At 46.3% G+C, this 144,179-nt stretch overlaps 1 protein-coding gene across 3 annotated transcripts; it reads right to left on the bottom strand.

Annotated features, from left to right (window-relative positions):
* Nucleotides 1-44,040: 44,040 nt before the first annotated feature.
* St3gal1 (ST3 beta-galactoside alpha-2,3-sialyltransferase 1) lies at nt 44,041-116,950 on the bottom strand. 3 transcript variants are annotated; one of them, XM_085831852.1, is made up of 10 exons: nt 116,721-116,950; nt 96,615-96,742; nt 69,612-69,666; nt 65,351-65,466; nt 54,662-55,511; nt 53,681-53,877; nt 52,505-52,684; nt 50,889-50,934; nt 49,479-49,598; nt 44,041-48,102 (listed from the first exon to the last, which is right to left on the bottom strand). In XM_085831852.1, the coding sequence occupies exons 5-10, from the start codon at nt 54,956-54,958 to the stop codon at nt 47,929-47,931; spliced, it is 1,014 nt and encodes a 337-aa protein (XP_085687978.1). In that variant the 5' UTR covers nt 54,959-55,511; nt 65,351-65,466; nt 69,612-69,666; nt 96,615-96,742; nt 116,721-116,950; the 3' UTR covers nt 44,041-47,928. The 3 variants fall into 3 exon arrangements, with proteins under 3 accessions (XP_085687978.1, XP_021039703.1, XP_085687979.1); XM_021184044.2 differs by lacking the exon at nt 65,351-65,466; XM_085831853.1 differs by lacking the exons at nt 65,351-65,466; nt 69,612-69,666; nt 96,615-96,742; nt 116,721-116,950 and adding an exon at nt 56,307-56,326.
* Nucleotides 116,951-144,179: the final 27,229 nt, after the last annotated feature.

Here is a 144,179-nt window from a genome sequence, read left to right as displayed (position 1 = left end):
ACCTATGTTTTCTTTCTTTGTTAGTATGGATCCCAATGATCAAACCCTTCATGCCACCAAAGGAACACTTGTTTTGTTTTGTTTCTTTTTTTGTTTCAAGACAAGGTTTCTCTGTGTAGCCCTGGCTGTCTTGGAACTCACTCTGTAGACCAGGCTGGCCTTGAACTCAGAAATCTGCCTGCCTCTGCCTCCCAAGTGCTGGGATTAAAGTCATGTGCTACCACTGCCCGGCAAAGGAATGGCTTTACTAACAGAATCATCTCCGTAGCCTCTCTCCAACCCTCTATGACTTTGAATGACACATAGTTGGGAAACAACAACAAAACAGACAAGTTGTTTCGATTCCAAACCATAATCTGTTTCCAGATACCAACTGCTCTGTCCTGTGTCTGATGTCTAAGCTATCACTCCTCCATTCAGCTTCTTGTCTTGGCAATGTCCAGCCTGAATTAATCATTTCCCATGCAGGGAACTTCTCACCCTACCCATTCCCTCTTCTCCTCTTCCAGGTCCCCTGGCACACTTTGAACCTTTCATATCCTTCATATCTTATCACCATGCTCCTGTAACAGTCACTTATGTGTCTATGGGTTTCCTTCTGCTGTAGATCTAGGACTTTGCCTTATTGGCAGAAGTATTGCATATATGCATTAAGTATAAGTATTGACATTATGTATGAGAGGCACAGGGGAAGAATTCAGGATATTCAGTCCTCTGGAGGAAGACCTAGCCACAAAAGAAGCTTGGCATTGGGTTAGTAGTTCTTCCATAACACACAGTGGATATTTAATAGGTACATAGTAGTAGTGCCACTGTAGACCTTGACACACACACACACACACACACACACACACACACACACACACTCTATCTATCTATCTATCTATCTATCTGAATATCAATCTTCCCCCTTTAAAGTGTAGCTCATGTGTCACCCCATGAGGGCTACTGAGTTCATAAGGATTCTCACTAGGAATAAGTTGTCCCACTGTAGGGACAATTTGCACTAGAAGGGATTCAATCTGCATGAAGAGGCATGCATAGTCTTAGAGGCTGAGTTCAGTAAGTGATAAGAAGAGACAGGAAGAGGCAGTAGAGGAAGCAGCCACTGTACCTTATAGGATCTTACAGGCACAGCAGAAACTTGGCTTAGGCTACAGTGTCCAAAAGCCAACACATGTTTAATATTTTTTTTTAGTTTATTATATTTTTTATATTTTAAATGGCGTAGGGTGCATATTCATGAGTGTAATATGTCTGTGTAATCCAGATGTGTCAGATCCCCCTGGAATTGGAGTTACAGATGGCTGTGAGCCACCTGACTTAGGTGCTTGGGAACTGAATTCCAGTCCTCTATAAAAGCATTCTTAGTGACTAGGCAGTCTCTTCAACCCCCAGATGGTTTTAAGTATGCATAGTCCCTGTTTGATCTTCCCAATTATTTGTCTTCCATAGATGCAAGACATGACGGTCATTTGTCCAATCACAAATCTTAACCACAAATAAAGATAGAGGTTTTGGAATATCCCATAAAGGCTGCTGCCTTGAGCTGTGAAGTGGCTACTCAAGTTGTGCATGGAGTCTACCTCTGTCTTGGTAGCCTACATAGCCTGTCCCAACAGTGATCTTTATCTTGTAATGACATCAAGCCCAAGACTTACCTAGGTACAATCACAGCATTTTGTGAGTTCAGGAACTGCAAAACTGCCATTGTCAGAACTGTAGCTCCCTTCTGTGTCCCAGAATGGTGAGCACAAATCCCTTCCTTTCCTATAGGAGTCCCCGCCACACACACACCCAGACTTCAAAGTCTTTTATACTGAATTTAAAAACAGTACTGGGGAGTGTGGGTACTGTAATATCTAAGGAGCTGGAAGAACACCCCAAGACTTTCCCTGACCCTGTTTTGTTTACGGTGTCGGTGTCCATTCTATGGCCACTGGCCATACCTTTCTCTGCTCTAACCCCAAACTTCCTCTGGCTACACTGTGTCCCAGTTCTCTGGTGAGCCATCATTTCTCGGTCCTTCAGTGACCTCTTTGAAAAAGACATGCTGAGGGTATAGGGTACCCAAAGGGTAAGTATATATTATCTTACTAATTCTCAGATATCTTAGTAACTTCAGCTTTTGGATAGGTAAACTGAGGCTAAGTGGGGTAGAATGACATGTCCAGGACCAGGTACATTGAGCGAGCATACATTCACATCTGGTCCTGACTCTGAATGGTGGCTAGGACTATCTCTTTTGCCACAAGAGTATGAGCTGCTCAGACTCACTGTCTGCATCCCCAGTGACATGAAATGTAGTCTATTACTCCCGCTGAGCACCTAGGCCAAGGGACTCAGAGGTAGATGAAGTATGGTAATGACTGCCAGGAAGAAGCTGCTGAACAACAACAACAACAAAAAAAAAAAACCAAAAAACAAAAAACGGTTCAGAGTCCACACCCTGAGTCACACTGACACACATCTAGCTCTGTCATGTGACATCAGTGCTTCACGCTTGAGCAGGTAGCACAACTCTCCTGACCCTAGTCCCTAGTTTCCAGTTCCAAACTGAAAAAACCATTGTGTTCTCTCCCAGGGAGTGTGATGAGGTGGAAAAAGTTATAAACAAGAGGGAGACCCATGGTATCTCTGTGCTGGAGGCCACGGGTCCAATCTGAATTCCAACCCCTATCAAGCATTAATGAGATATTTCCATCCCTCGCTGAATGAAAAGCAGGAAATGTCAATCAATCCAGAAGTTTTAAATGTCATCAAGAGTCTAACAGTATGAAAATGCTCAGGGTTTTTTTTTTTTTTTTTTTTTCCTTAACTACTCATCAACATCCAGGAAGCTTTCACACTAATCAATAACAGATAATCAACACATGCTGTTGCCAGCAGCAGAGGCACCAGAATGTTCTGGCACAGGTTGCACAAAACAGCAATGCCAGGAAAAAAAAAATGCTTTAACAGGGCTTTGGAGATGGCTCGGTAGATAAAGTGCTCACTAAGTTAGAGTGGGGATCTGTGTTCAGATCCCTGGGATTCGTGTAAAGTTGGGCTTTGGTACCATGTGTCTTATTCCATCATCCCATTATCAAGATGAGAGATAGAGATAGGAGAATTCCAGCAAGCTTGTGAGCCAGCTAAATCAGTGTAAACAACGTTGCGCAACAGCAGCAGCAGCAGCAACAACAACAACAATAAAATCCTGTCTCAAACAAGGTAGAAGGCAAGGACTAACACCAAAGATTTTCTCCGATCTTTCTGTCGTGACATTCATGCTATGTGGCACATATGCCTCTTTACTCCCACACATGAACACGCACACAGATCCACACATGTACACACAAAGACAGAGCTTTAAAAAAAGTTTTGACGGCTGGGCGGTGGTGGCCCATGCCTTTAATCCTAGTACTTGGGAGGCAGAGGCAGGCGGATTTCTGAGTTCAAGGCCAGCCTCGTCTACAAAATGAGTTCCAGGACAGCCAGGACTATACAGAGAAACCCTGTCTCAAAAAACCAAAAAAAAAAATAAAAGTTTTGACAAGCAATTGCAAACAAAACAATAGAGACCCTTTCAAGGAAGTCATTTTATAACAAGATAGAATATACAGGGAAGAAACAAATGGAAATTTGGAACTGAATAATGCCACAACTGAACTGAGAAGGGTGGACACAAGCTCAGAGCAAGAGTGTGTGGTGTTTGTGTGTCTGTATGTGCACATGTATCATATGCATATATGTGTAGTGTTCATGTGCATGTGTGTGCATATACAGTGTATGTATAGGAGTTTGTGTGTGTGTCTGTGTGTGTGTGTGTGTATGTGTGTAGTATACATCTGTGGAGCCCAGAGGCTGTCATCATCTGCCTTCTTCAGTTGCTTTCTACCTTACTTTTTGGGAGAGAATCTCCCATCTTACCTTTGGGAGAGAATCCAGAGATCTGAATTCAGCTAAACTGCTTGGTCAGAACGTCCCAGGATCCTGTTGTCTCCACTTCACTAGTGCTAGGGTAACAGGTGTACACTGCCATGCCTTGAGTTGACAAATATTGGGGATCAATCGCAGCTCTTTATGACTGCACAGCAAGCAATGACTTAGTCATCTTCCCAGCCCAGGGATGTAATCTTAACTTCAAGGTTAGTCTCCCCTATTTTCTGAACTATTCTAAAGGACCTGGAAACCTTAGAACCCTGTGACCACCTCTACATCCTGAGGACACAGACCCAGGCCTGACTCCATGGCTTGCTTGAGTCTTGATGAAATCTGGTTGGCTGTGAGGCCATAATTGACAGATAAAGCACGTGAAGCAGAAAACTCCTCCTCTGTGTTAATTTGCAGGGAGCACGGTGCCAATTCCTGGGGTCGGGACATGATTTCTAGTGCAAGCTGGTTGTTCTTGGGGTCATTAGAAGACCTTAACAATGGTCTCTCCTCTAGGGGGATGCCAGCCCACAGGGAACAATTTGGAAGATACCACCTGTGAGGGTGACCAAACCATCATGGAACCTTGAATATGATCCCCACTTTTCATCATGGAAAACTGAGACACTAAGTGGGAGAGAGTGAACTCAGAGCCTGTTTGAGTGTGTGGTGTCAGAATGAAATCTAGGTCTTTGGGTTAGACTTTCTCACCTTCAGTTCAGGAATGTGTTAAAGCTTGGACTGAATTCCCAGTTTCAGGTACTCATCCTGACTTAGATAGACGAAGGAAAACAAGAAGCTATTGCTACCTTGTATTCATTCAGAAAATAGTTTCTTAGCTCCATATTTTCACCAAGGTTCATAGTATGTGCTGTTTGTGTGGTATGAACCACTCCAAATCCCAGTGGCCTAAGGCTGTAGACTTTGGACATCATCCATTAAGTCCACAGGTCAGTAGGTAGTTGTAGACAATAACATCATGTCAGGCTTGGCTGATCTTGGTTAAGTTTTCTGCTACATCAGTAGGAGGTATTGAAGAGTCTTATTTGCTGGGTGCAGGCTATACCCTACTCTAAGTTACTCCATATTGTATAAACAGTGGATTTTCAGGCTTTGGGAGGCCTTAGGAGACTCCTTTTTTTTTTTTTTCCCAAAGGCCTCTCCTCCCTTTGATGGCCTACTTGGCCATGCTCTGCTACATATGCAACAAAAGACACAAGCTCTGGGGGGTACTGATTAGTTCATATTGTTGTTGAGACTCCATTTTAGAAGCAGCTTTTGACTCCATTTTGAAGAAGGCTGAAGACTGAATCCCCTGGGGGCATGACACAAACAGGCCCAGAAGTATCTGAGCTTCACAGACTGATGAATAATAACTTACTCCTGAGAGTAGAAGGGGGGCCCTCTATACATTTATCAGTTTAAAATGAGAGAGTAAGGACACGTGGGCATAATAAAACCCCCAGAGGGAAACCAGGGCTGAGAACTTATCAGACACGCTAGACCAAAGAAAATGGAATTGCCTTGCTTTGACCTCATAAAATGGTAGATAGCTAACAGCACATGTGCCCTACCTGATACCTGGTGTGCATCAAGGACTGACAAAGGACACCTGTCTGCTCTTGGAGCTTCGGCTTGGGTCCTGCTACTGACTCAGGCTACCTGAGTGCCTGCTTTCCATGGCTAAGTCATCTGGGCCTCCAAGAGGTCTCTTTCAGTGCTAGACTTAGGCACCTCATCTGAGAGTATAGATTCTGTTAACATTTTTATCAGCACTTCTGAGGTGCTATAAATCTTAAAACTTGGCAAATCATGTGTATGCATATTTATATCCATACATTATGTATATATAAGAGATTTATTGTGCAATATTTGACAGGTGATATGTTAGCTAATATTAGTAATTAAGATTGGAAATAAAGAGTTTGCATTCACGTTGGCCAGATCACCAAGGTAAGTGGGGTTATCTATCAAACTGCTGCAATTGAAACTTCAGTACCTTGTAAATTTACTTTATTTATTTATTTATTTATTTATTCAATAGATTTGGGCACTGTGGAAAAATACAGCTGTGGTGTTTTGAATGACAAATGTCCCCTATAGGCTCACAGACCACGGTTGGTGGTGCTATGTGGGGAAGCACGTCACTGTGGGCAAACATGGGGCGTTTGTAGCCCTGTTTAAGTTCTAGTTTACTTTCTCTGCTTCCTGTATGTGACTGAAGACTCAGTCTCTTAGCTTCCTTATTAAGTTGCCTGTTGCCATTCATCTCTCCCTCAATTATGGACCCTCTCTCTGGTACCATAAACCAAAATATATTCTTTATTTCATAAGTTTCTTTTAATCACGGTGTTTTATCATAGCAATGAAGCATAACTAATATTGAAAATTGCTGAACTTTCTACTAGTGTATCTTATTGTTATTCAACAAATTCTGACCTCATGGAAAGACACAACCATGGTTGTCTATGTTTCTGACTGAATGTGCTCACAGCACTCAGCAGGTAGAGGTGTCAAGGTGACTGGCTCACCTCTCCCTTTTCTCCAGTAGACTAGCCCAGGCTTCATGTTTGTCTTAGTCAGGGTTTCTATTCCTGCACAAAACATCATGTCCGAGAAGCAAGTTGAGGAGGATTTATATACTTTACACTTCCACATTGTTGTTCATCACCAAAGGAAGTCAGGTCAGGAACTCATACAGGGTAGGAACCTGGAGGCAGGAGTGGATGCAGAAGCAATGGAGGAATGCTGCTTACTGGCTTGCTTCCCCTGGCTTGCTCAGTTTGCTTTCTTATAGAACCCAAGACTACTAGCCCAGGGACAGCACCACCCACAATGGGCTAGGTCCTCCATCCTTGATCACTAATTGAGAAAATGCCTTACAGCTGGATCTCATGGAAGCATTTCCTCAACGAAGTCTCCTTTCTCTGTGATAACTCCAGCTTGTGTCAAGTTGACACACAAAACCAGCCATGACAATATTGGGCAGGCTCTGGAGAAACAAGTGGACACTGAGAAGTTCAAGGTCTCAGAGCTCTCTGTTTCCAGCTTCACAGCCTCACCCTGCAGATTCTTTTGGCCTCACAAGCATCAGGCGCTACCAAGGCTCCAGGCATGGGGACGACATTACATCTCTTGATCATCAGCTATAAAACTGCACTGCTAAGAGTCCAGATGCAGGGTGATTGACAACTGGGTCACTATTGCAATCCATCCTTGGGCTGCTTTAATGACATCGCTTCTGTTTCTCTCTGGCTTTCCAGGGCTGTGAAAGATGCTTTGGTCAATAAGAGGAAGTCTGCCACTTTTGGGTGAGGCCTTGGGTATGATTCTCCATGTCTCCTCCTTTTGTTTATGGAGACCAAGGCCAAAAGGGGGGTGGGGGCGTTCTCTGAGCTGAGGCCCCAAGTGACTGTGACATTCAGAATCTCCACCTCCCACCCTATCCCTGACATGTTGTTCACGTAGCATTGGAAGACTGTTAGTAGAAAGCTATATCCTTTTGGAAAAAAAAAAAAAAGAAGAAGAAAGAAGGAAAGAAAAAAATGGAATCTGTCTTTGGTCTTTGGTGAATTCGGAACATTCCAAACTATGCAAACATAAGAATTTATGCAGCTTGGGCTGTCAGTCTTTTGACTAAGAGTCCATGCCTGGGGAAGGCAGATTTAGCTAATACTATGCTAATGAGATGCAAGGAATAATTATACTTTTAATGAGATGACATGCTTTTCCTTCCCATAAGCCGCACTGCAATGGTTCCACTGCAAGGAGCTGCCACAAGGATGGCCTAAGCCAGCTTGCTCCCTGTACACTCTGTAAGATGTAACTTTTCTTCTTCCGTCTTCCCCTTGCATTTCCCGGCCAGACCTTAAGAGTGCTTTTTCTGGTACTTAAGGGATTTGTTTCTTTTGTTTTGTTTTGTTTTGTTTTGTTGTTTTATTTTTCTTCACTGTTTCTCTGAGGCTGCTTCCCTTTTGCCATGCGGCTGCTTACCAAACCTCAGTGCCTAACTTAAAAAGACAGCTCTCTAGCTTCCTCTTACCCATCTTTCTCCTCTCAGCGGCTGCTGGGCTGTACAGTTTGCATGCTCTGTTGTTTAATTTAAACAATAGTAAAATTGTACTCAAACCTTTTCAGAGGTCATTCTGAAAGACCAAGAACCCCTAGAGGCCCCGATTTCTTAGTAAAATGTAACACCCCCAAATTTCTGGTAGCAACATGACAAAGAATCCTTTATTGTTTGAAGTCTCTGAAATGTGGGGATACTTTTCATAGCCACATTTGTATCTAGACTGATTGTCTTAGTCAGAATTTTACTGCTGTGAAGAGACCCTAGGATAACTGTGATAAGAGATAACCAAGGCAACTTCGATAAGGACAACATTTAATTGGGGCTTGTTTACAGGTTCAGAGGTTCAGTCCATTATCATCAAGGAGAGAACATGGCAGCATCCAGGCAGGCGTGGTGCAAGAGGAGCTGAGAGTTCTACATCTTTACCAGAAGGCTGCTAGAATACTGCCATCCAGGCGGCTAGGATGAGGGTCTTTTAAAGCCCATACCTACAGTGACACACGTAATCCGACAAGGCCACACCTACTCCAACAGGGCCACACCTTTTAATAGTGCCACTCCCTGCGCCAAGCATACACAAACCATAACATTGATACAAGCCCTTACCTTTTTAACCACACACCACTCGCTCAGTGGCTGTGATGGTTAAAAAGGAAAAGAAGAATCCTTGTCTTTTTCAGCTCACATCCTCTTGAAGGCAAATGAAATAGAAAGTTGATGAGCAAACTACCGCACATCCAAAATATGATGGGTATGGTAAAGGAAAACAGTGGGACCCGTGGGCTGTGCAACTTTGTCACTGGTTCAAGGCCAAGTTTCTGGAGGAATCATTTCAACCAAGACAGGAAGGTAGAAGGAAGGTCTCAGCTTTGTGGGAACAAGAACAGCATTCTGGGGAGGGACTGGCACAAGAGGAGGCCTGAGGTGAGGGAGGCCTGGTTCACTGGAGGAAGTCCGAGGAGGCCAGTGTGGCAGGAGTACATGGGAGATGATCCTTCCAGGATGAGGATGTAAGTAGAGTCAGATCATGGACCTTCGAGCTATAAGAGGGGCTTGAGCTGAGCCTCCTATAAATTTCCAGTCTGTACACACACAATCCATGTCTCCAATGACTTATACTATCTGCAGGCATAGCAAACATACATTTCTCACAGGATGCAACATATAGCACTGTATACACTCTGTTCACACTCTTTCCACATGTACCACACCATATCCCAACACCACCCAGAGCACGCTATCATACACCATACACACTATGACACATACACTGTGCTGCCCCCACAACATACCTCACACACCCCACATCACATTTGCTTGTCATATCACCCATACATTACATGAAACATGCATCCTCATCACACACATATAGCACACACTTCATACACCCCAGATTTCCACAAGCACAAGTTTCACACATGCTACTTCATGATATATAACATATCATGCCATGCCACATCATACATGAATGCATAGATATGTGTACCATACATATCTCCCATATGTATCACATGTAGCATACATCATACCCACATCACTATTAACTGCTAGTACTACACACAAATACATGCCTCTGTTTTTCTCAGTTGTAGCAGGAACAATGGAAAAATCAAGGTACCTACAGGGCCTGGGAAGAGTGCTGAAGAAAAGGATGTCAGGAGGACCTGCAGTGGGTATAGGAGATTTCTGAGAGTTTCCTTCCCCATGGAAAACAGTATATGTTTAAAAACACCGTTTTGACCAGTGCTGGTGTTAGCATCAGAGAATATAATGAGAGATACCCCAGTGACAGAAGCATATTTTCTTCCAGTCATACAGTCCAAGATCAAGGTGTCACAGCCATCTGAGGAGCGTCTGCTCTCTTGACCACAGCTTCTGATGGCTCTCCTTGGCTGGTAGACATACCCCTCGGATGGCTGCCTCCATTTTCACAGGTGCTTCATCCTCTGTCTTCTCCTGATTCTAAGAAGAGTTCGGGAAGCCCAGAGTGATGCATCTCGTAACCATTAATTAAATCGGCAAAGATGTCATTTCCGAATGACAGCTCTGGGAGGATCTGCTCAAACCATATTGAGATCCAAAGGCCTTTCTCAGCTTCCAGAGGTTGTCTTTGAAGAGGAAGAAGCCCTGTGACTCTGGGTCTGCGGATTAACCCTGTACACTCACCATGTCCCACCCAAATGGTTAGAGCAGCAGGGTCCCTGCAGAGTGACATGTTCAGGTCCTATCACCTTGGAGAGCTTCATGGTTGTCGGGGTTACTTTTCTATTGCGTGATAGAGCACTATGACAAAAAGTAACTTGGGGGAAACATGTAACTCGCAGGTCCCAATCCATCACTGGCAAAAATCAGGGCAGGAACTCAAGGTAGGAACCTGGAGGCGGGAACTGAAGCAGAAACTAGGAGGATGGCTATATACTGCCATCCTGCCTATTGGTTTGCTCCTCATGGCTTGGGACTTCTTTCTTATACAATGCAGGACCACCTGCCCAGGAATGGTACTGCCCAAGGTGGGAAGGTTCATGAGCCTTCCCACATTAATTGTTAATGAAGACAGCACCATCCAGTCTTGCCTATAGGCTAATCTTAGAGAGGCATTTTTCTCATATCTCGTCCTAGATATATCTAGGTTTGTGTTTTGACACAAGATTAACTAGCATAGGACTTGAGAGGTGGCTGAGTGTTTTTTGGCCACCTTGTCACACTGACTTCCATACCAGGAATCAAGCTGGGTGCCGGCAAGATTGACATGTCCATCCTCAAGCGAGACAGGAAGGAGATCCCATACTATTGCCATTTTATCCTTGGAGAAATTGGGGCTTGCAGTCAGTTCTTACCTAAGCACTTGTTAGGTTGATGAGGACCAAAGAAACCCAGATTCAAGGCACTCACATCTTTTCACAGACTCCAGCAAGGCTCCTTTGTTTTGAAAACTTTCTCTTTTGTTTTCCATGAAATTCAAAGCTGGGTGGGTAAAGAAAGGAATTTGATAAACTTCTGCTGCCTGGAGTTCTTCCCAGAGGCCTGGGGGCAGAGAACCAAGTTCTGCTGACACACCCTCTCTGCCTGAACGGCTTTTAAACTGCTATTCCTGCCCCACCCCCACCCCCAGGGTTCCTGTTTAAGGCACCGCACAGGGGCAGCCTGGAGTGTCTTGTGATTCTGAGAACTGTCTCTCCAAGATCCATATACTCCTGACTGCACAGCGCACATCTTCCTAGATTCTGAGAGCAAAGCCTTGAGAGGAGAGAGGTTAAGAGCCTGCCTGGCTAAAGTGGATCCCGGGATGCAAAGTGACTTCTGCCAAAACCACAGAGCCCCTACAGCCAGCCCACAAACAGCTTTCAAAACAGCGGAGGCCATGGGATCCAGGTGATGAGCAGAGACTGGAGAATGGTGCCTTCCTTCTCCAGACCTGAAGAACATCTCTCTTTTGCCCAAGTGTGTGCTCAGCAGCTTGAACTTCCAAACAAGAACTTCTCCCCAGGATCAAGAATTCAGCCCTGCCCAGCAAGAACTCTGCCCCAGGACACCTCAGCTGGTGAGCCAAACAAGAGTCCACATCAACACCTTTGTTTTTATTGTTTTCTTTCCAAATTGCCAAGGCCCATTCAGCAACAGCCCAGACTTGCTCCTTGATAATGAAGGGCTTTTGACCTGGGAGACCTCCAGAAAGCAGCACTTCTCTGGAAGTAGTAAGAACACCTGTAGGAGAAGCCAGGCTCCAAGTCTTGCCATTGCCTTTCCCTATGATGAGCCTGGTCCAAAGGTGCTTATGAGTGAGGGGGTCCATCCTCAATGCCCTTCAAGCCTGCTTATTAAATAGATGTCTAAGAACTCTAACTCTGGTCCTTTTGTTATCCAGGAATTTCTCATCTCTAAGTAATTGCTCAAATACATACTTGGCTGACGATCTTGGGCAAAGTGCTACACTCTTAAAAGATTTTCCTATATTTCTATTTTATGCATATAGATATTTTGCCTTCACGTACATCTATGCACCATACAGGAACTCGGTGCTCTCAAAGGCCAAAAGCTGTTGAATCCCTTGGGACTGGAGTTACAGACAGTGGTGAGCTGCCATGTGGGCATGGAGAATTGAACCCAGATCTCCTGGAAAAGTAGCTGAATTTTTTTAAAAAAAAGAAAGAAAGAAAAGGAGATCATGATTACTCCTAAAGTACGGTGAAGATTTTTTTTTTCTGAGACAGGGTTTCTCTGTATAGCCCTGGCTGTCCTGGAACTCACTTTGTAGACCAGGCTGGCCTCAAACTCAGAAATCCAGCTGCCTCTGCCTCCCGAGTGCTGGGATTAAAGGTGTGTGCCACCACGCCCGGCTGAAGATTTTTATTGTAGATCTAAGGGAAAAAAAACAAAAAACAAAAAACAAGCAGAGAGATGAGTCCAGGCTGAACACTACCTAAACCATGAGAGGAGAAGTACGGTAAGATGAAGTACGGTAAGCCAGAGAGGAGAGCCCCTGACTAAAAGAGGTGAGAGGCTACTGCGACCAAGACACCAGTGTAGCCAAAATGGCTGAGTTATACAGGGAGCAGGGGTGAGGGTGGGTAGGGGGGGAGGGAAGTAGAAGCCCAGCCCTTGAGAGGGAAAGGCTTAGGGTAAGGGTGAGGTGAGAAGTGCTGGGAGGAGCCACAGGTACTGAGAAGACTTACCCTGGGTTACCCTAGGTCTCAACCTAACAGTAGCCAATGCTGAGCCATTTGTCCAGATCCCAATTACTACAGTCTTTAGAACAAGAAGGGGCTTATCCAACAATTACCCAAGTGTTAAGGTCCCTTTTCTTATTTTTAGATACCTACGATATAGCCTTCCCTTCTGGTGTCTTCCTCTTCTGTAGTTCAAATACCCAAATGTGCCATCAGTTGTCTCTCTGAGTTAATATTGGTTGGCAACTTGACAAGATCTAGTCTCACCTAGCATGTGGCCGGATGTTTCTTCCTTCAGCCGTTTGCTCTATATACTTAGGAAGCTTGAAGGTTGATGCATACATATTTTTAATTTTTTAAGGTTTACTCTTGTGGTGAATTGATTGATCTCTTATCACTGTACAGAGCCGTCTGTAGCTTATAGCAGTTTTATTTTCTTTTGATGTAATCGTTTTGGTATATAATCCAGGCTGGCCTCAAACTTGTGACCATCTAATGTCAGAGGTACGAGGGCTGTTGCATTGGCTTATAGTTCAATGTTCCATATAAAACTCAGTGGCTCTTTTATAATGGAGACTTTGTGATTCCTCTGACACTCTGCAAGTACTGTGCCAAGCATGAGCAGGAATTCTGTGCATCCTCCTAAATGAATGCTGTTGCTGAGCATGTTAACATTTATCAAACACTTGCACTGGGTCAGCTGCTATGTGAATGCATTTCGCTTCTCTCTTGGTTACTGTTCTATTGCTGTGGAGAAACACCATCACCAAAGAAACTTAGAAAGGAAAGCATTTATTTGGGGGAATTGCTTACAGTTTTAGAGGGTTATTTCATCATGCTGGGGAATATGGTAGCAGGGAGGCAGAGTAAGCCCCGAGCAGTGGCTGAGAACTTACATCTGTTCTGTATGTTACAAGGCAGAGAGAGGGAGACACACACACACACACACACACACACACACACACACACACACAGAGAGAGAGAGAGAGAGAGAGAGAGAGAGAGAGAGAGAGCTCACAATACTGGACCTGGCATGGACTTCAAATCACACCCTCAGGGACACACCTCCTCCAACAAGGCCACATCCCTCTAATAAGACCTCATCTCCTAGTTCCTCCTAAATAATGCACCGTCTAGGAACCAGACATTCAAATACGTGACCCTATGGGGACCGCTCTCATTCAAACCATCACAGCTTCCAACATTTCATTCTTCCCACAAGTAGATGAAGTAAGGATAATGACTACTGATTGCTTGGCTCCAGGGGAATAGTGGGGATTTTCAGACTTTCTCAAAACTGGGAATAGCAGATCAGCAGTCAAACCCAAGATGTCCAACTCCAGTCTGAGCTTTTACCACTTCATTATTGCCTCGGTTAATATCTCATTTTGTTCCATGCAGCAGAGCCCTCCAAAGGACTAACAACTCTTTATCTCTCCTTTGGAAGAAGCCTGAGACAAGTAGCCGAGATCAGCACAGCAGTGGAGCCGGCTTCCTATGACCCCAGAGTTCTCTTCTCTGTGCTCCACCCTTGGGAGTAGCTGCCTCTCCAAAGCCTCACAGCCAAGATACCTACTACAGTTCTAGAAAAACAAACAAACAAACAAAAACCAGCGAAACAAAACACTCACATTCCAGGTCCCTAGTGGAGGGAGACCAGTAAGGGCTGGGTACTTTTTGACTTTGAGGCAACTTTTTTGTCCCGAGCTATCGTTCTTGCCTGCAAGAACACACTCGGACAACCGGATTCTTCTGCAGCAAAAAGCTTTATTGCTTCTTCAGGAGGCAAGACCCAGACCCCGGAAAATGGCGTTGCTTATATAGCCCTCAGCCATGGCGTTTCAGCACCTGATGTGGCATGTCAGCTCCTGATTCGTTGTTCGCCCATCACCCCATTACTACGCCTCGAGATGGGCAGTGACTAGGCGTGAGTTCACTCTCGCACCTGTGTACAAGGCTTGTTTACTAGTTAGGCACAGCGGAGGCCAGCGCCATCTTATATGGTGATTGCTCGCGGCACGGCTCTCTACACTTTTTGATGCCTACATATGTTCACATATTTTCTTTGTGTATATCTGTGCTGATTAGTTTTATATGTCAACTTGACACAGCTAGAGTTATTAGGAGGGAGTTCCCTTAGAAAAACACCTGCATAAGATCCAGCTGTAGGGTATTTCTTAATTAGTGATTGATGAGATAGGGCCCAGCCCTTTATTGGTAGCATCACTCCTGAAAAAAAAAATGGCTCTGGGTTCTATTAAATCAATCAATCAATCCATCGATCAATCAAGCTGAGCAAGCCATGAAAAGCAAGCCAGTAAGCTGCACCCCTCTGTGGCTTCTGCATCAACTCTTGCCTTCAGGATTCTACCCTGTTTCTGGGTTCTATTAAATAAATAAATACGTAAATAAGTAAATAAATAAATAAATAAAACAAGCCGAGCAAGCCATGAAAAGCAAGCCAGTAAGCTGCACCCCTCTGTGGCTTCTGCATCAACTCTTGCCTCCGGGATTCTACCCTGTTTGAGATCCTGTTCTGACTTCCTTCTTTGATAAACCATGATGTGAAAGTGTAAGCTTAATAAACATACTTTTGGTCATGGTGTTTCATCGCAGCAATAGTAACCCTAACCGAGACAATGTACATATATCCATGCTTATGTGCAGGTGCATGGTGCATGTGTGTGTGTACATGTGTGTGAAAGCCAGAAAATACCCTTTGCCGGCATTCCTTAGTCACGGACCATCTGTTTTGGTTGTTGGTATTGTTATTTTGGTTTTTGTGGTTGTTGAGACAGTCTCTCACTGGCCTGGGACTTATTAAGAGCAAGCTTGACTGGCTGGTCAGAGAGCTGCAGAAAGCTCTCTGCTTCTGCCTCCCAGGGCTAGAATGACAACCATGCACTGCCTCAGCCACATTACTGTACATGGGTTCTGGGAGTTGAACTCAGCTCCTCACACTTGCAAGGCAAGCCTTTTCCTGACTGAGCTCTCTGCAGCCCTTACATACGGCAGTGTCTATAGCTGCACAGTGAACTTAGCAGCACAGAAAACATACAGCAATTTCTCGGAAGCAGGAGCCCAAGCGTGATTCGGCTGCCTTTAGCGTCTGATGAGGCTGTAACCCCAGTGACATGGGGCACAGGCCTCTTCGGAAAACAAGGAAAGACTTGATTCCGAGCTTCCTTTTGGGATAGGGCTGTTAAGAGGATCTCTTTCCTGTATCTGAAGGGACAAGGCCATCAACCATCTCAAGCTATCTGTAAGTTAAGGCTGCCCCGGCTCCTAGTCTGCCCGTGAGTCCTCCCATGCAGCTTCCTCAGCAAGATCATCAGTGGCATCCAGTGAGCAGGAAGGAAGAGTCCCTGACAAGATGACTCCTGAACTCACAAGATGCGCTCACCAGATGGTTTAGTTGGATGATTCTTTTTTTTTTTTAATTATTTTTTTATTACGTATTTTCCTCAATTACATTTCCAATGCTATCCCAAAAGTCCCCCATAGCCTCCCCCCTCCCCCCCGACTTCCCTACCCACCCATTCCCACTTTTTGGCCCTGGCGTTCCCCTGTACTGGGGCATATAAAGTTTGCGTGTCCAATGGGCCTCTTTTTCCAGTGATGGCCGACTAGGCCATCTTTTGATACATATGCAGCTAGAGTCAAGAGCTCCGGGGTACTGGTTAGTTCATAATGTTGTTCCACCTACAGGGTTGCAGATCTCTTTAGCTCCTTGGATACTTTCTCTAGCTCCTCCATTGGGGGCCCTGTGATCCATCCAATAGCTGACTGTGAGCATCCATTTATGTGTTTGCTAGGCCCCGGCCTAGTCTCACAAGAGACAGCTATATCAGGGTCCTTTCAGCAAACACTTGCTAGTGTATGCAATGGTGTCATTGTTTGGAGGCTAATTATAGCTTGGATGATTCTATAACAGACTCCCGTGACATGGGAGATGAGACGTCTTTACTACCACTGACTGAGACCTACTTTTGTGGTCCCATTAGACGCATGGAACATCGGGAGTACGGTTCTTCAGCTGTTCAGCTATGTCCATTTAGAAGGAAGGCTCAGCTGCTCACGCAAGGGAATAGTCACAGCTGGGAGTCACCTCCAAGTCAGATTGTCCTGCTGTTTCCTGTGACCGAAACAAAAACCAAAACCTCAAGAAAGGATGGAAAGGAACGGCGGCTTCTTTCTCTCTCAGGTTCTCTGTTGTAATAATCTCAGTTTAAAGACAGAGATTAAAACCTGCTTTCTGTCCTTGAGAAGTTTCCTGTCTATGTCTATGTGGATGGATACATTCATTCCTCAGAGCATGTACGACTGTCAGAGGATATCTTGTAGAAATTGGTTCTCTTCCTCCAGCATGTGGTTTTCAGGAGTCGAACTCAGATCTCCAAGCTTGGTGTCAAGCACCTTTCTCTGTGGAGCCATCCTGCTGGCCCTTTTCTTTTACATGGCTTTGTTTCAGGTTCACCCTGTGCTTTACTGTAAATTTTCATTACTTGGGAGTCAATATGAGGACTTGGGATACTAAGGAAACACTTTGAGGTAATTAATAAAATAATAGAACCTGCCATGGGTGCAGTGTGGTCACTAGAGAGTTTGGTCTAATGATTGGCATTTGCTGCAGCTTAGAAGTGCAGCTGTTATGTATCTAGCAGAGGAGCAAAAAATAAACAACATGTGGGAATAGTGGCTGCCATAAAGGTTTTTATGATGTGTATTTAGAAAAAGAAGTTCTCTCAAGGCATTAAACTTTTATAGGAATAGGAAGGTCAGGGATGTGCATAAAACTGACTCTGATAATATAAAAACGTGTGATGGAAATAATCTGACAGGTAGATGATAAAAAACGTGAGCAGAGCATATCTTCAGCCAGTGAGACTTGGGAGATAAGATCTCAGATGATGAATGGGATCTTCAGCATTTTTGCCTTTGCTCATTTTTGCATTCTCTAATTAGCAGATACCACTTGCAGCATCATAAAAAAAATAGAGGAGAAGTATGTTTCTCCCCAAATATTAACAGGGACCACAGTCTCATCTGGTTAGAAGGGCATGGTGGACCACAGCCGAAATGGCAGCCAACTCCACAGCTCCTTCCGTCTCCCAGAACATGAACATTCATTTTGGGAAATGATGGACTGGTGAGGGTCCCCGAATCCTTTACTCTGGCCACAGTCTCTCTTGTTAGGTTCCAACAAAGCCCTGGATAAGGCTCACCCAGTACCTGTGGCTCGTCCTAGCACTTCTCACTCTGCCCCCTACTTGAAACCTCTCCAGCCTGACATCCAGGATAGTCAGGAGTAGAGGAGTTAGATGGGGTCTGGGGAAGGGAAAGGTGCACCCTTGGGCCCACAGAGTTTCCACTCAAGGAGAACAGCAGCCCTGAGGAAAACCTTTGCATCCTGCCTGCAGCCCATGCTGTTCTTGTTGCTATTGACATATTCTTGTCCCCTGTGCCACAAATGTTTTCTCCTTAGAACCCAATTTCAGCCTGAGCAGGAGCTGGTGATGTCCGTATTAATAAATAACCTTTCTCGCCGGGCGTTGGTGGCGCACACCTTTAATCCTGGCACTCGGGAGGCAGAGGCAGGCGGATTTCTGAGTTCGAGGCTAGCCTGGTCTACAGAGTAAGTTCCAGGACAGCCAGAGCTATACAGAGAAACCCTGTCTCGAAAAAGCAAAACAAAACAACAACAAAAACTAAATAACCTTTCTCTCTGCTCTGACAAAATGAATGACTAAGAAATGGAAGGAAGAAGGGAGACAGGGAGGGGGAGGGAGGATGGAGGTAGGAAGTAAGGAGTGAGAAGGCTAGGCTGATTCCATGACATACTTCAAATTGGCAGTTAAGGAGACTAGACCTAAGAACTGGGCAATTTCAGGCCAAGTCCAGGCCTCAGAGGCTGTGCTGCCACCTGGCCTGAGGCAAGGACAATGTGTCAGCAGCAGTTTCTAGACTTCCTCAGCTACTTCCTCAGTAACAGTTTCCAGACCTTCCCAGCACATTTCCAACCCCCACAGCCCAAAATGGAATGTCTGTAAGAGATGGACTCAACAGATTAACATAGAGATCGCCTACCCTGGAATTCCCTAATGTGCTTTAAATCAGGCCTGCAAGCTCACTTGGTTGTCTCTCTATTCTGGTAATCAGAGACCCCAGCATTCTCGGGTTCTGAAGAATAAATACTCTTTGTGGTTACATGCTATTTGAATCTGGGATATCATTCTTTGAGGGATCATTGAGCCTTATAGGAGGAGGGAAGGAGGGGGAAGAGAGGTAGGAAAGGAAGGAAGAGGGAAGGAGGGAGGGAGGAAGGAAATGGGTTTACTTTGGTTCAAAATCTGACATTACAGTTTGTCATGGCAGGGGAGGCTCTGCAGCAGGAGCACGAGGCAGCTGGTCACACTTTATAGTCAGGAACAGAATGAGAAAAAGGTCTGTGTGCAGTTCACTTTTACCTTGTCATTCAGTTCCAGACTCTAGTCCATACTGCTCCCTACATTTAAGGTTGATCTTTCTACCTCATCTCATCTAACCTAGAAACTCCATCATGGACATGCATTAATGTTTGCTTCCATGGCGATTCTAAACCCTATCAAGTTGACAGTCAAGTTGACATCACTAAGCCCACACATGGACCAGTTGGGAGAAGCAGGAGGTGGCAGATATAGGCCCAACTTTCTTGTCCACCCTGTGTACACTGTATTGCATTCCACCATGGTGATGGAGCCTCAGTGGAAATCTGTCCATTTCCAACTGTTTTCCTTCCTCTTGTCTACAGTTCTCTGAGTCATCTAGAATAATAAATCTGTCCTCTGCCTACCTTTGCTCCAGCCTCTGGAAGATTCTTTGCTCCCCCTGATTCTTACTCCAAGGATACAGCAAAGCAGTCATCAACAGTGTGAGCACAGAGGTGGAAGAGCTATAGGAGAGAGGCTGAAGATGGCCAGAGAGACCACTGAAATGCTGAAGCAGTTCAAAAGAAGAGAGAGGATCAGCGTTGACACAGAAAGCAGGCTCTTCCCAAGTTAGTGTTGAGAACATTGATGGCAAAATATGCAGGATCCAGGAGGTAGGACAGGACATCAGAGGCATACAAAGGGTACAGACTTCCTCACCATACACAATGGGAAATAAACAGACACATCTTGATCTTAGACCAGATAGGAGCCCTGGAAATTTCTAACCTTTTTGTTTTATGATACACAGTCAATCATGCAAGCTGAACAGTAGTTGTTCACTTATATTTCATCTCTTGAGAACTGTCTATTCATTCTATTAGTCTGTGTCAACTGTGTCAACTAGAGATTTATCCATGTCATGCCATCTTTTCTTCATGGATACTAAATAAAGTTCACACTCTTTACTGTGGCATATAATTTGCTTCATTACCAGCTTTCTTCCCTTCCGCCTAGATTATTTTACCACGGAAAGTCTCCTCTGACTCTACACCTTGGGTATACGCATCTATATACTCTATGTTGCATTTACACTGAATCCCCTGTCACAGCACAGCCTCATCTGGCATCTGACTCCTTTGTGATTTTACCTCCTAGGACTTTGTCTTTCTCTATTTTGATCCTCTTTTTCTCTGCACCGAGTTCCACCTTAAGCATCTCCTCCGTTTGCTTCTCTGTTTACATCAGCCTTAAGGTCGCTGAGAAACTCAGAGTAGGGTACCATCTCTGGAAGAGTAGGTGCTCAATAAACATATGCTCAAATGTGAGTGTGCTGCATGCCTTCATCCCCAGAGCCTGTAGATGTGGTACTTTACCTGGAAAGGGGACTTTGCAAGCTTGACAACAGGGAGGATTTTTTTAAAAATATTTTTTATTAGGTATTTTCCTCAATTACATTTCCAATGCTATCCCAAAAGTCCCCCATACCCTCCCCCCCACTCCCCTAACCACCCACTCCCATTTTTTTGGCCCTGGCATTCCCCTGTACTGGGGCATATAAAGTTTGTGTGTCCAATGGGCCTCTCTTTCCAGTGATGGCCGACTAGGCCATCTTTTGATACATATGCAGCTAGAGTCAAGAGCTCCGGGGTACTGGTTAGTTCATAATGTTGTTCCAACTATAGGGTTGCAGATAACAGGGAGGATTTTAAGAGAGGGATATGGTCCTTGCATATAGGACTGAGGCAGTCACAAAGGTCCTTATATTACAGAAGCAGGAGACAGGAAAGTCAGAGATAGAAAGGTAACATTTGGTGCTGGGGTCCCAGAGATATGGCTGCTGATTCTGTAGATGGATAAAAGGCCACAGTCTAAGATAGGCCCTTGAAGTTTGAAGAAGCAAGGACATAGACATCTCCTTAAGGTCCAAAAAGAACACATTCAACTGGAACGTGACTTCAGCCCACCAAGTCCACTTTAAAGCTGTACGAATGTACACTGGGTTTGGTTCTGTTTGATGTGGTGTCTGTGTGTTTCTATGTGTGCTGTGTCTGTGCATGATAAATGTGCATGTATATGGTTGTGTGTATATATTTGTATGTATGCATGTGTGTGCATTCATATATACATGTGTAGGCATGTGTGTATGTGTATCCCCAGATATCAATGTTTGGTGTCATTCCTCAGAAACTTTCCATGCTTCTTTTTTTTTTTTTTTGATACAGGGTCTCCCACTGGCCCAGTGCTCACAAGTAACTAGGCTATGCTTGCTAGCAAATCCTAGGGATTCACCTCTTTCTGACTCCTTATAACATTGAGTTATAATATAAGTGTATGCCACCATGCCTGGCTCTTTTGTCCTGGTTCTGGGAATTGAACACAGGTCCTCATGCTTTCAAGGGAAACACTTTAGAACCTGAGCCATATCCCAGCTCTTGTTTTAAGACACAAAATCTGTGGTTTGTTCTGGGAGCCCCAGGATAGCTCATGGCGGCAGCTAGCCCTCCTTCCTCCATCCGATTGGCTTCACTCCAATTCCTAGGACAGACAGAAGCAAAACAACCTCACACCTGGAAGCAGTTGGAGACTGCAGTGCCTTGCTTTCAGCCCTTCTGAGTGAAAGACTGTTGGAGGCCTGCCTCTCTGTGGACCAGTGCTTGGTGACAAAGAATGCAGAGTCGTCTTAGTTCTTTCTCCAGTCCAGATCCCAGAGACTGGAAATCTGTTTCCCCTTCTATTCCCGTGGTTAGCTAGGAATACAGGCTGGTGGAGGGATGGTGACCTAGCCTGTAATCCCAGAGAGAGGGTTGTATGTGGAATCAGGAAGATCAGGAAATCATGGCCAGTGTTGACTACCTAGTGAGGTGGAAGCCAACCTGGGATACATGAGTCCTAGGCTTAAATAAAGAGAGTAGTGTGGAGTGGCAGATGTTCAGGCTTACCAGAAGCTCCAAGACCCAGCCTACTGCACCCCATCTCCATCTTTTGAGCTGCCCCCCACCTCCATCTTTTGCTCCAACAGCTCTGACCTCCCTCTCACTAAGAAGAAAAGACTGATCATTGGGCCATCACGAGGGTGCCAAGTCAGCCTCCGGCACCAGTCCGGTGGGCTGTGGCTTTCCCAGAAGTCTTTGTGCTGTGCCAGATTCTCCTGGAATCCACCTGTTCAGGCTGCCAAGCAGATTCCTGTTGCGTGCTCTGATCTCCTCCAGGAGAGCAAATGGTGTGGGGTAGAGTGTGGGGATAGGCTGTACTGGAGCTAGGGGCAGGCGTCCAGGCATGACTGCCAAGGCAATGCCAGAGTCAGCACTCACTGGAGGTCTGTACCCTCGGCTCTAGATGGTACAAAGTTCTCCAGGAGGAGACAACAGGCTTGTGAGAGAAGAAAGAAAGCAACATCCCTGAGCTGCTTACCAAATCCTCGCACCCGTAAAACTTAACTGATAGGTACTGTTCTTGAAGGTCCTGAGACAGAGTTTCTAAATGTCAGTTTAGCCTTATGTATTTCTCTAAAACTCAGCTCCATTCCCTAGACTCCAGGAAAGAAAACAAACAAACCAACCAACCAGCCAACCAACCAACCAACCAACCAAAGGGAAGATAACAAAACTGAAAATCAACCCGTTTGGATCATGATTTATGTTGAAAAAAATATCATTATAGGATTGTTTCTAGGAATAAAAATTAAGAAACAATACTAATCAAATGGCAGGAGATCAGATAAATGACTTTGATTAACTCTAGATGCTAGTAGGCTAAACTGGTTGTAAGCTGAAGGTTTCATGATGTTTAAAACAGGGTAACAGGAAACAGGAGGCAAATGTGTGAGACTACATGATTCAGCAAGGAAATGTACACACACACACACACACACACACACACTTCCTAAAGAATTCTCCAAAACACTTGGCGCAGTTCTCTTTAAGGCTGAGGTATAGTCTGTATTTTTCTAACAGTTAATTATCCATGTTGTCTAAAATAACCTATTAGTTTATGTGTTTTTTTCTTTTTGTTTTTCTTTTTGTCCAGATAGGGTTTTTCTGCCCAGCCTTGCCTGTCCTGGAACTCACATTGTATGTAGCCTAGTCTGGCCTTGAACTCTGCCTGTCTCTGCTTCCCAAGTCTTATGAATTAAAGAGACACATACCATCACACCTGGACATATGTTATGTACGTTAGATTTAAAAAAAAATTTTTTTTTCTTGAGACAAGGTTTAGCTTTGTAGCTTGAGCCAGTTATGAACTCATACCAGTTTCCTTGGTATCACAAGTGCTGGGATTATAGAAGTGTGCCACTGTGCTTGGATGAAGTGCTTTTTTAAAAATATTTATTTATTATTTGGTGTGTGTGTGTGTGTGTGTGTGTGTGTGTGTGTGTGTGTATGCCCAACACATGGTGCATGTGTGGCAACTTGTGGCAATTAGTTCTCACCTTCTACCATGTGGATTCAGTCTTGCCATCTAGTACCTTTACCAGCTGGGCCATCTTGCTGACCCAAAGTAATTTCCTTTTGATAAAATGAAGTCAAAGGATGTGCAGTCCGTTGTGCCCTAGGCTGGATAAGAAGACAGAAGGAAATCAACTGAGCCCTGGTTGAAGCAGCCACCAGGGACATTCTTCTAGAAACCTTTAGGGCTATCACCATCAGGTAGGACACATCAGGTAGGGCACACGTCCTCCATGGATCAATGCCAAATTGGCCTGACCTTTCATTCTGATGATATCCCTCACCTTTTCTTCATTAGAGTCCCTGGCTTTCTGAGTCTCCTGCATAGTGGTCCCTGAGCTCATTGGAGTGGATGTCCACTTTTGGGTCCTTAGATGGTATCCAGATAGTCTCATGTATTTTCCTTCCATTCTGACACATGCTCCACATGCTCACTGTTCCCTGAGAAGACATGAGAATTTCCATCCAGATGGATTCTGGGATTCTTAGAGGTAATCCAATGGTGCTTCCAAAGCTAGAAGAGAGAATAGGGTTTGGGCCCATGGTTAGCTGGCTCAGGACTGGGGTTTCTCTGTCCAGGCGAGAGCATGTATTCTCAGCCCAAAGTCTCCAGGGAGTTAGGGCCCATCAATCTATGTTTATAAAAGGCAGGTGGAAGCCTCAGGACCCTGGTTACTCATTACACTTTATGAAATGCTGATATCTCAAACCCTCATAAATAGGCTAAGGGGTGGTGAGTCACTCAAAGGCCAAACCAGAAAAATGAGCACCTTACTGATTAACTAGCCTTGCAGCAACCTGCCAGCTGCCCAGAAGCACAGAGGAGGCTAGGGCTCATGCCTTGCCAAGGTGGCCAAGGGTCATAGCCTACCCTTGTTCTATGGCTCTTGATCATCAGGAAACTAGACATTGCCCTTGGATTTGGCAACTCCTGGACTCTCTTATAATCTTAAAAGCCCAGAGGAGCTGTCCTTGAGCCCTGCCTTCCTGGACTCCTTTGAGGCCCACTCTGGAATCTTGGAAATTATTCATGTCCTACTGAAGACATATAGGGACTTTTTCATCTTCCCTTTCACAGGGTCTAGGATATCCCCTTGAACTTCTACTATGTGCCCTTAGCTGAATCAAAGTTGAGAGTACATTTAAACAATCTTGGGCACTCCTAGAACAGATCTTAAAAATCTCTCTGCTCAAAGTGTTCAAGAACAGTCTTTGTGCTAGAAACAGAAAAAGATGACCTCTGAGGGATATGAACCACCAGAGACACAAAATTCCAGAGACACTGTCTTGGTTGATAGTTGAATGTGGTTAGTGTTTAAAATGTGAAATATCTCTCTGAATACTTGGTTCCCAGCTGGTGATGTTATTATGGAAGGATGCTGAACCTTTCAGATATAGAACCTGACTGATGGATGTAGATTGCTGGAAGGCTGGTCTTAAGGGTTGGAGCCTCGGCTTCTTGATATACTGAAAAGCCTTCATTATAGGCTCCCACTGTCACACATTTCTCTCAGCCTTTCCACTAGGGTGGTCTGTACCCATGCACTAAAAATGCATCTTTTCTTCCTTAAGTTGCCACTGTCATGTCAGTTAGTAGACACTGGACCTGCCTCAGAAATCCAGAATAACCTCCCATATCAAGATGCTTAATTCAGTCATGTATGCCAAGTCTCTTTGGCTATGCCGGGTTAAGTCCTTCTTGATTCTGTTTCTTCATGGACACAAAGGGCCCAATGCCATCTCATCTCTATGACTTTTATGGGAACAGCCTCAAATGTTGGTTGGGTAATTTAAACACCAGAAATAGTGTCCTAGCCCCTTGGAATCAAGCTAAACTTTTGGAAACAGACTCTGGTCCACACTCATCCCCTCACTGTAGGTCTGTCAGCAGGTTCTAGGAGCAAATCCACTTAAGAACCAGAGTCTTTCCTGGAAGGATGTATGCTGTATGATACCAGGCTGTAGAGAAAATATCTGGTGTACTGTGTGGTTGTATCACTTGTCAATAAGAAAACCTATGGCCTATAGGAAAGGGTACAACAGAAATTGGGACATGTGGTAGGCAGAGAGGCTTCTGGGAGAGAGCTAAACACAGGGGGATTAGCCAGGGAGCATGGAGGAGGTCAGATACATGGGAGCTGAGCAGAGGTAATCAGAATTTAGATTAGAATAAATAGGATATTAAGTTATCATCTATCTAATAGGAGAACAGCCAAAGCTTATGGGCTAAGTATTTGTTAATATTTTTGAGTCTCAGATTTGTTGTTCTGGGAACCAAGGGCTGGGAGGGGGAAAACTCAGTCTTTACATCAGGTCCCTTCATAGCTCTCCCCAACTCATCCTTCTTGCTTGTAAGGCAGCAGCTTCACTTGCCTAGTTTCTGTCCCTCAAACACAGTAAATGTAGGTTCCATTCTGGGATATGTATTTGCTTTCTTTCCTGCTCAGAGCACTCTGTCTCAGCCCCTGGACCAGCTGACTCCTAATCATCCTAAGCTTTTCACCCAAGCTCCTCTCCTCCTCCTTGGCCTCAGTAAGAGTTACTTTTCTTACTGGTTCTCTATCTCCATTCCTTCCCAATTTCTTTCCTGGACTTGTTACATCCCTTCTTTTTCTGAACCTGCCTGGCTCCACATCCAAGATACGTGTTCAGTGGGCTGTGGCCTGGGACTTCTTTAGCTCCTGATAGATGATGTGGTCTATCTCTGTTTATCTCCTTGTTTATAACTCTGTGATCTTTCCAGATCACCCTAATCAAACAAGGTGCCAAGCATCAGGAAAGACTATGGCTTCCTAACAAAGGAGAAGTCATAAGATTTAGAGCTTGATCCCTCAACCCAAAGCAAGACCTCTGATAGACACCCCTGACAGATTCCCCATGATCCAATTGTGCAGTTGTTTGTTTGGTGTTTTTACTCTTTTTGGCTTATTCATTGCCTGTCTTTTCCTCTGAAATACAATACGAATTCAGGAGGAGAGAACTTGTTCATCGTGGTCTTATTAGCACTAAGCATGGTCTCTGGCCTGTTGTAGGTAGATACCCAAAGCTTGCTGAGTAAAAAGCAAATCCAATGGCCTAACTCCCCTTTCCAAGCTCTGTGGATGGCCACCCCCACTCCAGTGTCCCATCTCTACAAATTCTCAGGTATTTTTGGCTGAAGTGTTTGGGGATCTACTGTTCTTATTTCCTTTCTATTGAAAATTCAAGAGCTTTCATTCCATCTTCACGTTACAGTAAGTGACACATCTTCATCCTTTTCTGTCCACACATATATCACAACACACAGACACACACACAGACATACATAGACAGACAGACAGACAGACAGACAGAAACACACACACACACACACACACAGCTTCCCAAGGCTTTTTTTGTACAGGAAATTCAATTCAAGTTCAGGGAAGGGTGTTCACCCCCACAGCAATGCCTAACACTGCCAAATGAAATCAACAACCAGTTTCCAGCTTCCAGGGTGTTTGACTCCACTCCCACACTGGCCTAGGTATTTTAACTGCCATTTCCTTCCAGTATTGTTATCCCTGCGGGCTACTTTTCTGTTCTTCCCTTTCCTCTTTGGCCTCCCTTCCACCCCCTTGATACCAAGTATAGTTTTTTTTTCTTTCTTTTTAAAATTTATTTGTAATTCATTTTTTACACTTCATATTCCATTCCCCATACCTCCCATCCACAATCTGACTGCTCCACATCCCACACTTCCTCCCCACCCCACCCCATCTCCACGTGGATGTCCCCAGCCCCCACTCCACCTGACCTCTAAACTCCCTGGGGCCTCCAGTCTCTTGAGGGTTAGGTGCTTCATCTCTGAGTGAACACAGACCTGGAAGTCCTCTACTGTATGTGTGTTGGGGGCCTTATATCAGCTGGCATATGCTGCCTGTTTGGTAGTCCAGTGTTTAAGAGATCTCCGGGGTCCAGATTAATTGAGACTGCTTGTCCTCCTACAGGGTTGCCCTCCTCCTCAGCTTCTTTAAGCCTTTCCTAATTCAACAACAGGCGTCAGTTGCTTCTGTCCATTGGTTGGGTGCAAATAACTGCATCTGACTCAAATGCTTGTTGGGTCTTTCGGAGGGCAGCCATGATAGATTCCTTTTTGTGAGCATTCCATAGCCTCAGATGAATGGAGCCCCAACTCCCGTCTTGCACACTCTTCTAGAGCACTGCTCTGCCGCCCTCTTCTTTGAAGAAGGGACTACCCATGATCTCTAAGACATGGTAGCTTCTCCCTTATGTACTGAAGTACTGCTGCTATGGCTTCAGTGTGTTCTCAAGATGTGTGTATTGGAAACTTAGGCAGTGGTGTGACAGTATTGAGCAAACCAGACTGCCCTTGCCAGTGGCCAATGCCATGACCAAAGATTGAGTTACTTATTTCCTCCTGATACAAGGATGAGTTTGGCTCATTCCTTTTCCTCCTCTATCACCTTCCTCTTCACCTTTCTTTCCATTCTCCCTTTCCCCATCTCTTTCAGGTTCTCTTCCTTGTCTGCCTTCAGCCATGGGATAAAATATTTAGGAAGAGCCTCACCACATCTAACCATATTTGACCTCTTAACTTTTGAATTCCCAATCTCGTTCCAGGATGGTAAGAGACAAATCTTTATTTTATTACTTGCATATATTTTGTATAGGTTTGCACGTATGCATCTATTTATTTATTTAGTGTGTGTGTGAGAGAGAAAGACAGAGAAACAAAGATAGAGACAGAAACATGGAGAGAGACAGATACACAGAGAAAATTTGCTTGTCAGTTCTCTCCTCCTTCCACCATGTGGGTTCTGGGGATTGAACTCAGGCTTAGCAGGAAGAGTCCTTGACTTGCTGAGCCATCTTGCTGGCTCAAACCCGTTTTTAATAAAAGTTCTACTCTCTGATATTCTGTTATGGTGACATAAAACAGATCAAAACACTTTGTTTTGAAAACCAGAGCTGACATGTCAGAGCCCAGTTCTGGCTGTAATACTGGATGGAAGTTCTGGCCACATGATGTTCTCTTTAGATTTCCTGGTCACAAGTCCCAGCCAAAGATCTATCTGCAAAAATGGTGAGTGAAGACACAGTTGGATAAATGATTTGGCTCATGCAACAAGCTGAGGCCCCAGACATCATGGGGCATCCCTGCCGGGCCCTGTCCTACTTCCTGACCCACAGAATTTGTGAGCATAATGAAACTGTCATTTGACGTCACTAGTCACTAGCTCTTTGGAACATTTTGCTTTACAGTAAAAGAGAAACCAAGTGGTCCCTTCCCTGTTCTCCACAGGCAGGATGACCATTACTTTTCTGAAGCAGAGATGTGTAGTCACTTCTCTTTTGTTCTCTGGATCCTGGCCTACCAGCCTCACATACTGCCCCAGCGTGACTTATCAAGATTGTTTTCCCAAACAAAACCCTCCCAGGGGTGCCTCTGATGCCAGCAATTAAAATAGCAAAGACTTTTTTTTCTATGCCAAGGTTTTGAGTCCTTGGCACAGACACAGGGACACTCAATTACTTTTGGTTTTTATAATTCCTGCTTTTCTTTGAAGTTGAGGAGCAGAAGGGTGAATAGGAGAGAGCAGGCTGCAGGGAGGGCCATGGCTGTCTGTGAGCCATAGAAGAGCTCCTATAGAAATGCAACACAGATGAGCAGGTACAAGATGCTGGAGGCTCTGAGATGCCTTAGGTGCGAGCTTGCCAGATAAAACCAGGTAGCTAGTGAAGATGGCAGTTCAAACAAAGATCCCTCCACCCCAAGAAACATATGTCCCATGGAAATTGGAGAATGATTTAAAAAAAATTGTTCTTGATTTCCTCTTTCTCCCAATGCAAATGTAACCATAACAGAGCTTCCTGTATTTCCATTTGCTAATTTTAGTAATACTACTCTGGGGACCTACTGGGAAAACAGAGGTTAGAGCAACAGGGAGCTTCCTTCCTTGGGTTACAGGATGGGTGGTGCCTGAGTTCAGGGGACAAGGCTGTCCTGTTAGACACTGCCTGGCAAAAGCTAGGATGCAGGAAGCCCCATCAATCTCTACTGTGATGGTGCTGCCTGGGCTAGCTATTGGAGCATAACTCCATTCCAGCTTCTTGCCAGTCTTGTTACTCCCTTGTGTCTGAGCCCAGCAGGAGCCGCTGGCAAGGAATCTTTGGAAATGGAATTTGTTGAAGTGACTCCTGTGGGACCAGCAGGGCACAACAAAGGCAGTAATCTCTACACTCTATATTTTATTATATTAATAAAAGCTATTATATTAGATGTCTAAACCACTTCTTCAATCCTCATGGTATTTGCAACACTGTATTAAGCAATCTTAACACATCCTTTCAAATTCTTCTTCATACTCATCAGGACTTTGAGGCTCAGAGAGACTAAGAAATTTGCTATGATGTGTTTGCAGAATTGGAGGTAGTACCAGCCTTTCTTATACCAACACCATGGTGACTGGTCAGAGGAAAAGCAGATGACAGAGACCCACTGACAGCACCACTTGCCACACATGGAGAGTCTAGAAAGGATACTATCATGACCCCGGACCACATCCTTTGTCCACTAGTGCACCAGAAATGGCCATTCATTCCTATTTTCATAAAAACATCACACTCATGAGTTCTTCCTTCCTGATTCTCAACAGATATGTGCTGGCAGTTATGTCTATTTTAGGAAATGGCAGAGAGTCCAGTAAATCTAGAATGAGAGTCAGATGTCCAGTTAGAATCCTGGGTGTCTGTCAGTTACTAGTTCTGGACACTGGGTGAGCTTCTAAGGTTGTCTGTGTCCCCAGTTCCTCATGGACACAATGGAGCTGGCATTACAAGGATCACACTCATGGTGATGATGGTGTCCACATGACAGTCGGGCCCACACAATGCATCTGTACTTTCATACAAGGTTCAGGTCTGTGTAATGAGCTGGCAGCTGCCCTGATTGCTGATATGAATGGTGGATCAATCCGTAGCAATCCAGGGCCAGTGTCAGTGCCAATGCCAGAACAGAGTCTATATCCTTAAATAGTGATTGATATTATATACATTATAGAACCATCTACACTCAGGGTTATGCACTGGGACTCCAGGACACAAAACCTAAAGGTCCCATGCCATGTCATGAAGTAAGCATGTCATACTGAAATTTTATTCAGCTACCATCATGAGCCTCTGGCCAGACAAAGACAGAAGGGGCCAATTCTTACTGGCAAGAAGATTGGCATTCCCGTCAGACAAAGGAGGAGAACAGCAGAAGATATGGGAACGGCATTAGAGACAGAAAGGTCAAGGATGGGCCAGAGAGCAGGCATACCGTTGTGCAAGTGTGGAGCTGTGGAGGACAGCGAGGGGAAGATGAGAAGCAGGATGATACGAGGCACAGACACCAGAGAGCTCAGCAAGGGGCATTTGGTGAGAGCCTACTAGGAGTGATGGCTTGTCTGCAGTAGCAGAGGTTGCTTTGCCCAGAGATGATTTGGGGTTGGGTGGCTGGGAGAACAGGAGTAAGTGTCGCTTCTGTCTCCGACCAGGAGAAAAGAGCGATGACACAGCATTCTTCTCAAAGCAGTTTATTCAGGAACCTTTCAACATGCAAACAGGAATCCCCCTCTAGCCCCCAATTGCAATCCCTTATATAACCCCTCAACCACACCCCATCAGCCCAGTCTTCCTAATCTCAGTTCATTGGCCTTCGTCAAATGGCCTGATCTTGCATCATGGTGCGCCTGCGCAGCTCTCACGATGGACGTGGCTTATTTTCAGGTATATGAGAAAGTCAGGTGCAAGTCATAAGACTTGGCTGCAGTCCCGGGCGCCATCTTGGGACTACTGCCACACCTGCTCCCCACAAGTAAGCAAGCTAGAAGGAAAGACTCCCTCCTGCCCTTGGTACCCTTTCTGTACTCCAAACTCATTGAGCCCCTCCTCAGCCTGCACTTGGCTGTTCCTCTGACCCCATACCCCCAAGTAGCTTCCAGTCTTGCAGGGTGCTGCATTCCAGAGCTTCCAGCCTCCTTCCAAAGAAATCTGACCTCTGTCTCCCATTCTCAGAACCCACCCTGCCCTGCTCTGTGGTTAGCTAAGCAGTCCACCCAGAGGTCTCTGGCAACCCAGCATGCAGAATGCCTTTTAGGTCTGTTTTGCATGGGACAGAGAACATTACGGTCTCATGAATGCTATCAGGGTTGCTTTCTTGAGCCCGTGGACATTACACCTTCTTAACAAGGGACTTTTGGTCTCTCCTCCTTGATTCTCAGCAGGGTTTTAGGAAATAACATGGACTATGGGTGCCGAAGTATACAGGAAAAGTCAGAACTTGGAAAACTCTACAAAATTCCTGAGCACACTTTGGCCTAACACAAAGGACTCTTTTGTTCTAGGCAGCAACATCAAGAGGACATTCTGTAGGAGGTCACTGTCTAAAACTCCCCTCTGACCTGATCCTCTGGCTGTGGCCTTTCCCCTCCATTCCACTTAAGGCATAGGATCCAATCTTGTAGGGTGCTACATTCCAGAACACTAGAATCAGAACAGGAATGATCTTCAGGACCCCCAGCTATGTGTTAGAACCCGGCATGCCTACTGCCACACAGTCTTAGGTCCATTGGTTGTAGCTTTGTTGGGGGTTGAGAGGAAGGATAAGGCTCAGGAAATGGCTCAGCAGCTAAGACCCCCAGCTTCCTTCTAGAGACTCAGGTTCAGTACCCAAAACCTACACAGTACCCAGAATCTACACAACAGCTCACAAGCATTTGTAATTCCAATTCCAGGGTATCCAAATGCCCCTTTCTAGTCTCTATTGGAACAAGGCACATATGTGGTGCACAGATGTACGTGCAGGGAAAACACCTGTATATATAATAAAATAAAATAATAATAGAGAGTTTTTTAAAAGGAGGATTCCAGCGAAAGGAAGTGAAGTCATTGGAGACATGTTATTGACGTCGTGAGCCCACTTCACCGCCCCCTCCCTGTTTGTTCTAGGCAATATAAAGTGAATGGTTTGATTTACCCCAGAAGTTTTCAGAATGGTGTTCTAGCTTGTCACAATTACAGATCCATGAACTGAAACCTCTGAAAAACTGGGGGCCAGAATAAACTTTATTTCCTGATCGAAATTATGTATCCCAGGCGTTTTGTAACCTAGACATGAAGGATGCTGGTAGACCTCTTAAGCTCCAGATGAAATCCTGGAGCAACCTTATAGCTTTCTAGTGAGTTGGGGATGATGTCCTTTTTTTTGTTTTGGGTACCAATATTTCCTCTCATGTGCATATATACCTACCTAACTTCAGCTCTTCCCGAACACCTACTAGATGCCAGCCACTGAACTAGGCCCTGAAGATACATGGAAGGCTCCCAGAGCAGACAAAAATAGAAATAGAATTATGAGAATTTGGGGGAGGGGACTTTATTTTAAAGGCCAGTGTTAATGCTCTGGAAACCTGGAGGGGATGGGACAGAGTGACTGATCCTGCTGATAAGAGTGGAGAGGACAAGCCGGGTGTGGTGGGTCACGCCTTTAATTCCAGCACTCAGGAGGCAAAGACAGGCGGATTTCTGAGGTCGAGGCCAGCCTGGTCTAACAAAGTGAGTTCCAGGACAGCCAGGGCTATTCAGAGAAACCCTGTCTCAAAAAAAAAAAAAAAAAAAAAAAAAAAAGAGTGGAGAGGACAGAATGATATTCCAGAGATTCAAAAGGCTGTTTGTGTCCCTAACAGTTGCAGCAACTAGTCCTGCTGGCTGAAGGATAGGTGCTGCAGGCTGGGTGGCTTTTCCCACCACAGCTTGGGTTTACTTTTGGGCACGTGGGCAGAAGGAAGAGGATTTTGTTGAGTGCTAGTTTTCTAGGACACCTGCCATTGATAATGCCTACGTGCATTAGTAGGGCATCTGAGTGTCTGCTGTCTACACCAAGTGGTTTTATACCATAATTTCCATTTTTATTCAGTGTGTTCAGCTAACAAAGGGAGGCTGACTTGTATACCAGGAAGTCCATTTCCAAGACGTGCAATGCAATCTCAGCTCTATTTTTGGAAGACTTCTACAAGTTCCTCTGAGTTTGTCAGAAGCTCACACACACAGAGCCTTTGCAGGCCAATAGGCAGTGGGAGGAGTCAGCTTCTCCTTGCAGAGTTCCCGAATCTGACTCCTCTTCCACCCCTGAGGCCTGCTGCCAGGAAAGAATGCTTAGCCTGGATGCCACAGCTAGGGCTTAGGAGGATCCTCACCCATAGAACACAGGCCTTGATGTTTTAGGTACTCTCTGAGTTCCCATCACTGGCCAAGAAATGTTGATAGCAGGTCTCAGGTTCTTCCCTAGTGAGCAGAAGCTAGGGAGTCTGAGTCTAATCCTTTTATTCCTGCAAAGCTCCTGTGAGGCTTAACAAACCTGTTAGCCTCTCAGGGCCTTACGTGCTTTCAGCACTCTTGGAGAAGGAGCAGTGTGCTGCCTCTGAAGGAGAGCCCTTTATCAAACCAGAAGAAAACTTTGAGATGTCACTCTTTGCTATCTTCATGCTCTGAAAGTTCAACACACAATCAGCCACTTGGAAATATAATCCTGACCAGCACTTGTACGTTTGTGATGTGTCATTGCCACCTCTACCTAGTTGTAAAAAGATTCCCACCATTCATTCAAAATAAAACCCTGCACCCATTAAGCAGCTTTTTGCCATACCCCTACCAACCTAATACTTCCTCCTTACCTTCAGCCCCTAAAACCCACTATTTCCATTTTGGGGCACAGGGCCTTGTGTAGTCCGGGCTGGCTTTGACCTTGCTGTATAGCCCTGAATCTCCTGCCTCTGTTTGCCAAGCACCTGGTTACAGGTATTTTCACCATGCCTGGCTTATTCCATGTTGGAGCTCCAACCTACATCTTTGTGCCTGCTAGGCAGGCATTCTACCACTTGAACTCTGTCCTCCAGTCTTGCTCTGCCTCTGGTTTGTGTGAATTTACAAATTGTGGATACTAAGGAGTCATAGAACAGACAATTGGATCAGGCTTCTGTCTCTCAGTACCATGCTTTTGGTGGGTGTCCACACTGACGTGTATATACAAGTAACTTCTGTGACAGACTAACATGGCACTGTGTGGAAGGAGCAGACATTTCGCCCTCCATTCTGCTGCTGGTGAATGTGGGGGTTGCTCTCTCATTTCCTCTGCTGTGGATGGGGGTATTTGCCAACCTGCTTGTTACTATCTGCAATGCATATCTAGGAATAGGATTGCTGGATCATGGGCTAACTTGGCTTAACTTTTTGAGGATCTGCCAAACTATTTTCCTCGGCAGCCATGCCATTTCATCCTGGCAGCGAGGCCTAGGTGTGCCAGCGTACCCACTTCTCATCCACACTGGTTGTTTTCCACTGTGCTGATTCCAACCATGTTGGCTGGTGTGTGTGGAGTATTTTTCCTCAGGGTCATTGTGAGTTTGCTTTTTCCTAGTGGTGAATGTTCTTGAGGTTTTCATGTGTATGCCTCCTTTGGAGAATCATCTACACAAATAACCCCATCACTCTTTATTTACATAGTTAATTTGTGAGTGCGTGTGGAGTGGCAGTGACTGTGGCGGTGACCAGTGGTGGTGGTGGCACATTCTTGCTGTGAGTACAGGCACCTATTTCACAGTGGATGTACATTAACAGAGGAAAACCCCCCAGTGTAGGTTCTCACCTTCCACCTTGTTTGAGACAAGAACTCCTGCTATTCACTATCACACTGTTTATGACAGGCTAGTTGGCTTGCAAACATGTCAGGATTCTCCTATCCTTCAATTTGGGGGACAGGAGTAGAGAGACACAAGCTACTTTATCAGAAGTGTTCTGTGATTCTGAGCTTGGGTCTCTCTTGTGCAAGGATCAGTTGACCCTCTGAGCCATCTCCCCAGCCTACTTTCTCTACTTTTAAACTGAATTGCTTGATTTTTGTTAAGTTGCAAGGGCACTCTATGTATTCTGGGAAATGAACCTTTTGAGAGGGATATTATTTTCTCCCATTCTGTAGATCTTTAAAAGATTTGTTTCGGGGACGGGAAGGATGGATCACTGGGAAGAAGTGTTCGATACAAGCCTGGTGACCTGAACTAAATTGATGTGTCTCATGGTGGAAGGAGAGAACTGACTCCTCAAGGCTGTCCCTTGGCCTCCACATGTGAGCAGAGGTGTCTGCATATTTTTCTGACAGTCCTCATGGAGATGCGGGTTAATGTGTGAGCATATGCATAAACATGCACAAACGCACACTTTTGAAAATGCTAGTAAGAAATTATTCAGAAGAGATGAAAAGGATTCTTGATATCTTCTCTCACCACACCTCTGGTCTTTATTTAGGACACTCGACACATGTTAGCAAATATCTGAAGATCTTCACAAGTTTTTGTATTTATTCCAGAGATTTAATTATTCTTCCTTCAAAGAGGCAGAAACGGTGGCAGGGGGACTTTGCATGTGGCTTTTCTATGTACCTGGACACTCCTCTCTGACCTGACCTGGTTTCATTCCTCACTTAAGGCAATGTCTGAGGATACATTACATGGTGGTTATAATATGTGACAAACCAGGTCTCTTGAACTTACGATTCCTGTTCAAAAACAACTTTGTCTTTTGACTGGCATTTGCCCAGTGCTTCTTCAACCTCTAATAACCCTCGTTGTACCCTCTGCTTCTGTTTTGACTTCTTCAGATTCCATGCCTAAGTGAGATCATGCATGATCTGCCCCCCTGACTCATTTCATTGAATACAGCGTCCTTCAGGTTCATCATGCCAAGCTGACAGGATTTCCTACATTCTTTTGGAGGTTGACAGAACTCCTGTGGACTGTGTTCCTGCTTCCTCACCCACTCATATGTGGATAGGGTCACCAATGTTTATTCCATCTCTTGACTGAACAGTGTTGAGGTGAACACAGGGCGCAGGGATTCTGACATGATTTTTTTCCTTGTGATATACTCAGAATAGGAAGCACTGGATCACACGGAAGTTCTATTTTTAGTTGTTTTGAAGACCGCACATTGTTTTTCACAGTAACTATACTGATTTACATTCTTACCCACAGCAGTGCACTTGCTGTGGCTCTTTCTTGGCTTGTTGTGAAACACAAGGAAGGTTTATGCATGGGGTTAGAATGGTCACCGTGATTCACTGACAGAGTGGAGACAGAGCTCCATTTCCTGTGTACCCTGCTACGATTCATGGTGGGAGGAGGGTCCTTTTCTCACATTTAACTTTAAACTTAGCCATCTCTTTTGGTACACTGCTATGTAAAAGAATGCCCCAAAACATAGGGCTCTCACTTCCCCTAGCTCAGAAGCCTATACATGAGGCAGGTCTGAGTGGGGAGGGCTCTTCTCTGCTCTACTTGATACAAACTGGGGCAGTTCTCTGTGGGGTGCAGAATATCCTAACCCTAACCCTAACCCTAACCTTAACCCTAACCCTAACCCTGATTATGGAACCAGGAATTTGAAACTTCCACAGTTTGGAGAGCTGATTTAAGTAGCACAATGATTCCTGTCATTTTTGTTAACAGTGAGGGGAAACTTCAGAGGAGGAATATCAAAGAATCTGAGGTTGTTTTTGATGTTCTTCACTGGGTGTTAGAGGACATGATAGGAACCAGATCTTAAATGTGCATGGGGTGTGAAGAAGCCCATCCCTGTAGTACTTCTGCCTTCTGCATACAAGTGTTTGGTCAAGAACTACGAAAGAAAGTAGAGACATCCTGGATCCCATGTGTACAAAAGTCTGTGAGCTGAAACCTGGTCAGTGAGAAGATGCTATGTAGGATAGATGTGGCTGCAAGTGACTGATGTATACTAGCTTGTGTTTTAGACCAACTGTCTGTATATACAGCATACAGATGGGTGAGTGCTAAGACAGGTAGCAGAGAAGGCGATTGATGATGAGTTGGCTTTTATATGACTGGAAGATAGAAATATCCTGAACACATGCAGAGGGAATAGGGCCATGGAAAGTATGGTTATGAACCATGTCTCTTTTAGTGGCAGAACGTTGGATAGGCAAAGGGAGGAGGTGACATAATGAGACTTCTCAGGTCTCTACTTTGAGCTCTGGGCACACCTGTTCTGTAATGGAGAATCACAGACAAGCAGGGACAGTGAAGTGAGGAGGTGTGTAGTTAGGGTCTGTGGAGTTGAAGAGAATAAACATGCTAGAACACATCTTAGAAGGTGGAAGCATACGGAGCCCTAAGTGAGGAGAGTTTGCCTCCAAAGGTCAAGAGCAGTGTTGCTAGTTTGTGGGAAGTGGGAGGAAGGAGGAGCCTTGGTCAGTCTAGGTACAGGAATGTGGTGTTGGGAGATGAGGGACCTGCAAGGTGATCTAGAAGGATGTAAACAAGGACAGAGGCAAGCCATCGGAAGTACAAGAGGGCTTCGGGCCCTTCACCTGGGAAGGCTCTACCATCTGGTGAAGTCTGATGGTGTGCCAAGCATCCAGCTTGGTGCATCTGGCCTGTGGACTACACAGTCATCTCTGCATCCCTAACTCGGTTTGTTTCTGCAAAATGAACCTCTTTGGAAGCCCAGCCTCCCCTGCCTGCCTGGTGCTCTGATGATGCACCAGCCCAGGGGCTCCTCTCCAAGGTAACTCTGTGTGGAACAAGACTTAGAGATCAGTTTCCCTGGCCTTGAGGGCAGAGCAGTTCTCACCATTTGCACCATCTCACACCACACTCCGCCCAGTTTCTCTCTGGGAGTTTGGTGTTGAGGTGGCCGGCACAGTTTCAGATACCTTGATGGTGTGTACACCTTTTAGCTATTCCAGGGTTACCTTGGCAGGAGAGGGGCAGACAGTGTAGGCTCAGAGTCTGAGTGCCTGGTTCCCATTGAGGTCCACCGCTGCTGAGCTGAGGTGTGTGGCTCTGGGCGGTACGACTCACCTCTTGGAATGCTAGATTTGTGTAAAATGTGTATGTCAGTGAGGCTGCCTGTCCTGAGGCATGTGAGAAGCAGGTGAGGGGAAGCCAGAGGCCTGGCTGGAATGTTTATGCTCTAAGTACATGTTAACATCCATCCTATCTAGTAGTATTGGCAACCAACATGATTCTGATTCACCTGCCAACCAGGTACCTGGTACTTTGCTAGATGCTGGGCATTCAGAAGAAAAACCACGTCCAGTGTCTCTGCCTTTCTAGGACCTCGGAGAATGGCATGGCATGGTTGGATGGAACCTTGAGACACAAACATCTTGCTCAAGCCTTCCAGTGTGTACTTTAGGAACTAAAGTCAGCACACAGAAGCAACCACCCTGAAGTCCCTGGGAAGGGGCATAGCTTGGATTTCTGGCCAATCTGCAATCTTTCCATTGTATTCTCCCTGATGTTCAAGCATCTCCACCAAGCCCTCTCTGCCTTTGCTTGCACACAACTGCAACTGGGGTGAGCAGCCTCATTCTCTATTCTCTGATGCTGGGCATCCTGTCCCCTGGGTTGCCTCTCTATGGCCCATCCTACTGCTTGCATCATTTAAGCCTTCTGATCAGCCTTAACCCAGGGTTGACCAGAGCAGACCTGGTGAGCTGTCACGAATTGGCTCTAAGTCTAGGACAGGATCTCTGACATCAAGCAGAGATTTTGGCAGAGGTGGCCAGTTGCCCTCGAGGATTCTGGAACTTCTATCCCACCATTCATTTTCCCATTATGATGTTGTTTGGGCAATGAAACTCCTGCTGGTCAATGGACCTATCATGGAAGTGGTGGGTATCAGATCTAACTGGAGACATTTGAGAGCTTATGAGGCATTGCCAGTTTCCTGTGCATTGACCTTGAAGGCTGTGTGCTGAAGGAGGTGAAGTTGGTAATGTCTTTCATGACAGGCTGGGTCACCACATGAAGGAAAGCACAAAATCCCTGAAACTGCTCCAAAAAGAAACTAGCCTTGTTCTCCATTAGTGGGACTTGAAGCTTATTTGTTTTTGCAGCATTAGCCTATTCCGGCCTGACAGATATACAATCAACTCTGGTCTTTGTTCTTGGCTGAGGAGTTATGAACAGGGTGACCACAGGCATATGGCATTATAGTCATAGGTATGGTGCAGATACCACTGCCACCTCAGTCTCTTGCGAGAATTTCGGGAGGAACATGATACGTGTTAGGCACATAGAAATCTCAGAAAATGGCTGGCACAATTTTTCATGTCTATCATGTCATTTAATACCCTTTTACAGATTAATAAACCATGATTCAGATCAAGCTCTCTCATAGGCATACAGTTCAGAAATAATAGATAACCAAGAACAAGTTTCAGGTTCTGGAGTTCCAGTGGACCTTATTATCCTGTCCACACTGGCTGGGGACTTTGGCTGTCCCCTTTTGGGCCTAGACCTGTTTTCTTGACTGGTTTACTCAGGTGAGTGACAGAGACAGCGATCTTATTGGAAAGGTGTTGGGCTTGCTTGTGTCTATAGCAAAGTCCTCAGAAGGTCTGACTTTGTTCACAGGTGTGTGCCTTTTCAAAAGCTGCTGCTTATCAGCTAAACACAATCGGACATTAGATCCTGACTAAGGTGGCTCTGTTGCGCCCTCTGGTGGCCACCGCCACTGAACACTCCAGCTAGCACCTTAAGCCAAGGAAGGGGTCAGAAGAAACTGGGCAGCCGTGGGGCTGGTTCTGCTTTCCTGGCTCAAACCACTGTGTAGGGCTCATGTCTAGAATTCTTGTGCTAGAAACACCACCTAGAGTTCTCATCCCCCAGGTGCCAAATGTCATGATCAGTGTTCAGGACACAGTGACCGAGACCTCACTTTTGATGTGTTTTCTAGCTCTACTGTCTGACGCACTACATGTCTGCCCGAGTCTGCTTCTCTTCCTCAAGGTGCTATGCCTCATCAAATTAATACATATGAGGCCAAAAGCAATACGCTTTTTTTTTTTTAAATGAGCGTTACTGCTGTCTGGTTATCTGTCTGTTACCATGGCTTCCAACCTTCTCCTGGCAGAGTCCTATTCTTGCCCACAGCCATTTGCAGTACCCATTGCCCTTGATGGTCTTCTGTTAGATGAAGAATATACTAAGCCTGCATTTTCTCATGGCACAAACTGTGGCATCCCTTTTACTCTATAGAGGTCCATCTCTGAATGCAGGCTTTGGCCACCGATTCCAAGGACCCATGGGTACCCTTGTTCCAACCAGAGCTCCTCTTGCAGGGAAGAAACCCTCCATCCATGGGTAGACCCAGTCAACTTGAGCTTCTTGCTTGGGGCAATGCTTTCACAAAGATAGTCCAAATGCTGGAAAGCATGGAGGAAGAGTGTGTCTCAGAGTCCAGAGGCAGCCAAGGAGGCCACGAGAGGAGGCTGCACCTAGGAGCTTAAGGCTGAGAAACCCTTAGCCCATGGAACTTTCCATTTCAATAGTATTCATAGAACCCTGACCTGAGAGCTTAAAGAAGACACCAAGATCTTTTGTTTTAGGTCTGCCATGGGCAAGGAATACACCTGTGCTAAGTGGACGAGGACCTGAGAGAATGGCTTGACTCCCTGATTGTGGACCACACCTGCAGTGTCCAGAGCACCCACAGCCCTGATCTTTGTCACTTTCCCATCCTTTCTGTTGTCCAATGACACTATCCAGAAAAGGACTCCACCATCATTTTCCCCCATGAGAGATTCTGGTATTTCTTTTTCTTTTTTTTTTTTTTTTTTTTTTTTTGGTTTTTCTAGACAGGGTTTCTCTGTATAGCCCTGGCTGTCCTGGAACTCACTTTGTAGACCAGGCTGGCCTCGAACTCAGAAATCCACTTGCCTCTGCCTCCCGAGTGCTGGGATTAAAGGCGTGCACCACCACGCCCGGCTTCTGGTACTATTTTTGTGCTGTATGCAACCCAACTGCTTGGCCTCAGTAGCCTGTCCCCACCACTTGGCTGTCTGTGTTCCCCTGTGCTGGTGAACTGCAAGTGGGTGGATGTGGTTTGACTCAGCTTGTACAGTGGTCCTCCATGTCCCACTGCATTCATGTATATCCTTGGGGACTGGTGGCCTCTCTAGCTCTTTCTTCTATTTCTTGCACAGTTGTCTCTCCTCAGATCACTCCTTTACCTGTAGGCAGCTGTGATCCAGACTCACCTGACCAGACCCCACTCCTGTGATCAAATGGCTCAGACGTAAATCCTAGACCTGCTTCAGGGCCCAGTTGAAGTGATGGAGAAGCTAAATCAGCAAACAGTGGAAGTTAAGTATGTTCTCTTCTGCTATAGATTAGAGTGTAAGGCTTAGCATTGCAAGGAGCTATGGATAGTCCCTTTTGTCATCTTGACCATTTGAAGTGTTCATTTAGTTTTGTGTGTGTGTGTGTATTGTGTGTATGTGTATGTATATGTGAGTGTGTGTATATGTATGTATGTATGTACGTGTGTATATGTGTGAGTGTGTATAGGAATGTGAGTGTGTGTATTGTGTGTATGTGTTTGGATATGTATATGTGTGCACATGTGTGTGTATATGTGCACATGTGTGTGTGTGTGTGTGTGTCTGTCCACCTTAGTCTGCAGTACTGAAGCTGAAAGTTTGCAAGATCCTAGATGTGAGAACCAGCAACAGCCAGTCTCTGTGAGGTGACTGAGAACTAGGACGACGTAATTTAGTAATGCACGTGGCAGAGGATTCACTTTACCTTCTGCCTCGGGCCCTGGACAGTCCCTGTGTAGGACCTGAGGGGTGGGAAGTGAGGAGAAAGTCCTACGGTGGTAGGAGTATCTCAACCACATCCTCAGAGATACCCGTGGTGAGTAAGTGAGGCTGAAGCAGAGGCCAATCCCTCCCCAGCAGCCCTTGCTTAGCTCTCCCAGCGTGGGGGTGCTGGGCCTCTAAAGTCCACTACCACTTAGTAAGGGATGGGCCTCTGAGGACACAGTCATCCCTGTGTATCAAGGGACTTGTGCTAGCTCTTTGATGATTTCAAAATCCACTGATGCTGAAATACCTTATATCAAACACAGGAGCAGCCTTGAGGACTCTCTGCATTCTCCAAGACATTGTGGTCAGATGGGATGTCCCAAGGGCTGGGTACTGTTTAAGGCCACTATATGCAGGAGGTGCCAGGAAACCCCTAGTGCTTTTCGGCTAATGTACATTCCAGGAACTTGGGCCTAAGACCAGCATGAGGAGATAGAAGTACAGGGGACAAAGGAAGGAAGCCAGGGTCCTCAGGGACCCACTACAGCATGCTGCCACCGTGTGGTTGCTTGGCTACTGCACAACCGACAGAGTGGCTTATGGTTTCAGTTGTGCAATAGGGTCTGGAGTGTATGTGTGTGTGTGTGTGTGGTGTTTTGGTATGGTACTATGTGTGTGTTGTGTGCGATGCTGTGTTGTGCATGGTGATTTTCATGTACTCTATATGTGTAGTGTGCATGCTGTGTTATGATGTGTTTATGTATTTTATGTGTGAGGTCTGTGTTGACTGACTGTATGTGCATATGTGTGATATGTTATATGTATATTAATGTTTTATTTATACACATATGCATATGTGTATATGTGGTGTGTGTTGTGTCTGTGTACACTGTGTATGTGTAGTGTGTTGTGTGTGTTGTCTCTTTGTGTTGTGTGTGTTCACGTAGGTTATGTGTGTGTCTGAAGTTTGTATGTATATTATGCGTGTGCTTTGATAATGAATGATCATGACCTCTGGGGAAGAAACAGATATAATGGAAGAAAAGGAGTTCTAGAGATGAAGAAGCCTCCTGGAGAAGATGCATGGTGAAGCCTATCACTGAGGACAGGAGGCAGGGACGGAGAAACAGGGAGCAAGGATAAAGTCAGACAGGGCTGGAGCCTGGCCACTCTTCCTGGTGTTGCTGAAGTGCCTGCCCAGTGCTGGGTTCCTTGCTAAGCTTGTTACCTGTAATAACTCGGTGCTTAATGCGTGTGTATACTCGGGTGTGTCACCATCCCAGCTTTACCATGGAGGTCAGGCACAGCAAGCTGCTCGGGCTCACACAGTTAGGCAGTGGCCCCCACACTGCCTGGCTCTAGGGCCACACCTGTACATGATGTCTTGGACAAGCAAGAGCAAGTGAGGTGGCATATAAACTGTAAAGCGCTGTACCAATCGTGAGGGAGGGGTCACTGGCACACACCAACTTCACATGGCAAAGTTCCATTCTAAGGCTTCTGAAAATAGTTCTTTAAAAATCCAAGGAAGAGCATTTGTGTCGTTTAGACCTGTTCTGTGTTCCTCCCAAGGTGTGGCTATCTTCTTTGTGTACATTGGGCCTCAGCCAAGCAAACATCAGAGCCACTGGCCCTGTTCACTTGGGCCTCCTGGGATGTTTTGTTTCTGATCTCAGGGCCCCCTGAAGATTATCAAGTCCATGTGATGGACAAGATCAGAGGTTAGGTAACTCACAACAGTCCCACCACAGGGAGTGGCTCCACTCTGTCTCCAGAGTCCTCTTCCAATGGGGAGGAGAGCAACATCCCAGGAGACCCTAGGAGATGATGCATCCAGCCATCTCAAGACTGAACAGAACCATCGACGAGAAACTGCACCAAAGCAGAACTCCGAACACGCCCAAACAATAAAATAGCTCTTTTTTATTCACTTTGATTTGAATCATTGGAAATATTCAACAATAAATAAAACGGAGCCGAGGCTGAGGAAGGCAGACTCGCTGACATCATTGGAAATGCATTCAGACCAATCAGGAGGATTACAAGACGTGGGCAGGAGAAAGCAAAGTTTAAACAGGCAATGCTGGGTCACAGGAGACAAGGAAGGAAGAGCTTTTGGGCAGAAAGTGCTTGGAAAACTTTGGCTCGGAAGCAGACTTGAGAAAGGGCTAAAGTGATTGTGCAAGGAGGTAGGGGGCAGCAGGAGTTACCCATGTTCACCTGGTAGGGTGTGCAAGATCCGGATTAGGCTCTGGAGAAAGGGTTAAAGCGGTTGCCACGGGGCAGACCCTGGGCAGGCGGAGCCAGGGTAAAAGCTAAATGAGCAGAGAGGTTAGGAAGGTCAAGATGGGGTTCAGCAGGTGGAAGCAGGTTCCAGGCCGGGCTTGGCTGATGATGCATTTACTATACTTTGAGGCTGAAGGCATGGGGCATTACTCTGCTGGTCCCTGCTTTCTTTCTTCACCCTCCTGTGCTCTTTAGAGGAATTAGGTGACAGCTGCGGCACAGGAGAGGATGACAAAGAGGAGAGCTGATGCTATCGGAAAATTGGCTAGCCAGGCCTTTGTGGCTGAGCTGCCTAGAGCCAATCTTTCCCACCTCATAGCCACCTGGCTAGGATGGAACCTGTGGCTCCAGCTGCCAGTTCCTGAGGGCATACAGCTGTCCTGCTGTCCTCTGGGCGGGGTTATCTAGGGCCTCCCCCACACTGCATGTCAGGGACTTCTTTGACGGGCACAGGTGAAGCCACCCTCTGGGTTCTCAATATCCACTGTGTTTTCGATGTCCACTGTGGTTCTTTCCACCTCTGACAGGGAGGCCACATCCCCAGGAGGTGTGATGGGACTCTAGCAGACCCATGTGGCCACGGTGGAGACTGCAACATCACATCATCTGTATCCTTCTATGGCCTCCAGACCTTTAGACTGTCACGGACCTAGATGTTTGCTGGTTCTATCACTGTTTGGGGTCTGTTCCATTAACCCTGCCCACATGGCTTATTGAATGATGTCTGATGCCCAGGAACCAAAGGCTACAGATCGGCTTCTCTCTCTCCTAACAGAGGCTGAGGGGAGTGGAAGAAACACCAGCCTCCAGGTTAGTCATCTGGGGTGATGATGAGAACCCACATCCCCAATTCCCTTGGACTTAGTAGATTCTTCTACTAAAAATCTGTACGGGAAGCCAGCCCTTTGCTCTCTGCCTGGAACCCAGGACTAGCTTTTCTGTCAGCAGCCTGCCCAGTCTCTTCGGGGAAGGCCCTTCCTGTTCTCAGTCACCCACACCCAAGGAAAGCTCCCAGTTACCTTAAACTAATCGGTGCACTTAATTCTGGCCACAACCGACGGCATTTTATTCAGTTAAGAGCCCACTGTTAAGCCAGTGAAACACAGGGGAGGGATGAGGGTTATAGGAAAGAGATCCATTGGCTCCTTGGCTGGAGGAGGGAGGGAGGGAGGGAGGGAGGGAGGGAGGAAGGCAGGTGGGGGCAGGGGGAGTGGGAGGGGCCAATGGAGAGCAGAAGAACTTCTTGAGCAGCTGGAAATGGCTACACTTTCACTGCAGGTACTTGCTCTTATGCATCAGAACCCAGCTCCACCTGAACTCTCATCCCTAAGCCAATGTCCACTATTTTTGATTTGATGTAGGGATTGACGGGCTGACCCACAAACATCTGCTGAGTTCCTCAAACTGGAACCCTTGAGGAGGGCCCTCCACAGCAAGGACCTCACAGGAGTCTAGCCTTTTCAGCCAAGGATTTTATGGCAGGAAGATTTTAAAAGTGAAACCTATCGTTCCCTCAGTAAAAGCCCGAATTCTGAGCCATTGAAAATTAAACAAAAGCCCTATAGGGGGAACAACATGATGAACTAACCAGTACCCCGGAGCTCTTGTCTCTAGCTGCATATGTATCAAAAGATGGCCTAGTCGGCCATCACTGGAAAGAGAGGCCCATTGGACTTGCAAACTTTATATGCCCCAGTACAGGGGAACGCCAGGGCCAAAAAGTGGGAGTGGGTGGGTACGAGAGTGGGGGGGAGGGTATAGGGGACTTTTGGGATAGCACTGGAAATGTAAATGAGGAAAATACCTAATAAAAATATTTAAAAAAAAAAGAAAATTAAACAAAAGCAATCCCAAAGCTACTCACAGGACAGACTCCTAGGAAATGACAATCTTAGTGTCTGCTCTTTGGTGATGCCTGTGAACAGCCCAAAGTTGAGAGGGGCTCCCGAGCTCTTACTTGCAGAGGGGAGTCTGAGTAGAGGGAGATCGCCCAACCCTCAAGATACCTCTCTCATAATCTGCCTTGATGAAGTTGTGGTGGTCTTTAGGGACTATTTTTCAACAGAAACAGAGGTTTCTCTTATTGAACATCTGTAAGGAGGTGACAGTTACCTCCGAGTGCCTGCTCTCCTCCCTGCTGCAGTGAGGAAGAGGGTAAGTCACTTGTGCTAGAAAGGGAGGTGACATGGATTCTACAAAGGATTGTCGGCACCACAGGATCTGCCCGCCAGCAAGCCCCAAGTCCTGATGTCTCAACACATACATCCAGGATGCTCTCCCTTCTGCTCCTGCTCCCACTTGCCAGGCAAAGCAACAAAACACACTGTGATCAGCCGTGGGGAAGAGTGTGCACAGGGTCAGCTGAATTAACAAATCAATAAATAATCAGGATTCCCATAGAGGAAGGAGGGGAGAACAGACAGAACTGAGAAGAAGAGGTACATGCATTTCAGTTGTGGTTCTAGAGTGTCCCCAGTGAGGCCCCAAACGAGTCCAGGAAGGTGGCTGCTGGGGACTTGGCTCAGTGTTCAGGACCCATGGGAGGATGCTGGTTGTTAGTGGTCCTGAACCCAGCAGTCTGAGGAAATAGAAGTGAGGACCCATCCCATGCCTGGTATATTCTGGGTGGTGGTGCGGAATATCATTTGAAAAGAGATTTTGAGCTATTCAGCAAAGCAAGGTGCTGGTGGAGGTCCCCTTTCTCCAATTGGGAGTTTTGCTTCCTATCAGCCAATGCATGCACTTCTTTCTCAAGTTCAAAGGCACGTGGAAGTAGTCAGACCTGCTCTGGCCATCAGCATCACTACGGAGGGGGAATCACACAGAACTGTGACCAGGGTTTCACTCCTGTCAGCCATACATGGCCAGGTTTCCCTGGAAGACCTCTGGAGTTAGAAGTTTTGCCTAGCCATCACCGGTGACGTTATTGAAGAAGGGGACAATGGGGATGTCATATCAAGTGACAGGCTAGGCTTCATGCAAAGGAGAATGGTATCTTGCCCCTCTGCTGGTGTAGCCCAGTGTGGCTCTGCCGATGACTGTCCCAAACATTCCCAGCCAGAGTCTGAGTTGAGCATGAGGCCCACAGTTCAGTGGCAGTCTCTAAATGACTTCCGGGAAATGTTCACTCTTTTGAACATAAGAATCTTCAGGATTTATTTTCCCCCATCCCCTCCCTCCAATGCAACTCAGAAGACAAAATAACTGTTGTTGTTTGGAGGCTGGACCTTTCCTGGTATTGGCTCGCTTTTCCCCAGCTAGGGGACAGCGGTGGGAAAGTGCTCCCACCGTAGACAGGCCTGAGACTGGCTCTGTATCCTGGGAGAGTTGGACAACTTTGCTAAGTAGATGATAACAACATGAGGGTGCAAGTGGCTGCCAGAAAGCCTGGGAACACCCCGAGTTCAGCCCTGGAAGCTTCTGGAACACACTGGCTCCAGGGAGATGTTGGGGCTGCAAATTGAGAGGTGTGATGTGTTGTGTCCATCCTTAATGGGTGGCAGCATCATCTCCCCTTGAAGATGCGGATTTTGTTGATGGCAGCCAGGGTAGTTGTGATGTTGTACTCGAAGTCGCCATCATGAACCCCCGTCTTTCGGAAGGCACCCGCTGATGGGTTGTTCTCCCAGTAATGGTGCCAATTTCCTTTGCTGTCTGCCCCAAAACCATATAAGTCCACCTGTGGGGACAAAGCCAAGGTGAGACCCACATGGCAAGACCATGGTAGTGGGGTAGGGGAAATAGGAAAGGTAGCTTGTGTTTGCCCTTGAAATTCTATGTTAAATATTAATGATTCATAGAAACTTTCTTTAGAAAGCCAAGTCCAGCCAAGTCAAGCCATGTAAGGCCCAAGTCTAACTCCAGCCCAAAGGCAATGTGGGGTGACTTCACATGGGTGGTCCTAAGGTAGGCAGGGTCTCTACTGGAGCCCTTAGGAGTCTTAGAGAGAAGATAGGGTAAGGGCTTGGAAGGCAGGCAAATCATTCGTCATCCAAGCTGACTCTTGACACATCAGATCATTTCAGAACCTCATTTCCTCATCTGACACGGAGGCCAAGACACATGACCACAGAAGGTAGGTGGCAGGCTCTAAACCCTTTCTTCCCAGGCCAATGTCTGATGCTGGGGCCCTTGCACAACACAAATGACTACTTATTGTGCACCTAACAATAGGCTGACAAGTCAAAATGCAGGCAGGCCTACTTTCTTTAGTTGCTACCTAGCAGGCACATCGGGTCCCTGGAGACATCAGGGACACACCTATCAGGTCTCAACCTTTTCAACCTATGGAATTCATGGAAAGAATGTCACTTCAAGAGTCAGGGGTTAAATTCAGGGTCCCTAGGGCACCAAGGAGAGACCATAGACCCAAGGTGATGGGAGGTTCTTTTCAAGAGGGGACATTTGAGTTGGGTCTTAGTGAGTAGATAGTGACGAATATGGAGTCCCTCAGATTAGCATTATTAAATGAAGGGCACAGCATCTAGCTGCATGGTGGAGGAGAGACTGGAGCTAGAGAGGGGTGTGCACAACAGAGCTGGGACAGCACAGTTCAGTGACATTTGGTTTCTCAGCACAGGCCTGCCTTGCAGCAGGGATCTCTGGGTGGGATTGGAGATAAGAGATGGAAGCAATGCCTTTGAAGTCCCACTCTGGTTCTCACACTTGGTGGGTAGTGAAAGTCCGGTAGACCTGGTTGGCTTCCTAACAATGTGTGTGGGTTAAGGTATGGATCCCTGGGTGGCTCTAACAAGCAAGCTGGGGCTGGTAACTATGGCCTCTGTAGCTCTTCCTTGTCTAAGCTATTTAGAACCTGCTTCTTCATTTTGAGCTGAATCAGAGCTTAGCCACCCTTCACTGGCCTGAGTCTGAAATTCCGCTCTTGACAATGATATCATACAGTTGACACTCTTATGCATGCCTGGTGAGAAAGATGCCCGGGACCCATGAGGAGACATGGTTGGAAACGGTCTTTTTCCCTCTCCCCTACCCTGGACTCCCCTGGAAACATGGGGTGATAGCCCTTGTCCCTGCAGGGAGGTGGGGGTGACATACCTCATCACAGATATGAATGGAGAAGATGATGGAGAGGATGCCAGTCGATGGATACCGCCCATGGCCCTGAAGCCAGTTGTCAAAGACATACTTGATGAAGGCTGGGTGGTAGATCAGGATCTACAGGGCGAATAGACTGGGTGAGTACAGCCAGCAACAGACACAAAGCATCTAGTGGGTGCCACACTGCTGTGGCCATAAAAATATGGTCATGAAGGGCTCTAACAAACACCTTTGCATTTATGGATTTAGTGCTGGGACACTATAGATATCTTTCTGATATCTATAGTGATATTATGAGTGACGTGGGCCACAGGCAAGAACCAGCCCAGAAGAGCTTCATAGCACTGGAGGAAGCCTTGAATGGACAGTGGTACTGAAATAAAAATCCTATGGGGACAGGGAGTGTGACCCAAGACCCCAGAAGTGTTCCAAGAAGTAGTGTGAGGGATCATCACACTGTCATGCTGCATTAAAAAATGTACCCATGGGCCACCTGTTCTGCTTGGCACTGACTGAAAACCCTGACCTAAGGCAAACTCTATGCAAGGCTTTCCTCTTCTCCTAATGAAGTCACTAGGGCTCAGAGAGGCTAAGCAGCAGGTTCAGTGTTACACATCCAGGGAGGTCTCCCTGTGACAGGCATGGCCTTGGTTTTGACCCCCGTGGCTGCCTTGGGGACAGTGAAGGGGACTTTTGGAGCAGCAAAGAATTTAGGCAGGTCTCTGGAGGGCTCTTCGTCTCTCAGCCTTGCTTCAGGTTTATTGGGGTCATAGCAGAGAGACCCACTCTAGAAGATGCCTGTGGCTTCTTTCAGGGGCAGTGGTGCTCTAGGCCAAGGTCAGCATGTTGCAGGCACACGGGGACTTCATCTAGTCCTAGCATGATCGACGTGGGCTATGTCCCTGGGCAAGTTACTGGCTCTCTCTGAGCCTCCTCAAGTGTGACAGTATATGGTGGGGTTTGCGCACATGGTTTTGCTTTTGCCCAGGACTGGGCCAGTGCAGGACAAAGACTCACTGGAAAGGATAGGGTGAGAATAGAGAGAGAGGCAAGTGTGGCTTTGAGAAGCTTTCAGGAACAACTCAAAAAACAAACAAACAAACAAACAAACAAACAACAAACAAAACCCAAAAACCAAAATACCCAACGCCGAAGCTTATATTGCCTTCACCCTCCAGGGTGCTACCCTGGATTGGCTGTAGTAGGTCTGGGTACTCCTAGAGGGTCATGTTTGTGGCAAGTTCCCAGGTGACTCTGCTATTCTGGAGATATGCACTTTGGAGACCTGTCCTTAGCAGCAAAGATGCCCAGGGCCTGGGGACTCTGTGTGGCCCAGTGTGCCATCATAGCACCAAATCTTGGAAAAGAAATCAGGGCAAAGTAGGAAGGTTCCAAGCTGCCTCTTACCTTCTCTTGTTTCACTTTGATCTTCGGGGGCACGGGGACGTAGGTGCTGCAGATAGGAAAGAGGAGGTATTTAAGGTATTTAGTGTGGAGAGTGACACAGCTAGTGTGGTATGGGTAGGGAGGCTTAGGCCCCCGAGAAGACATTTTCCTGCCCCAGCATAGCTCCTTCTCCAGCAGAACCATCGGGGTGTGACCCTGGATGGTTTGAGAATGTTCTACGCCAACCATTGTACTGAGCTTGGGAGTCCCTGATTGGAGAAGGGACTGAGGGGGTTTGCAGCCCCATGGAGGGCACAACAGTGTCAACAGGCCAGACCCCCTGGAACTTCCAGCGACTGGACCACCAACCAAAGAATACACATGGAGCGACCCATGGCACTGGCTACATAGGTGGTAGAAGATGGCCTTGTTGGACATCAGTGGGAGGAGAGACCCTCAGACCTGAGAGTATTCGATGCCCCAGTGTAGGAGAATGCCAGGGCAGGAGGATGGGAGTGGGTGGGCAGGTGGGTGGGGGAGCACCCTCATAGAGGTGAGGGGGTGGGTGGGGGATAAGGGGCTTCTGAAGTGGAGACCTGGAAAGGGGAAACACTTGAAATGTAAATAAAGAAAATATCCAAGAAAAAAAAAAGAGAGAGAGAAAGTTCTATGGCTTGATGGGCCAGAATGGAGACTTGCTATGAGCACAGCCTTTCAGGGGCCTAGGAATATTTGACTCCATTCTCCAGAGTCAGAACATCTGTGCTCAGTAATGGGGCTCAGGCTGATGCTGGGGAAGTGACAGGGGTGACCTATGGCTGTCTCTAGCTCATGCAAGCAGACATGGGCTGCAGCATCAAGGTTTAAAATGCATTACCACATGGAATATAACTGGTGCAATTTAGGCTCTCTGTGCTGTAGAGTATCAGGGGATAATCTTGAGCCAGCTGCCTGGCCCAATCTCTTGCTGAGCCCTTCCCTTGCACTCTGTACCCTGGAGGCACAGAGTTCTTGGAACCCGCAGTTCTTGACTCTGGCTCTGCTCCTGAGAGACCAGGGCTTATGTGGACATCTGGAAATGAAAGCCACTCCCCTTTGAGAAAAGTCAGGGACTGAGGAATTAGACCCAGATGGTTGCATGGGCTCTGGGTCAAGTTCACTGTTGGGCAAGTGGTTTGGCCCCTGCTATGGTTGCTCCCTGGAGGCCAGAGCTAATGAGAAGCACTGCTGGGAGGATCAAATGAGAGATGCTAAGTTTCAAATGATAGGCGCCATGCCTGAGGAGCAGATGGCAGCACTTACTGTCGGAGAGCCAATCATTGACTTAGCCACAAAGTATGCAGTCAGCAGCCCCTGCCTGTTCTATGCTGCAAGGTGGGGGGGGGGCAGCAGGGAGCTGCCACATGCTGAGTCCTTTCCTGGGGTTCATCTAAGAGATTCCAGAGAGTTTGAAGGAAGCAAACTATAGCACAAAGTTTGGAGTATTGATGATGCTAGGAGGTGAGGGGACCAGTCAGGTAGGACCTGTCACATATGTACCAGGAGGCACGGGGAAGAGGAACCTTATGGAACAGCCCAGCAGGAGTGATATGTTGTAGGAGACAGATGGGCATAGGGCAGGCACTAGAGGAACTCACTGAGTGATGGTGCCTGTGGTGGTGGCGCTGATCACCCACTGCAGGTCGGTGGTCTTGAAGGGGACCAGGACCATGTTGACATTCTCTCCCAGCTCCCGGAAGCTCTCAGGATACACGAGATGGTGGGTGGTCCGGCTCCCAACATCTGCCTCAAAACCCACTGTGGGTGCCTTGTTCATCCTGGGAGGGGAGAAAAATAGGGTACTCAGTAAGGAAGCTGGAGTTGGAGTCACCTGTGTGGTAACTGCAGGTGACTCCCTTCTTCCCTAGGCTTCAGTTTCTCTGTATGTACAATGGGAACCTTGTAAACATAGGTTTCCTATGTCTGGTTTGAAATCCCAGCTACTTGGGAGGCTCAGCCTGGAGGATGGTGAGTTCAAGGGCAGCCTGTGGTGTGGGAAGTAACCAGGTCAGAGGAAGAAAGCTTGCCTAGCATGCATAGCCAAATTCCATCCCTAATCCAGCAAAACAGAGGCCAAGGCATTTAGTTATTATATTAGTTATTATAAAAGCAAGTTGGGTGGATCTTGCTCTCCTATCATTGACCATCCATGTCATGGGTAACCTAGTAGGTGTGCCTTTTTCGGTATCCAGAGCTCAGATAAGCTGTCTACCAAACGATAGCTTTGAACTCAGGTCTGCCTGACCCTGAGCCTGACTCTGCCTCTCATCATGGCCACTCCCACAGGATACTAGGTACACTGAGAGCCAGGAAAGGGGCCTATGGACATGAAGTCAAAGACACAGAAGTAACACTGTTCTAGATTCTAGAAGATACCTGGGTGGGGGGGTGTACTGAGTCCCACCTCTAATTATGTTCTCTGTCCCAGAACAATTCTGAGTACGGATTACAATAAACTCAAGGGAGGTATGGTACTTTTTCCTGAAGCAAAGCGGGCATTAAACGCTTCTGGTTCAGGGTCTAGATTGAAAGCTGAGGGCAGATCTGAGTCACAGAACCAGACTTCAAATTTTGCCATGAAATAGATCTTAGGTACCAAGTCCCCCAGCCCATTGAAAATCTCTAGCAAAACCCTCTATTATAGTCCACCTTGCTAGGAAAAGATGAAGAGACTAAGACCCAGAGGGCGGCCGGCCTTGAACCTTGGCCTTCTGAGCTCAGCCAAGGTGTTTCATACACTTCTGAGGAACCGTGGGCTTGGGTCCAGTGCTCACCTCAGCACAAAGTCATGGCTGTCGATCTCAGGCCCATACGAAGAGTCCTTCAGGTTACCGGAGTTTCCTACAACTGCACAGCGTCGGCAGCCCACCAGCCTCTTGTTCAACATAGGATCCACATTGCCAGGCACCAGGCGAAACAGTTCCTTGACGGTGTCGCTCAGGTTGTTGGGTTTCCTCTCCCGCTGGAGCCTCTGGGGGAGAGAACAGAGGGAATGGCCAGTGTGGCTCCACTGCCTCTAGCTGAGCACGCTGGCTCCCTGGTCACCAAACCCAGCTACTAAATGTGAAGGCACAGGTGACTGCCACCCCCATCCCAGGACAAGAGACGGGAAGAAAACTCATTTATCCATTCTACAGGTACTCTCTGGGCACCTTTTGTGTGTGAGACCAGGACGTTAGCTCACCTCTGGGCATGTAGGAAGGGACTGAGGCCAATCCCTAGACACGGAAGACCACTGTATTTCCTGAATCCCACATTCATACCACCTGCTCAGATCTAGTTCTGTAATTGGTGGCAGGTGAGACTAGCCTGGATTTAGGGGTACAACCTAGAGCCAAGGCCACACACTCTTCCCACGAGAGGATACCAGAGACACAGGGTCACTTTGGGATGTGGGAGCAGAGACTGGGTGCTACAGTCATGGGTCAAGGGGTGCCACAAATTTTCATCCACAGCAGTAACAGTAGCAGGAGAGAAGCAAGGGTGGGGGGGACTCTTGGCCTCCAGAATTGGGACCTGTGACCACCACTGATGTCTTAAGCCACCAGGTCCATGGTGATTTGTGATGGGAGCTACAGGAGGGAAAACCAGTAGGGCTTTTCTCTCATGTATACATAATAGACTTTCAACAAACAGTTGCTGAGTGAAGGGATGGCGAGGTGTGGAGGGGCAGGGATGATACTCTAAATGCTGTCAGATGCTTGGCGGGTCCTCAGGATTCCCCCAACCCCGCTCCCAGACCCTATTCTGCTCACCAGCCACCACCGGTATGTGTCCTCCTCCATCAGAGCATTGTGGACTGTCAGCAGGGGCTGCATAGTCTTGTTGAAGCGCTGGTCGAACCAATATGAGACCTTGTCCTGGCTGATGCAGTGTCTGCAGGTACACGGCTGTGACTTGATGAACCTGCGGAAGTTCTCTGAGAGTTCCAGGAGCATCTGCTTGGGGAACCAGGCACTGGGTACTCCCGTGTTGGAGTAGTTCAGGACAAAGGAAGTGAGGAAGATGAAGAGCAGGAAGAAGGTAAGGTACTTGAGGGTCCTCCTCCTCATGTTCACCACCTCCACCCTTTGCTGGGTCCTCTGTGTTGATGGGAGGGTGGAAGAGAGGAGACTCCCCCTCCTAGAGCTGAGCAGAAATCTCAGAGACACAGGAGCAGGCAGCAGGAAAGGGAGTCCGCAGGGAGATTCAGATGCAGCTAGGGCAGACTTCAACCTGTTGGAGACACGCCGAGGTTTGTGTTCTTGACATCGCCGTGTGGCACACGAGGGTAGTCTGTGCCATGCAGTCAGTCTTGCCTGTATGGGTAAGCAGTGTGGTCTACCTCTTCTGCATCCCAAGCAAAGTCAAGAATGTGGCTTGATGACACTTGAGTGAAACCTGGGAAGAGCAGTGTTCTCCCCAGTTCAAACGGGATCAAGTTTAGTTAGTTAATCTCAGCCTGAGTGAGCCCCTAGACGATGTGTAAAAGGTCTTGGCACAGGATGCCAGGGTGCTTGGCCGCCCTCCTCCAACAATCCTTAATTAGAGCTGTGTCTCCTAGGCTGTTCCCAGGAATGGGGACTGAAAGGGCATCTCCTGGAAGGCACAGGGTGTGCCGAACATCTGTGTAGAAAGGAGGAAGAAAGAAAGATGAAATCTGGTCACCTTGTGGAAATTATTTCCCTCTCCGGCTTGTGCCACAAGCCCCAGGGGCTCTCTGTGGGCTACAGTGGGGTTGATCCCATTTGTTTGTTTTTCTTGCTTTCAGGCCTGAAATTTGCCTCCTCATCCACCTGACTTTGTCACTGCTGTGCTCTCTTGTCACCATGGACAAAGTCACTCTGGCTGCTCTGCCACCCTGGCACCCTGAAGCCATATACTATGAAATCATGAACCAAAGTAAACTCAACCTCTCTTAAGTTGTTTCCTGGCTGGTCTGCTGTCACAGCCCAAAACAAAACAAACAAACATCAAAGGACCGAAGACAATGGCCAGAGCCCGAAGCTTAGCGTTTTAGTTTCTCAGTTGCTGTTTCCTGCTTCTTAAACCATGAACCTCGGCAGCTTACACATGAGCAAATGCCGTGCAATTGAGGGATAATGGTTAAGAGCCTAAGTCGCTTACCCCATGCTTTCCTTTGCTATGGACACAGCCTCTCAGTGTTGGATGTAGTGTCTGAAAATTTAATCTATCTCTCCATCCTTTCAACCATATCTCCGTTTGGCTCACTGCTGCCCTGGGAGTCAGCATGCACCCTGTGCAGGACATAGGCAGCTTCATCTCCACTTTATCTTTCCTCTTCGACCTACCTCATCTCCCATCCCTCAGCTATCCCCACCCTTCAGGCCTTGGCTGCTTCTACCTGGAGTTCTCTGCTTTGCAGCCACTGTTGGATGTGGTGGGGAGAAAGGGTCTTACCCGTGTTAGACCTCGTGTCAGACAGGGAGGCTCCGGTGAGTTTCAGCGTATTGCCCCTCTTAATAAACCTGAGCAGGTGGCTAGGCAGGAGGGAGCAAAGTACCAACTGGGGCCTTGACAGCCCCTGCCCTGCCCAGAGGGGCCCAGAAACAGCTAGTTTATTATCTCTACGCCAGATATTCTTTTGATGGCAGCCTTGACTTTTGGCCAAATCTTGTCTTTCTCATCACTGAAAAGTAGACCATCTCCCGGCCTCTGGGTTCTCGCTCACTGGCTTCATAAAGCAGAACCAGAAACCAGAGAGTAAGACCCAGGGCAGTGGAATGCCTCCGCCATGCTATAGAGAAGGGAGCGCCTTCCTTAAACTGCTCTCAAGCCCTGTCCTGGTCAGTGGCTATTCGGTGCCACCTAGTCTTCTTATGGAAAGTGTTCAGTGGAGCCTGGCCAACAGCACCAGAGTAAAAACGGTCATAGAAGGCACACCATACAGTTCCCGTGCGTTGTGAGCCAGACTCTGCACTTCTCCGATCCTTGCTTCCTAAAACACTGTTCCTCCAGGCCAAGGTAGGAAGAATGACTGGCATAAAGGGGACCAGCTCAGAGCACCCAGTGTCAATAGCACCAGTCGTGGCTGTTTCTTTTCCTTGAATCCTGGATGCTTCCTGTGGACAATGTACCCCAACAAGATGGCTGGACTGTCTCAAGGGCAAGGTTACTTAAAGGACCAAACGATACCAGGCATTAAAGAATACAAGCCAGGGACACCCTGTCTCAGTTCCTCCAGGTGGTAGAACCTGACTATTCAGTGCTTTCTGAGGCCCCGGGGAAAGTGGTCCTAACACTGTGTGTGTGTGTGTGTTAGGGATCCCAGAACCAGAGATACAGCAAATAGCCAAACAGTGAGGCTGACCCAGCGAGCTAGCAGCTAGTTTTGACTGCCCAGGGGCTTCTCCACAGTGGTTCTACTTTCCAGTTTCCACCTGCCTGTCCCTCCGATTCCCTTCCCCCATGCTTAAGCAGACGAATGTACTGCCCTTTGGAGCCTGTGAGAGTACAATCATCACCCCCTCAGGAGAGGCCCATCACCCTCATAACACTGGGCCCCAGGGTTGGATGGGGCCAACTGGTTCTTTGTACTTTGCAGTTCAGGGTCCTAGCTGCCACCTGTTAGGCCTCCGAGCAGTCCCGTGCACTGAGCTTTGACTAGAGCAAGTCTTCCTCGTCAGTTAGGCCTAGGGAATGTTGAGCCTACCTTTCCCAGGTGATAGGCCCTGTTTAGGTCATTCTACCTCTCTGCTGGGTCTGCTCCATTAGGCAGAACGATCACTCTTCTTTAAGGGTCTATAGAAAGTGTAAGCAGAGCTCCTGGCATCTGACATGCATGGAAATGAGTTATCTTCATCACCAATGCACAGGTGATGGGATTGAGGCTTAGTGGGGAAGCCTTTGACTGAATCCACGCACCCAGGAACTGAACCGTGAATTTGAACTTGCTCCTCCCCTCAAATACAGGGCTTTCTCAGACTTGGAAATGAAAAGCCCAGACATCGCCCTGCCCTTCCTTTCCTGTCTCTGGCATATCTACTCTGTGCTAAGCAAGAAATTCCAGGAAGCAGATGCTGGCTCTGAAAATCACGTCCCCTGAGCAGGATCTGGGGTTACTGTGTTCTCATACAGGGGTGTGCCTCACTTCTGCTTTAATCCCTCATTTGGTAAACCCATGGCCCAGTGAGTCAGAGCTGGAAAGCTCCTGCCTGGGGCTCGCCGGTGGAGGGGAATGCCACTTGCTCAGGCTCCTGGGCCACCCATCAACCAGCAGCTGAGGACTTCTCAGAGCATCTGCTGCTAACACTTGGTGACTAGCTTCCTCCTTGAAGATGTTGCTTAGTACAGCTGGCTGGGGAGCCTGGGAGACTGGAGATGTTGAAATCTTTCAGGTGAATCCTAGAACCCTGTAGCTAAAGTCAAAGCTTGGGGCAGCCAGGAGGTAGGGAGCTATCTGCTTTTAAAATGGTTGATTCCTACACAAAGGTATCACTGCTATATGCCAGCCGAGGACTTTTAGGGAGTCCTGTTTATTGCTTACTGGGACCCCCATTTGGGTCACTGTTTACCACAGTGAGGGGTTTACCTACCCTCCTCCATATGCCCTCCCCCTCCAGTGATGCACTGCTTAGACAGCTCTGGAGTCTGTTAGTTGATGTCTGGGTTGATAGAAGAGTGAGCCGAGGCCTTCCTTCTGCCCTACCTTAGTGGTGGTGGCTGCAGGTGTCTTGACACTGCCCCGGAGGACATGCCTAAGGACTACCTTAAGGCTGAAGGTAGGTGTGTTCTGTGCTGACTTTCTGAAGCTTCCTGGTTCAGGGTCCCAGCCAGAATGGCTTCCCTAAATGCCTGAGGTCTCACAACTCCTCGCTTTCCTCAACTTTACAAGTGACTGGTCTCTGAGAAGCACTCGTTTTCTATTCATATTCTCAAACCGGATCCTCACTGCTTGCCTTACAGATCCCTAGAACATCTCTAACCAAGCCTGGCAGCTCACATGACTCTCCATTTTACCTCTACTTGGCTGGCCCATCCTAGACGGAGCTATCGCCTAACAGCCTTTGTGCGTAGTATACCCGGGTGTGATGGATACTTTTCCTTGTCACATTGACTAGAGTTAGAATTTCCACAGAAGCATGATACATCTTATGAGTGTAGAAGGAAGTAGCTGGAGAAATGGCTCAGAGTTTAAGAGCACTTACTGCTCTTATAGAGGATCAGGATTTGAATCCTAGATCCCACATTGGACACCATACACAGGGCTATATGTTATCTCAATTCTGAGAAATCTATGCCCACTTCTGACCTCTACAGGTACCTGCACATGTACACACACACACACACCACATACACACACATGTGTACACACACACACATACACACATACTTTTTTTTCCTTTTTACAAAAGGATTTCTATGAAATAGGTTGTCTAGAAAGGTTTAACTGATCTGGGTAGATCTATACTGAATATAGGTGACATCATACTGGACTGAATAAGAAGGAGCAAGTCATTATATTCACTACTGAGTGATAACATTCATTCCTCTCTGCTTCCTGACTGTGGACACAATGTGCTCAATCACTTCCTACCCCTCCTCTGGGCTACCCTTGCCAAGGTGATCTCTACCCTAGCTGGGTGCCAAAACAAAGCCCTCTAATAATGATGGTTGGAATGAAAAATGGATCATTTATTTGAATACATGATCTTAGAGAGCAGCACTGTTTGCAGAAGCTACAGAGCCGTTAGGAGGTTGAGGCTGGCTGGAGGACGTACATCAATACTCTTGTAGATGTTGCTTTTGGTCAGAGTAACCAATATATGCGCCTTCCCTCCTTAAGTTCCTTCTGCCAGACATTTTGCCATATTAGTGAGAAAAGCAACTGATACATGAAGCTCAAGCAGCTGGAGTCTCTGAGCAACTTTCTGGAACCCTGTTTTGTAGAGGAGGAAGTTAGGCCCTGAGGGGCTGACCTTCTCAAGCCACCTGGAACTGCTAGAAACATTCAGCCCCATTCGACAGAATGTAAGGTAAAGGCCTTGCATAAAGGAGCTAGCTTTGGGCTAAGGCTAGGAAGGGCACTGTTGGTTCCTAAGTCAGTCCTTCAGTGTCACGCTGTCTTGCCTTTCCCTCGGAAACCTGCAACACTCTTCTGAACATAGTAGGTATGGTGGTTTGAATGAGAACTTCCTCCCTAGGCTCTCGCATTTGAAGATTTGGTCCCTAGTTGGCAGCACTGTTAGACAGGCTTAGCAGATACCTCCGTGCTGGAGATGGGCTTTGAGAGCTTAAGGCTTCACCCTAATCCTAGTTCACCTTCTCTGTTTTTTGTTTGTGGCTTAAGACATAAGCCCTGTTTCTGCTCCAGTTGCTATCCCTGCCACCCGCTGCCTCTGTTCCAGCATCGTGGACTTTAACTTTCTAGAATCATAACCCCACATAAACTTTTCTTCTATCAGTCGCCTTGGTCACAGTGTTTTATCCCAGCAACAGAAGAGTAACTAACACACCTGTTTGTGTCATTATCACCAGTAGATATTGAAGCCACAGACTGGGCCAGAGCCAGGAAGTGTCCTAACAGTCCCTGTGTTAAATCCACTCAGAGGGGCCGGTGCCTCCCGAGAGGCTTCTCCAAAGACTTAAGTGACCCTAAAATGGCTGACCAGTGACAGCTTAAGAAAGGCTCCTTGGAACAAATGGCTCTCCATACAGCTTTGTAAAGATGGGGGATGAAGGATAAGAATGAGGTTCATCTCAGCATGTAGCAGAGGCAATGGAAAGAACTAACTAGGATTCTGGAGAGCTGGGTGCCCTGTGAGGTGCCTAGACCAGTGGACACTGCCTGGCCTGGGAGTATTGGGAAATGTGGACTTGAGACGAAGGCAAAGGAGGTACACCGCCAGTGTGTGAGAATCATCAAGGCTACAGTGATGGACAAGGCTGGAGTGTAGGGGGGCTTGTGACACTCTAAGGAGGCTGGAGAGCAGCTTTATCTCATCTCAGAGACCCAGGAAGCCTATTTCTTCAGAGGCCTCATGCTCCATGATCCATCCAGTACACTCATCTATCTCTTTGTAACCAAGAGGTGCTAGCAGATGGGAGAACCTGTGGCTACACTTGCAAGTCTCTTTCTGAATTCTCCTACCTGCCTCTCTTGCTGATTTCCTTGCTGGAAGGATGGGAAAGCAACAACTCCCCTAGGACAATGGCTAGCGATTCAGGACATGGTTTAGAGACTCTATGAGAAGGCTGATTAACCAGGATTAGTGTCACATGGGGGGATAGCCAGGTTGTGTTTTCATATTCCCAGCAGAACAAAAGGAATTTAAGTCCACAAATCTTCTTATGTGGAGGGAAGGGCACTCAACTTGGAGTGTGCCGATGTGCAAACAGCACGAGAAGTGAAGAGCAGGACTGAGAACCTGAGGAATCCTGTTTTCTGGGTACAGGGGTCCTCAAGGGAAATGGCATCCCTGATTTGGATGGTGTAGCAAGCACAGCACAGGAAAGGCTGCTTAGGAATCTCTGCCCCACTGCAGCAGCCCCAGGACCTGTCAGTTGTTCCCAAGGAGCTCATGTGAGTGAGATATGTCAGCCAGGCTGCTCAGAGCTAAGCTTTAAAAAGCTGATAGGTTGCCGGGCGTGGTGGCTCATGCCTTTAATCCCAGCACTTGGGAGGCAGAGGCAGAGGCAGAGGCAGAGGCAGAGGCAGACAGATTTGAGTTCGAGGCCAGCCTGGTCTACAATGTGAGTTCCAGGACAGCCAGGGCTATACAGAGAAACCCTGTCTCGAAAAACCAAAAAAAAAAAAAAAAAGCTGATGGGTGACTCAGAGGGTTCTTTCTATATTATCCCTTCATTTTCACAGGGGTACTTTAATTCTGATGACAAGGGCATTAGATGGTTCTAGTAGAGGCTGGGACTCCTGCTCGTGTGCCCGGGATGGCCACTCAGACTGTGGTACAGAGCCCAGCATTCACCAGCAGGTACCTGTGAGAGTTCCCTGATATGGCGGGTTTGGGCATTCCCTGTGTACAGTGGGGTGGTTGGTGAAACTGCCTAGCCACTGAGGTGAACAAAACCTTATCAGTAGGAGCCACCCTTCCATTTGACAGTTCACTGGACCCAAGTTGCCGGTTGATATCTCTCCTAAACTCAGGAAACGAGGGGCATTGCCCTAGGCAAGAGACCATTGAGCAATCCCCTTGGAGACCCAGGCTGGAGTAGAAGCGTGGGGACCAGCAGAAGCAAAGAGCTCAAAAAGCAGCAGCCAGGAGAGAGATGCTATGGTTAATGTCTCCCCATGTGTACCCTTGGTGGAGAAGCCCGAGCACAATGATGCAGTCCTATGCCGAGGAGGACATCACAGGGGCTGTTTTGGGTATATAGCCTGCTCTGTTGAATGGCTCTGGGAACCTCAGCCTTATAGCTCAGAGCTCACTTTTTCTTAGTATACTGGGGACATGGAGATAGGAAGGGCTGAGGACATAATTCATTGTGAGTGACAAGCCTCCAGTCAAAGCCAGACATGACTCCTGGGTCATGCTGTCAATGTCTGTGATGGATACCATATGCTAGGGGCCAGAGGCGTTCTGATAGCACCATGCTACCTGATGGATCCCTGGGGCAGTGGGTGGCCACAAGAGGCACTTCCTCATCAATCATTACATGATCACAAGGCTTCAGGTTTCATGGAAAAACTCACTAAGAGAACAGCTCCCAGGTCTGGGGTCAGCTGCAGGACCATAGCCTTCCATCCTTCTCCATGTAGAAGACAATATAACAATCCCTTCCCTGTCCACTGGAACAGAGTGAGAAAATGCAGGCCTTGCTTCCAAGAGGGTGTTAACATGCCTGTCCCTTCTCTGGTCCCCGTGCACTTCTGTGCCCTGGGCATTCTGCTCCATCCAATCAACCTGTCAGTGTGTCCACTTTGCACATTAGGATAATGAAGTTCAGAAAGGGGAATTCACTTGCTCCAGTATGGAACGTTTTATAAGAGTTAAGCTAAAAGACCAGCTAAGCAGCATGGCTGCAGAGCCCATGTTCTTTCTGCTGGGTCTCTTCTTGGGGTAGAGCAGCTTCCTGTCCAAGGAAGTCTATGTGTCAAAGGGAAGGTCATCCCACCCAGTCCTGCACCTCTCCAAGTAAGCACAGATGTTATCCTCTCCGTCTAAGTGAGGAAGCATGTGTGGAGGAGAGAAGTGTCCTGAACTAGTCCCAGTTATGGCTGGAGGTACAGCAGGAGCAGACCCAGGCAAGTACGCATTTGATAAGACTTTCCCACATCCCCCACCATGCAGCTGGTTCTGATTATGGGGGAGGGGTGAGAGGACTATACTGCGCATCCCTTGCTGCCTATCCAAGGACCTCTTCATAGGGAACAGAGTTTTAAGAGCAACCATCATGTTTTGGTCCATTTGCTTTAGAATATACAGGTGCTGTTTTATCTCCTTCTAGCAACTGAGGTGAAAGGCCGGTCTGGGAAAGTATGGCTGCTCCCCTTGGCTTTCAGAGAGATGCCAGAGCTGAAATGTAAGAGGGAACAGGTGTTCTAGGTTGGGGGGAAACACACACAGGTTGGGGTCAGAAACATCTCCTGAACCTTGCATTCACACTTGGTCAGTCAGTGCCTTCTGCATGGCCTCTCCCATACGATGTCTTATTTAGATAATTAAAGGTACAAATCTTTCCTGAGAACAGTAACATGGACACGGGGCACTGCTATGTGAGGGAGGGCACGGTATGGTTGTGTAAAATGAAGCACAGTTCTAAATAAGGGCAGGGCCTTAACATTTCCTTTTGTCCATTTTTTTTTAACCCTTGTCTCCTAAATCCATCGTTTCCTTTGTCAGGAAACAAATTGACAGGTAGAAAAAGTGGACTTTGAAATTTTCAAGCATGTATGAGTGCGTTCGTGAATGTGTGTGTGTGTGTGTGTGTGTGTGTGTGTGTGTACGCGTGTGTGCTGTACACTGGAGTTCAGATCAAACATTATCATTCTCTGTAAAGAAACGGAATAATCAAACCCTGAATGGGTGAGGATGAGGGTGAACTGGCTTTTCTTATGAATGCACATTGTACCCATTTGCAAGGTGCATGGTATGTATCTATATAGCTCACTGACTATGCAGCAGGGCTTTCTTCCTGACCCAAAAGTGTCACGTGTCCTTTGCAGGGTCTGGAGTCACCCACAGCCTGAATGGTTAGTTCCAAAACATAAAACAGAATCCAGCCCCAGACTCTTGCATTTTTGCTTCCCGTGCTTCTCTTTGCCCCAAAAGCTCCTCATCCCCTCCACACCTGGAATCCAATCTAAGCCCACATCACCTCCACAAGATCCTGAGCAACCTGCTGAGCTACAATAATGACTACCTTGGCAAGACATGCCATCGGTGCAATAGTGGCATCCTGTTGGCGCCATGGGGGTACCAATTACTCTCCGGTTGGATTTAGGGCCCACTCACAGATAAGCTTTCATACCTGGCCAAGAATCCATGCCTTGGAGGGCATAGAGAGAGGATATTAATATTATTTTTATGAAATAGACATAGTGTGAAACTGCTTTCTAAGTACTTGTTTTATATTCCTAGATGAGTACATTACTCAGCCTTCATCAGAGAGGCTTCTTTTCGCACTGGATGGTGGTTGATACAAAAACTCACAACTGGTTGAGTGTAGAGAATAAGTGATGGCAGAGTATTCATCTATATCACACACACATGCACACACACGCACACTCACGTGCACACAAACATATGCACAGGTACACACACATGCATGCTCACATACATGCTCACATGCACATACACAGGTACACATACATAAACACACACACACACATGCGCGTGTGCACACAACATCTATAATACACCAAAATATATCATCTGTATCACACCTCCTCCCTTTAAAGGTTAGGATATGTTGCAAAAGAGGGAATAAAACAAACAAACAAACAAGCCAAAAAAATCCCCAAGCCCCAAACACAAAAACCCAACCTCGCCCCAAAACAAAAGAAAACAAACTGTAAAGAGACAGAGTTCACAAAAGCTAGCTGAGAAACAATGTTTTCTGGTCACGACAGGACCACTGTACTTATGAATTAATAGCAACTGTGGTTGTCTGCACAGGATCAAGCCAGTCAATACTGCACTCTGTGTGTGTATGTGTGTAGGTTGCGTGTGCACATACATGTGTGCTCATAAGGCCGACACTTCTAGCTGTGAAGCTACTGATACTTGCTGGTCGCTCAGGAAGGAGGAGTCAATTGCTTCAGGTAGGAGTGTGGCCCCTGGTAGGTCAGTGGATGGCCTTATACCAATAAGGGCAAAACTAGCTGAACATAAATAGCTACAAATTAAGAAAATGTCAAAAGATGACATCAAGTTGGGAGGTCTGGGAAGAGATAGAGGGTAGTGGGATAGATATAATCAAAATACATTATACCCAGATGTTAAATTGTCAGAGAGTAAGTAAAATACATTTATAGTTAAACACACCTTGAATTCCCATGAAGGCATTAATTCCACCATTACTAAAGTATTTGCAGCATTTCTACCATGTCTCTGCTGTGACACGTGTTGGGATGACTGTCACATGAAGAAAAGGCCTTGCCCTGGGAAAATGTATTTTTTTTTTGTCATCAGGAAGACAAGCAATGACTATGAAACATTAAAAAAAAATTCCAAAAAAAAAAAAAAATTCCACCCAAGCTGGCTCTCATCTTCGTCTGTCTCTACAGAAGACCCCTCAAGCTAACAGGCCTAAGAACTTGCACAAACTGTTTGCCCTGCCCACGGGCTCTTCCCTGACAGATCCATTCAAATCAGGATGGTGGCTGGGGCAAATGGCACCTCCTTAAACGGACCTCAGATTGTTCCTATCTCAGACTGTGCATCTTCATCTTCTAGACCACACAGGGATCAGTGAACATCATGGGCTGTGAAAAGCTGAAGGGGTGGGCCTGAAGCTAAGCCTCCCACCAAGTCCTCCTTTCCACCCCTCACCCAGCTCTGTCTTTCACTGTTCCCACTCTGCTCCTACATGAGAGACCAGGGGTGCCTTTCGCAATCACCTAGACAGCAGAGACCATGTGCGTTTTACAAATAAGGGAACCGAGGCTGAGATATATCTAGTGATTTGTTTTTTAAATCATTCAGTTTCCACATAGCAACTGTTTATTCTAGTGTCGCCATGGTTGGGAGACTTCCTTCCCATCTCTTGTGTTCACAGGGATCCTGCTGACACTCCTACAAAGCCAGGCTAGAGGGCTCTGTACCTATCTGTTGCAAATGGTGGCACTCTACACTTGAGGTTCCTGTCTCAGAGTGCAATCCACTGTATGGGCAGACATGGGTCCAGACCTTTATTTGCTTCTCAGAACTTAAGGAAGATAGACCGGAAGGCTACATTCTCTGAAGCCTCCAGGAAGCAGGGACTGGGTAGCACATTTACTCACAAATGAGATAAAAATCAACCCTAACCACATGTCCAAATATTTTTATTAATAAAATTATTCCAGGCATACCTTGGTGACTGAGCAGATTTCTGTCCCTGTCTTGGCACTGCCTTCCTCTGAAGCTTTGAGGTCTCTGCCCCGCCCTCCCCCACGCCCCCCCCCCCCCCCCGGATCTTTGGGATCTTTGGGTTACTAGATAGAAGGCACCAGAAACAAATTGACCTGACTGAAAAATAAAATTAGCTGTATCAACAGGACCAAGGTAAGCCAACGGATTCTGGGCAGATATTGGGGAGGAAGAAGACACAAGACAGTGAGTGGAGGAATTTCTAAACCTTTACATTTTGGAGACTATGAGCACAAATTAGCTAAGAACTCTCTGCAGTATGGCCAAAAGGGAAAGGATGTTAGGATGAAGAGTCCTCACAAAGAGCATCCTGTTAGAGACACCTTTCCTCTGTTCCCCAATCAAAAGACATAGGACATATTGTTCTTGTTTCCTGCCACCATCCAATATGATAGGGCCTTACAGATGACAGAGGAAAATGAAGAGGAGTGGCTGGTGTGATGGTGTGGGAGGAGGAAAAGTGAATATACAGTTGAGTCAAGGTGCAAGAGAGCAATGGGGTACCAGGTACATTCCCTGCCTCAGGGCCTTTGCACACACTGCTATCTACACAGCAGTCTCTTTATCCCAGGGTCTGCAAAGGAGGATCTGACTCTCCCATAACCAGGGTCTGAGTCTGTGTTGGAGACTGGGTTCTTGACCTTCATGAGGATCTGTTTCGTATCAGGCATATGGGATCAGAGTAATCCGATGACGCTCAATGAAGCAGCCTGCCCCTGCAGCCGGGTGTGGCAGGGCTGGGTTGCATCCCATCAGGCTGCAACAGGATGTTTTGGCCTGTTCCTTATGAAATACTAACAGGCCCTCCCAGCCTGGATCCAGGGAGAATGGCTTTCTGATGGTTCTTTTTCCAGGTGACTGAAACCCAGTTCATGGAAGGTTTAAGAATTCCTTCTGGGCTCCCAGAAAGTACTGCTCAACTATGCCCAGAAATGAGTTTCAGCCTGTGCATCCCCAGGCCATGGAGGGTCTGGTGATATAACGCTAACCCAAAGCTCCAGCCTGAAAGCTTTGGGCCAGAGTGCTAGGGTTTGCAGTTTGCAGGATATTTCTGTGCTAAGAGCCAGAGGCCAGGAAACAAAATCCTGGATTGCTACCAGGACACTTGTTGCCCTGCTCACTGCCGCAGACCTCAGTCACAAGCTTTGTCACATCTCTGGATTGGAGAAGCACTCTAATGGCACCACCTCCCATGCTTTAACATCTGAGGTTCACAGAGAAGATGGAACCAGCCTAGGGATGTCCACCTGTCTGTGGTGACATTGAGGCTAGGACTTGGGGTCCTTGGCTGTCTGAGCATATCTCTTATAGTATGACCAGCTGTAGGAAGTGTACAGGGGATTCCTGGCAGGTGCCAACGATACCACAGGTTGGAAAAGAAGTCCTGGATAGAAGCCATGTCTGCCAGCTGCTGCTGCATGGCTTTAGCTCTAGCCTCTGCCTGCTGGGCCTCCCTCTCCGAGGCCAGCATCCCACATCCACCCAGCCTTGTTTTATGAATAGAGCCTTCTGCTCCACTTGGAATTATTTGCCTGGCTTAGTGATGTGAAGAGGCTCACAGTCCTATCTCCGAAATGCATTTTGAGAAGGAATACAAAACAACAAAATGAAGTAGTTTTAAATCTCACTGAGGGCATTGCACTAAGGACCAGCAAATAGCTACCTGGTACAGACAGCCTTGTCCTGTCTCATTGGATTATCTGAGTATTCTTGCCCACCCCCTCAGCCTCCCGGAATCCTATAGGTACTTGGAGATGACAGGCAGAGGAAGACAAAGAGGAATGCTGTGTTGGTGGGAAGAGGGGAGACTGAACTCACAGAGAGTCAAGGTGGAAGACAGTAATAGGGGATCAAGTCCATTTGCTGACTCAGGGCCTCACACACACTGCTGTTTTTAGAGCAGTCGCCTTACCCTGGAGTCTTGTTCTTCACTGCATTTACTTTGTTATTTTGTGTCTATGCAGATACACATGCATGCGCAGGGGCAGGAGTGTGCACAGGTACACACTCAGAGGCCAGAGGTCAAGGACAGATGTCATTTTTTTGTCAGGACCCATCCACCTTGTGTTTTGAGACAGAGACCTGGGATCGACAATTAGGCTATGCTGGCTGGCCAGCGAAACCCCGGGATCTTGTGTTGGTGTCCCTGGTGCTGAGAGAACAAGCATGTCTCAGTGTACACAGCTTTTGAAAATGTTAAGTAGAGGAATCAGACTCAGGTCTTCATCTTCATGAGGCAGGACTTTATTGACCGAGCCCCCACCATGACTGCTCACTCAATTTGTGACTCTGCCCAACAGTTCTCCTGACTACCTACCTTAAAGCCACCTTGCTTCACTCCCTGGCTCTGTAGCATTTCCCTTCCTGTCTTAACCAGGAGATGACAGACACTGCAGCCCCTTGCTGACCTGTTCCCTGAGGATCGATTTGTGGGATTGGAGCTCACTAGTCTGCCTTGCCCTGGGCCCTAGTTGAGAACAGTGACTTGGGACACAGGAGAACACGCAAGTCTGGGAACCATATTCTTCCTGCCTGCCTCTCACAAGGGCTGAGATATCTCAGACTTCCCAGGTGCTGAGACCTCAGCTCGAAGAGGAGCTAGTCACGAAGCAGCGTCCACCTGGGGCAAGCAGCCTTGAGATCTTAAGTCTGGAATTTGGCTTTTCTGGTTGGCCCTGGGTGAGCAAATCATTATTTCTGGGGAGGGCCTTCCTTTGGCTTTGCAGAAACCAATTTGCAAAAACCAAACAAATAAAACAACCGAGCAATGTAACTGTCCAACCAACCACCTGGGGGATAAGATGTACCTGTGGGCACCTTTGTGGACTGAGGTAGGATGCAATGAAATCATGAGGCACCTGGTCCCTCTGTGGACTCAGGCTCCTGCTTCCTAGAGAGCTGGGTCCTCAGAGGGCATTTTGGGGAGGTGGATTTCTGTATGTCACCCAGGAGTCATTTCTCAAACCAAAACACTGGAGCTCTGGAGTGTCCTAACCACATACCAGCCCCCGTCCCAGTTAAAGTCCCCCAAACTTTTTCCGGTAAACCTACAGTTCTGCATGAGGTCACATCATAAAAGCCACAGCCCAGCCTTTGGTGGAGGATAGATTCAGCCCGACACCATCCCAAGCAATCAGAGCAGAGGTTCTAGAGTCAAGGAGAACGGAGTGCTTACCAGAAGTGCCACATCAGTGAAGGTCCTTAACCTCTCTGAGTCTTAGTTTCTTCATCTGGAAAATAGAAACAAGGACTCAGCTTCATCATCAAGAAGGTGGATGCTTGTAGGACCAAAGAGAGGGTTCCTAGAGTTTGCCCAGCTCGGCCTTACACAAGAAACACAAACTTGTAAAGTGGCCCTGTTAACTGTTCAGTGCCAGGAGATAACAACAAGAGAGCCACATGTCTCGACTTCCTGCCCAAAACTGAAGTTCCAAAATGTTAAATGTGGAGCACTTGCCCCAGAGTCTGAGCTACCTGGGAACTCTGGCGGGTCTAGCTCCTCCCCCTTCTGGGGAAGGATTAGGGCAGGAAGCAGACAGGAGCAGGGAATAGCCCCTTCCTGTGGGCCCACCAATACAGGCTGAGGCCAGCACACATCCCAACCTCCAGGGCATAGCAGCCTCACAGGGAGGGGGCAGCAGGAAGAATGTGAGCTTCCCTTGAACCATGAGGTCACAGCCTGGGCTGGAGATAAGGATCTTAGGTGAAAGGCCATGATCTCTGACTCAGGCGCCTGCTGCAAATCACGTTCGGGTCTCAGAATTGGAGGTGCAGGCACAGGTTGTCCTTTTGGGTAAGAGACTTATTAGGTGGGTTCCGAGTACTACAGAAACCCAGCCCGGGAGGGAGGAGGGGCTCTTAGAGGTTTCAGAGGTGGGGGAGGGACTCCCCTGTCATATCGTTGATGAGTAAGCCCATGCCTGCATTCAGCATTCAGCTTGTCTCTGATTCCCAGGGACAGAGGAAGGCAGAAGTTCCACCCTTGAGTTAATGTGTGTCCATCAGGAGGGACATGTGACACGTAGTCCCCCTTGTTTAGCGTCTCAACAGTCTTCCTTTAAGTAAGAAAGAAAGAATCGAACTCATAGACAGGTGGACTGACCCTGTACCTATTATTTCCCTGTAGCAGTGGGAACAGAGTCAGCTGAGTGTGGAGGCTGCTGCAGGTGATCATGGCTTGAAAGGCTCTGGACCAAACTTAACAGTCATAGGTCACACTGGGGCAGGAGGCAGAAAGAAGCTTTGAGTCTATACCATTCTTTTTTTGGGGGGGAGGGAGGAACAGATAGCTTGTAGTTTGTAGAGGGAAGAACTTGAATCTGAGAATGAGGGAGGCCTGATGTTTGGTTGAGCTTGTGCCCTAAGTTCTGAGAGGGATGGAGACATCAGCAAACATTATGTCCTGAATAACGGCTCCTTCCTCAGGCTATTCCTCCTACCAGGAGGAAAAGAACTTTCTGAGAGGCTAGGCCTTTCCTTCTCTTTTACTAGACTATTTCCTTGAACCTGGGTTAGCTGAGGGCTGCCATCAATAGTGGATGACCCAGAGCCCAGGATGTTCGAGGTGCATGTGTGCTTAGGGACACTGACTGTGGATCCAGATGCTTGGGGCTGTCCTTCAGTGTCTCCACACCTTAGGTGAGTCACAGCATGTGGTTATCCCTCAGTTTCTCCATCTATAAAGAATGCCAATAGTGCTTATCTTCCATGGTTGCTGGGATGATTCAGAGACCAAAATAAAGACAGCACCTAAGACGTGTACTATAAATGCTATCTAAAGTCTGGGGACCATCCTCACCACCATCATGGTCATAACCACAACCAACATCGCCACGACCACTATCATCACAAACATTACTACTGTACTGTGTAAACAGTTATTCCCTGCCTTGTACTCATCGCTACTATTACCATCCCTGTCAAAGTTGTCATCATCACAGACATGAATATTGATTCATTATAGCACTGTTACTGTACCATTACCATTGTTATTATCAAAAAACATTGTCACCATCACTATCATGTTCAAAAAGAACACCACTGTCATTGTGGTGACCATCTGTCTCAGTTTCTTTTCTGATGCTAGGACAAAATGCCCCTACTAAAGAAATTTAAGGGATAAAGTGTTTGTTGGATCATAATTCCAGATTACCATCCATTACTGAGAGGAAGTCAAGGCAGCAGGGAATTGAAGGGGCTGGTCAAATCACAGTCAGCCAAGAGCACTGAGCAAGATATTAATGGATGCATGTCTGTGGTCAGTTTGCCTTCTCCAATCTTAAAAAGTTCAGGATCCCTATCAAGTAACCTCATCTTCTCATTACTTTATACCCCATTTCAGCCATGTGTCTCCTCCCTCCTCTCATTTTCCCCTCCCTTGATTATCTCCTCTCCTTCTTTTCCCCACCCCTCATGGTCTGTTCCATTCTGCTGACCATGTTTAGTCTACTACTTTCTCTCCCTACTCTCTACTCCTCTTGATGCCTCTGGCAATTTTCCCCATCGTATCTACAAGAAAAACCTTCCCCTAAACCATGTCTCAGAGTAGATCATGTCCTTACTTTATCAATCTGGTGCCTGGATAAGATGAGGACGTGATCACTTCTAGGTACGGTTGAGAACAAGGGTTTTATTGTAGCTATGAGGGTGGGGCTCAGCCATTGGCATCTGGAAGAGTCCAACCTGAGCATGGCCAGCAGAATACATGGGACCATGAGAGAAGAGAGAGGTAGGAGGAGCCAGAGAGGAAGAGAAGAGAAAGTGGGAGACAAAAGAAGACCAACAGGGCAAAAAGAACTAAGACAGCACATGGCCAAAATGGTGAGGTATACAGGAAAGAGAAGCAGGGAAGAGAGGCAGAGCTTGGGGGCTGGAGATGCTTAGAGTAGAGATGAGAGTTAGTTCTGAGAGATGACCTGACTCTGTAACAGGTACTTTTGAGGCTGAGAGAGACTGGTGGCCAGAGTCTACTTTGATATGTTAATAGGCACCTCCGTTTTCTTTGAGACCTAACAGTGTAGATACCCTCAGTTTATACATCTTGTGCTGTATTTCATATTCCCCCTTGCCTAGGGAATGGTGCCAGTCACAAGGAGCTGAGCTTTCTACTTCAATTACAATTATCAAGATAATCCCCTGTAGACAGGCCCTCCGACCAACTTAATCTATACCTCCGTATCAGGTGGTTGATGATGCATCTTGAACCATCATCACCATCCGTATAAACATCATCATCACCATGACAGCTATCATCACGACCAAGGTCACCACTGTCGTCACCCTCACCACTGTCACCACCATCATTAATATTAGTCACCACCATCATCGTCACCTGCTCTTGGCCACATGGTGCACAATTCCCATTTTCTTGTGCTTGCTTCCCAGATAAGGAAGTTGAGATTGAGAAGGACAAACAAATAGAATTAGTCATCAGTACACTAGTTAATAATAGTGAGCTATGAGGAGGTCAAGAATGTTATGCTTCCCCAACTGCCGAGGTGGGTCATATGCTAAACAGCCTCAAGTCCCACAAGACCACATGTGGCACCAGAAAACATGAAAGGGTAGAATCACACCCAGGCAGAAAAGAAAGGCTGTGAGGAAGGAGGGAGAGATCTGCAAGTCTGGAGGATCCCTCACCAGGTCCAGCGCTAACACCTTAACTTTGGCCGTCTAGCCTCCAGAACTCATTTCTGTTCTGTAAGCCTGCTGCTGATGGCATTTTGCTATGGTTACCCCTCAGCAAGGGAATTCAGGCTCCAGCTATACACCCACGTTAAGATGGAGAAGCTGAGGTACAAGATAGTAGTAGATCATGATGCTGATAGTCACACTACAGCCAAGTGACAGAGGTACAGGTGAGACCTGGGCACCCAGCTACACAACCAACTGGCTGGTAGACAAAGGTACTGTGCAAATATTCATTCCCGGCCTCTTATCCCATCCACTTTGTGAGAGGGCAATACATCATTGGCCCATCAATGTCAAATGGCTGTGCCACTTGTTCTGGAAATGATACGTGCCATCTCTGGGAGAAGGTACAATGTTTGGTCCTTTCAGGTATCATAGAAACTAGTCATGTCCCAGTTAGTGACTGCTCTCAGCCTGATCAAGGCTGAGGAAAGTCCCAGAGCATCACTGAGCCCCAGCCCCAGATAACATTCACTTGCCACATGAGCAAAATCCTTGACTGGAGTTAAGCATTAGGTATTGTTTCATGCAGCAAAGCTGAACGATTCAGAGCACTAGCTACTTCCTACCACCAAGCATTTGATTTGTAAAAATCTACCCAAGGCGACATTTAGCACCTCAGTGGTCATAAGTAAAGCCACTTCATGTCTCTGACCCTCTGTCCTCACCTGCAAAAGAAGGGCAGTGTTAATAATTACTGCAAACTCACAGAAAAGAGATGACACAAAATTATGCTTCAGAACTTTATTAGGAGAGCCTGTGACCCTAGGCAGCCATGATGGAGCCTTGAAATAGGAGAGAAAAAGACAGCAGCCATATATAACAAGGTGGAGGTCCTGGAGGAAATAGCCTTGAATTCCTGAGAATGAGGTAGGGCTTATACTGCCTGCAGCAGGGTGTGGCCTGATTCTAGAAGAGAAGGAAGGAGGGAGGATAGTGGAGGGTCTGTGTTCTAGTGAGAGGTGAACCTGTGTTCTAAGGCTATTCCTAGAATCACGTGCTAAACACTGTGCCAGATAGCGATGATGACTGATGTATGAGGGTTGAAGACGGGCACAAGGGGCTGGACCTAAATTGACATTGCTTCCACACATCTCTGGCGCCCACTGGGTCGGAAGTTCATATTGCACTTGGATGGGGTGAAAACTTCCAGGAAAGGAAGTTGATATCTTTAGGCACACAGAGGCACAGAAGTGACAGTAGGTTGGAAGGCACATGTGGGATGCCCCCTACTCCTTGCCCAATCTTTTTTTCCAGGAATTTGGAGATCTGCCAAGCTTCATCCAGCTGCCTTCTGCTCACATAGGGGAAGCAAATTCCCCCCACCCTCAGCTCCCCCATGCTGCCTTCAGACGAACGAACGAACGAACGTCAAGTGTCACCACTCTCAAGAGTGGGTTGCTAGAAGTTTACAAAGCACACCAAGTTCTGAGTCACTTCCAAACTCCTCCTTTGCCTGGGAAAGAGCTGTCACACTTGGCGTCTCTAAAACAATCCACAGGACCCAAGGGACCTTGGGTATCTGAATCCCAGCCAAAGAAATAAACACCTGAAACCTGCCTGCCCAGTGAAGTGACCCCAAGGGTCATCGGATTCATTTACAACCCAAAGAAAGCCCAGCACTGGGTCCTGATCAACAGGACCTGTTTACTCCTTTGCTGCTCAAGTTTCCTGTCATATAGTAGTTGCTTCACCTTAGAAATCCCTTCCCTTCTGACCCACCACCACAGGAAGCTGGCCCTGTCCCCCAAAACAGAGCCATCCCTGTACTATAGCTCAGAGTGAAAGCCAGCCCTCCTACCACCCCAGAAAGCTGGTTCCCCTCCCCCAACATGGGGCCCCGTATCTATGCTGAGGATCAGAATAAAGGCTAGCCCCAGCAGGAGCTCTGTAGCTCCTTCTGCCTGGCCCTGCTCTGGGACCCCTCTGGAAACACTTTTTAGGCAGTTCACATGCTCTGAACTCTTGTCTCAAGTTCTTGGGAGGAACCAAGACACAGTGAGAGGCTGGTCTGAGCTGTGAGCATCAGAAAAAAAAAAGCCTTCTGAAGCGATGCCCTTCCAAGTTCAGAGAATTTGTTGAGAGCAGGATCCTCAGCACAAACCTTGTCCAGTCCTCTGGCTTCATATGCTGCGTGAGAAGCCTGTAGTCACTTGGCAAAAATTTACCAGGTCTCCCGTACATGCCTGGCCCCATTCCTGATCATGGTAATGGTACTGTAAATAAGATGAAGTCTTTTCTGCCCTGGTTGTTTGCTGAGTCTAATCACACAAACCAGTAAACAGAGAACAAGTTTGTAGAAAAGCTTTCAGTCTCCAAGGCAAGTAGAAGCTGGGGCCCCCTTCTGTGACGGGCAGCATGAAACTCTTGTCTCTTGTCCAGATGCTAGGGGTCTTTGCAGCATCTGCCAGCAGGCTGATCTGTTAGCTGGCATGACAGGCTCGCCCAGTGCTTCAAAGCTACAGGCTTCATGTAGCTAATTCTAATTAAAATTCAACCTCAGAATGAAAAACATAGCTCCTTGGTTGTGCTAATCAATGAGCCAATTAGCACTACTAATTCAATAAGGTAATTTGATTAAAATTAAATAGAAAGAGAGTCCCTGGATGGTAGCAAACTTTGGGTTCTTATTAGCCTGGTGGCTGGTGGCTACTGCCACAGCCCAGGCTGCTTGCTGTATGACTCACTGTCACAAGCACAGTTCCAGCTCTGGTAGAAAGTGCAGACCAGAGAGGTCCTAGCAGAGTTCCTGCTGAGTGCTTTGGGTAAAATCCCTGCACCATAGCTCCCTGGCTGTGTGGCTTTTTGTAGATGCTCAGCTCTCTCTGGGTTGTTTAAGAACAGAGCAGGACTGACACCTTGAGTTCTGATAAATACCTTCTGTGTCACTGAGGGCATATGAGAGCAGGTACTAGGGAGAGAGCCCCAGAAGAGCATCTTGCTGAGCTCCAGAGGGCAACATGGAGGAAGCGCAGGGAGCAGAGAGCAGGAAGACTGAGGGACAAAGGACCTGCAATGCATGGTGGGAGAGGGCAGCACGCTGAATAGAAGGAACATCCCTGTAGCTTGGTAAAATAGGCATCCCCTGCCAGGTCCAGGGACATTCACCCATCAAATCACTGAAGGACAAAGTCTCTTTACACACCTACTTTCATGTCCTTTCTATGGTTTTATCTGTCCTTGAGAACCTGAACAGCCTGGAGTCCCCAGGCCAAGCCTATCTTTTATGCTAGGTGTTGTTATTCCAAGATAGAGGAAGTCCCAGGGAGAATCTATTGGGGCCCTCTTGTCTACCCTCTAAGGCAACAGTTCTCAACCTGTGAATTACAACCCCTTTGGGGACTAAGCGATCTTTTCAAAGGGGTGCCCAAGACCATTGGAAACCATGGATATTTATATTATGATTCATAACAGTAGCAACATTACAGTTATGAAGTAGTAATGGAAATAACTTTATGGTTGGGGAGGTAACCACAACATGAGGAACCATAACTAAAGGGGTCTCAGCATTAAGAAGGTTGAGAACCATTGCTCTAAGGACTTCTCTGAGCCCCAGGTAAGGATCCACGATGGTTAGACTTGAGCCAGGAAGCGGCTCATCATTGCCTTCATCTCCTATCAGCAAAAGGTTGGCCACACAGGTGAGTGTACCCGCAGGGCCTGAGAAGGATGAAGCTGAGCTGAGAAAAGACTCACTGTTCTCAGAAGACAAGGCTCTGCAAACTCGCTGAGCACCTGGCACAGGTAGAGTGTTTAAGAGTCTCGTGGTGGTCTCTTTTAATAGGCACTTAGAGGCTGCTTTTGCTAAAGTGTTCTTCACTTGGGCCTACATGCAGGGGAGAGCCAGGCCCATTTGCCTGCATTTTGCAATCCATGACCTCTGATGCTCAGCATGTTAATTACTCAAGGAACATCCATCTATAAACCAGTGACTTCTAAGCTCTCTATTTCATTCCCCTTTAAGAACATAGGTACTTGGGTCAGGACTTGTGATGGTTTGAAAGACTATAGTCCCAATAAGCTCACAGGGATTGGCATAATGAGGGGGTGTGGCCTTGTTGGAAGGAAGTACGTCAAGTCAGTGGTGGCGGGCCTTGAGGTCTCAGATGCTCAAGCCAGGCCAGTGTCTCAGGGTCTCTTCCTGTTGCCTATTGATCAAAATGTAGAACTCTCAGCTACCTCTCCAGTACCATGCCTATCAAGCATGCTGCCATGCCTCCAGCCATGATGATAATGGACTAAACCTCCAAACTGTAAGCCAGCCCCAATTAAATGTTGTCCTTTATAAGAGTTGCTATGGTCATGGTGTCAATTCACAGCAATAAGACCCTAAGACAGGACTGTAGCTCCTTTAGCACAGTGACTATCTAACATTTTTGAAGCTTTGGGTTGGATCTTTATCATCCCTAAAACAGGGCATGGTGGTCCACACTTATAACCTCTGCATAAATGGTGGTAGGATCATCTGAAGTTCAAGGACATCCTAGCCTACAAAGCCAAGTTCAATGACATCCTGGAAATAACTGAGATTTATTATTCTCAATCGAAACAAAACAAATGGAGGCAAAAAGTTAAGTCATTGCCCTAAACCTACAGGTACCTTGATTTCCAGGGATAGCAAGGCCTGTGGGCAGACAGTCCACCCTCAAGATGAGAACAATTATCTATAAAGGAGAGGCTGTACCCAGGAACAGTTCATCTCGAAGAAACAGATTGGTCCCCTTGGGCAAGGATGGTGAAGGCAGTGAAGACAGAGATTAATAACTTATTGATCACCTTGCATGACTGAAGCTGAGACAATGAGGAGTGAGACAAAGTCTTTTTTTTTAATTAGATATTTTCTTTATATACATTTCAAATTTCAAATGCTATCCTGAAAGCTCCCTATACCCACCCCATTCCCCTACCCACCCACCCCCACTTCTTGGCCCTGGCATTCCCCTGTACTGGGGCATGTAAAGTTTGCAATACCAAGGGGCCTCTCTTCCCAGTGATGGCCAACTAGGCCATCTTCTGCTACATAAGCAGCTAGAGACACGAGCTCTGGGGGTACTGGTTAGTTGAAGACCCCTTCAGCTCCTTGGGTGCTTTCTCTAGTTTCTCCACTGGGGGCCCCGTGTTCCATCTTATAGATGTCTGTGAGCATCCACTTCTGTATTTGCCAGGCACTGGCATAGCCTCATACGAGACAGCTATAATCAGCCACCAAACCCAGACACTATTCCATATGCCAGCAAGATTTTGATGAGACAAAGTCTTAAACAGGAGTGATGCTCACACCAGGACCCCTGATGGAAGCTAACTTGGGAGTCACTGAACTGTTCCAAGATGCACTGATAACATCTCAGTTTTTCAGCCTTTTTCATCTCCTTCATAGATATGTCTGGATGGGGTTGAGCTGAGACTGCTGGACCTGCTGGGGATGGGGCTTTGAGCGTAAAGTTATAGTTACTCTCAGAGATGAGGAAAGCAGTTGGCATAAAACTGCAGTAAAGGTGACCTGCACATCTGCCTAGATTTTCATCAGTACAGATAGCATCCCATGCTGAGCACAGAGATGCTCTCTGTGCATGTGGGCATCAGGTAGGCTTCACAAGCTAAAATAGTGAAAGGGCATGGGTTAGAGCGTAGAAAGAGCATGAAGTGGCCAGCTCCCAGGTCTTTATCTTTAAGTTCTGGCAGTGAGCTTTCCAATTGGGGATTGAAGGGAGAAACCTAAGTGCTTATCAGCACAGCAGAGAAAGGGTGGGGAAGTGTAAGCCTTTCTGTTTCCTACTGTAACCTCCAGCATTCTCTCAAGCTCCTGGGTTAAACCTGGATGTCTTGGGCAGAGTGCACCCATCTCAAGAATTCAAAAAGATCCACAAACACTGTTTGTGAATTATTGTCAATCCAACATTTGCTCGTACAGAAGAGCAAGGCTCGGGAAGTTGAGGCAGGGTTCAAGTGAATGAGGTTTGTGGGGATAAGGGTGTCTGGCATCTTAAATTCTTGCAAAAACCTCAACCAAGAGTAGAATGGGACTTTTCAGGTTTATCTATCAGCCGATAGGTTCTTATACTTACTAATGATTTACTGCATGCTTGGTACTTTCTTTGCTAGAAAACATTAACTACTTAGTGAATACAGTTTCAGATATGTCATATAGATTAATGCACCAGCCTTTGTAGATGAGCCATAGTTAGGTGACTTCCTGTAACTTGACAGGCAGGAAAGGAAGCTCCTTGCTTTGGATCACACAGCCCTGAGAGGGCAGCAGTACCAGTTCCTGAATTCAGGTCTCCTGGATGTAGAGCTGATCCCGACAGGCACGTATGATCCTAAGTTGCCTCACTTCACCTTGGACTCTGACTTTTGGTGCCTTCCAACTCACAGTCTCCTCCCTTGCAACACGAGGTCCTGGAGATCAGAAAGGAGACAGAGGTCCCCATATGGGGACCATATAGGCTTCACTTAGCTCTTCGAGTCTGGTTCTGTGGTGTATTACCGGGTCACAAAGCATGGCAAAGCCAGTGGGGAAACCAGCCACATAGCCTCTACAAAGCCATATTAGGTTTTCCAGTTGACAACAAAAATTGGCGAAACAGCCCCTGGCTGCATGAACATCTCTGGAACAGGGTCAAAGGGAGGGGAGGTGTTCTGCAAGCTATAAAAATTTCCTATGTTCTTCAAATAGACCAACAGGGTACCTGCTGTATAGCAGTTTCCTCTGAGATCGGGACATTCCATTCCTCCTTCATAGAAGCTCAGTAAGATGGGAAGTAAAGGACTCAAAATAGCTTCAGGAAGTCCTTGAAATTGGCCAGATTCTCTAGGTCCTTCTGTCCCCTGGAGTATATAAACACTAAAGACTTCATCTTTGACTCAGACCTTTGGTGGGGCTGACAGTCTCCTCCATTGTAACACGAGGCCATGGATACCACGAAGGAGGGATTCTCCCAAGGTGGGGTCCAGGCAGGCTCCACCCAACTCCCAAGCTTGCATCTCTGGTATGTCACCAGGTACCAAGCATGACAGAGCCAACAAAACAGCCACCCAGAGAAGCCTCTGCAAAGCCAAACTGGGTCACTCTTAGACAAGGCTATCCCAATGGAAGAAGCAGAGGCTAGCAGAACTGCCTGGAACTGAGCCACCAGGAAAGGATACTCTCTGACTGTGCAGTGTGTGCCTGTTTCCCAGCCTTGTATGGCTATCATCTATTCTGCTTTGATGATGGAACTGTCATTGAAACATTTCTCTTCCTGTAAGTAACCCCCTCACCCAGATTCCTGCAGTAACTCCAATAAAACACTTTGAGACACTTTGGTTGTATCCACACTTGGGTCTGTTGATAGTTCCCTGCTGTGCATGCTGTGGTTCCCAGGAAAAGCCTGTCTCACAACAGTTCATTCATGGAGGAAGGGGATGGAGGGGCTGGTGGCTTCCATGGAAGGAGGATGGGATCCTCTCTTATCTCTCCTAGACACATAACACCTATACTATCCACTGTATTGACCCCTACAGATGTAACATTGCGATCTTGTCCCTGCTCACCTTCCTAACCCCTCTATCATCCGCTGGGGCACACAGAATGCTCAGCTTGAGGCTATCCCTCCCACTGCCTCCTGGAGGGATCAGGCTCCCTCTGCTGGACCCATGCCCTGGCTAGCAGAAAGACAGCACATCAGGGCACATTGAGAGCTCTGCCACCACCAAGGCCTCCTATGACCTTTTGCATGGAAACAAGACCCAGACCAAAAAAAAAAAAAAAAACAAAAAAAACGAAAAAAACTTGGGAAAGCTCTTATTGGGAGCTCCTTCCTCCCATTAATTTCCTGCTTATAGAATTCTAAGGTTGGGAGAGACATGAATAAAAGCAGCCAAATTAACTCAGCATTTCACTCAACACTTTCCTCCAGGAAGGCTGGCGACTCCTTGGAGGTCTAAGCTGTAAATACAGATACATCTCTGCTTTGATGCATAGCAGCCCAGAAGCCTAAGAGGGACTGCAAAACCAGTCAAGTCTAGGAACTGGACTCTGCTCATCTGTATTATGTGTCAGGTACCTCTTAGTTCCCAGGAAAACTCTCCCTGCTCCTTTAACCCCCAGCTTGCCGATAGAGACCTGAAGTTCAGAGAGATGGCGGTCTCTGATTAAGACTATAGAGCCTGTCTGTAGTGGAAACGACTTTCATTTCAGGCACATGAGACTTTAGAGGCCGGCTTGTAAACCTGACTTTGGCCTGTTATGCCAGGACAGAGCAGTTGAATTTAATCTGTCCAGGTAACTTGTGAAGGGCAAGAAGTGGTTGGAGTGGGAGGGAGGCTGGGACCAGATGGAAGGTGGAGAAGGTAAAGAGCCTTTCTCAGCTACTGGAGAAAGGCAAAGGAAGACAGGTGGTGACATCCTATGACACCAATCGGTTTGGTGGAAATGAGAAGGCATTGGGATGCCATGTGCAGGCTGTGATGCGTTCCTGTGCTTTCATTTATATCAATGAGATGGGGGCAGGCATTAGCCATGCTGAGGAAATGTCTGGAAGTACTATAAGACATGTTTCACACAGGCTTGTGAAATGCTCCAGCAATTTCCCAGAGAGTTGGGAGAATCCCAGAGCTGCCCAAATTATTGAGTAGTCTCCTGGAGGTTGTCATACATGTTCAAAGAAGAAAAATGGCTATCTGTAAAGAATTTACAGTGTCATGGGAATGTACTGCTATGATATCATTCATGATAGCATGGGACTGTGTTGCTATGGCATCATCTGCTATGGCATCAAAGTGACAGGACTCAGGAAATAACTGGTATGATAACATAGCAGAGAAGCAGGCTTAGGAACTAGGTGGAACTTGCACGGACCCCATCTTGGGGAAATCCCTGTCTCCTTCCTGGTCTCCATGACCTCTTGTTACAATGGAGGGGACTGTCAGTGGCATCAAAGGTCTGAGTCAAATGTGAAGTCTTTAGAGTTTATATATTCCTGGGTGGAAAGGGGCCTAGTGAATCTGGTCAGTTTCAGGGACTTTCTGAAAGTCCCTGGCAACTACCCTTTGTCAGTAATAGTGTCTGAGAAGCCATAGAGACACACTTCTAGAACGGAAAAACTGAAGTAGCTGAAGGACTGTGTCCTGGCTCATTTTACGTGTCAATTCAACTTGACACAAGCTAGAGTCATCAGAGAGAAAGGAGCCTCAGTTAAAGAAATGCCTCCAGGAGATCGAGCTGTAAGGCATTTTCTCAGTGATCAATGGGGAAGAACTCAGCCCATTGTGGGTGGTGCCATTCCTGGGGTGTTAGTTCTGGGTTCTATAAGAAGGCAGGCTGACCAAGCCATGGGGAGCAAGCTAGTAAGCAGCATCCCTCCATGGCCTCTGCATCAGCTCCTGATTCTAGCTTCAGCCCTGCTTGAGTTCCTGTCCTGACTATCTCCAATGATGGATTGGACTATGATCTGAAAGTGTTAGCCATGGGAACCTTTTCTTCCCCAACTTGCTTTTTGGTCATGGTGTTTCACTGCAGCAATAGAAACCCTGACTAAGGCCAACTGACTGCTAATGCTAGCTTTCACATTTGTGACCTGGGTGGGAGTCTACACAACTTCACTTATTCGGTCTGCACTCCTTTCATCCATGATGACTGAACCCTTGCACTGGGTCAAGTGATGTCCTAGGTGGAGAAGAATCACAGCAGGGATAAACCCCACCACAAAGTGAAATTCCAAGAGCAGCAGAGAGCAAACGAAGGCAGGCATGCACAACAGGTTTGATGTCTCTAAGGCCCTTGAAGAAGAATGCAAGAATCGAACCAGAGACAGGGTTCATAGAGGTAGGTTCCCACTGGTACTGTTTTGCAGTTATTCTTTGGGACTTGTATTTAGCTGGAGGTGGCCCCCTTCCTGGCATAGAAGCTTCTGTGCACAGATGTGCTGGGTCAGCCCTTCCAAGAGCTTTGAGTCATCTTAGCCCTAAGACAAACTTGATCTGATCATAAGGATTCATACAGCTGCCAAGTCATCAGTGTAGGATACTGAGTTAGATGCCAGCCTTCTCTGCCCTTGCTGAGCCAGGAGCACCTAGGGTTTGGTCCCTACTCAGCACAAAGATCCACAAGCCCCTGCCAGGAGGCCTGGTCCTCGCCAGGTCTGCTCTACCACAGCCTTCTGTCTGGCATGAAAAGAACAGTCACCCAGGCAGAACAAGCCTAGAAAAAGGCTGTCCCTTCCATCCTGAAAACCTCCTAAGAATTTGTTCCAGGAAAAAAAAAGCTCAATGTATCATCATCTTTGTGTGCAGAGATGTTTATCATCTTGTCATTTTTGTGAGCACCCTGCCAGAGCGCTTCAACACGTGCTGCTGCAAGGAAATCATCAGTCTAGGGTGAGGTGGTGCATGGTGCAGGCTGCGAGCCGTAGGAGGTGGAGGCAGGAGGATTAGGATTTGAAGGCTAGCCTCAACTACACAGGCAATTTGGGGGCAAGCCTGGGATGTGTAAGATTCTGTTTGAAAACAAAGAAATTATCAGGTAAGTCACTGGTCCAAATATGCTACCAGATGAGCTATGCGTTCAGCGTGAAGCATCCTCACATCTCAGGGCACACTTGGAGTTTCCAATGGCCACCGGAATTATCTGCTGTACTGTGTAATCAGAAAACACTGAAAAAAAATGTACTGAACCAGAACTCCAGGGAATAAATGAGCCTTAAACACTGGGCCAGACAGGTATTCCCTAGAAGGGGAGGCCCATGGGAATCTGGGTGTCTATCTTTTGTTTTTGATTTGTTTTGTTTTGTTTTGTTTGTTTGTTTGTTTTTGAGCTCTCACGGCTTTCTTAGATTTCCAAGATTTTCCTTCTGTGACCACACAGCAATTTTACGACTGGAAAATATAACTGTCTAACTAATTTAAAACACTAAAAACTGGTGGTGTTCAGTGCTGGGCAGCGGGCTGGGAGTGGAGGAATCCCCCCATTCTCAGGATCTTGACCTGAGATCTCTAGAAAACAGTGTCAGGGTAGAGGCAGCCTAGGAACCATTTTCTGAGGGTCAGCATGAAGTCAATGCAGTGCAGAGCATCGAAGGACACCCCAGGAAGTTGAGCGTAGGACTGATGTGCTGCTCCTAGCAACGCTTAAAAATCAAAACCCAATCACTGAAGCTGCCTTGTGACCATGGCTGGAGGATGCTGCACTGCATCAGGGAGACCAGGCCAACTGTTGTCTCCAAATTCCAACCCCAAACCCACTGGAGACTGTGCGCCTCCCAGATCATATAGGCCCCTTCTTTACTACAAAGCTCTTCCTACTTTGAAGTCATTTCCCTTAGATCTTTGTCATAGCCAGGGCAAGAAAAGATGGACAACGACCATAAACCAGCTAAGAGCAGGTGATTATCAGGGCCTCCTGTTCAGGTTTCTTGTTCTTGGAGCTTGGCATCTGATGTGTGGGTCTTTGAACACAACCTCAGGCCAACTTGTAAAGCAAATGGCTCGCAGCCAGCACATAGCTGAGCATGTTCTGGAAGTCCACCAAGCTTGAGGGACTTGAAGGGAAGATAAATGGGGCTCTTGGAGTTGATACAGCTTTGAGTGGTGGACTGAAAAACATACCCATCTAGTCTGAGGTCCTCACAGTGTGCCTGGCCATGGAAAGAAGGCCTTGAATGGGAAGGCCGACCTAGCACAAGGCATTGATCACTGTGTAACACGTATCTGCGAACAGCTCAGATCGTCAACCGCAGTTAACTGTTCATTTTCACCCAGGGCATGCAGGTTGTTCTAGAGTAAGAGGTGAGAAGGTAGAGAGGGGTGGCGAGGACTGTTAAGGCTCCCTAGCCATCTGGAGCCACAGAATTCCCATAGGAAGCCTCCACATTTAGTCTGACAGATTGCAAGGTTTGGTTCAAGCTGCCCATGGCTTCTTTTTTACGCAGACTTTTGTCTTGTTACAAAGCATCTCCAAGGGTCTGGGGGTTAATGGCTGTGAGTTCTTCGAGATACAATTCAAAATAGGGGCAGAAAAGACAATGCTGGCTTTCAGGCAACAGAAACTACCTTGAAGGCCTGCAATCACCGGCAAAGACGAGGTCACAGCCAGGACTCTGGGTAAAAATAGCCCACAGGAGTTTCCTACACTAAGAACTTGCAGAGCTAAGAGCTCACTGGGCTCTTACTTGGAATCATGAGTTTAGTTCAGAGGGTGAAGTCCCCTTGGTTCTCAGAGGGCTGAAAGTACTACACAGAAGAGTGCAAGAGATACAGGAAGCCTTGTGTGTGGAGGGCCAGGGCTCAGCCACTGCGGTACTGCTGCCCAACATAAGCTCAGCTCTCTGAGCAACCCAGGCAATCAGACTCTGACTCCCCAATGGACAGCCAGGGTAACTGAAGGTCAGAGAGGTAAGAAGACTCACTGAATCCCACTAGCATTGTCTTGATCCTGGGGTTGATGATTTGAGGCCCAGTGAAGTTCACTCAGGTGAGCATGTATAGTCTGTCATCTGCGTTTTACCAAAGGGTGAGTTATTTCACTCTCCGCAGAGAAAAAGAAAGGTGAGATTTTTTTTTTTTTTTTTTTTTTGCCTGTTTATCCGCAGTTGAACATGAACTTCTGTCTGGAGGACAGATTCCTGAAGCAGATGAAGTTTCTCTCATTGTGAATACTGGGCAGCAGTATTCACATCTGTAGAATGGGCACAAAAGTGGGAGAGTTTTTTGGGGCTTTGAGGAGTTTCCAGCATCTACCAACTTGCTGCTATGAGCAAGGATCTCAATATCAGACTGCCAGGTACAAATCCCAGCTTGCCCTCAGTTCTGTGTGACCTCATGCAAGCAACTTTCCTGGGCCTCTGTTTCCCCTCTGAAAAAAAAAAAAGGATAAAAACTATGGCATTTGCCTGACTAGTTGGGATGGCAGCTAAATAAGTGGATGTGTACAGAGCCCTTTGTAGCATGTGGCACACACAGGCGCTGCAGAGTGAATCATCAGGCAGGACTAGCTTGTCTCTGTGAGCTTTAGCACCTCTCCATCCCAGTCCCGTAGCTACTTCCCAGAGATTTCAATCCTAATGGCCCTGAGCAAGGCTGGGAAGTTGTGAATCCAGGGCTATTGCCAGGAGTATAGCATTCCCAGACATAGGTGGCTTGAGAGCTAAAGTCGAATGTCCCTAACCAGCTAGCTTGGGTCACTAGGCCAACCCCTGCTGCAGCTCTTTGAATGTTTGCAGGATTTAATAGTGCATATGAGGAGGGGCTTTAGCTTAACTCCAAGCCTAGACAACCACAATGATTCCCCTCTTTATGCCACAAGCATACAGAGCCACAAGTATCCTCTCTACAGCCTTTATACTAATGAGGCTGGTAGTCACTAGGCATGATACCCACAGGTCAGTATTCACTGGTTCATTGAGCCATCACACATTCAACTTGGGGGAGCAGACTGTAATCCCTGTTCAAGGCATTGAAAGTGCCATGCTGTCAGCAGCATAGTCTAGAGCCTAGATTTCTGGGGACAGAAATCAATAGTAAGCAGGGGCACACTGGGTCACACCAGCTAATTATAGCCTGCTACCTATGTTTGTGAAGCAGGTGTCTGTTACTGAGACACAGCCACACCCAGTTGTCTCAGTGTTGCTGTGGCTACGTCTAATCCACCGTGACAGAACTGAATAGTCAGGAGAGGAGGTCTGGCCAGCAAAACCTAGTCTATTTACTGGACTGTCTTTCACAGTAACCCTACTCTGAAATATGCATAAAAGCTGTAGTATGCATCTGCCCTGTCTAGCCAGGATCCCAAGTAGGACAGGACAGTCCAGTTCAGTGAGGGCAGGACCTGCTGTGATCTAGTTAGAGCCAGTGGATCACTTGCTAGATGAAAGGAGAGGAGTAGGCTTTCTGGGCAGTGAGGCTAGCCTGTGCAAAGAGAGAACACTGCAGTGTGAGCTAGTGATGCTTTGGGGGCCTCTTGGACTAAGAGAGGGGACCACACGGGCCACAGGGGACTAAGTAAGTTTATGGCAGGAGAGACTTGGTGCCCTTGAGAAACTCATTGGCTCTCAAGCTTCTAGGAATAGGCCACCTGAGAATGGTTTTCTATGTCTCTCTGGCCACAGAGGGGCAGGGGATATTGGTGGAGTGGGCCTGGGCCATATTTTCTGAGACAGAACTTGTAGAATCTAGCATCTACAGGGGGAATCTGACAGGCAAATAGCAGCTGGTTAGATAGAACATAACCGGTTCTCATGATGGAGACAGAGATGCATCTGGGGATAAGGAAACAAAAGTCCTTGAAGGGACTGTCCTCGGGAAGGGCCCTAGGGGCTGAGAGTGTGGAGCTGCACCAGAATTATGTTGGAGTTTATAAAAGTCAGAACTGCCTACTGTTAGCTGAATTTTTGAATAAATATAGGGGGCAGGCATTCCAGCACAGGCATTCATAGTATGTCTTCAGGCAACTGTCACTTCAGGATCTCTGCAATGGTGTCCGGGGAACTCCCTTCCTCCTCCCAAGGTGCAGCTATGTCAGAACAGGAAGGCCACATTGGTTTCAAGTCCTAAAGAGTCTCATGGGTAGAGACACTTGCACCTTGGTTCAGCTCACACTCTGGGCATTCAGGCAGAGAGTCCTGGGGGAAAATGTTCCTAGCTGAGAGTCCGTGGGCTCTGGGCTGGCCCTGGGGTTTCCTGAATTGATTTCTAGGTATCCAGGTGCTGCAGAAACAGCAGCACAATGCAGGAGACAAACTCACAGCTGTCACCCTTCTAAAGAGGGACTTCAGGAAATCAGAGGAGAGCAGGTGGCTCTTAGCAGCTGGTCACTCATGTGTACCCCACCTTTGCAATTACATTCTGTACATTCTGTACCTCGGAACATACTGGTGGTTGTCCCCCTGTGTCCCTCAATCTGGGTACAGAGGCAGGAGGAACTGGTTACTAAATACTCTAAGTCTCAGAAATAAGAAGCAAGTGAATTGCTGGAGTGACCAGTGGGATTTGTTTAACATGGCTTTAGTATGTGCACAGGACATTTAATGTATTTATAAATGCATATGATACACATAACACAATGGTAAAATGCAGTGCATATGACCCAGTGCCATTGTGGATGTACATATATGTATCACATGAATGAAGTAAGTACATGCATATCTATGCATGCATACACGGTGAATGTGTGTATAGAAATACATGCACACATGCATGTTCTGCAGCCTTTCTGATCTACTTGCCCCTTGGAGTTTTATACTATTAACTTGTTAACTCTTACAATCATCCTCTATGTAGGTCTTGTTATGCCAGTTTATAGAAAAAGGAAGTGAGGCACAGGAAACACTTCAGCAGCTGGGTGTGTACATTGCAGCTGGATGAGGAATTTCCCCCAAGATGCCTTTCCTGCCACATGCAAGCCCATCCCTGGGGTAGTGTGCTGTGCCTAGAAAGTGCAAGAAGGTTCCTGCTGCCAGGCCTCTCTCTCTCTCTCTCTCTCTCTCTCTCTCTCTCTCTCTCTCTCTCTCTCTGTGTGTGTGTGTGTGTGACCCTCCCTTCTCTGGCTCACTCTCACATCTAAGCCATGGGTAGCTGATGGAGTGTGGCTTATGCTAGGATGTTCTTCTGGACTTCAGGACATTTAGAAGAGCTAAAGCTATCTGGATTTCACCGGATGCTGGAACCTTGGAAGCCCCTGAACTCAATCGGGATGTGGGCATTCCACCTCTCATGGCCCATAGGCATTCTCAATTTCTTGGAGCCCTGAAGTACCACCACCAGGTACAAATGACCCGTATGCTCGGCAGACATTTGGAGCAAGCACCCACGAGCCACGCTTGTTGCAATAATCCTGTAGATTATCAACAACCCAAAATGACCCGAAGTGGGTCACAGTCCAGTGTAGCTCATTAACTGCTAGCAAACATCCTGCCCCGCCCACATGCTAGCCCCTGAGGAATGCAAGATTGGAGAACGGGTTCTCGCCCTATCAGAAACAAACTCCCTTGACCCCATGCCCTGCCTCTTCTTTGTTTGACATCTCCTTGCTCCTGTTCCTCCATGACCTGGATACTGAGCCCCGCAGAAAAAAGATCCACTTGCCTGTTACACGATCTCACCATGCTGTGGGATCTCCTTGGGTTTTTTTTTTTTTCCTGTCCCTCTCCCAGCCTCTTGGGATCATCTTCCAGCTTCTGTTCCCAATCTTCCTGGCTTCCTTCCCCAGCAAGGTCACAATTGCAAACAGGTGGGAGAAATTCTGAAAGCAGTTCCACTCGTCCTGGGAATGCATCCCCGGGACATAGTACAAACGAAGGGAAATGCTCACAACATCACAGGGCTGGTAACAGTAACCAGGGTGATCATATGTATTGATGTGCATGACACACAAGTACGCAGCAATAGAGGGATGGAAACTTCCAGGTTCTACTGTTGTTTGCTAGAATATTACACAACCACCATGCAGGGCAATGATTTTTCAAGGTGATTCCGGGAACACTTTTAGAGTGGCTCTCCGGGACTCAAGCATAGGATTGAAGGGGGATGGGGAGAGACAGAGTCTGACCCGTAGAGGCCCTATTGAGTACACTGCCCATCTGCAGAGACTGCTAAGTGCAGGAGGGTGATTCTGTTCTAATGGACAAAAAGAAAAAGCAAGTCTGCGTCACCAGCCTTAACTTAAAGGTCCCTTTCCTGCTTTTTTCCTGATCGCCATTACTCTCAGCACAGAGGGTAATTTCAGTGCTTAGAAAAAGTGTTTACACAAAAACCATTGAGCAACATAGTGACGTGTCTTCCCCGAACAGCCTCTTGGACGAGCTGTGGGATGTAACACAAAGGCTTGCCAAATGGATCTCAGGCAGGCTGGCTCTGTTACCCTCCCCTTCCCCTTCCTCCTCCTCACCCAGCCATTGATTTCAGAAAGGGATGAAGACTATTTGGGTGTGTTTGCTTAATAAAGTGGAGGCATGTAGAAATGTAAGTAGTAGCTATTTGGGCCAGTATCTAGAAAGAGGAAAAGTTCCCAAAGTCAAAACATCTCAAGGCCACAGATAGAGGATCTTTGGTTTCCATTGGCTTAAAACTAGATCTGAGGTGGTGTCCCAGGGTGGCAGGGACCTGAGGAGGCTGAAGAGGAAAAACAGATCCCCAGGAGTCCTGTCTGACCCCCACCCACTCAGCTAGCTGCACTCTGAGTTTTGTGTTTATTGATGGAGCCGGTGGGCCAGCCTGTGATTCTGAGAGCAGTGGGGGAATAGCCTGGCGTTGGAGTACATTTTCTAGTGCATTGGGAATGCCTAGACTTGCCTGGTCCATCACCTTCCTCAGTGCTGGAAAGGAAAAGCAGCACTTAGTGCAGGCAGGGGCTCACAAAGGAAAGAGGAAATACCAGCCCTGCTTCTTTAAATAGCACAGGGCTATTTAGGACTGGCCAGGGTGACAATAACATGCAGTGGGGAGGTTGGGTAGGAGATGTCAAGGGAGACAGCTTGGTTGAAGACTGGGGTAAAAATGGAAATGGAAAGGGGTGATTCCCAGAAGACAGGACATGTGCATGCATGAGTTTTGAAGAAGAGATGACAATTGACTCATGATGAGGCAAGGAATGAGCTGTTCCAGCAAGGAAGAACATACGCAAACCACAGGGGCATGAAGCCCCTGAGGTGCAGCAGGCTTTCCTTTGGAGTGGTCATAAGAGCTATGACATCATAACTCTATCCCTCCCTACAGCCACCCTTTTGTTGTGGAGTCAAGTACACACACACACACACATACACACATGCCACGCCTATGTTGAATATTTAGCAGATTGACTAGTGCTCAGTAATTGTGGGTAGCTGAACTGTTGTAGACAGAGAGAAAACATTACAGCCCCAGGCTGGGGGTGTAGCTCAGTGGTCGGGTGCTTTGTTAGCCTATGCTGGCTTCAATCCCTAGCACTGTAGAAGTGGTGCATGGTGTTGTCCACCTGTAACCTCAGCACTGGGGAAGTAGAGGCAGGAAGAACAGAAGTTCAAGGTTATCCTTAGCTACATAGCCAGTTCAAGGCCAGCTTGCCTATATAAGACCCTGACTCATAAACCATCATAACAGATTATTTTTAAGTCTTCTTCATAACTAGTAATCAACTATCCCTGTCTCTGACCTAACATTATTCTATCTTCAAGTGAGACCCTGAGTGTGTATTAACACACGACCAGCTTTCACCAAGTTAAACGCTAAGCACGTCATCAGAGTGCCTCTGAAATCTACAGCAGGGATAGCCTGCCCCCTTTGCTGGAACCTGCCCACCTGATGTCCCCACTGAAGCTTTGAGTATATGCATTGTTCTATGACATTCTTTTGTTCTGTGACTATAGAGTCCATGTTAGCAGTAAACAGGAAAAATACTTCATTTGGGGCAACCCAAGTCTGTGTTCCTGATCCACGGTCACTTGTATTTGGCTCAGAATAAACTTTCCTTCCCTCTGGAGCAAGAGTTGAGCTTGGATCAATGGATCAATACGTACTGGTGACTCTTCTGTTTCATATAGTCCGCCAGAGTGTGATCCATCTAGAAGGACTCTGAGTAAGTTTCTGTATATCAACTAATTTAGGCTATCATTAGCTATTCTGTCCATTTCACAGGTAAGGAAACTGAGGTCAGGATAACTCAGTGAGTAGCAGAATTGTGATTTGCTGTGCCACAGTAATCACTGTTCTGAAGATGGACTGCTTTGTGCCCCACAGGAGGGGTGAGACTGGGAGAGCTGAGACTGAGAAGTCTGAGGAGACTTTGAGGATTGCCCTTCCTCTCACAGAACTCAGACTCTATACCAGGGCAATCGTAGGCATGAACATTAGAAGGAGGAAGGATACAGATAGAAACTACTCCTAAAACCAAGATTATCTGCAGAACTCGTAAATGCCTAAATACCTCCAACCAGCTGGGTGTGGCCAGACCAAAAGCTGGCCATACGTGAACAGTGAAGAACTCTGTGTACGGTTGGCTTCTAAAAGCACCTGCAAAATTTCCATGCCCGTGGTTATGCTCCCTCATCCTGTGACACTAGGACTGGCTGCCGTGGTTGACAGAAAATATCCATTGTCCATTGAAGTGACCTGTTGGATCCAAGGGAGGCTGATGCGCATCACATCCGGTACAACAGTGAAGAAGCAGGTAATAGCAGAGAGCCCACGACAAGCTGGACAGTGAGCAGTCTCAAGTGCAGGAACACTCCTGGTCCTGACCTTTAAAAGCCGCTGTAGTCTCAGGATCGGAACAATGGAACAGGTGCTCATGAATGTGGATTAATGAGCCTGCTGTAACAAGCACAGCTGAAGGTATACAAGCCGGAGAGAGAACTCTACATCACCAGCCCCTAGTATTCACTGTTTTCTATACACAAACGGGACTTTCCCCTTAGCACCGAATACCTGGAACATTCCAGTGCTCTAGGGAAAATTCTACATGCACCCATTATGAATGATTCCATTCTAAGTTGTACCCCACTTAAACCTGCTCCTGAACTTGGCCATTCAGGCTATTTTCTCAGGCATTGGGCCTAGCAAACACAGAAGTGGATGCTCACAGTCAGCTATTAGATGGATCACAGGGCCCCCAATGGAGGAGCTAGAGAAAGTACCCAAGGAGCTGAAGGGATCTGCAACCCTATAGGTGGAACAACAATATGAACTAACCAGTACCCCAGAGCTCTTGACTCTAGCTGCATATGTATCAAAAGATGGCCTAGTCAGCCATCACTGGAAAGAGAGGCCCATTGGACTTGCAAACTTTATATGCCCCAATACAGGGGAACGCCAGGGCCAAAAAGTGGGAGTGGGTGGGTAGGGGAGTTGGGGGGGGGAGTGTATTGGGGACTTTTTGGATAGCATTGGAAATGTAATTGAGGAAAATACCTAATAAAAAAAATTAGGAGCAGAGATCCTGAAAAGGCAATAGAGCTGGTGGGCAAGGCTCTGGAAGCACGCCGCAACTTCTAAAGACCATCTCAGAACCATTTGTCTGTGGGTTACTAAACCACCCTGTGCCTCTGTTCCATAAAAGGCTCAATTGGTTTGGAGTTGTTGCTAAGGAAACATTATACAAAGCCACGTATTTAAAACAAAATGCAAGCTCTTGATAAGTGGAGTGCACCTGGCTTGTAGGTAGCTAGTTCCCACAGTGTCTGGCCATGTGCTCTAAGAAATGAGCTCTAGCCAAGCCTTTGAAGGTACTCCCACATGCTCCACCCACACTCAGCTCAGCCCTTCTGTAGTTCAGCTGGTCCTTGGGATGCAGCCTTGAAGTGGGATCTCTAGGTCAGTGTCTTCGTCACTGTTCTACTGCTATGAACAAACACCATGACCAAGGTAACTCCAACCTATGAAAGAAAAGCATCTAATTGAGGGCTTAATCAGAGTTTTTAAGCGTTAGTTCATGATCATCATGGCAAGAAGCAGATAGGCATAGTGCTGGAGCAGTAGCCAAGAGCTTTACAGCCTGATCTGAAGGCAACATGCAGAGAGAGAGCGAGTGAGCGAGAGAGAGAGAGAGAGAGAGAGAGAGAGCTCAAAGCCCAATCCCCAGCAACATATATCTTTCAACAAGGTCACACCTCCTAATTCTTTTTTTTAAAATATATTTTTATTATGTATTTTCCTCAATTACATTTCCAATGCTATCCCAAAAGTCCCCCATACTCTCCCCCCCCACTCTCCTACCCACCCATTCCCACTTTTTGGCCCTGGAGTTCCCCTGTACTGGGGCATATAAAGTTTGCGTGTCCAATGGGCCTCTCTTTGCAGTGATGGCCGACTAGGCCATCTTCTGCTACATATGCAGCTAGAGTCAAGAGCTCTGGGGTACTGGTTAGTTCATCATGTTGTTCCACCTACTCCTTCTCAAACAGTGCCACTCCCTGGTGACTAAGCCAGCCAATAGAATTATCTGGGGGCCAGGACACCCTTAAATCACCACAGTTGGCCTAAAGATTGTATAGACTGTGTCTTTGAGCATCCCAGCAGCATGAAAGGAGCAAGAGACTTCTACCCATCTTCATCAGCCAGAAGACAAACCCAGGAACACCCATGTTACCAGATGCCACTGTGAATATTCCTGTCCTTCCCAAATGGTCCCCTTCTGAGTGTGTGTCCAGGCATTAGCAGAGGACCAGTTCCCCACCTGAAAGCTCCAGATACCCAGAAGAGAAAGCCAGATAATCCCTCAGCTGCAAATCTCTGGAGACTGGCCCTCACCCAGGAGAAAGGTACTTGGCCCCCAGAGCACCCCACTTATCAAGGCTTATATTTTATTTTAAATCTATGACAATATATTACTTCTTTACAGAGAACTCCAAACCGCACATGCCACAGCCTCCACAAAGCCAAAACTACACCCTGTGCCTGCCTCTGCCTGGTGATTCTATTTTTCCCTGCCTGGGCTAACAGCAGCATCCCAGAGGTATGGGGCCTGCTGACTCCTTTCACCTTCCACACTGAACAAAGCCCCAGGGCTGGAGGCACCCCTGAGTGCCTGCCAAGAAACGGAGCTTGGGATGTACAGACAGCCGCAATAGCTATCTCCTTTTCCTACTCATTCTCCACTAGGCTCACTCATTAAATTGCCCTTACCAGCTAATCCTTCACTACCTGACAGCCTTGCGAACATGCAAAGATTCTCCCTTGCTGTGGCTCCCCTCTTCCAGGGAAGGGGCACCTGCTCTTGACACTGCCCAACTCTTCTCAAACGCTATCTACAATGAAAATTCCCCAAGCTCCTCTCCCCCGAGGTCAGTATCTGGGGGCCGCCAACATGCCCTCTTATCTCAGTTACGGAGAGCCTCGCCTGCAGCCTGTCTCTGGTCTGGCTGATAACACAGTCTGTTGTTTTTAGAGGAAATAACTTAGCACTGAGAGCTTCCATGCACATGACTCTGCCTGAATGTGTGGAGGCAGGGACAGTCCCAGCCCTCTACAGGATCACAGTTCCTACTAAGGAGGAAACATGCCCATCATGAGTCATGACTAACAGTCCCTCTCTCTTCCCTCCAACTGTTTCTCACCCATCAGCAGTGGGGTTGGGCTCCCCACAGACACCTGAACAGACCTTAGGTGCACCCACAGTTGCAAACCTCCATACCCTGATGCCCTTGCCCACTATCCTGCCACTTTGATGCATACTTCCTTCTTCCCCTCAGCCACTCCAGGCTAGGACATGAACTCTCTGGGTCACCATCTAGATATATTCAATAACTCAAAGCACTTTCAGACACACAGGAGTAACTAGTATTTGTCAAGTGATGTTGGGAAGAGAGCTGTGTTTAAATTAAGGCGTCCTTGCTAATGCAGCTCAGCTAGGTAGATTTAAGACACGAAAAGAAAGTTCTCAAGTCTTCCTCCCACTCCGAACTCAGGACAAGAAGCCATGAACTGTGTTTTCACATGCATGTATATTCAGGCATTGCTAGGTATTGTTGGTATATTTTTTTTAAAAAAAAAAAATAAGATTGTCTGTGGGTGATGTGGATCATACACACGTGTCATGGGGAGCAAGGGAGAGGTGTTCATCAACAAAATGCAGCTGGCCATTGCCAGAGCTAGAGACCTGTAACCATGGGAACAAACACTTTCGTACTGTTAAAGTTTGTAGGTGAGATGTCCTCATCTTATAGTCTTACATGTTTGAATGATTGATTCCTAGCTGGCGACCCCATTTGGGGAGTTATGGAACCTTTAAGGTGTGGCTGTGGATCTCTCTCTCTCTCTCTCTCTCTCTCTCTCTCTCTGTATGTGTGTGTGTTTATGGGTTATAGCTCAGCTCTAGTTCCTGCCATAACTCTCCTACCAGCTTCTATATCTATCTGACCTGCCCAGATGTGAGCAAGCATCCACTGCTATATCTGAAGCCATTCCCCACCCACCGTGTCTTCACAATCATGCATATACCCAGGACTCCTTTGTGCCTGCCACACCATTCTCCCCTGGAAGGCGTCAAGGCACACAGCTGGACGATGACTGTAGACAACAGCCAGCCCATCTTCAGATCTAGATGTGTAAGACGCAAAGCAAGCGAGTCTCATCAGGCTTGTCCCCAGAGGCTGCATGTAACACTTGGTCTACAGAGCAGCAATGTCAGGCTGGGTCGTCGTACTTGTACTGACAATCACGTGTCATGGGGAAGAACTTTCACAATTCAGGTGTCTCTTCTCAATATCCAGGAGAACTGCAAAGTTCTCTATCACAAGCCTGCTCTGAACTCCACAGGGAGAATGGTTCCCCTCTGAGGAAGCTGCTCCACCAGGCAGGCAGGAAGGCCATGCTACAAAGAGTCTAAGAAAACAGGGCGACACCCCCTGGCTTTGCTACTCAACCCACAGAAGAGTCTGAAAAACAGCACATGTCTCATCCCCTGTGAGATCCATGAACATACTTCCAAAGGATGGAAAGAACAGCGTATTTTTCTCACCCCTCAATGCAACCCACAGCACAGCCTTGTGGGAGAGTCTGGAAAAGCCAGCACATCTTCCTCAGACGGGGAAAAACATCCACTTACCTCAGGAAGCCGAGCCACTGTCTGCCCCTGGCTCACAGATACAACTCCCCGGCCCCACGGCTCTGGCTCACAGATCTAACAGGTGCCAGTTGCTCTTTGATGGCATTGCTAGCTCAGCCGAGTCAAACCTGAAAATGGAGAACACAGAGAAAGTACAAGTTAGTTTGGGCCTTTTTGAGATTCTCAAGACAGTGACAAAGAATACACCTACTGTCCAGCCCACCAAAACCTTCAGACTGTGCAGGGAGTTTGAACAGCACCACTGTCCCATATAGGGACAGAATCACAACCAACTATAACTTCTGCTTGCAATCAGTGAGAGTCAGACAACTGCCCAGGAAATGCAGGGTGATGGGGGAACAGGGCGTAAGGGACACTTGGAAGAATGGAGGAAGAAGGGACCAAGTCATTCTGAGAGAAGGGTGTGGAAGGAAGGAGGTAAGAGCTGTTAACCACAACTACCCATCAGACGTCACTTTTATAAAAGCAAAAGTCTTGAGGGAAGTGTTCCCAAGAGCCAGGAAAAGAATGCCAGCCTGAAAATTTAAGAGGATTATTGGGTAGTGAGCAATGGTGGAGAGTCAATGGTCTCCTTTGGCCAGTCCTCAGCTCCGCAATGTATTCATGACGTCACCAAGGTCATAGTCCCCAAATTGTGGATTTGAAAAGCATGCAAATTAATATAGCACAAGAAGAGCAGTAGAGAACAGGAAATGGCTTGCACTGTCCCACCAGGACCATCGCTGCAGAGGAGATTCAAATTTCCCTGTACTATCTGCATGCAAAGTGGTTCTGCTGTTCCTCACAGGTAGAGTCCAGTTCTTCACCTTTCAATCCTGAGATTGGCTTTGCAGTAGTGAAACAGCAGATGGAGCACAAAGGCTCAAACTCAGACAACAGCAGGTATTGGGTGTAGCTTAGCAGCAGAGCACATATTTTTAGCATTCATTAGGTCTCAGTTCCACCTCTAGGATTACACACACCCCAAACAGTACTCATGCAACAAATCTACTTCCTCATCACTGCAGAGACTCTGTTTGATACCACAGTCACTGTTTTACAGCCCTATGGAGGATGCAAAACATCACACACACATAGAGAGAGAGGTCTTGCGTCTCCCTGGCTAGCCTACGTACGCACCAGATCTGCTTGTGTGACAATCCTACAGAACAAGTCACAGCTAAACTAAGTAGATTGGAAGTATGCAGCCACCCAGAGTCATGAAGATGAGAGCGGTGGGCTGGATCAAGCCCTGGGGTCTGAACTAAGCATCTTGCAGGGAAGGACTGCTAACTAACATACTCACCCTGGTACCTCTCCACAGCGGTCTATGGCAAATTAGGAAGGAAGCTGGCCTATGGATAACAGGAAGTTTACCGGGTTGGCAAGAGGGAGGGAGGGAGTTCAAGAGTTGTTTAGGTGAAGAATTGGCAGAGATCAACTGAAGCCAGCTTTGTCTAAAGGCTTAGGTCTGGCTTGGAAACCACACATGGTGTTGACTATAAACTGTCTGTTAGGAGGTGCTGATGGGACAGGATGTTTACAGGGAAGATCCATGGAAGGGGCATAAACAGAAGGACTCAGATTCTCAGTGCCGGGGTGTGGTACTGAGGGTGTGTGTGTGTGTGTAAAGATCTTTTTCTTCCAGCACTATCTGAAGTGAGCTGCAGGGGAGGGGTCCCAGCATTCTTTCCTCTCTGACTATCACCACCTCCACTGAAGAAGTCTCGCCTCTCATCAACAGCTGTAGCAGGCCTTGACTACCACTAATAGCTGAAAGGACCTTGCTTACCAGCAACAACTGGAGGGGGTCTTTTCTCTCAGTCACAGGTGGAGGGGGCCTTTACTCTTCCCAACCACTGGAGGCTCTTGCTTCTTGACAGCTAGAGGAGGCCTTTACGTTCTTCCATAAAGGCTGGAGGGAAATTGCTTTTTAGCAACTGATGGAGGAAGCCCTGACTCTCAGCAGCAGCTAGAATTGGCCTTGCTGACCTTAAGACCTTAACCTGACCTCCGCCCTTCAATGGTTGGCATGACCCCTCCTCCCTGATTTCTACTCACCCCTCTCATCCCAGTACCAAGAGCACTTCCCAAGACCTTGCTGCTGACTCTCAGATGGGAAAGACATTGCCACTGTAGTTCCTGGCATCTGCACTTTCACAAAATACTTTCCTGCTTTGCTAATCAGAGCCCCTAATCTTAATGTGGCATATGAAGAAAATTACAACCTCTTCTTCCTCCCTTTTTGTCTTCTCCTCCTCTTCTTCCTTCTCTTCCTCCTCCTCCTCCTCCATTTTGGTACTGCTAGGGATTACGTTCTGGCATACAAGCTGGGCTAAAGGCCTTACCCTGTGGGGTCCCCACAGTTTCCCTTGCTTCACCCACTTTTTGTCTATTCACTCTTTGATGTAGCACATTTGTTAAACTCCAGACCCCTCCCTCCCTGCATTTTGTTTTGTCACTGCTCTCCCTAGAATGAGCCCCTTGGTGGAGGAGGGGCTACACTTGGCTAGCTGGGTTTCCCAACCTACCCTTGTTGCCTACTGTATAATACTGCACTTTATAGATACTACTGAGGAGGCACTAGGCGATTGTTTAATGAATGAATGATCTAGAGATGAAGCTCTGAGTATCAATGGGAGTAGGCTCCTAATTAGTAGAAGCCTGTACTTGAATTTGGGTTTTATGAAAGTTACATCTTACTGAATAGTTGAAAACCATCATGATAGAAAGGACTACACACACACACACACACACACACACACACACACACACACACACACAGAGGCATCTCTAGAGATAATATGTTGATTGCTCTATATCCTAAGGCATAAGGGGGGAGGGAACTGAGGATTACTTTAACATGGAATTCTGCTCCCCATTGAGCTTCAGTCTATATTTTGGCACTGTAAGCACCAAGTAAGAACCAGAGATCTCCCTGTTAGCAATGTAACCAAACCTGAACCAATTCCTTCCTTGGTCTGGACATGCCTGGTTTGAATCCAAAGTATTTCCTGAAGGCTTATAGGTCAAAGGTGCTGTTGTCAGCTGAAGAGCCTCAAGGGAATTGAATGGATCTCAAGGGCCCTGACTTTATCCATGAATACATCTACTAATGGGTTTCTAATTCGATAGCCTTACTGGGAAACGATGGAAAGTGGGGTCATGGGGCCCTGGTCGGAGGAAGGAAGTCACTGGCAGCTGTATCTTTCTCTTTCCCTTCCCCTGTCTCCATCAGTTTCCTGGTAGCCTTGAGCTGAGTGAACTCCTTTGTCCCATGATACCACAGGTTCTGCTCCACCACAGGCCCACTGCCATACAATCAAGCCACAATGGATGGAAAGCTCAGAAATTAGACCAAGCTAACCCTCTCCACTCATATGGTTCTTCTCAGACATTTCCTCAGAGGGGTAAGAAACAAAAACCATCTCTCCTGCATGGCATCTGCACTCAGCCGGCCTACTGCAGCTTCAGGTGCTCAATTTTGAAGTCATGGCACTGACCTCTCAAACACAGAGAAGATCCACTGCTGGTGCCAAGAACAGCCAGTTCATTACTTCCCATGCCTTGCATAATTTTTTTAAATACACGTCCCCAAAAACCTTTTGCTGAAAGACTACCTTGCAGCTCTGTTCCCATCAAGTCCTGAGGCCCTGCCTCTTTTTGTCTAGGCTGGTGCTTCCCCAGGGGCTTCCAACATGGATGGAAACTAAACCCTCAGTGGGATGTTACTGGGTTCCAACCAGGATACCACTGAAATGCTATGGTGGGTGTTCAGACACTCCAAACACAAATTTTAGACTAAAGAAATCCAGACGTAATAGTTATTCTCTGTGGGGCCGGAAACAATTCCCTAAGACCACAAAAAGGAAATCTAAGTTCTAAGTGATGGTTCCCTTAAGGGTTAAGAGTGATCCCTCCATTACCCTGTTGGTCCACTGGATCTATGGAGTGAATGTAGATGTCAATTTGTTCCAGGAAACTCACCTGTTCATGCTGTCCATCCCCCAGGGAGCATGAATACTGTATTACTCAGGGTTCTCTAGAGTCACAGAACTTATGGATAGTCTATATAGTAAAGGAATTTATTGATAACTTACAGTCTGCAGTCCAACTCCCAACAATGGTCAGTAGCAGCTGTGAATGGAGGTCCAAGGACCTAGCAGTTGCTCAGTCCCAATCGGCAAGCAGGTGAAGGAGAGAGAGCCTTCCATCTTTCAATGTCCTTAGGTAGTCTCCAGCAGAAGGTATATCCCAGATTAAAGGTGTGTGCCACCACACCTTTAATCCCAGATGACCTTGAATTTGGAGGTCTCCCTTTCTTAATCTTCTGGAATCCATAGCCACTATGTCTCAAGATTTCCATACCAAGCTCTAGGTCAGAAACTCTATCTCCCAGCCTCCAGATTAGGGTCACTGGTGAGCCTTCCAATTCTGGATTGTAGTTCATTCCAGATATAGTCAAGTTGACAACCAGGAATAGCCACTACAAGTACAACCTACACCCTCAGTGGGAAGCTACTGGGTTCCAACCAGGATACTCAGAGACAAGAAAGCCATTTACCAACTAGCTGGAGCATGGATTAAGACAAATTCTAGCTAAACAAATCATGGTTATGCTCCTCTGTGTTCTTATTTCCCCTGCTCTGGATCACAAGTGATTCTTCCTTTGACCCTATTAGCCTATCCACTGTTTACAGCTCTGAGAGCCATCAGACATGCCTTCCCACTGCACAGTACTATACAGTAAATCTCACAAGAGACTGTTCTCCAATTTTGTTCCTTCTCAGGTTAGGGCAGTGAACAAGAAATAAAATGCAACAGCATTCCTGGAGAGACAGAGCCACTTTGCTTAACAAATCAGAGCTTTTCTCCTTTAAGCAGAAAATGATTGCCTGAATGTTGATGGTCCCACTACTATCGCTGCATTTATAAATTACAGGACTCTTTCTTCACTCAGGGGCCCATGGGCACGTCATGCTCTGACACAGCATGGATGTGACACGGCATGGTGTGCCACAGGGAAGGGCAGTCCAGTCAACTGTGTGATTTCACAAAAGTAGCTTTTCTCAAAGTTACTCATGGACACGATGCAAAATGTGTCTGCCTCAGTACTGCTGGGCTGGGTTGGGGAGTAGAATGAGTTACCAAGACTGTGGAGGCTGAGACCATGTCACAGAGAGCAAAATGCTTTCTGCACAAGCCTCAAGACCCAAATTTGGAGCCTCAGAACCCATATAAAATCCAGGCACCATAGTGTGTGCCTATAACCCAAGTGCTCCATAGAGACAGGTGGGTTTGAAGGACTTGTTGGCCAGCGGGCCGATTGGAAACAGGGAGTTGCAGCTTCAGTGTGTGACTCTGTCTCTCAAATTAGGGAGCAGATGGATTAGGGAAGACCCAAGACCAACCTCAGGCCTCTACACATACGCACACACTTAAATGTGCAAACAAAATAAAAAAAAACTTAGAGAATAAAAAAAAATTATAAAAGAACATGAAATCACTCCGGTACAACTAAAGAAAGCAGCTGTAAGAATTGCAGGTTGTATCTTTAAGTGCTTACTGGCACTATTAAACTATTCTTGTGCATTGTGCATGTGTGCATGTGTGCATGCCTGTGTGCATGTTGTGTGCGTGTATGTACTGTAAGTTTTTTTTTTATCACTTTGAGCACGATTATTGTGGTGTTTGAATAGGCATGGCCCTCACAGACTCATGTGTTTGAATGCTTGGCCCATAGGGAGGGGCACTATTAAGAGATGTGGCCTTGTTGGAGTAGGTGTGACCTTGTGGGAGGAAGTGTGTCACTGTGTGGTTGGGCTTTGAGGTCTCATATGCTCAAGCTATGCTCAGTGTGGCACCCAGTCCCTTTCTGCTGCCTGCACACCAAGATGCAGAATGCTCAGTTCCTCCATCACTATGTCTGCCTGCATGCCACCATGCTTCCTGCAATGACAATAATGGACTTAACCCCTGAAACTGTAAGCCAGCCTCAATTTAAGGTTGTCCTTTATAAGAGTTGCCTTGGTTGTGGTGTCTCCTCAACAGCAATAAAGCCCCGAGTAAGGCAAATATATATGGAGGCAGATTAAGCAACTCAGTGCAATGACCAGCACAACCTGGAGTCTGAAATAGAAACTAACACAGAGCTAAACTCACGTGTCAGGACCAGATCCAGCACAGCTTACCTCATGTGAACATGTATAAGGTTTGGCTGGACTGTGTCACACACTGTCCTTGGCCCCAGTGAAGCCTACAGTAGACTCTTGGGTGCTCCCTTGTAGGAATAGACTGTACAGGGAAGGGATGTAGACTCAGATACAAGGAGCTATATTATATTACTCTCTACCCCGTGGGACTATGAATGTGCAAGTGGGAGTTTCCTAACTAAAATCCTGGCCTAAACATGACATGCCCAGATAATGGGATCGACACAAAGAGTATCTGGCTGCAGCTAACTGCAAAAGGGATAACTGAATGAGAAATAAGAGCAGAGAGAAGCTAACAAGGGCTAGTGTAGAGACCTAGAAAGGTGAATGTAGTTACCACAGGCTGATGCGGAGGGTATAGTCACAGGGAGCAGGAAGACGGCTTGCTTATGTTTGTAAAAGCAACATTCTCACATGAATCTGGACACGAACTCAGGAAGATATAGGCTTGTCAGCTTGGGAGTGCTGTTTGCTGCCTTGAAGCCTCCCTGTCTGAAAGAAGACTCACACACTGGACACATCATGGTGATGTGTATTTTTTTTTTTAATCTGAAAGTCAAATGCTGAGGTCTGACTACTTTGAGGGAGAAATAATCACTAACAATAGTAGTTATGGTTGAGTCTGGCCAGGGATCCTGGTACCACACTTCATGTGCATAATTTCTCACCACCTTCTTTATACAACTTCTTGTCCAGCCTCATTTCACAGATGTGGACACTGGGGATCTGAAGTAGATCCCTATTTACCCAAGGCCACACAGAAATGGATGGGGGTGAAATTCATAGCCAGTGCTCCCTTAGATAGGATATTTCAATGTGCATGGTCAGATCTGAGCCTTGCCCCAATTTCCATTGCAGAGAAAGAGATATACAGACACATGACTGTGAAGTGAACTTGCAGGTGCATCCCCACCGAATCACTCTGATGATATTGTTTTTTGGTATGTCAGGGAAGTAGGGTAGAGTCTAGTTGGCCAGGCAGCCCACCTAAGAGAACACTGTAATAGCCCACTTATTCTCTTCCTCCAGCAACAGGGTAGGATCCCAGCCTTAGTGACTGAATTTCTAGACGCTGTTTTGATTATCTTCAATCTGTCCCTACCTCTTTTTTTTTTAATGTAGCAACAACTATTATTGGTTTATTTTAAAATTTGAGAAAAGAAAGTTGGATATTATGAAAAGTATCTGTCTCTACCTCTTAAGCCTAACTTTTCTGTCTGCAAGTTGGAACTGGTGGTTGAGAATAGCCATAAGGAAGGCATGGTGCATGCTGCTTTTCCCTGTTGTCCCTGGACTGCAGGCAGATGGCTCTAGTCCCTTGGTGCATGGGCCTCCTCCTCCTTTGGGGATAGGGATAGGGATAAAGGAAGGCCCTCACTTCAGGTAGGACATCCTGCACATTTTCGAGGACTGAGTTGGTCAGCAGAGGTGGCTGCATCCTGGGTGGTTCTTCTCTGGACATCAGATGCAGATTAGTGCATGTCCTCATTGTCTCCTGAGAACTTGGAGGCTGTGTGTGTGTGTGTGTGTGTGTGTGTGTGTGTGTGTGTGTGAGTGATGGGCACTATTTTCTAGCTACTTAACGGAGGAGGTTTGTGAACCTGATCTTGTAATTGGGGGAAGACAGAATGAAGGAAATGGGAAATGGGGAGGGAGAGAAGAAAAATCTCACCTATGACCATGAAAATCTTTACTTTTGGTTCTCAGTAGTAGCTCAGTGTACATGCTGTGGGGGAGGATGACTATTAGTCTCTGATCTTTATCTGATTGAAGGAATGAGGTGCAGAGAGGTAGAGAGGTACAGGGAGATAAACAGGGGACCCAATACAGCAAGAGATGGAGGTACTGCAGTACCACCCCCGTTTCTTTCAGAACAAGCATGTTAGAAGGCAAGATGACAAGTTGGTAGAGAAGACATACTAACCCTCATTGCCTGTCCAAAACTTGAGTTTTGACTACTTTCCATATCTCAGCCTCTCTCTGTCAAAACATCCATAGCACTGGTGTGCCAACCCTACCCAGAAAAAGAAATGAACCAGAATGGCCAAACAGTACACTCTCTGGTAGGTGCTTAGATGGATAAGGGGCAGAGAGAAGCTGGCTGAAATACACAAAGGCCAGCACAGACTTGCTCAGGACATGGTGGTGAGGGGTATCTTCAGTGATGTGGCAGCCTGGCAGCCAAAATGAGGCCTGCTTCTCGGCCCACACCAATGAATAATGAGAGCAAGATAGAGACACCAAGACTATTGCTAAAGGAGTGGAACAGGAGCAACTTAGGGTATGGTCTGAGATGAATAAAATGCAGACTCAGAGATCATTTTGCAATTTTCACCCTCCTCTGACATCCAGCAAACCCAGATGTTTCTGATGTTCCAAACCTAGACAAAGCTCCTGGATTAAATTCAGATGGCTCAAGAGAGATCCAACATGCTCTGGAAAGACCCCTTCCCCAAGTCAAAAGATGCACAGGAAATGATTTTTCTATCCTATGGTACCTCTGTGGTCAGAGAGGTCCCTACAGGCAGTGTGCAAGCCTAGTCAAGATATCCACAGGGAGTCGAGCCTGGGAAATAGCATCAAAGTGGCCAAGCAAGAGGGTTCCAACAGACCCTACGATACTGAATGAGGGTGTCACTCAGAGCATTGTGTCAGCAACCCTCTCCAAGCACTTCCAGAGCAGTGGCTTCCTTGGCAGTCACATAGCACCTCCTGGAATATAGGTAGGTACCATGAAGACCTCTGTTTCCTAGACGAGGAAACGGAAGCACAGAACAGCTAAACAACTCGCTTCAGGTCACACAGCTAGCGCTTCAGCAGATGAGCTGATGAATCAGTGTGTGACTCAGCAGATGAATAATTGAAGAACTGGGGAGAAGGTTGAACAAGGGCACCCACTAAGATTTCATAACTCCGTTTCACGCTATCTTAGAGAGCAACCTCTGTGATGTACTATCACTGGATCTCCACTTGGCATCTGCACCCATGCCAAGCAACAGTTACGATGCCATAGCCCAAGGCTAAAAAAGAAACCTCCCTGACTGCACTCCAGGGATGCTTTCCAGTCATGCTGGGTGTTCATATTCCAAACTCAGTCCACAGCCTTCAGGGCTTCCTCCGCTTTGTGGGTTTGGCAGGGCATAGGGATCGGTTTCATTTGCAAAATCCTGTATGTACTTCTGGGCTCACAATGGCCTCCTTCAGAGTGTTCCAGGTTGCAGGTAGAGACAGGCAAACAGCAAAAGGCTTCATGTTGGAGCCAGTGCTGTCACTGCAGAAAGTAGGTTTTCTTTTTTCTTTTTCATTCTCTCTCTCTCTGTCTGTCTCTCTCTCTCTGTCTCTCTCTCTGTCTCTCTCTCTCTGTCTCTGTCTCTCTCTCTCCCTCTCTCCCTCTGTGTGTGTTGGGGTTGTGTCGAATACAAGTGTGCACATGACATGACTGTGACATACATGTGGAAATCAGAGGACAACTTTTCTCTGGGAGTCAATTCTCTCTTTCTCCTTCCACGTGGGTTTTGGAGACGGAACAGGTCTTCAGGCTTGCTTGGCAAGCACTTACACCTGCTGCCAGCTCCCAGAATGAATTATTTTCCTAATCCGAAGTTCCTATGAGGTGGGTGGGCAAGGACAACTAACAGCTCCTCTTATCTTCTCACTTCATTTTTAATTTCCCTTTTGGCCAAAAGGCCATTTTTTTTTTTTACGTTGAAGATTAGCCTTTGAAACTCCCAACTCTGCACCCCACAGAGCAGCTCTCGGCTCTGGCACCTAATATGTTTCCCAAGCAAACAGCCTTTATCCCCCTGACCCTCTGCCAGGTGGTGGGATTAGCAGATCTTCCACTAAAGGCACAAGGCACCTTCCTACCTTTTGTGAAGATGTTATTAACAGGCATAGGCTTTCATTCCTCAGTTCACTTGAAGCAGGTTGGCCTCCCAAGGTGCCCATCTCGGGTGCCAGGGGAAATTCTCAGCCTGGCTTGCCAACTAGGTGCTTAGTCTTGCTGCTAAGCTCTGTCTCATCCTGGGAGACTCACTATGGCTTTGAGCATCACTTGGTCCCTAGGCATCATAGGCTTTATGGATTCAGTGCATGCCAGCACTAGGGAAAAAAAATCTCATCAGAGACATGGGATGAGGACTTTTGGGAAGATGGCAAAATCATGTGGTTTCAGAACCCGCCAGGACAATTTATGAAGCCTGATTAGAATGTGACTCTTGGGGCACACTGAAGTCTCCCAGAGGGTAGGGCTGCTGGTCTTAGACTCAGGAGAAAGGAAGTGAGGAGTCTCAGGACCTCCTACTGCCTACATAGTTAAAGCATTGCATCCCTGGTCATTAATAAGCATGGCTCTGATAGGGTCAATCTAGGGGCTAGGCTGGGAGCTGATGCCCTGTCAGATGTAGTTCTGTTTTCCCATAGTCCCCAATGCTCGACAATGCAAAGTTTTAGGGTACAGGATGATGTTCTAAGTACACTGCATGTGATCAGGGTCTTGGGCTCTGAAAGTGCCAGTAAATTCCAACCCTGCCACTTCTAGCTATGGGATTCACCTACATCACTGTCTTAATCTCGCTGACTCAGCTTCCAATATCAGTGAAATGGGATTAGAATGTAAATACAGCGACCACCCAGGTTGCTGTGGGGGGGAGGTGAAGGTACAATGTGAGAGGGGTCAGATTCTCCTACCAGGGAGCCTGCTTGCAGACTAGGCAGGGTTGAATGATGTTCATGGCTCTCTGTGGTCAAGTGGGAGCCCAGACTCGTCTTCCTACTTTGAAGAAGAAGAAGAGGAAGAAGAAGAGGAAGAAGAGGAAGAAGAAGAAGAAGAAGAAGAAGAAGAAGAAGAAGAAGAAGAAGAAGAAGAAGAAGAAGAAGAAGAAGAAGAAGAAGAAGAAAAGATGCAGCTCTAAGAAAAGCCAGATGGCTCAGGAGGTGAAGGCCCTTGACCCCAAGCTGGCTACCTGAGTTGGATCCACAGAACCCTTCCCATTGAGGAAGAGAACAGAGACCCAAGAGTCCACTGACCTTCACAAAAGTGCCTTTATGAGCTGATGTCTCACAGCCCCTGGAGCTGCAAAGTAGGAAGATCTTTCATGTCTAGTCTGACACTCAGAAGGTGACCCAGCTACAGATACTCAATCCATGGGAGCGGAGGCTGGCCTGGTCCCAAGATGTTCAAAGACCCTGGGGGCACTTTCAGGTCCTGTTATAGCCACGGTTTACCAAAGCCGTGTAGAGGGCGGAGTCCTTCATTCCGTGGCCAATGAAATCAGATTATTGCTTTGAAGCCCCCATCTCTGCTTCTGAGGCTCTAAAGAAAGAGTTGCACTTTTATTGTCTTCCCTCGGACCCTTTTATGTTTGAAAAAGTAAATAGTTAATTAGATGAATTGTCGTCTCTCATGTGCAGTTGTCCTGGGCCTGGTGAGCATGAAACAGTATTTTGGAGTCGTTCCATCTCCTCAGCTAGAAAAGGCATAGGTTTGCTTCGGTTGTTTTTGTTTGTTTGTTTGTTTTTAATGGATGATAGATTTTTCTCAAAAGCTCTTTACTAAGTAGATATGCATGGAGACAGCTGCTTGGCTCCATTAGTTTCTTGTATATTCAAATGGATTTCTGTTGTTTGGCTTTTAATGAAGCCAAATCTACCACAATACAATCTATGAGGGTTATCTTTTTTAACTGCATCTAGTAAAATTCAGGGAATGTATTTTCTCTGTGAATGCTAGTTGTCCATTCCTAAAGTCACTTTTTAATTCCACCAAGTCACTTGGAACTAACGTTATATTCAATTTTTTTCTGATGATTTATTTATATATTTTTGAGAAAGGATTTTAGTATACAGCTTTGACTGGCCTTAAACTCAGAGATCTAGCTGCCTCTGCCTCCCAACTACTGAGATTAAAGACATGTGCCATTAGGTCAAAATGATTTTGATTTTTTTTAACCCTTATTTTATATTCTCTTTAAAACTTTCAAGTTATAAACAGGAGAGTGGCTCAGCAATTAAGAGCACAAATTGCTATTCCAGAGGACCTGAGTTAATTCTCAGTAATCACATCAGAAGGCTCACAACCACCTGGAACTTTAGCTCCAGAGGACCTGAGCTGGATCTGAGGCCCTCTGGCTTCTGTGGGTATCTGCACTCATGTACAAAAACCCAGACACAGAGGATATATATATATATATATATATATATATATATATATATATCACGTAAATTAAAAAATACTTTTATACTTACATGGTTGAATAACTTCAGTATTTTAGAGGCAAAAACAAAACAAAATGAAACACACATTTAAAAAAAGTTCCAAATAACCTCAGATTAATCAGAAGACACTTTTAATATAAATATTTCCAGTCTTAGTTCTGTGATCTTTGAATGGGCTTTTGAAAGGTCATGGTGAGGCACCACCTGTCCCCACACTAATCTGTCCAAAAATTAACCTTCTCGGGAATAAAAACTCAATGTTTAGAAAGCTAGAGCGAAGGCTTAGTGGGCAAAACACTTGCTTTGCAGAGAGAAAGACTTGAGTTCGAGTCCACAGTACCCATGTAAAAGCCAAGCATGACTGCACAAGCCTGGAACTTCTGTATTGGGGTTCAGAGATAGCTGGACACCAAAAGTTTGCTGGCCAGACAGTCTTGACAAAACAGCTTCTGGCTCAGTGAGGGACCCTGTCTCAAGGTGATAAGGTAGAGAAAAATAGATGAAAACACTCCATGTCTTCCTCTCTCTTACAAATGTACCACTGCATTCAAATATCACAGTATGTGTTCACATGGGCATAGATCCACTCAGGCACCAGAAACATAAGAAAACCACAAAACCTCAGAATTTGCTGGGCAATTTTTACTATATATATATTACTCAGTGTTGTGTCTGCATATGTGTGTGTGCCTGCACACCAGAAGAGAGCACCAAATCTCACTAGAGATGGTTGTGAGCCACCATGTGGTTGCTGGGAACTGAACTCAGGACGTCTGGAAGAGCAGTCTGTGCTCTCAATCTCTGAGCCACCTCTCCAGCCCCCTGGGCAATTCTTATTACCCAAGAGTTATGGTGAATTTATCAACAACTAAAGTTTTCTCAGAAATTGTACAAAGTATATCTGTGCGGCAAAAGAGAAAACTGAGGCAGGGAGCAGGTGAGAGATTTGGTCGCTGAACCGAGCATATAGTCGAGGTGCCTTGAAATCCAAGCAATCTTCAATCCTTCCCATTGAGATGTGAGCAGAGACAAGCTGAAGGTCTGCAGGGCTTGGATGTGGCTTCAGTGGGTCCTCTAACTATCTAAGTGTTGCAAGCTCCATCTCCAGTAAACAGTGTGAAGGGAAGGTGGAACCTTTAAGGGATGGGATCTAGTGGGAGGACTGCAGACTAGACAGACTACCCTCACCCTGCCCTGCTTTTTGAATGCTGAGTCACCAGAGGATGAACCTCCCTAGGATGCACCACCCTTCATGCAACATGCTAGAACCTGAGTCAGGGGAATTTCACTGGGGCCTACGCCATGCTGCTTGAGTTCTCAACTCCCAATATGGTAAATGAAATAAACCCCTTTTCTCTTCAATCACTCAGCCTCAGACATTTTAGTGTATCAACAGAAAGCTAATAAAGGACCTTGCTACCATTTTATCTTTGACGCACGTAGGGGCAATTGGGTACAATGGGTTAAACCGGTACTTCTAAGAACTTTGTAGTCCCACACCGACAGGATCCACTCTCCCTTTTGACTGACGGTAGGGTTGGACTGACATACTGCAGCCTCAGGCTGTGGCAGTATCAGAGTAGATAACAAGTGTGGATTGGACGTCAGTCTACCCAGGGTGCCCTCTACACCTGACTCCTCCCAATGTCCTCCCCAGGAGGTTACACTGAAGAATCCTTCCAGCTTCCCTGTCCTAAGCCCCAGCCACATCCCTGGATGCTGGGGGGCTGTATTTCCAGAAGCCTGAAGTTGTATATAGCAGGTTGGATTAGGGCGAAAGTGCTCGCGTTGGTCCTTCTCCCAGTCCCCATGGTCTCTCCCCAGGGCCTCTGCACATCTGGACTGCCATGCAATCCTGGATCCCAGCCTCTTCCTGTGGCTGTTTTTCAGAGGTAAAGAAGGCACTGCATCATTTCCTGCTGATTTCCCCAGGCCCTGCCCCAACCTGTGTAGGAGGGGTAAGTCCTTTATTCAACTTGAATTTTCTGTCTAAACTCAAAATGTCAAAATGTTTCAAATACACAAATTGGGACATACACTAAACCCTTGGTAAAAAGTAGATGCCACTGAAATCCTTCTCAGGGAGGCGAATAAGGCATGCTTACATAAACCTCTGTCTCCTAGGCTACCCCCAGGAGTTACACTGCTGCCTCCTACTTGGGACTTAGAGGGTTGAAGAGGAAAATGGCAGAGCCTCACCAGGATCACAGTAGCTAGTCTCAGTCCGTTGTGGGCATCTTAAACTTGATTGAAGTTCTCCTTCTTTGCCCAGTCAGCTTACAGAGTGTTTTGGTACCAGGCTTGTTCCCAGTCACAGTGCTTTTGGGGTCACTTCTCAGTCCCTGTTCTGAGAACTTGGTAATTTTTCACTCTCATTCTCCCGTAGGGAAGAAGGGGATTTTAACGGTTTTATACAACCCAAAGGAATAAGAAATGCAGGCTCCCCTGGGGGCAGCATGGGGAGCTTTCTGAGAGGTTAATACGCCATTTTACCTTAAAGTCAGCTGCCTATTGACAGTTTTCCTCTGAGCTTTCCAGAACTTTTGGACTCCATTCCACCATTTAGAAGAGACTCGTGCCCCAAAACAATCAATTTCTCTGGTAAACAGACTTAATTCAACTGGAACTTGGAGGCTCTGAAGCTTCAACGAACCTGTCCTTTCATCTTCTCCATATGTTTACAAGCCAGTGGAGAGGCCCATGCATCCTACCAAGACTTTGCACAGAGGTCCAAAGGCTGAGCTGTTCACACAGTCCCACTGAACGCCAGCACCCTTACCTCACCTCTGCTTGTTGTTTCCTTAACTCCACCCTCCCAGATCTGCTGTTCAAATCTAAATGGGAGGTGTATGTAGAGGGGCAAGTCAAATATTCAAAATAAAGTATTAAGCTGCATCTTCCAAGAGAATCCAATGCAGCCTCCTGGCTTCATACACTCACACTGAGGTCTGGGGTCATACAGTCAGAAATTTGTAGTGAGGATCCTGCATGCTCTGACCACCCTAGTGTGTAAACTGGCCAGACAAAAAGGACACAGTGCAGGAATAGGAGGCCAAAGCATTTAGTCCCTACCACCTCTAGCTGCCTCACCTCTTTGTGCAGAAGCTGACAACAGCCTGGTGTCTCAGTGGCTCTATTTCTCTTGCATACGCAGGGCGTACAACACTTTTGATATCTGCATGACATCACCCAAGAAAACACATCTGTTTTACTGCAGACTGACAGCAGCAACCCTACATCCCTGAGGCTTAGAATCCCCAGGTTTCCTTCTGTGGACCCTTCAAAGATGAGGGTTCTCACCATCTTTCAGCACAAGTGGCTTTGGTTCTGATAAATACCACACATGGCATGACTTGCCATCATCCCAGGTACCTCCCCCAGAATACCAAGACCTCTGGGACAGGCAGCTTTTCTACTCCAGTATCTCCAGCATCCTGTGAGGTAACTGGAACCAAACAAAGTTCCCATAAACACGAGCTCAGATGGAATCACTGAAATCCAACCCTCACCACCAAAGTAACCAAAGAAGCAGTGACTTCCAGACTTTGCAGTGATGTGTGATGTTGGTTATCCATTAAGAACATCAGGACCTGAGTGAATAAAAATGAGTGGTTTTGGAGATGAAGAGCAGAAAGTGTGAACATATCACTCTGGTGTTGTTCCCCAGGGCTAGTAGTTTTGCATTAAAGCTAAAGACTTGAACAGAATAATGTCTAAGGTCACTTTTAGCATGTAGACAAGGAGGTCACACTGGTCTCTTTACATCTGCACACAGAAGCCTCTTAGACACTACTATAAATGCACAGTCAGGAGTCAGACCTCATCTCTCAAACCCAGTATTGAGAACTGCTGGCAAAAAACTTGACCTAGTGAAAGACAGGAAGTCACTCTGTCAGTGAGAGGGGGAGGAGCCTGGGGTAGCACTCCAGTTTCCCCAAGTGGACTAGTTCTGAGGCAGAATCCGAGCAAACCTAAAGGAGGTGGGTACTGTCTTTACAAAGAGGTTTTGCTGTATGCCAGGTGCCTACCAGCAGAGAGCCACAGCTTCTCATTTTGCAGAGAGTGAAACAGAGACCCAGGACCCAGAATAGCTTGGGTGGCACGTTGCAAAGGAATTGAGCCTTGGCACTGAGACTCAAAGACAGGCTCTGATGGGGCTCATGTCTGTGTTCTTCTGACCGAATTAGAACAGACATGCTCTTGGGTTCTCAAGCCAGTGATGAGGAATGCAGTTTCCATGTGGGTCATGCAACTGATCCAAAAGGGCCTGAGAGTCTGATTCTAGAATTCACGCTAACCAGGCCACCTCTCCGTGCACAAAGCAGTCACTGGGAAGTAACCACTCTAGAAGTACCCCCTGCCAGTTGTTTCACTTCCCCATTTTCAGTAACTTACAATCAACTGAAGTTCAAAGAAAACTACGTAGAAAGTTCTAGAACTTTTAAACTGATAAGTTTTGAAGCAACTTTTATTGCTGATTGTTGTTATAATTGTTCTGTTTCATTGCTAGTTATCATTAACCTTTTTGCTTTGCTCAATATAAAATCTGGACTTTGTCATGGCACCCCATATTAGCCAGGGTCTCGAGTATTTACTGGGGATCTTGGGAAATACCTCTGGAGAAGAGACCATTGTACAAAGACAAGCTGACTGGTAGACATTACAGTTTTTCTGTTTTGTTTGCTTTATGGAGACCGGGAAGGGCTTAGGATGAAAGCTAAGGCTCAGCTTCTACAAAGTAAAGCTCTGTCCAAACACAGACCCCTTGAGTCAGCAATTCCAGCGAGGTAAAATTGATAAGGGTAGGTATCAAAGGCACACATCTGGAGGCTCCTTCCTGGAGAGGTCTGCCTGATCCTTGTTTATAGGATAGAGTTCCGACAAGACAGGCTGCTTGGTAGGAGGAGAGAGGGACATTTACTTGTCACAAACTCACACTGAGGATCCGGGATTCCGTGACATCCTTTTCTTTTAGGCCCATCCACAAACTACTTCCCCAAGGGGAAGGAGGACTCAAGAACCTGTAACATTAGTGACAGCCAACTGTTCAGAGGCCCCAACCTCAGGAGGAGTGTGGAAAGGGTGCTGGTAGCCTGCATCTGAATTTTGAACTCAGAGCCATCTACAAATAGCTCAGAAAAAGTCAGCTCATGCTCGCTGCTCCAGAGCCCAAAAAGAGTGGCGCTCACACTCCTGAAGAAACCCCTGTGGTCATGTCAAGCAACACTTCCTGTTTTCTAGCCCCAGATCTGGTCAAAGCCAGTGTAGGGAAGCCCCCACTAAGCCCATGCTGTGGCTTTGCTGGCCAGTATGACCTGAACGAAAAAGGCAGGGAAAGGAAATGTCAGAAAGGACAGGGAAGAAGTCCTCTATCCATCCTTTTATTCCTTTAGTCGGCTCCTGTTCACATACATGTATATACACAAGCATATTTTCAAGCCTGTTTGCCCAGTATATGTCTACACACAGTTATACGTAATATCTGTTCTTCAGGACTCTTTGGAGTCCGTAGGAATGGCTCCGCTTTGCAGATATGGAAACTGTGATTTTCAGAGGCTAAGTCTTATGTTCAAAGCGAAGTTCTTCATCTTACACCCAATTTTAGGCACACACAGGAGACACAGATGGAGAATTTTAGTTTTTTTCTTTCTTTCTTTCTTTTAGCCAATCAAGAAAGTTCAGAAAACGACTAGGCTTTGGTGTTTGGGACAGGAAGGGGAAGTGCAGAGGCGCAGGGGCCCAACCCAGTGAGTGGCTTTGGTCACCCTTTCTCACAGCCTAGTTTAACCGCTCTATCCAAAGCAGCCGACAGGGGGCAATGCATCCCTCTTTTTCAAACCTGGGGGCGCTCTGGGCCATCATCCAAGAAAGAAAACCTAGGGACACCGCCCGCAGTTTCCAGAACCGCACACTCTGGTTTAGCAGGGTGCGTGCTCAGCGCTCTCCTGGAAGTCACTGGATGAATTTTAACTTAGTAGCAATCGTGGAAAGGGACAAGGGGCGTCCGGACCCGGGACGCCTTCTAGAGGCCCTTTTAGTGCGCATAGTGTTAGCATCAACTACGTGTCAGAAGCGGTGGCAGAGATCGTCCCCTGATCCTAGCAGTCTTTCTGCTGGGGAGCGCCCCTCACCTGCAGCAGGAAGGCGTGGGCGCTCCATCTCACCACAAGTCCGTGGAAGCGTGGAGACCCGAGACAGTGGTAAACTGGGAGAGGACAGGCTTTACCCATAAACACAGTGAAAGTCTGGTGAATGCCTGATGTAGCAACTGTGCGAGCTTGTTCCTGTCCTGGGGGGTCACTAGTGTCTCCGGGAGTCAATCAGCTTCCGAGATGGCTTGACCATCCCAACTCCCACCCACTCGCACGCTTTTGGGAGCGCACTTGTCTCTCGTGGAGCGCGCTACCAATTCCTGCTGGCGGAAGAAGCTGGCTAGGACCCTTGGGCAAGAGGCTGGAGAAACTCCAGGTTCCAACAGATAGATGGAGGTCCGGGCACCTTTTCTGAGACTCCACGGTGAAGTAAGGCGAAGGGCCCTACGCTTTACCTGTACTACGAGGCAGTCACCGGGAGACTTAATCCCCTTCTCGAGTTCAGCCGCGCTGCCTCCCGCAAGGTCACACTCAAACACCCACGCGTAGAAAAACAACGAGGGCTGAAAGTTGCTTGCGCAAAGGTCCGAATCCCGAGCTAACAGTACTCCAACCAAGTCGCTTTGTCCGGTGTCACCATTTCCCACCCCGTGCACATATCAAAGCAGCAGACCATGCCCTGCGCAGGTCACACTACAGAGATGCAGACTTTGCTAACTTTTGTCCCATTATTTCTTGGCAGCTGCGGCGCCTAACGGGTTTGGAGCAGATTCCAAGTTTAGACTTTCCACCGCCACGCTCACTTTGACCACCCTCATCTACCCACTTTCTGACACACCGCTTTTTGCTATGCTGTCCTAAGCTCCAACTTCTCCCCGAGATTCGAAACGGGGCGGTATTAGAGGTGTCCCGGGGACCAACAGCCTCCTCCCGGGTCCGCGCCTGTCCACAGCTGATCGGGAGACTCCATCCGGACACTGTCCAGACCTCTGGTCTGGAAAACCAACGCTTTCCAAGCGTCCCCAGTATCCCAGCCCGAGACCTCCGCTTCTCTAGAGAGTGGGGACAATCTGCGCCTGATGGAGTCTCCTACCCGCGGCCCGGGCGGAGATCCACTGCGGTGCTGGGCGCAATGTCACCACGGCCGCTCCGGGAGCCACTGCTACAACTGCCATGGGTTCTTCACTGAGCTCCGGCAAGCTCCTCCAGTAAGTGCCAAAGAGCCTGGAGCCCTAGAGCTGGAGTCTCCTCTCTGACCCGCAGGTAGGAGACCACCGTGGCGGAGACAGAGATCTCTCTCCTTGTGTCTTCCTCTTGGCGCCTAGGGTCTTTGGTCCCATTTCTACTGTTACACCTTTCTAGTCCCTTTCCCACCCCTTCTGTGCCCAGGTCGGGACGATCACCTCAGCACTCGGAGAACACAAGCAACATTTCTCCAGCCCCAACTCGCGAGGGGGCGCCGTCCCTGGGGCGCCGGGGCAGGGACCAGCTGGGTGCGTACTCACCAAAGCCAGAGACACTCCGGACTTTGGGGGCACTGAAGAGGTTCAGAGAGGTATCTAAGGAGATGTGTTCAGGATACTTACCCAGCCAGCTCAAACCTCACGCTCCTTCTCTGCCTCCTCCTCTCTCCTCCCTCCGGTCTAGGGCTCTTTGTCTTTGCAAAGTGTCGAAAGTGTCTGGCATAGTGGGCTCCGCCGGCAGAGGTTAGCGCCGGAGAAACGGGAGGCGGGGTGAGGATGGGAGCCGCCTCTGGAACACCTTCCCCCGGGTGTAACGGGAGTGAGAGGCGGGGCGTCCGGGGAGGAGTCGCTTTCGCCCGCCGGGTCCCAGCCGTGACTCCGGCGCGCCCAGCACGGCTCTTTGGCTCTAGGTTCCTCCCCTTCCTCCGCCCAGCGCCCGCCCCTTGGCGCTCGGGCGCCCCCCTCCGCCCCTCCTGCCGGCCTCAGCTCGGCTTTCCTCTTGCTTGGGGCTTCCTGCAACCCCAATATAGCTCAGCCAAGCCACGTGGACAGCAGCGGGCTGGGTGGAGGCCGGACCCGCCTGAGAGACGCCGGAGGAGGCAGCGCGGGGACAATATCACTGCCCCAAGAGAGGGATCTGCGGGAACAGCTGGCGAGGCTAGGGAAGAACTCCCGAGAGGCTCGAAGCCCGTGGGGTCAACCCGAGGGACGAGGCGTTGGGCGTGCACCGAGAGGATGTGGCTGGCGGTGCCCAGAAGAGCCCCATTCAGGGTCGCAGTGGAGAGAGGGGGCTATCAGGCAAAGCCACCGCTTTTTCTGAGGGCGTGGGACTCGAGGTGGGATTTAGGTAGGCTTGGGGAGGGGCACCGCGGGGTTAGGGATCGCGGTGTCTGCGCGGCCAGGACTGGGAGCCGCAGACCAGGTCGCTATAAGCATCCACATCCCCGCCCTTCCCGTCTGCTCCGCCGAGGGCCTTTCCTTTGCGGATGGATAGACAGCTTCGCGGTCCGGCGCTAAGCAAAGGCTGATAGTGGGAATCAGAGTTAGAAAGGTCCCCAAGGCAGCCTGGGAATGGGGATTTGGTTTAGGTTAGGGTAAAGTTTTTCTGTTTAAATAGGGAAGTGAGGGTACGGAATTTAACGTGTGTGGGTTAAATCCACCATAAATGGTGGATTTAAAAGGCATTTCTAAGATCTGGTTTGTCAGTGGGTATCCTCTCACTGGGACTATCTCATCTACAACTTTTCCGTGGAATGTTAAGAGGAAAGACGGTGTGCGCAGGAGGCTCTCCGTTTTCAGTTCTGGAGGGTTCTGGGGACAAGCCTTTGCAGTGGAGGAGGCTAGAGCTGCCTGGCTGTTCACTCACTAGAATGAGGCTGTAATGTTGGGGCGAATTTGCTGCACTTCTCCATTACGGTGTGATCTTGGGCTCATTGGGCTATGTCCTCTGTTTCCTAGGTTTGTGTTTCCACGTACTCCCTTGCAAAGGGCCCTGGTCCCAGCGTTCGTTTGCTTGGGTTGTTGTACTGAGCAAGTGGATACAGGGCTCTTGAAACTGCTCTTGGCATCTAAGAGCTCACTCAATCCAAGCCAGGTTGTGGAAAGAGGAAGGAGTGGGTTCCAACTCTGCTCCTGGACTGCCTAGATAGGGTTGGTACACTGTGTAAGTTCCGAGGAAGTAGAAGAGAAATTATTAAAAGGGAGGACGGGGAGGACAAAGAAACAACAAACTACCAGAAAAGGAAGGAAAAGAATAGAAACCTCCAAGTTATAATTTGTGTGTGCAGGGTAAGGGAGTAGTGTTGCAAGGACCCCTCCAGTTAAGCCTCACTGGGACCTGATCTGCCACTGGGCAGGATATGAGAGGAGGGGTCTCCAAGGTGTTCTATGACCTGTGCTGAGTAATTTTCTCTGCTGTTCTAGGTTGGTTTGGGTTTCCATGCTAGAAACGAGGTGCGGTCCTTGTCACTGGGGGTATCTCTATGAACTGTGTTCTTTCTGAGAAGCTGTTCAAACTGCAGCGCCTGCATTCTTTTGTGTGTATGTGAGAGGAGGGCAGAGATCCCATCCCTCTCGGCTACTGTCCTCCCTAGCACAACATCTGGCAGCCCTATCTAGTGTGAGCCACTTAGGTCCTTGGTCCCCACAGATACAGTTTGGAGCAGGAACATACACTGCAGTGACTTTCAGTAGAATACAATTTAAATGGTCACCTAACTGGACCTCAGGGTTAAAGAAAAGAGCCCTGTGGTTTGCAAGCCTGTATCTGCTGCCCATGTGCCTCTTGATTTGATGAGGCTTACTTTAGCTGAGGAACACTGTGCCTTGCTTCCCGTTGACCAGAGTGTTGACCAGAGTCCTCTCCCTGTAGTCCAGAAGCTAGTAAGGGAGTGCTGGATGAATTAATTGTAGTGTTCTGGCAAGGAGGCAGAGTGCATAGGGAATCACTTAGGGAGATGGAAAAATACTATATGAATGGAAGGCTGCTATTATAATCTAATGGATTCTGTAGAGGGAAGGTTAGATTAGGCAAATGAATAGCCCGAGGTCATCCAGCTGGTTACACTTACGTTGCTGAGAGCCCACGCCAGCTCTGTGTCCACCCCAGAGTCTTAGTGGGGTCTCTGGATGACTCCGAAAAGGACTCTGGTGAGCTCTGATGCATGTATATAAACCGCCACCTTCCCTACATAAAATGAACCTACTTCTAGTAAGAAAATGTAGGTGGAACTTTTAAAAATCCACCTACTCCCTGCCTGTTAACAAAACACATTCCTTTCTAGGTTTAACAGGGCAGGTCTCCATATCCTTCCCTTCCTTCCCTTCTGCTATTTATTTATTGATTGATTGATTGATTGACATTCCATGCAAGCAGCATTTTTGACACACTGGACCATATCCAGAGGCAAGGGAAACAGGCTGAATGCCAGGGAAGGATGTATGCATTTCTTTTTGTCACCCTGATCATGTCTCCTAACATGCCCTGCTGGGAAACAACTGGAAGTAGTCATTACAGGGAGTGCCTGCACAGCGGGTCTCCTGGGGAGCCCTGACATGGATTTAGTGCACACTGCTGCCTCCCCATGAGTTCAGAGCACAGCAAAGCTATCTTACTGATGGCTGAGGAAATTGATTTTCTCTTTTTCCTTACCCCCTTTGTTGGCACAAGAGAGTGGAAAAGTAGTAATGGGTTCCAACCCCACTGGGCAATTGTGCAGAAAAGGGGAGGGTGATGGGGCTTGTTGGAGTCTTGGAAAGGGGCCAACACTTGCTATTCTGGGTTATGGATGGTGCTTTCTTGGGTCTCAGGGCTATGAGGAATTCCTAAAGTCTCCTTAGGAAAAGTAGTTCGTGTAGAAATGTCCAAAGTAATGTGACTTGGGAAGCTGGAAGAAGAACTACTTGTTGCTGTCATTCTCTCTCTCTCTCTCTCTCTCTCTCTCTCTCTCTCTCTCTCTCTCTCTCTCTCTCTCTCTCTCTCTCTCTCTCTCTCTCTCTCTCTGTGTGTGTGTTGCATTAGTGTTTCTAAGGAGATGGACTTCTAGAAACGTATTCACACCTGATAGAGAGGTCACTGAAAGTCCGAAGAAATCATTCCATTCAAGCTTAGCTTAGTGAACTAACACATTGATGGGGTTACTTAATCAGAGCCTGAGTGTTAGAAAGATAGCATCACTAGAGGTCCCTACATAATATACAGACAGTTACTACACCAAAGACTTCTCTCTCTCATGCAATTGCTAACTTGCTTGTAAAATCTCAGGCAAGTCCTATACATTTCTTATGAGTTTAATGAGCTTCCACCTTACCTCTTGAGGGAATGTTTTCAAAATGAAATTACATAACACATTAAAAACAGTTATTCAACAGTATGTGTGTGTGTGTGTGTGTGTGTACACGTGTGTATGTGTGCTTGCTTGCTCTAGTGCATATGTGTGTAAAGTTTCCTCTTCTGGAATTCCCCTTAATATTTTGGGTGAGTTTTTGCCCCAGCCTCTAATTCCACTGAAGCCATAGAGAGTTATTTTAGTCCTACTTTCTCATTGTTGATCTTCAATCTTTGCGTTTGCTCAGGAGAGGAATCCAATTGACAGGCCCGTCCAGGGGTTAATGGGGTCACCAGTCCCATCTGCATTGGTTGCCAAGCATCGAGTGTCCATCACTGAGTAGACCATGATGAGGAAGAGCCCTCTAGATTTGGCGCTTGGCAGAATGTAGAGAATATAGCCTGTTAACCCCTTCCAATCCTGAGACATCTTAAGGTCTTTTGAGCCAGCTAGATCTATATGATCAACCTCATTTCCAAACTCAGTGTTCATCTAGGCATGCTTTGGGTGTCAATCATTTGTGACACCATAATAAGGAGATAAATGGGCTTCTTCTCAAATGAAGTGTAGACTGGATCGCTCGCTCCATGGTAGAGCACTTGATTAGGCTGTGTGAAGTCTGGATTCCGTTTACAGTACTTTAGGAAAAAAAAAAGAAGGAAGAAAAAGAAACTTTGGAGAAGAGCCAGAGAGCCCTTTTCCACTTGTATAAAACCAACAAATTTATTTATTTATTTATTTATTTATTTATTTATTTATTGGGGGAACACTCGTGTAGAGGTGAGAGGACAACCTGCAGAAGTTGATTCTCTTTACCACTTCAGTCTCTGGAATCAAACCAGTCATAAGGCTTGGTGGCAAGTGCCTTTACCAGCTGAGCCACCTCACTGGCCTAAAGAGGAAATTTTAAACTCATTTTCTCTGTTCGATATCCTGTGCTTATGAAAGAAGTGAGAAGACCAGTAGCTTCCTAGGTGGTGTTCATTTAATCCCACTAGGACTGTTAAGTGAAGGTTTGATCACAGGAGGGAAATAGTAAGAAGTACTCTGGACCTTTAAGAGGTGGGGCCTTGGGGGAGGTCTTTAGGTCATTGGAGCATGCTGTCTCTGAAGACTCTGTGGGAGCCTGTCCATTCTTTCTACTCTATTTAGACCTATTCCTGCTCCTCTATTTGATTCCGATACAAAGTGTTGCTGTCAGGTGCCCTTGGCAGACAGCCTAAGACAGTGGCACCACCTGATCTTGGAGCTAAATAAATCTCCTTCTTTTGTTAAGTCAACAGTGTCGGGGATTGTGTGGTAGCTGTGCACAACATCTGTAGATCCAGACCTTGTCACACTACCGAAACCTATCTCCAGACTTGCTAATTGCACGAGTCAATAAACGTATTTTGCTTAGACCACGGGTCTGTGACTTGCAGCCAAGCACACAGTAACTGTAGCCAGCTTCTTTTATGGAACCACTTCCCAAAACCCAAACCCTTAAAACCTAATAGATTTCCATTACCTGGACAAACTTCTTCCTTCCTTGTGTGTCCCTAGTGTCCTCCTCAGTTGTCCTCGGACTTTCAGATCCTAGGTTAGTGGGTGTGTTGGTTAAATTGCATGTCACATTATTGAGGGCAGCAGTTTGCTGGGATGCTGAGCACTTCAGTGTCAGCCAGCCTGGATTCCCCAGCCCTCAAGTGTCTAGCAGGATTATGCAGGATCTGGCTACTTGGTATACTTCACAGCATCCGAAGCTTTTCCTACTGCTGTAGGATACATAGGGGCTGTGGTTTAGGGGCACCCTTGCCCTAGCACCTTCCCAGCTGAGGGAGCTTATTGTGCTGCTGTGGCTGGCTGAATAGAGGGAATTCAAGAAGCTCAGGGTTTGATCTAAGGCATAGGCAGAACAGGGAGAGAGCCCTTTTAGAGGAATGAGCCAGAAATGGCCCCATCCCTTTGACTAATGGCCACCCTTGACATTTCTTAACTAGTGGCTACTGCTATTCTACTCCTAGCATCCCAAGGCTGTGTGTGTGTGTGTGTGTGTGTGTGTGTGTGTGTGTGTGTGTGTGTGTATGTGTGTGTGTAAGCCTACTAGTCTTTGAATTTAGGACCCACCCCTACCCAGTATGGCGTCATCTTAAACTTATTTCATAGAATTTGCAAAAATCTATTTTCAAATAAAGTGAGACTCTGACATTCCTGTGGGTCATGAATTTGGAAGAGACAGCATTTAGCCCACTGTGTCCAAGATACTTAATCTCCCCTGCTCAACCCTCTTCCAGGACATTTCTGAAGTGTGGCCCCACTAGCTAAAGCAGCAGCTGGTGCTCAAGCTTAGGTTTGATCTTTTTTCTCTTTTCTTTTGGTTCCTTTTTGTTTCCGAGAAGTCAGGCCCTCATCCACTTCTTCATGTCTATTCAGCAGTAGTGCTGAGGCCCAGACCATGATGGGCTTGACATCAGTTTTACAATGTTAATGTGGGAGATACCCGAAATTAACATTTAAACCAAGTATCTTCTATACTCATATGCATTCATCATTAGAGGACTCTTCATTCTCTTCATTTCTCTAGAAAACCTAACACTAAGCTATGTGTTTGAATGATTGATATCCTGGAAGGCTCCTACCTTTTAACTTCTTCTTACCTGGTATACGCTCGAAGCAATCCTGCCTACCTTGTGGAACTCTGGTATAACCTTTGTAGCTACTTGCTTGTAAGTTTAATTCTTCCTAAGTGGACCAACCTGAAGAGGTACAATTCCAAACCATATTCCATGAAACTGAGGGGTGCTATGCAGGAAATTGATTGGAGTCAATCTATGACAGCACACAGCCACAGAAAAAGTGTGTGGTACATAGGGATTGGGCTTCATTGGAGAAGCACACCAGACACTGCATCTTCCCTTAGAGTCAGACACTGCAAGGTAGCCCCAGTCCAATAGCAGTAGACATCGTGAAGGGATTTGGAGGAGAGGCATGAAAGCTTGACGAGGTGGGCTGCAACAAAGAGGATCATGGTGGTATGACTTGTTAGGGTATGTGTGTGCCCTTTGTGCTACTGTTTGGATAAGTTCTTAGGGTTGAAACGCTGGCTTAGGTAATTAGTCTTTGCAATAGAAACCTTTTGTTCTATGATATTTTCCATGACTGAAGTCAAAACAGGCAAGACGAAATGACTGGCTTTTGAAATCTGTCTCAAAACACAAGGTCAATGCCTTCATTCTTGGAAAGAAAGGGTGAGACTTCTCAGGGATAGAGAATGCTCTGTGTTATGAGTCTAATAACAATCACCAGAACATGAGGAACTGAGTGTGAAGCTCAGGAGGGGGGGGAGCCCATTACTTGTGTTATCAGTGTGAATAGACGGTGGCCTTAAGCCTGAAGGAAGCACCTCCATAGTTCCTTACACTGGACTATTTGGCTCCAGCATCTTAACCTGACATCTCAGCTGTTTTAAGGAGAAAGATGCCACACAGAACTGACTAGCTGAGTGCCACATACTCAGAAAGCCTCTGATAACTGATGGCCATTATTAATTTAAGTATCTCTCTGATGTGTACTAGGCTTGTCAACATATCTATGGATGTTTTATAAATGAGGAAGGAAAAGTACACAGTTTGTGAATTGCCAAGAAATCTGAGGTCTCTGCCAGGCTAGCTGCTTCTCTTTGGAGAAATTTCCAATTGAGTGTGTGTGTGTGCATGCGTGTGTGTGTGTGTGTATGAGTGCACTTGCACGCATGTGTGTGTGATCTGTCTATGGGAGTGGCTTCAACACTGCTGTTTTCCCTTTTCCTCTTGTTTGTGTGTGTGTGTATTTTTTAATTGTTTTGTGCCAACAAGAAAACTAATATTTTTCTCTAGTCAAAACCGAGTGTCAACATCTAAATCTGTAACAAAAGATCCTCATGCTTGAAAGGCATATAGATGGTATCTATATCTGTTCCTGGGAAAATAAATAAATCCTGACCCAAATTCTCTGGTGTTTTGTTTTGTTTTTTGTTTTGTTGCACCTTAGCTGAACAGGTTGACTCCTCATAAGACAGGACCACCAAGCTTTCCCTTAAGTACCCAAAATACACCAGTGGGGACATCTCTGTGCCTTGTCAGGTGGAACTATTTTATACATAGGTAAGGTATCCAGACTCAGCTTGCTGGCCTCTAACATGAGTAATGATAAACTTAACCTCAGACTGCCAGGAAGGTCCAATATCCTGACACGTTTAATGAACACACTATTATTATTATTATCATTATTATTTACTGTTGGGACCACACACCTGAGAAGAAGTGCTTTAAGGGAAGAAGGATTTCTTTTAGCTCACAGTCAAAGGGCACACAGTCCATCAGAGAAAAGCATGACATTAGGGTTATGGTGGCAGAACTCTGGGACTGCTTGCTCACATCCTAGTGGTTCAGGACACAGGAAGATCAGGGCTGAAAGCAATGATGGGCTGTAAACCACAGGCATAGTCCTCCAGGAACCCACTTCCTTCAGCAAGACCCCATCTCCTAGCCTTTGAAACAGTGCCACCAGCTGGAGACACACACTGGAGACACAGCTGGAGACATAAGCGTCTATGAGGGATATTTTCTCTCCAAACCACAATTACTTAGTCATATAGAGGTGAATTACTCCCGTTTTCAGTTCTGAGAGCAATTCTGGTATGCCATTTTACAATTTGCAGGGCCCAGGCTTCATCTACTTTGATCCACAGTTGTTAATAATAAAATTCCAGCCATTCCTGAGTATATCTCATAAGACAAATTGTTCTAGCTTTAGGCATCAGATTTTTTATTTTGAACATTAGGAGAAAAGAGCACCCCCTTTACCATTAAAGACACTACCTATAGGCTCTCCCAAACACTTCCACTAACACATCCCTGCTTGGTTGAGTTTCAATTCTGTAGCTTTGAGCGGTATTGAATAAACATTTTTATCCCAAGTGTTCAGGTGCTAAAGGCAATGGGTATCTGGGGGCCATTAGCAGTCTGTGCTGCAAAGTACAAGAGGCTAAATCACTAAACTTAGATCAAGGCCAAGGGTAGGAAAACCAGACCCATCTATAAAATGTGGACTTGTAGTTTCTTGTTGCCATAGTAACTAGCAAATAGTCTAAATCTACCTGTGAAGAGGAAGGAAACTGTCTTTGCACTACAGCCAGAACAGTATAGCTGTTAAATTGTAAGTTCAGAATGGAACTTGCCTGTGGTATGAAGCTCAACTTGTTTATGCCAGCTCCAAACCCCTGTCCATGCTGGAAAAGTTCAGAATCATACAGAGGTTTGGAAAAGGCAGGGATGGCTGTGGATGAGAGCTAGCATCTTTGGAGTGGGGTGCACTTAAAGACATTTCTAACGGGCTTAAGGCAGACTAGTCTTTCAATGACTATTTCAAATGGGACTGAGTTGTCCCTTAATTTGGATACAGTCTTTCAATGAGGAAATGTAAATAAGATATTACCAACCTTGCCCCATTTTGTTAATTCAAAGAAACTGGTAGCCCTCCCATTTGTAAGTCTCCTTATTCTCTTACTGCCTGCCTTCTATCTGTTGGCATGTCCTGTCAGTTTAAACATTGGGGGAGGACGTTTAAGGAATCTATTTCCTGAAGTCTGTTTAAAGTGAGCATCTAACAGGAGACCTCTTAAGGGGAATAGTTAAGATTTCATCTATGTTGACATGGATTTGTGAGTTGAATTCAAAGACTAAAAGAAAGCTGGATTTGGCAAATTCAGCGACTGGAAAGATGAGTGACTTGGGAAAGAAGAATATTTGCTGCTCTTACCAAGGAATAGAATTCAGCCCCAGCACACACACAGTGAGTGACTCAACCATTTCTGACATCCTCTTCTGGTCTCTATCTTTCTAGCAAGAAATGGCATAAATGCAAGCAAAACCACTCATAAAATAAAAAACTAAGCCGGGCGTGGTGGCGCACGTCTTTAATCCCAGCATTCGGGAGGCAGAGGCAGGTGGATTTCTGAGTTCGAGGCCAGCCTGGTCTACAAAGTGAGTTTCAGGACAGCCAGGGCTATACAGAGAAACCCTGTCTCAAAAACCAAAACCAACCAACCAACCAACCAAACAAACAAAAAAGCCAAACCAAACAACAACAAAAAAACCCTAAAAATTTTTACATTAATACATCAATAACAACAAATATTTTATTTATACAGAGGATGCATAGATTGTGTGTGTGTGTGTGTGTGTGTGTGTACTGGCTAGTTTTGTGTCAACTTGACACAGCTGGAGTTATCACAGAGAAAGGAGCTTCATTGAGGAAATGCCTCCATGAGATCCAACTGTAAGGCATTTTCTCAATTAGTGATCAAGAGGGAAAGGCCCCTTGTGGGTGGAACCATCTCTGGGCTGGTAGTTTTGGTTCTATAAGAGAGCAGGCTGAGCAAGCCAGGGGAGGCAAGCCAGTAAAGAACATCCCTCCATGGCCTCTGCATCAGCTCCTGCTTTCTAACCTGCTTGACTTCCAGTCCTGAAATCCTTTGGTGATGAACAGCAGTATGGAAGTGTAAGATGAATAAACCCTTTCCTCCCCAACTGGCTTCTTGGTCATGATGTTTGTGCAGGAATAGAAACCCTGACTAAGACAGTGTGTGTGTGTGTGTGTGTGTGTGTGTGTGTGTGTGTGTGTGTGTGTGCATGTGTGTACGTGTGCATGTGCACGTGTGTGTGTGTGTGTGTGTGCATGTGTATACGTGTGCATGTGCACGTGTGTGTGTGTGTGTGTGTGTGTGTGTGCTTGAGTATGCATATTGAGGTCAGAGGTTACAAGTCAATCTTGGCTGTCTTTCCTCAGGTAATGTCCTAATTGTTTTAGACAAGGTCACTCTGGTTTGGAGCTTGCTATGAAGGTAAGACTGGCTGACCAGCAAGAGTCCTGTCTCCACCTGCTGGGGACTGGAATTGCACCTGTGCACATCACACTTGACCTATTATGTGAGTTCTGAGAATCAAGCTCAGATCTTAGTGCTAGTAGCCAAGTTGCCAACCTAGCCATCTTCCCTCTACTCAAAAGTGTGTGCTTTAAATGCATACTGACACAATAACCTTTATCTTTGTTCATTAATATATGAAGCAAGAAGGCTCTGGGGTTGTTTTTTCTTTTGTAAGCAGAGTTGTTATTTCCTTTTTGGTGTCATATTGAATTTTATGCAAAGTGTTGTGCTGACTCTGTTTTGGCAAGTGGCACTGCCTGTTGCAAGTTGTCTAAGGAGCTTGTAGCTAGGAGATCTCCCCTTCTTTTTGGCAGTCCTAGTGAGGACTATACCCCCTTCTCTCTAGATTCCAGGACATCCTGTCTTTAGCATAGTAGCCTATACCCCTGACCCAGTAGCCAAACTTTGTGTAATTAGTTCAAGCACCTATGCTTCCTAGCTCTGTGACCTTGGGCTTGTTACTTCTCTGCGTCTTTGCTTCCTCATCTGTGAAATCAGAAAAGCAACTGCACCTTCCTACAGTTATTGTAGGAAGTCAACAAGATGCATAGCATGGTCTTAGAACAATGATAAGATCAGAAAAAGCTGCTCTACATTCGTGAATTGTCAGAATGTATTCTTCAACAATACCTTTGTAGAAAAAGGTCTAGTTGCTGAGTCTTTCTATCCACTGAATGCCCTTCCCATCCTCTTTTGAACCTGCTTTCTGCAATCAGAGCACTCTAAAGATGTAGGTTGTGTACAAGTAGGTATGCATAGCAGAAGCAGGGACCAGGTCTAATATCTAGACTCCTGCTGCCTCCTGCAACAACTGAGCATCCCTCCAGTGTCATGGGCAAGGGCTGGGCCTTGATGAGCATCCATTAGGATTTCCAGCACTATAAATCCTGGAACAACGTTTCAGACAGTGATGTGTAGAAAATAGCGGAGGCAGAGATAGCTTATTAAGACAAAAGGCTTCTGTGAGTTGGGGAGGTAGATCAGGAAGCAGAAGGAAAGCCTTCTAGGTCTCAAGACCAGAGTTCAACTTCTAGAACCCATGTAAAAATGCTGAGAATGTTGTAGGATCTAATGGGTGTAGCTTCTGACATTACTAGGAGACACAGTCTCAGTGAACTCCCATTTGCTGTGGCTCTTACAATATTCCTGCCCCCTCTTTTGCAATGTTCCCTGAGCCTGAGGAAGAATGAGACAGGAGGGTCCCCAGGGAATCATAGGCTACCTAGGCTAGCATAATTAGCAAGCATTAGATCCTAGCTTTAAAATGAGATAAAGTGTACATACCTGGGGCATGATACCCAAGGTTGACCTCTGGCCTTCATGTACACACATACCCAGATAGAGAAAAAGAAGGAGGAGGAAAAGAAGAAGAAGGAGGAGGAGGAAGAGGAGTGGGAGAGGGAGGGGGAGGAGAAGGGGGAGAGGGAGGGGGAGGGGGAGGGGAGGGGAGGGAGGGGGAGGGGGACAGGGAGGAGGAGGAGGAGAAGAAGAAGAAGAAGAAGAAGAAGAAGAAAGAAAGAAAGAAAGAAAGAAAGAAAGAAAGAAAGAAAGAAAGAAAGAAAGAAAGAAAGAAAGAAGAAAAGGAGAGATCACATACTAAGAAGGAAGTGTGTAATACTCCCTGGGGAGATGTTAGTGGCTCAAAGGCAATGGCTGTACAAAGGGCTGGGACTTCACCATTCTATACAGAGGACACTGGGATAACTCACTTCAGCATGCTGAGCTGTAGCACAGTTCAGCCTAGGTAAGAATTTTCAGCCTTCCTTTCCCCCATTGATTTTTCTCATATGCTAATTTTGACCCCCCACTCTTTGCCACACTGCCCTTTTCTTTGTCAGGACAGGGTTCAAGCAACATTCTCAAAACTGCTGACTGATATAACCACCTGAATGTTGGTTTAATGTACTCTATAGCTCAGACTGTCTGTCTTTCTGGGCCACAGGATCACGTAAGCAGTAGGGACTTCAGACTGGGAGCATAAGAAGTGGGTGTTCATAAGAGTCTAGTGAATTTTATATCTTGGGTATCCTAAGTTTTTGGGCTAATATCCACTTATCAGTGAGTACATATTGTGTGAGTTCCTTTGTGATTGTGTTACCTCACTCAGGATGATGCCCTCCAGGTCCATCCGTTTGCCTAGGAATTTCATAAATTCATTCCTTTTAATAGCTGAGTAGTACTCCATTGTGTAAATGTACCACATTTTCTGTATCCATTCCTCTGTTGAGGGACATCTGGGTTCTTTCCAGCTTCTGGCTATTATAAATAAGGCTGCTTTGAACATAGTGGAGCATGTGTCCTTCTTATCGGTTGGAACATCTTCTGGATATATGCCCAGGAGAGATATTGCTGGATCCTCTGATAGTATTATGTCCAATTTTCTGAGGAACCGCCAAACTGATTTACAGAGTGGTTGTACAAGTTTGCAATCCCACTAACAATGAAGGAGTGTTCCTTTTTCTCCACATCCTCGCCAGCATCTGCTGTCACCTGAATTTTTGATCTTAGCCATTCTGACTGGTGTGAGGTGGAATCTCAGGGTTGTTTTGATTTGCATTTCCCTGATGATTAAGGATGTTGAACATTTTTTCAGGTGCTTCTCTGCCATTCGGTATTCCTCAGGTGAGAATTCTTTGTTCAGTTCTGAGCCCCAATTTTTAATGGGGTTATTTGATTTTCTGGAGTCCACCTTCTTGAGTTCTTTATATATATTGGATATTAGTCCCCTATCTGATTTAGGATAGGTAAAGATCCTTTCCCAATTTGTTGGTGGTCTTTTTGTCTTATTGACGGTGTCTTTTGCCTTGCAGAAGCTTTGCAACTTTATGAGGTCCCATTTATCGATTCTCAATCTTACAGCACAAGCCTTTGCTGTTCTATTCAGGAATTTTTCCCCTGTACCCATATCTTAGCCCAAAAACTTAGGATACCCAAGATATAAGATCCAATTTGTTAAATGCATGAAACTCAAGAAGAACGAAGACCAAAGTGTGGACACTGTGCCCCTTCTTAGAATTGGGAACAAAACACCCATGGAAAGAGTTACAGAGATAAAGTTTGGAGCTGTGACGAAAGGATGGACCATCTAAAGACTGCCATATCCAGGGATCCATCTCATAATCAGCTTCCAAACGCTGACACCATTGCATACACTAGCAAGATTTTGCTGAAAGGACCCAGATATAGCTGTCTCTTGTGAGACAATGCCAGGGCCTAGCAAACACAGAAGTGGATGCTCACAGTCAGCTATTGAATGGATCACAGGGCCCCCAATGGAGGAGCTAGAGAAAGTACCCAAGGAGCTAAAGGGAACTGCAACCCTATAGGTGGAACAACATTATGAACTAAGCAGTACCCCAGAGCTCTTGACTCTAGCTGCATATGTATCAAAAGATGGCCTAGTAGGTCATCACTGGAAAGAGAAGACCATAGGACTTGCAAACTTTATATGCCCCAGTACAGGGGAATGCCAGGGCCAAGATGTGGGAGTGGGTGGGTATGGGAGTGTGTGTGGGGGGAGTATATTGGGGACTTTTTGGATAGCATTGGAAATGTAAATGAGGTAAATGTAAATGTAAATACCTAATAAAAAATTAATTAAAAAAAAAGAAAAAAAGAGTCTTGTGAAGACATGAAATAAACTCTGGACCTTATGGCGAGGAAGTCTCAATATAAGAAAAAGCAGAAGATATAGAGGAAGAAATGGAGAAGGGAAAGAAGGAAAAGAGGAAGAGGAAAAGGAAGAGGAGGAGAAGGAAGAGGAGGAGGACATTCATGGAACTGTCTATTGTGCACCCTACTCTTTCTTCTGTGGAGTAAGTCTCCAGACTCTTATGTTATGGCCTAGTCCCTTTCCTCAGACATCCACTTATCCTTCCTACTTCAGATGGTTCAAATGAGAAATGACCTCGGTAATCCTGGGAAATCGAATACTTAGTCCCTACTTGGCATGGGGTTTAGGTAGTGTAGCATGGACAGAAGCATGCTTTGAGAGTAAAACACACCACTTATTTCTAGTTTACTCTCTCAGCTTTGTACTTACGTTTGAAGATGTGAGCCTTCAGCTTCCTGCTCTCCGTGCCTGCTGCTTACTGCTGCTTACTGCCATGACTTACTGCTTACCCTTATCCCCTGGGAACCCTAAGGCAAAATAACTCAACTCTTCCTTAACTTGTCTTTCATTATGATATGTTATCACAGCAACAGAGAAGTAACTAATATACTAGATATCGCCCTGTTTTCAGCAGAAACAGCCTCTGTGCATGCTACTGCTAAACTTTTGTGAGCTTCCTTTCCTCTCCATTCCATTCCCATGTCCAACTTTTGCAGCTTCAACTCCATTGCATTCTTCCCTGGAGAAATGCCATGACTTCGCAGCACATTCTAGAATCACCTTGTCTGCTGCCAATTGGGTCTCAGATGGATCCCAATTTCCTGTTTGACTACAGGCCCCATTGCTTCATGTCACTTTGTGTTCCCTGTTGGCCTGGTTCCTGATACAGAATCTCTCAGTAGTTCCCAAACTTCCCTTTGGCTATGGTGTCTCTCTAAGGAATATTTTCTTTGAATGTCTGACTGATAAAGCCCTTCCCACTAGGTTGGTTGGGGGGCAGAGGTATTTGTTTAGTGCCTGCATCTCTGCTCAGTCCTGTATCTCATTAGACACTGTCTCCTTTTTCAATGATGGCTCCCCAGTACCAACATATGTGAATTTAGAAGTCACTAAATGACATGATTTAGAAACAATGGTAATTCTTGCATATGTGCACCTACAGGTCCCTGAGTGTAATCTTGATGAGACCTTAAGTGCAAAGCTGATTAACTCCAAGTATTCAGATAGACTGTCACACTTGTCTTTCATGACCATAAACAGATACCTGGTGACACACAGCTACAGTAGCATGGCCCTTGAAACCTGTAGATACCAGCACTCAGGGTCACAATGAAATGATTTAGGGTAGGTATCAATCAGTAGTGTCTAGAGCTATAACAGGTGTGTGAGATAACGTCAGCACCACTCAGTGTCAAAACGAGGCATAGAAAATTCTATTATAGTGGATTGAGGGAAACATGACTTGAGACAGAAAGAGAATGTGGCAGGTGTCAGTCTGTTCATTATCCGGGCTCTCTTGTCCTCTTCCCCTCCTAACCTACAAAGGAGTGCACAGGCACCCATGGTCTCCATTGCCACTCTTCTGGGAAGGTGACAAAAAAATATATGTTGTTTGTCGTGTGTGTTCATTTCTTTAATAAAGTATATGGTGTTCCACAATCACAAGATGACAGCTTCTTGCAAAAGAACAAAAACCTTAAGAATTCATTCATCTAGATTCTTTGGGAAAGCTCTAGTAGCCATGTGTGCAGGGCACCTGCCACCTGCTGAACTTGACATTCTCTATGTTAGGCAGAGGATCGGACACACAGAGATTTTCAGCCTCACAGAGTGCACTACAGAGTCCAGGTTGGGTCCTAACTCCTACTCTGTATGGAAGCATGTGCTATACCCTCCTGCCTCCACGTGCTCTAGACCCACAGGAAGCTGTCACCTTTTTGAAATGATCCACCAAGTGCTCCTTGAACTACCTAAAACTTGCAAAAGGACAACCAGCCTATGTAGTGGTTTGAATATGTACTGCTTCCATAAGCTCATATGCTTGACTACTTGGTTCCTAGTTGATAGAACTGTTTTGGAAGGGCTAGAAGGACTTTTTTGGGGGTGGGGGAGGTGTGTCACTGAGGCTTGGCTTTGCAGTTTTAAAAGACTGGAGGAATTAATTGCCTGTATCTTTCTTTCTGCTACTGGTTGTATCTTAAAAGGTTAGCTCTCAGCTACTGATCCAGCACATGTCTGCTGCCATGCTCCCTGTCATGGTGGTCATGAACTCTAACCCTCCGAAATTCTAAGCCCCCAACAAACCCTTTCCTTTATAAATTGTCTTGTTCATGGTGTTTCTATTCATGATTGAAGTAACCAAAGGAGTCTGCTAGCTATGTTTTTCATCACCAAAAGTGGGCTCTGTATTGGTTCATGTGGCCTGGACACTAGAATCATGCAAGATCCAGCTGTGCGTTCATCCAAACAGTTTACTCTGTGACCATGGAAAGTTAATCACCTGACTTCTACATTCCTTCTTTTCAGCATCAGTACCATATAAAGGATTCTCCTCAGTCTCATGGGGATCTTGTGAGGAGCCACTCCAGCACAGTTTATGTAACTCTATACACAACCCCAAGCTACATGTTGCTTTTGTGTTGGTACTTGCTTCTTCTACATGAGTCCATATCTATCTTGTGATCCACAAGCAACATGGGCCCAGGAACAGCTACAGATGGAGCCCAACAAAATTTCATCCATGTACTCAGAACATAAAATATTTTTTTCCAATTTGTTCTGCAAGTTGATTGTACTGATCTGTGGGAACACAGTAAATGACAGTGTCATGTCACTATATCAAAAAGCTGACATTGGACCTGTGACACCAGAAGTCACACTGTTAGGCATCTCATTCAAACCTTCCATTTCACTGCATAACAGATCTGGGTCCAGAGAAGCTCCCCACCTCTTAGAGTCCTGAGTGGAGATTAATTTACATCAAGTCCTATGCTGATTTATTTGTTTAATAAGTACTTAGATAATGCTTATCAGTACTGTTTCAGGTTTTTCACAAATATTAGCACTTTTTCTTGTGTGTGTTATTGGAAATTGAACCAAGGGGCTTCAGACATGTGAGACAAGCTAGTTCTCCCAGTGAACTAGCTCCCCCACTTCACCCCTTTTGCATTTCATTTTGAGTCCTATTAAGCTGCTCAGGCTGGCTTTGAATTCCTGTGACCCTCTTCTCTCAGCTGCTTCAGTAGTTTGGATGCAAGCCTTGCCACCAGATTCAGGAATATTCGCCTAGGCAGAAACTTTGGAATGTTATCTGCCACTAGCCGCATGTCTTAGTTAGGGTTTCTATTGCTGTGAAGAGACACCATGACCAAAGTAACTTTTGCAAGGACAACATTTAATTGGGGCTGGCTTACAGGTTCACAGTGCACCTGGGGAGGACACAGGATAGCTTTGGTGAGTCAATTCTTTCTCCCACCTTGTGTGGGTTCTGTCAGTCTGAATCAAGGAGTCAGCCTTGCCTAGTTACTGATTTTTATCCACTAATCCATTTTTCCAGCTCCTAACTTTTTTAATTACAAGAAAATAATACATATTTATGGTCTAGAAGGGTACAGTTATATGGCAAGCCAATAAGCAAACCCATCAGCTCAAATACCATGTTATTGGCAGGAACATGGAAAAACATTGTCTTGTCAATTTTCATTTACAAAATATCTTGTTGCTAACTACAGGGAGTACTCTAAGAAACAGAATCCCATTTCCCCCATTTCACTAACACTCTATACACTTTTTCTGAAATCTCTGAACCAGGAGTTCAGTTCATTATTGTCGCGGCTTGAAACACATCAGCATCCAGACAGGCATGGTGCCGGAGGGAGCTGAGAGTTCTATATCTTGTTCCAAAGGCAATCAGGAGAAGACTGCTATCTTCCAGGCAGTTAGGAGGAGGATCTCAAAGGCCACCCCCACAGTAACACACTTCCTCCAACAAATCCACACCTACTCCAACAAAGCCACATTTCTTAATAGTGCCATTCCCTCCCTAGGTCAAGCATATTTAAACCACCATACCACAGTTTATAAAAAAAATGCAGAAAGTTAACTAACCTGTATAATCTGTGTAGCTATAGGAATAAAGAGGCAGACTTGATCAACTGGCTCTGGACTTTGCCTAGAGCCACCACCTTAGTTTTTGTTTTGTGACACTCCTCAATTTCCCTTAACAGCAACCAGAAGTTCAGTGTCTCCCTCTCCTCCTTTTCTATTCCTTCCTCCCTCCTCCACTCTCTATTTTCTTTTCCCTCCTCATGGGGCTCTGTCCTATCTTTCCACATTTCCTTTCTCAAGGAGGAGAGGAGGAATGAGAACAAGTTGCAGCTCATGCTCCTGGGCTGAGCATTATTCAGTCTTGGTATTTTTCTCAAGATCCTATAGGGTGGTGGTGCAAGGGAGTTGTTTCTGGGATTAAATCTCCATGAACTCATCCTTTGGGATGCCTATGTGGCCACAGACCAGTTTCCTGTCTCTCATTAAGCAGGAGCATGGCAAGTGTTTGGGATTGTCATGATGGAAGGGGCTGAGCTATAGGAATCTAGGTGGAAAAGAGGCTAAAGAGTAGAACCATGTAGACTGTGAAGAACAGAGGATTCTAGGACAGCAGGTGACTTCATTCACCTTCTTCTTGAGGCTGTAGGGGCTATCAATACCAGGGTCTAGCACTCTTAACATCACCGTGGAGGAAGAAAGTTCAAAGTATCTCCAATCCAGTACAGGAAGCAACCAGTTCATGAGACCTGTGCTTCAGCTCTTCCCACCTCTCCTACACATCTGGAAGACCAGCCCCTGGTAGGTCACTAAAGCAAGGGCTCCTGTGTCCTGAGGTATGAGCCGTCAGAAAAGACTTTAGACTCCATTTATCAGTGGATGTCCCCTTCTTCAAAATGGCACATTAAATGTCAGCAATTTCCCTTATTTGCCTTATTGTAAAATCAGTTAACTGAGTACCCAAGACATTTTGAAATGATTGATAAAATGTGCAATTCTGCGAGTGATAATTTCCGAGAGCCTCAAGGCCTGTGGAGAAGGCTGATGAAAGTACCAAGCATCTTTGATAACTTTATGCTCTACTTAGATTCCAAGCACAGTTCAATGGGGGACAACAGACAGGATTCACTGACTCTTCCCTGAAGGCCGGGAAAGGGGAATTCCAAGGAACAGCTCTGTTTTATAGACAAAGAAAATGTGGCTCAGAGAAGTTTGGGGTCTTTCCTTGTGTCATGCAGATAAAACAGAATGGAACAGTGACTACAGGCTAAACTCCTGATAGTGACGTCAAGCTTTATAGTTATCTTTGCCCCTTAAGAAGTGCTCTAACCAGGCTGCAGGAATGGTGGAGCAGCTGGGACAAGGTCCTTCTAGTCTCCAACTGCACCCAGGAGCTGGGGCTGTTTGGCAGTCTTCTGTGTGAGGGTTCTGCCAGGGGAGATCTGGTCTCCCAGAAGTGCTGACCCAGGCTTACAGGCCCAGAGGAGGGACAAGCTCAAGCCAGAGATAGCAAGACCAACTAACACCAGAGATAACCAGATGGCGAAAGGCAAGTGCAAGAACCTTACCAACAGAAACCAAGACTACGTGGCATCATCAGAATCCAGTTTGCCCACAACAGCATGTCCTGGATACCCCAACACACTGGAAAAGCAATATTTAGATTTAAAATCACATATCATAATGCTGACAGAGAACTTTAAGAAGGACATAAACAACTCTCTTAAAGAAATACAGGAGAACACAGGTAAACAGCTAGAAGCCCTTAAAGAGGAAATACAAAAATCCCTTAAACAATTACCTGAAAACACAACCAAACAGGTGAAGGAACTGAACAAAACCATCCAGGATCTAAAAATGGAAGTAGAAACAATAAATACATAAAAAGGGAGAAAACTCTGGAGATAGAAAACCTAGGAAAGAGGTCAGGAATTATAGATTACCAAGAGAATACAAGATATAGAAGAAAGAATCTCAGGTGCAGAGGATACCATAGAAAACATCAATACAACAGTCAAAGAAAATGCAAAAAGATCCTAACCCAAAACATCCAGGAAATCTAGGACACAATGATAAGACCAAACCTAAGGATAACAGATATAGAAAAGAGCGAAGATTCCCAACTTAAAAGGCCAGTAAATATCTTCAACAAATTATAGAAGAAAACATCCCTCAGAAAGAGATGCCCATGAACATACAAGAAGCCTACAGAACTCTAAACACATTGGACGAGAAAAGAGATTTCTCCTGTCACATAATATTCAAAACACCAAATTCAAAAAACAAAGTATATTAAAAGCAGTAAGGGAAAAAGATCAAGTAACATATAAAGGCAGGCCTATCAGAATTATACCAGACTTCTTGCCAAAACTTGGAAAGTCAGAAGATCCTGGGCAGATGTCATACATACCCTAAGAGAACACAAATGCCAGCCCAACTACTATACCCAGAAAAACTCTCAATTATCATAGATCAAGAAACCAAGGTATCCCACGACAAAAACAAATTTACACAATATCTTTCCACAAGTCCAGTCATCCAAAGGATAATGGAAAATTCCAGCATAAGGAGAGAAACTATTGCCTAGAAATAACAAGTAAATAATTTTCTTTTGATAAACCCAAAAGAAGATAGCCACACAAACATAATTCTACCTCTAACAACAAAAATAACAGGAAGCAACAATCACTTTCCCATAATATCTCTTAGTATCAATGGATTAAATTCCCCAATAAAATGACATAGACTAATAATTTGGATACTAAAGAGGACCCAACATTTTGCTACATACAGGAAACCCACCTCAGTGGCAAAGACAGACACTAACTCAGAGTAAAAGGCTAGAAAACAAATTTTCCAAGCAAATGGTCCCAAGAAACAAGCTGGAGTAGCCATTCTAATATCAAATAAAATTGACTTTTAACCTATAGTTTTCAAAAAAGATAAGGAGTGACATTTCATACTCATAAAAGGTAAAATCTACCAAGATGTAGTCTCAATTCTGAACATCTATGCTTCAAGTTTGAGGGCACCCACATTCATAAAAGAAACTTTGCTAAGATCAAAGCATACATTGCATACACAATAATAGTGGAAGACTTCAGCACCCCACACTCATCAATGGACAGATCATGGAAACAGAAACTAAACAGAGACACAGTGAAACTAACAGAAGTTATGAACCAAATGGATTTAACAGATATTTGTAGAACATTTTATCATAAAACAAAAGAATATACCTTCTTCTCAGCACCTCACGGTACCTTCACCAAAATTGGTCATATAATAATTGGTCACAAAAGAGGCCTCAATAGATACAAGAAGATTGAAGTCATCCCATGCATCCTATCATATCATCACTGACTAAGGCTGGTCTTCAATAACAACAAAAATAATATAAAGTTCATATACACGTGGAAACTGAACAATGCTCTACTTAATGATAACTTGGTTAAGGAAGAAATAAAAAAGAAATTAAAGACTTTTTAGAATTTAATGAAAATGAAACTGAAAGATCCTGACAGAATGTAAAAGGTCACAGAAGCCCTGAAATTGGCAAGATAGATGTCATTGTTAGCAGAACTAGCTTCACTGATTTAGAAAAATAGAGGCGCACAATGCTCTGGCCACTCCTTGAACCCGTGTGTCTGCCAATGTTTTGACCATTCCTTGAACCCATGTGTGTGCCCACTGATGAAGCCCATTGCCAGGTGTTTGTGATATTGGTTTCTGAGAAAGAGTCAGAAAATCTCCCCAGCAACCACAGCCCGGCCAATCCTGAGTTGCTACACCTGCACCAGACTCTTTCCTTGTACCCCTCCCATACCCATTTCTTGAGCATAGACATTGTTTAGATCTAGAAATCCCCTACCCCCCCATTCTCCTTTCTCCCCTGAGGGCCTATAAAAACTGGGACCTCTTTCCTCTCGAGGTCGACTCCTCTACCCCTGTGTGGGATATGAGTCATCCCCAGAGCTCTGGCTTTCTCCAAATAAAGCCTCATGTGGTTTGCAACAAGCTCAGTCTGTCGTGAGTTCTTGGGCATCCGCTATTGTCCTGAGGCCTGAGTGAGGGGCTCCTCTCGGAGTCTTTCAAAACCACAACATACCCAAACTTATGGGACACAATGAAATCAGTGCTAAGAGGAAAACTCATAGCTCCGAGTTCCCCCCAAAAGAAACTGAAGAGAGCAAATAGACCCAAGAGAAGTAGAAGACAAGAAATAATCAAACTCAGGGCTGATATCAACCAAATAGAAACAAAAAGATCTATACAAAGAATCAACCAAACCAGAAGCTGGTTCTTTGAAAAAATCAACAAGATAGATAAACCCTTAGCCAAATTAACCAAAGGTCACAGAGACAGTATTCAAATTAACAAAATCAGAAATGAAGAGGGAGACATAACAACTGAAACTGAGGCAATCCAAAAAATTATCAGATCCTACAAAAGCCTATACTCAACAAAACTGGAAAATCTGAATGAAATGGACAATTTTCTATACAGATACCAGGTACCAAAGTTAAATCAAGATCAAATAAATTATCTAAACAGTTCTATAACCACTAAAGAAATAGAACTAGTCATTAATACTCTCCCAACCAAAAAAAGCCCAGGACTAGATGGGTTTAGTTCAGAGTTCTATCAGACCTTCAAAGAAGACCTAATACCAATACTCTTCAAATTATTCCACAAAATAGAAATAAAAGGACTACCCAATTGTTTCTATGAATGTGGTTCTACAAAGCCACAATTACTCTGATACCTAAACCACACAAAGATCCAACAAAGAAAGAAAACTTCAGACCAATTTCCCTTATGAATATCAATGTAAAAATACTCAATAAAATCCTTGCTAACCGAATCCAAGAACACATCATCCAATATGATCAAGCAGGTTTCATCCCAGGGATGCAGGGATGGTTCAACATACTGAGAGCCATCAAAGTAATCCACTATATAAACAAACTCAAAGACAAAAACCATATGATCATCTCATTAGATGATGCGAAAGCATTTGACAAAATCAAACACTCCTTCATGATAAAAGTCTTGGAAAAATCAAGAATTCAAGGCCCATACCTAAACATAGTAAAAGTAATATACAGCAAAAAAGTAGCCAACATCAAACTAAATGGGGAAAAACTTGATGCAATCCCACTCAAATCAGGGACTAGACAATGCTATACACTATCTCTCTACTTGTTGAGTATAGTACTAGTTCGAAGTCCTAGCCAGAGCAATTAGACAACAAAAGGAGATCAAAGTGATACAAATTGGAAAGGAAGAAGTCAAACTATCACTATTTGCAGATGATATGAGAGTATACTTAAGTGACCCAAAAAATTCCACCAGAGAACTCCTAAACCTGATAAACAACTTCAGCAAAATGCCTGGATATAAAATTAACTCAAACAAATCGGTGGCCTTTCTCACTCAAAGGATAAACTGGCTGAGAAAGGAATTAGGAAAGCAATACCTTTCACAAGAGTCAAAAATAATATAAAATATCTTGGTGTGACTCTAACTAAGCAAGTGAAAGATCTCTATGACAAGAACTTCAGGCCTCTGAAGAAAGAAATTGACAAGATTTCAGAAGATGGAAAAATCTCCCATGCTCACGGGTTGGTAGGATTAATAGAGTAAAAATGGTCATCTTGACGAAAGCAATATACAGATTCAATGCAATATGCAACAGAATTCCAAATTAATTATTCATACAGTTAGAAAGAGCATTCATCTGGAACAACAAAAACCCCAGGATAGCAAAAAACTATTCTCAACAATAAACGAACTTCTGGGGGAACCACCATCGCTGACCTCAAACTGTACTACAGAGCAAAACTGAATGGCATTGGTACAGTAATAGGTAGGTAGAGCAATGGAATATAATGAAGACCCAGAAATGAACCCACACACCTATGTCACCTGATCTTTGCCAAAGGAGCTAAAACCATCTAGTGGGAAAAAAAGACAACATTCTCAACAAATGGTGCTGGTTCAACTCTCTGTTAGCATATAGAAGAATGCAAATCGATCTATTCTTTGCTCCTTGTACAAAGCTCAAGTTCAAGTGAATCAAGGACCTCCACATAAAACCAGACACACTGAAACTAGTAGAAAAGAAAGTGGGGGAGAGCCTGGAGCACATGGGCACAGGGGAAGATTTCCTGAACAGAACACCAATAGCTTAAACTCTAAGATTAAGAATGGACAAATGGGACCTCATAAAATTACAAAGCTTCTGTAGGGCAAAGGATACTGTCAATAGGACAAATCGGCAACAGATGGGAAAAGATTTTTACCAACTCTACATCCGACAGAGGGCTAATATCCAATATATACAAAGAACTCAAGAAGTTAGACTCCAGAAAACCAAATAACCCTATTAAAAACTGGGGTACAGAACTAAAAAAAAAAGAATTCTCAACTGAGGAATACCAAATGGCTGATAAGCACTAAAGAAATGTTCAACATCCTTAGTCATTAGGGGAATACAAATCAAAACAACCGTGAGATTCCACCCACACTAGTCAGAATGGCTAAGATTAAAAACTCAGGTGACAGCAGATGCTAGTGAGGATGTGGAGAAAAAGGAACACCCCTTCATTGCTGGTGGTATTGCAAGCTGATACAACCACTCTGAAAATCAGTTTCCTGGTTCCTCAGAAAATTAATCATAGCACTACCTGAGGACCCAGCTATACCACTCCTGTGTATATATTCAGAAGATGCCCCAGTGTGTAATAAGGACACATGCTCCACTATATTCATAGCAACCATATAATAGCCAGAAGCTGGAAAGAACCCAGATGTCCCTCAACAGAGGAATGGATACAGAAAATGTAGTAATGTATGTCCTGAGCTATTGTTCTCGGCAAGAACACACTCGGATGACTGGATTCTTCTGCAGCAAAAGCTTTATTGCTTCTTCCGGAGGGAAGACCCAGAACCCGGAAAATGGTGCTGCTTATATAGTCCTCAGTGTGGCGTGTCAGCACCTGATTTGTTGCTCACCCATCACCTCATTCCTACGCCCCGAGATGGGCAGTGACTTGGCGTGAATTCACTCTCGCACCTGAGCACAAGGCTTGTTTACTAGTTAGGCACAGCGGAAGCCATTGCATTCTTGTAATGGCGATTGCTCACGGCTCTCCACAAATGTATACATTGGAATACTACTCAGCTATTAAAAACAATGAATTCATGAAATTCTTAGTCAAATGTTTGGAACTAGAAAATATCATCCTGAGTGAGGTAACCCAATCACAAAAGTACAGACATGGTATACACTCACTGTTAAGTGGATATTAGCCCAGAAGTTCAGAATACCCAAGATAAAATTCACAGACCACATGAAGCTCAAGAAGAAGGAAGACCAAAGTGTGAATACTTCTGTCCTTCTTAGAAGGGGGATCAAAATACCCATGGGAGGAGATACAGAGACAAAGTGTGGAGCAGAGACTGAAGGAAAGGCCATCCAATGACTGCCACACCTGGGGATACATCCTATATACAGTTACCAAACTCAGACACTATTGTGGATGCCAACAAGAGCTTGCTGACAGAAGCCTGATATAGCTATCTCCCGAGAGGCTCTGCCAGTGCCTGACAGATACAGAAGTGAATGCTCACAGCCATCCATTGGACTGAGCACAGGCTCCCCAATGGAGGAGCTAGAGAAAGGACCCAAGGAGCTGAATGAATTTTCAACCCCATTAGGAGGAACAACAATATGAACTAACCAGTAACCCCAGAGCTCCCAGGGACTAAACCACTATTCAAAGAATACACATGGAGGGACCCATGGCTCCAGCTGCATATGTAGCAGAGGATGGCCTTGTGGGACATCAATGAAAAGAGAGGCTCTTGGTCTTGTGAAGACTTGATGCTTCAGGAATGTTAGGACAGGGAAGCAGCAGGGGGGGGTGGGTTAGTGAGCAGGGGGGGGGGCTAGGATAGGGAGGGTTTCAGACAGGAAATGAGGAAAGGATAAAATTTGAAATGTAAATAAAGACAATATCTCATTAAAAAAAGAAAAAGAAAGAAAAAAAAAGAAAGTGTGATTCACACACACACACACACACACACACACACACACACACACACACAAAGTGCCCTAACCTAAGTGAACTACAGGTTTTGTAATTTAGCCTGAGGGATAAATTGAAAACCTTTTGCAGGAGGCTCTAGGGTGAAGCTCTGGACCATCCATTACCCTAGGACTCTGCCTGTGCCAGGAACTTCACACTTTTAAAACCGGGTTCAGCTACATTCTGGTTCAATGACCCTGAGGCAATCATTACTGAGGGGGGGGGGTCACTTGATGTTTTATCAGCAAAAGGAGGAAAGCCTTTCCTACAAGGTCAGGAGTGCAACCCTGCAGCTCCAAGATAACCTCCAACTCAGAGCCAGGAACCCAGGGAACTCCGCCCATGTCTGCACCCTCCCCTTCCCCTACTGAACTTCTGAACTTCCCCTGAGATTACCCTGTAACTGATCTCCCCCCTTCTAGATTCCTCAGCTAAGACCCTTTCCTGCACATTCCCTGGGATGTGTGAGCTCTGCATTCTCTTCATTGGCTTGTGTCTGTCCTGTCCTGGAGTTTGTAAGCTGGGCTCTGAATTTGCCTCCTAGAACTATCCCGGAGCACAGCCACCTCCTAACACATGCCTGTCTCATAGACAAAACCAGCAGGATGAAGACAGGAATGCCTTTAAGTAGGCACTTGGTAACTATTCAGGATTTAGATTTGATTAGTAGCTAAGTGTGCGCCTGAACTGCCCTCCATGAGGACAAGGGGAGAGGGCTGTGTGTATGTGTATATATACCCTCTATGTGGAGTCTAAAGTGATTGTGGCAGGGGCCAGTCTTACAAAGAGACTGTAGCCCTACCCTAATCACTGGCCTCATCACAACTCTTGCAAAGCCCCAAGCAAAAAAATTAGCCACAAATGAGGAACATTTTTAATGAATATACCCTTGTCTTTCTCTTTCTTTCTTTCTTTCTTTCTTTCTTTCTTTCTTTCTTTCTTTCTTTCTTTCTTTCTTTCTTTCTTTCTTTCTTTCTTTCTTTCTTTCTTTCTTTCTTTCTCTCTTTCTCTCTTTCTCTCTTTCTCTCTTTCTCTCTTTCTCTCTTTCTCTCTTTCTCT

This window comes from Mus caroli, unplaced genomic scaffold, assembly GCF_978045245.1.
Source record: "Mus caroli unplaced genomic scaffold, Mus_caroli_1 scaffold_16, whole genome shotgun sequence".
NCBI lineage: Eukaryota > Metazoa > Chordata > Mammalia > Rodentia > Muridae > Mus > Mus caroli.
This window is presented reverse-complemented; position numbering and strand designations above follow the sequence as displayed.

Coding starts and splice junctions, on each gene's coding strand:
- St3gal1 (XM_085831852.1), bottom strand. CDS start 54,958: ATGAGGAGGAGGACCCTCAAGTACCTTACCTTCTTCCTGCTCTTCATC. Junction 53,878..54,661: donor ACACATACCGGTGGTGGCTG/GTGAGCAGAATA, acceptor TCTCTCCCCCAG/AGGCTCCAGCGGGAGAGGAA. Junction 52,685..53,680: donor AGCCATGACTTTGTGCTGAG/GTGAGCACTGGA, acceptor CTCCCCTCCCAG/GATGAACAAGGCACCCACAG.